Here is a 121,896-nt window from a genome sequence, read left to right on the forward strand (position 1 = left end):
TGTGGGTTATCTAATGCTCTCCCCATGGCTTACGGTTTGGCTGGGGATTAGACTCATTTTTCCAAGGGCATTTTATAAACAACCCTGTGTGCCTCCCTTTCTCATGGCCTGAGCTGATGTAGCAGCAGAATTTATGACCTCGGAGGCCTTGTGGCCTCACTCCCGTTGCAATACATTATTCAAATTCATTCTCTCTAACACACAGCGCAGAGGGCAATTATTTGAATATCCACAGGAGTGCAGCTGGAGTGCCGCAGCTCATCTTCAGCAGCAAAGATGGTGAAATTGCCTCACTCCGGCGGATCAAGGTTGGAGGCAATGAAACACTATAATTTATGACACAGTTTGATATTTCGGTGAAGTCATTGATTCCCTTGTGTCAGACCTTGGCAAGGGCGGCTCCAGAATTCACAGAATGTAATTCCAGTTCTGCCTCGATGAGGTTTTTTCCCCCCTTCTTTTTAACAGCACTAATTGGACACTTGGCTGGGTGCATATGTTGTAAAACGGATTTTCCCCTGAATCAACAGAAACATCGTGCCACTGCCCCGCAAATTACTCACGAGGCTTCTTGCACCGAGCTCGGCAAAGAGGAGGTTAGCTCAAAAACAAAATTTGTGTTCGCGGACCGACACCACATGTGCATTAAGTTACTGAAGCTGTCCCACTTTCAGCAGTGAACAGATGCAGTGTCCTCATTTCTAAGTGTAGCCAGGCTCCTCTCTGTCACACACCTACATCATGATGCAAGTGTTGTTCACGCCACAACAACACATGCGTTTGTGTCATTCACAGATTCCTTTACAGTGTCTCACTGAGACAGACTAGATGTCACGCTGGATTACGCACACCCCTCTCCTGAATGACTGTACTGTACTCTGAATGCAAGCAAAGTGAAAGGAAGTGCTGCAGCACTTTTCTGTGGAAAAACAGGGCTGGCCTTCCCAAACCTAGTTTCCTCCCAGAGGTTCTGTTGAGAGGCCACACTATAACCCTTTGCCCCCCACAATATTTATTCATCCTTATTCAGCATTTTCTCTTTATATCCATGTGTGAAGGGCGCAAAAAAAGAAAGCTGCGACAATACATGCTTTTGCAGAGATATGTCAAAAAGTCTCTAGTTGTGACATTAAAAGTGACATCCACATTAATTATGGTCCAATCATTTCATGCATATGATCCCAAAAAGGCCTGTTTTGCTCTTACTTAAATAGAATTGTGAGTTCTTACATAAAAACTTCTTTCGCCACGTTGCAAAAAAACAAAAAAACAAAACAGTTTTCAGGCTCCTGCATAGTGCCAGTCTTTACATAATTCCAGGGTTGCATCAGCATGGAAAGTTGTTATCAGCTGTTTGTTTATGTCTCCAGTATCCATGGAAAGGTCCAATGTATAGTTCTGCTTTAGCATCCGGTATCTTCTAATGGGGAAATTATTTGGCTCTGTATATTTGCTGATACCAACCTACCAGAAGTGAAGTGAAGCCAGGGAGGAGCTGCCATGAACCAGCTTTCTTTTGCAAAAACAGCTGTGGTTGCAAAAACACTTCCAGTGCTGTAGGATTCTATGGAAAAACGGCCTTTGGGCCTGACGTAAGAAAATACTTTCCTGATGAGCTTATGGACACAGTCACTCCTTTTGGGTATTACTAAATAAAACTTTAAGTTTATTGTGTAAATTCTGGTCAATCCTATTGTCAACACGGATGATTATTCTCTTTGGTTTCATCACTACAAGCAGCCGCTTTTAGCTGAAGTAAATAACACTGATTATCTCTTCACCTGTGGGGGGGATATATTAGGGAGCAAGTAAACATTTTGTCTGTAAGGATTTTAGTTAGTTTGACAAAGGCCAAATTGTGATGGCCAAGCCTCATAGATGCACGTGTGATTGAATCCAACAGGTCTGTATCTCAATTTATCAAAAAATTTAATGCTGGTTCTGATGGAAAGATGTCAGAATACACAGTGCAGTTTTATGCAATACACATTGCATAAAATTAGGCAGGCGGTCTTAATGTTATGCCTGATCCATGTATATATTTGAGCTATTATTTTTGTAAATACATCAGTAAAGCTCAGTAGTTTCCTGAAGTAAAGGAAGGACTTTCTGATCCCACAAAAGTCCAGAAAAGGAATTAATGTTGATAGAAATAAAACTGAGCTGACTCTTGCTTCTTATCTTACCAGTGCAAAGAAATGGTGGCATGAGAAATCTTTTATAACCTCAAGCCCTTACGCAGTATCTAATCTGCATTTGGCCTTTTTCCTTCCTCACCTGTCAGCGGTATCAAAACACATTAGGTTCAAAGGTCAAGTTTAACACAGGAAGTGATATACTGTCTCGCAGTTGAGTCTTTGTTCATTGAGCTCTGACATTCCTTTTCTTTGTTAGCCGTGTGTGTGTGTGTGCGTCTTTGTATGTGTTAGGAAAGAGGGATAACGTTTCCAGTAGCACATCTGCCTCAGAAAAGCTCCTGTCGCTGTATCCATTTCCTGTCACTGATACCATGAAAGCAATCGCAGAGATAACAAAAACCTCATTCAAACACTAAAAGAGGGACAAGGACAGGTAAGGACCTGTTCGCTGTCTTTCCCACAAGTGCAGGTTTTTATACCCCTTTGGGTGTGTCTTTGGTGTTAACTGATGAAAAACCACTGTGATGCAACTGGGGCTTTATCCATGACAGTACACACAGTGGGAGGGTTTAGTTGTGAGCGCCTCCGGCTTCGTAAATAAATCATCCAAAGTCACTGAAGAGAAAAAGCTCCAACAATAAAAGATTTTTCTTCCCCGACGGGTGAGTCACCGTTTAAAGGGAAAAGAGGCCCAGATTCTCGGCTGTCGAGCATTCAGGCATCAATTTCACTAGTGTGAAAAGCCAGCTGACAATGGAGCTAATTGATGAGGATTATCCAGCAGAAAAGGAGGAAGCCTTGTGACGTGACTCATCGTGGCCATCTGTGCGAGTATACTGTATTTTCACAACCCATGCTTTCGAGAGCAGAATAACTTCCTCTTTGGCACAAAGCCCCAGCAAACATCATCCTACCCTGACTGGTTCTCCTACTGCCTGGATAATACTTTCACTTGCACCTGTGTTTTAAACCGCCCTCACTGTCTGACTAGCTGTTGCTGAGGGAAGGCAAGTACACCCACTGAGCGCAATATACTGAGGGAAATGTGAGTCATACTGAGCATCAAAACACTTACCACAAAATGCTGAGACCTGAAATCACACATTCACACACACACACAGACACACTCTGTGAAATTCCCAGTGAGTCGACTGGCTAATGACATTTCTCCATTACCAGCTAATCCAGACACAAAGGCATAAAAGAGGGCTCACAGGAAGCTTCTTCTTTTTTTTTTAATCATTAGAAAGTGTCTCAGCCTCACTATTAAAACTTCACAACTTTATAATCATTTCAGCACCGGAGAAGCCAGACATCTTAAATATCAGTGACATATCAGTGGAGAGGGCAGAGCCGTGTGCAGCCTTCCACCAGACGCCCTTAATGAAAGCCGGACTGAATAACGAGTGTGCGGTCAAGATCCGCAGCTGAGCTTTAATCACATCTTTTGCCTCAGCGGCTCGATGTCCTCGTTCTTACATCGTCGGCTTTGTTTTCGTGCATTTTCCCTTTCTGTTTTTTGCCTTTATTCTCTCTCCGGGCTGTACACACGATCCTCATCATGACACGTCACCACAAACTGGTAGTGTCTGTGTCACTGCGGTTAAATCATTTGCCTTGTGAGAGTGATGCATCTCATTTTCACAAACATAAGGCCACTGGGGCTATTAGATATGTGTCTGAAGGGTGTATGTAGTTGCTGAATGTGCCACAGCTGGCTTTCCTCACAAGGGGAAATTACAGTCTTCAGTAGGTTATTTTCTGAGACAGTCAAAATGAAACTACCCTTTAACATCAAAGTCACCTTACAGGAAGCTCAAATTGAAACACTGGAGGCGGACCTTGTGCGTTTGAGCACATAGACACGATGGGTATATGCGTGTTTGTGTTTATCTGTGTGAATAAGGGAGAGTGATGAAATAAGATGCAGAAAAAGCTGCCCTGGCCTTCCCCGTGCACACGCATATACACCGCCCTTCCCCCCTCAGCTGCTTCCCTTCTGACTCATGGGGGATTACTCGTCTGATCACTTTGATCTGCTTGTCGTTGCCAAAGCTATTTTCTCCATCCAGCCCACAGACAGGCGAGGCACATTCAGGTTAAATGTGCCTACCAACACCCAGACTGCACCTACTAAAACCCATGCTGCACAGCTCGCGCAGCTAACAGGAGGCAGAGCCAATTTCAGTTAGGACTGGCAAGAACAGTATCTGGTTATTGTAGGATGTTGCACAACACAGATGAATAACAGTTGCTTCTAACCACAAGACAGTTTGCTCCTGACGCAACAGGATCTTACACATGATACGGGCTCCGATATGAAAGGAGGGTCAAGAAGCTGACACACACAGGGCTTAAACTAAAACTAAAACTACAGGTCATGTTGCCGGCGCCACATGATTGCAGTGCAAGAGTCCTGAATGCAAAGCAAAGGAGGGAAGTGTTCTGACACTTTGACACTTATCTGTTTGAAGAAGTAGATAAAAGAGTGCAGCAGATAGTGGTGCATGAAGCGCTCTCTCGCTTTAAAATTTCTCTCAGGCTACTTGTGCAGTCAAGGCACACAAAAAAATTCGATGACACTTTTTTCATGACACATGAATCAACACGAGAGATGCGAAGCATGCCAGCCAGCCCGATGTGGCTGTGAGCCGTTTCCGCTACGCCTCATCTGGTTCACGATGTTCCTGTCACTGCCTGCTTTTGGCGCCAGGTAAACCACTCCAGCCGGGAAAAAAGATGCAGTTACATGATTCAGTTTCTGTGGGAAATGGCTGTCTTTCTCTTTGTCCGTAATATTTTTCTCTGCAACCTCCACCACCACCCGTCCACCCACCCACCCACCCACCCACCCATCCATCCTCCATCTCGGAGACTCGGAGGAGCCGGCGCTATCAGCGGGTGTCATTTCATGAGAGCCATCATCAAAGGCGGCTGCCTGGTTTCCATGGAAACAGCCCACTTCAGGGGAGAAGATCGGAGGAGGCATGTGTTATAATGCTGCGGGTTACCATGGAGACTGGAGCGACAGCTTACATAAGTATTCATTGTGCGTCTGTTGCGCCGAGCCACATTCCTCCATATAATTAATGCTCAGAGTGTTTGCTCGCTGCTGTCAAAAATTACAACAATGTCATTTCAAGTGGCAGGCAGCGGCAGCTCATCGGCCGCCGCCGCCACAGTCAAGGTCAGGCTAATTTCCCCGCCAATTAAGCCCAGCTTGTGCATGGAACAGCTGTCAACTGCCATCTCCAAGGTGACACATCAAATTGTATTTTTTCCCTTCCAAAAAGCCTTTCAACGCTTTGCTCACAGTCCCAAATGCTCACTTTAAAGACCAAAAGCCTCACAGAAGACACCCGCGCTCGTGTGGAAATAGGAAGTGTTCCCCGAAATGTAATGGGGTGGTGGAGGCAAGAAAGCATGGTGTAAAGGTGGACGTCGGTGTGTTTTATCGGTCCTCAGCTATTCTGCCAATAACTAATGGAGCTCTTTTGAAGAGGAAAAACACTGCAGTCAAATTGCCTCGAGTGCCCGGACTCCAAATGAAAGCAGACAAATGACGTCCATTTTATCTGAACTATGCATAATGCATTTTCTCTATCTCTGATTTATGCACTCATCACATCATATATTCCGCCATCTCCTCCGAGCTGCAGCCTTTTAAGTCCTGATTGCAATTAGGTGCTGTATATATGCTTCACTTTCATCTCGGCTGTATGGAGCTAACCAATATTCTGCTGCAGCAGTTGTAACAGACCCAACAAAAAAAACCAAAAAAAAAGCAGGAGGTTTATTTGCACGGTGAGGGATTGCACCATAAATAAAAATAACTCCACGCCTTTACAAGTGAAATGAAGTGAAGCCTACACTGGCCTCATGCAAACTGCAGTGCAGTTCCTTGGTAGTCTGCATGGCATAAAATGAACACTTGTCTATATCGGTTTCATTTTCATTTATCTATTATCATCAGAGCATGCTATATTCAGAAAATAATGATAGTGTGGTAATTGAATATCACCTTTACCCACTTCCTGTGAGTCACATAACAGCAATCACATGAGCTTGCAAGCATCTGAAGATGCACGAGAACCACGTTTGTGTGACCGCATTCTAAAACCCAGCGTAAAAATTCGCAGGATTTTCGTACTTTTCACCCTGTTTGTGCTCGTGATTTGGCCTTGAAGAAGCTGTGCAAACAGGCTCGGGGGTGGGGGAACTAGGATACAGCCTGTTGTAACCAAAACCATGTGCTGTGTGCAGCATACCATGTGGTGCCTTCTCGACATCTTCAGACTGTTGGAAGGCAGGAGGGTGGGGGTTGGGGAGGGGAGCTGGTTAGGAAACCACAACATGACAAATGTTGTACTAATAACACTGTCACACCGACCAGTGCCAGTTTGGGGAAGACTGTTGGGTAGTCGTTTGACACATAAACGACTATATAAGGAGTTCCTCTTTGTGCATTCTAGTACTTTAACTTGGGCAAGGAGGGCTGCAGCTTGTTACTGTCGCCTCAGTGTCAACGAGACCCATTAACCGTTTGATAGTTGCAGAAGTGAACTCATGTGACCTGTGATGCGTTTTAAATGCGGAAGATTCCAGGTTACTTGCATTTTCCTGCGCAAATATTTAGTGCAGTAATGAAGCATGTTTCGGCCACACGAATTTGCCCTTAATTAGTCCCATACATCCAGCATTCAGACTTTAGCGTGACATAGTTAAGCACATAGCAGCACGTCATATAAAAGCAAGGCAATCTGAATAACTACTGCATGCTACTATAATACCAGAGACAGATGGCAGGAGAGGAATGCCGTCTGACTACGGCAACCCGGAGTGTGACAGGGACATGCTCTACTAAGTGAGAAGAATGCGTTGTGACACTCCTCCGGGGCACCTTGTGAACAGCGTGACAGTGGCATGAAAGCGTCAACATGCCAGTTTTCACAGCACACCCCTCTCTCTTTGCAGGACTGCCAAGACTACCGACACTTCAGTTCAACTTCCACACCAAAGGAGAGACTTGCAGCCGACTGATCCTGCTGCTCTACCGTTTTGCCATCAGGAAGTGGATCCGTTTCGCCCAGCCTTGGAACAAAAAAATAAAAAAATATGACTCTGTGAGCAGCAGGATGGTAGATGAGCTCAACCGTTGCCCGAGGCTGCTATTGTCACTGATGGCTGCAAATAGATTTTATATAACTCAATCAGCACCACCTTGGCTGCACAGTGAGCTCACTCTCCGCCTTTCATAAACAGCTGTTGCACCGGATCATATTCTGGCGTTACACAAAGACCTTGGCAACGCTGTGACTACCGTACAATGGTATTTTTATGTTGCGCACCAACAAAACAAAGATGACTCTGTTGGGTTTGCCCAAAAGCACAGATACACAGTAACTGGTATCTTTCCAAGCCCAGCCCTCGGGAGTTTTGTGCTGCTTGTTTTGGCAGACAGAGAGTATTTTGGCAGACAATGACAAACCTCCTCAACTGTAATCAAACCAAAAGAACGCCAACACCCTCTTTCAAGTATCAGTATCTGTGTCTCTTTTTGTCTATCACTGTATGTTTGTCTGTTCTTTACAGTAAGTGCACAAACCAGATCCAGCTTCACCCAGTAATCAGTCCAGCACCGTCTAATTTAAGTAGGGAAACAAAATTACCATTAATGTCTTTACCAAATAGGGAGACTAGTAATTTCCTTGTCTTTATGTCAAGGGAAATGGCTCAAAAAATAGGTTGCATTCTCTCAGGATGAGTTATTACCATTCGTTCTGATGCCCTGCGGGCAGCTAACGCATCATACGGACCCATATTTCTTGGCAGCGAACATATTAGAGTTTGAACCCCTGTCATGACTACTCTGCAACCTTGCTGATACCCTGTAACCACCTCCAGTCGTAATCAGAATGTCAGACTGGAGGAGGGAGGGTGAATAATTGATGCTGTGTCTTTTGGGTTTGCTCATTTCACCAAGCGAAAAAAAAAAAAAAGAAGTTTCTTGCCTTCATGGCCTGCAGCAAAACACTTAGCTTGCCTGGCACAGCGTTCAGCTTCTAAAGGGATGATGCATTGCTCAGAGAGCGCTTTTTTTTTTTTTTTTTGCCAAACCATCACATAAGATTCGACACAGGAAAAACAAACTTGTAGAGGAATAAAACTCCGGATGAACTCCTATAGCGCTGAAAACGAGAGGGAGACATCAAAGCATTTTTTTACGACACGCGCAAACACTAATATCCGCGAGGCTAAATCATGTCATTAGTGCATGAGATGACATCTTCCTGTAAGTAGAACACATAGTTTAGTAGGTGGAGGTGGCTGTGAGGCTGAAGGGTGTTGGCAGAGTCTTCCACCACTGCCGTGACAGCCAGACATCAGACAGACAGAGAGCCGATAGAGACTTAGAGCTGAGAATAGCAGAGGTGCCCTTTTGTTTCCGTGCAGCCAGGAAACATTGAACTGTCCTGCAGTCTATCACATCCCACTTTGGGGGAAAAAAAGCAGGATTTGCACACAAACTAACTCTAACAAGATTAAAACAGGACATGAGTCAAGACCATTTCGTCCCTGATAATGGCTGTCTTTCAACTGGTCATTTGCTAAATCCTGGATTCTGCTGTTTGGTGTGCTTTCTGTTCACACGTGGTACCAATACAGTTTCAATTACTTCTACTTATTACACAATTACAGTATGATAACAAACCACTGCTGGGTTTGAAAGATAATACATAACACATTACAGTGAGGTGTAGAAGTCCACCCATAAAAATCTAAGATTTAAACTTCAGGGTAGTCTCCTTGGGCAGCGCTGCATTTCTTTTAGTGCACTTTTTGGAAGTCCTGTTTAGATTCAAGCTGGACTTTCACCGTGGACCCCAAACCTGAACAGAAAGCAAGCATCAGCCTCTGAAGACTTCTGAAAAAGTCTAACTAACATTTGGTGATATGAACTGGGTGTCTGGCCATATCCTGGTGACTTACAAGCACTGTAGTAACCTCTAGTATCCAAGGCCAAAGGACACACAAGATGTGAGGATCAGTTTTGCACTGGAGAATTTGGGGTTTGTTTTAGAAGAAATGTCACTTGCATTGCATGTGTTCTTCAAATAAACGCACAGTTAAAATCGGGTTTTAGAAAGGTATCAACTACCTAACAAAAAATACCATGCATACAACTTCAACAAGTACAGTAATCCAAAGCTCAGCAGACCTCCTGACCCTAGTTACTAAGCCAGGATAAGCTATTACAATCGCTGTTTGGGGGAGGACTTTAGCAAATTGCCAAATATAAGTGTTTTTCCAACATTTTACCTCCAGTCTACAGCTGACATATATCCAGAAAGGATTTGTTTTAGAAATCACTCCCATCTCCACAGCCAATGTGCCAAAGCCACCTGCAATCACAGCTTTTCTCATCTCATGTCAGATGCTAAAGTTAGCTTCTATGGCCTTATCTACAAACAGCACTAAACCCGACTGTCTTTAGCTAGTGTTATCTCCCCGTCTAAGTGATATACAGCACCTGCTGCCTGTCACAGATAGACTTAGCCCACACTAAATCCAGCCAGGATGTCCACATTAACGCAAACACGCCACAAAGTTCAGCTGCATTACATGTTTTGGCAGAGAAATCAATGATAAATCTCAGTCTTCATAATGAAAAATGTTCAGGGAAGTACTCATTGCCAAGCAATAATCCCAAGGATGGGTTATTGTATTTGCTCTATTGATCCTTCAGATTTATGCACCCACACTTGGATTTGTTGCCTGTTGCTGTAAAGAAATAAAAATGTATCTAGCATAGTGAGAGACACATTTCCACAAAAAAAAAACCCTCTTTAGTTCTTGGCAGGCTCGATATTAGCTCTTAAAATCACCCATTAATCCAGAGACATCTTGTCACTGTCACTGTCCATCAGACGGGCGGATCCATGTGTTTGTCTGTGTTTGTCTCACAGTCGCTAGTCAACATAAAAACACAACCTCGGCATCAATTTGTCAGCTTGTCTGGATGGGTCTTAAAATCGGGTCATTATCGCAGCAGGCACAAATCCACTCTTAGATTGCCTGAGGTAGCAATTCTTACATAAGGCCACCCAACAACTTCCAAAGCCATAAACGTATGAGAAACATCCAACAGGTTCAGACTGCATATCGCTCGGGATGAGCTCTTGCTTGTACTGACCAGAAATCTGAACCTTCTCTGTGTCAAGGTTAACAAGTTGCTTCTAAATTGGCAGATGAAGCTTATGTGCAGATGCACCCACTGGGTTTCTGATGCAACATGTTAAATAATGAGAATCGGAGTGGTACTGCTTTCTGCAGCCAACAAATAACTGAAGGGAAGTCGGGTTTGAACCCCAGTGGAATTTTTAAAGCTGCAACTTAGCACAGACGGGAAAAAAATTACAAAAGTGATATGTTTTATGGGCTTTCTCTTGATTGGCTGTCACCGAGCTAAGAAAATACTGCTCGGCTGTATCCTCCAGAGTGTCACTACTCCAGTAGCAACAGGAAATTTATGGCAGTCCAAGCTCTCATAAGGTCTCTGGAAAAAAAAGAAATAAGATGGAGTCACTGGAAACAGCACACACTGTACTTTGTTCTGTAATTCCTCCTTTTACACAACTAGTTACGATGGAGTCAGCTTGGTGTCACAGGACTTGTCATCTGTTTGGAGATGACGCCAGCTGCAAGTTGTTCAAAACACAAACTGAGTCATGAGCCCAAAGCATCCAAAATCAGAGTTTGGTTTTGATCCTCGACAGAGAGTTTCCTTTAAAAAATGTTCTGGCAAAATCAAACATTTTATTTACAGTCAACAAAGGATTTTCACTCTCATTTTCAAAGTGAAAGTTCACCTTTCTGAACCGCTCACCACAACGTATACCATTCATTAAGCGTATTTTTGACTCATCCTCACCAGAGCGCTCCTGCTTTTCTGGAGGGCACTGCATGGTTCAAGACGAGGGTAGGGTGTGTACCTTCGAGTTTATGTGTGTGTGGGTGGCTGGTTTAGTGTCTGAATGAAACAGCATGGGAGAAGAGGGAGAGGAAGAGGGGGGGAATGAATAACGTGTCAGGCTTTTTAGTTGAGAGACTTCTTGTGTTGATGAATAATTGAGCTGTAGTCAGGCAGAGAGCTATTTCATGAGCTCCTCTGTCTCCAAGATAAAATTAGACCCTTCTCTCTGTGTAGACAGTCTCTTTGAACTGCTACTGTCTCAGAGCATCACTCGGCTCTCTCTACAGCCCGCTTGTGCCTTTTTGAGCAATAAGTCTCAGTAGATATGAGGAGGGAGACAAACATGCTTGGTGGACGAGGGGAAATCTGTGTTATACAAGGCAGGAAGCACAAAAAATTTACTTTACCGGGCTTTGTTGTAGGTGAGTTTCATGTGTGTGTCTGTGTGTTGGGGGGTTAAACGTATTAGAATAAAAGCACTAATATTATTCTTGTGTTGATTTGGGGGCCCTAATTTGATATTCAGAGCTCCCCTCTGCAGAAGCTGTAATGAAGTTCTGTCTCTCCTCTGTCTACCTGTCATACCAAGATCCCCCAGGCTTTCCTGTCTTTGCCCGGCCTCTGAATACCCACAGCCCATCTCAATCTGTCACTCCTGTCAGGCCCACAACGCCACCAAAGAACCCAGAAAGTAGGACACTGAGAACTCATAGCACACACACACACACACACTGAGAGAAATGTTTCATAAATTGTGGTGAAAAATACACATTTTGCGACAGAGGCCTCAGAGTCCGTCAACGTAATATCTGGTGTTATCTGTGGACAGCCAGCTCTAAATGGGGCATTCAGTGACTCTTCAAAGCCCCCGTTTCTGCGGGGCAACTCGGGCTGCATTGTTACTGTTTTAATTAGAACTGCTTCTCGCCTGCTCCCTGAGATCCACCCAGCCTCAACATCAAAGCGCTGCTCTGAATAATGATGTACCCCTCCATGCCTCAGGTACAGCCAGAATCCCCACCACCCCAACCCACCTCTTCTCCTTATATCCCTACACCCCTCCCTCCACACCTCTTTGTACCTCTCTGCTTCCCAATTTACTGCTATTTCTCTGCATGCTGACATAACACTATTTTGTCATGTTCGAGGCAGTAAGTTGACGCTGGGCTTTCCATGTGTTTGTGTTCAATGAGGCTATGGTAGTCTGGCGCTTACAGTCTCGAGAGTCAGGTTCTTTCCATCTGTCCTCTACGTACTTCCAGTTTGCTAAAGAAGGTCCTGCATTTAAATCTAACTTCGGTTCTTTCTATGTGGAGTTTGCATGTTTTTTACAGGTACTCTAACTTCTTCCCACAATCCTCAGCCTATGCAAGTGAGCTTAACGGGAGATTCTAAATTGGCCGAAGCAGTAAATGTGAGTTTGCTTATCTGTCTCTATGTGTAACCCGTAGAGTGACTGATGACCTGATAAAGGTGTAAACCTCCCATCGCTCTAGATCCACCACCCAACCCCTGACCGTGCACTGGATAATCCTAAGAAAATTGATATAGATTTAATTTCATCACATATCTCATTTTTCTAAACAAAAATCATTACAGTCCTTGAAAGCAGAACATACAGTAAATGTATGACCTAATTTTACAGATCACATTTACAGAGAGAGTCCCTTTATATCACAACAGAAGAAGAGAAAAAGGAAGTTTGATGTGTTACTTTCGCTCAGCAAAATAAAAGCATCAAAGTTCAGTCTTTGTAATGGAAATGCCAGCTGAACTCAAGGTCAAGCTTTTTGTTTTTTTCCAGGAGCTTTCAACTGTTCGAAATGATCTTCACCTGCATCAGTTACGAGCTGCCTCATCGAACAAAGATTAAATTAATGTTGCGTAGCTCAAGATTAGCATTATAAGGGACAAACTCATTTATGGCTGCGTAATGAAATTCATCAGACTGCTAGTGAGGGCATTAACAGGCTCTTTAAATGCTTATTTGTACAAAAGCAATTATTTGTCACTGATTTACAATATATAAGAAGTAGACACACTCAAATGTTGCAAATAAAGAAAGCTACCCTCCTAACAATCAAACAAAGCTATAATAACAAGAGAAAGTAATCCATTGAGAATCTTTCTGCCCATGCTGGGCTCAAGCTTAGCTCTTTCCTTTAAAAACATCACCTCATATAATCCATCCTCTGTCTCGTATTGGCTTTCACTGGCGTTCCTCTGTGCTGACTCAGAGCTGCATTCCTCATACACTCCTGTAAACACACACAAGAATGAGGCAACACCAGCAAAGTCTCATGAAATATAGAGGTTATGCAATCTCTTGAATCACGGTGCACTCAGCTGATTATTCACTAGGCATGGCACCTATTAAGGCAGATCATATTTTAATGAGTTTAAAACATAGTAGGATCTAGGAACCTAGGAAGCAATGCACTATTATGTAACTCTTAACCTTCTCTTGAATTGCATTGTGTATTGTATTCAAAGCAGGTCACGGATCATCCTCCAGTCAGATGGCAGCTCATTGTGGGGGCTTAATTTAATAATCTGATTTACATAAAACTGGAAGGGGTGTTTAAAATTGCAAGAAAATCTTCACCATGTGTGACTTTTCAAAGTCGTACAATGTTTCGGCTGAAATATCAAAACTTTGCTAAAGTAAAGGTTATTTTAGGTCATTTATTCCCCCTTCCTGTAAAGGGAAACAAAACATTTTCATTATAAATATAAAATCACCAGAACTTCTTTCAGGAGTTTGTCATATAATATTGCAATATTTAGCAATAATGTAACACAACAAATAAATACACTCTAGTACAAAGTTCATGTAATATGACCTTGTGAGAATAGTGCAACTAATTATTTCCTAAATTCACAGCTAGTTGGTGTCATTTTTAAACCAAACATATTTCCAGTATTTCCACTAGTGCTACATGCTAGGCTAATTATAGCTTAACGTAATTCTTACAAGTGAAACTGCCTTAATATAGCAAATTTGTCTTAAGAGGCATAAATGAAAGAATAGTTTGACATTTTTAGAAAAGACTTTTAAAAAAAATAGTTATTCAATAATGAAACAAACAGAACTACTGGTAAACGTGGCGCAGTAGCCAGGAGACAGCTAACTTAGCTTAGCATAGCAAATGAAAACAGAAGGTATGGTTAGCTTTCTATGTCCAAAATAGAGATATACTTATAAAAGTCACAAGAAAGTCCCTCACAAGACATGCAGATAGCCCCCACTACAACTTTTTCCATTACCTATTTGTGAAATGTTGTCAATGACTAAGGATTTTTCTGAATAACTGTTGCTATTCTTAGTCTTTGAGCTAATCTAAACACTTCCTGACCTGCCTCTTTCAATGTATTCTTCAATGCATTAGTCAAATGTTTAACTAATCCTTTAAGAACAGCAGTGCTAGTTTCAGGCTGTACATTTGATGTACAAACCATGTTTCAGCCAAGAAGTGATGTAAATTAAGACTCCCTGCTACAGTAATAAGGTCAACTGAAGAAAAACACCTGTTCTTGTATAAATCACATTAGCAAGCATTGCAGAAGGGATTGAAAATACATAATTTTTCCAACCTTTATATTCCACCCCTTCTTTTGTTACAGCAAGCTTAGCACAGTAATCCTACTTTGAGCGTGCTGCATTTGAATTTTTAATCTTAGGTAAAGGCGGTGTGCCGCTTTGCTTGTTAGGACGAGAACAGCAGTGCTACAGCAAAATTACCATGTGGCCTCCGACATCTTCATCAGGCAACAAAGTGCCTATTTTTGTTTGTTGTCCGGATAAAGGCCTGTCAGCTGGCTACAAGGCCGGGATTAATTGCAGTGGTTGAGGTGATGTAGTGTTTTCTTTGGTCATGTATTGATGGGGGTTGCTTTGGCCCGTTTAACCTGTGAGGCCTTTAGGGAGTAGAACATTGAGAGCAACCTAAGGCCAAAGTCTGACGCATCTATCATGAGGATTACATCACTTACACCATCAAAGGTCAGTCGCATTAGGTGTTCACAGTTTCCTCTGTGAAAGAGTTGCAGCAGTTTAAAGTGTTGCAGTGAGTTAGCTGTAAAATGTCAACATGTTTCCTTGCAATTTAATCATTTTGTATGGTGTCGGCTTCTCTTCTGCCTCAGTTAATGATGGTACTCAGACAAATAGATGGAGTTTTCTAGAGTAAGTCTTTGTACCGCAGCTTCCCGCTGGGAAAACGACCGTACTGAGAGAACAGTGAACTCACTGTACTCTATTTTTGTGTTATTGGATGAATACATGCATGTTTGTGTTTGTGCGATGGGGCGGGGTGGGAGCAGGGGGGGTTGTGTTCGCGTGGGCGAGCCAGTGAAACAAAAATCAATGCTGTAATTGGCGCGCACCTCCTGATGAAGCTATTTGAGACTCGCAGCCCCAGAGGTCACGGAGAGGATGACCCATGACGATGACATCAGAGCCCAGAGCACAACAACAAACGCGGTCTTGTTGCAGCAAAAACAAAGGATGTTTGTTTGCCGGGTCCTTTTTTCTCTTTCAAGATCCATCCTGTGAGTTGAGAATGTGACGACGCAGTACACTGACCTTTGTTTCTCTGGTAACAGACTCTCTCTGTCGGTCTTCAAAGTACTGAAGGGGGCAAGGGGGGGGCTCAGAGTAGCCTTTGGTGTTGAGTGCTGATCACATGAGCAGCTGAAATAACAAAGCAGCCTGATCTACACACAATCATGTGAGTCAGATCTCTAAATACCTGAACTAACACTGATTCCTGATCAAGTAAATAAGCATAAAGGAGAAAATGAGCCTAAGAAATGCATATTAAAATGGATCTTTAAATCCTATACAGCCCTACTGTGGAAGTACATTGAAATAGTATCATGACTTTCATTTCCCAGCCTCCTCAATGTCCCAGACACTGAAGATAACAACACCAGTGCAGTGAGTCAGCACAGTCATCCATCCTTCTAAGGTTATTGGCAAGCCCCTCTGGGGATAACATGACATGACAGTGGAGCTGCTAAAGTCTTCTGTCTCCTGCCTCTTCACAGAGGTGTACGCAGTTATGAGGGGAACAAGATGCAAATTGCAAATGTTAGATCAAGCATGAAAATGCGAGGGAAAGTGATTTATGGTGCAATCTGTGAGTATCCCTCTTAATTAATATCGTGTCATATTGTCCATGGACGAGGTTTCTCTGATGAAGCACGGGAACAAGAAGACACTGGAAATCCTGGACGGCTTTCAGTAAAGGGGCACCGAGATAAATCAAGGATAGTTTTTGAAGTACGAGCCATAGGGGACGTGTAATTAAGTAAATGACACGGCGTCTTTCTCGCACACGGCAGGCCAAACGTGGCTGTAATATTACTGCCACGTGTGAGATGAATGGAAATGGGAACGTTATGTCTGTGGAAAAAGATCCACGATAACATTTACAGCCAGCAGAGAGTGTTAATGGCAGTGTGATGGCTGACATTAACATTTCAGGCATGTAACAGCTGCCGGCATGGAGCAGCTACCTGCGATTCGTGCACATTACCACCAACGTGATAAGTCAAAGCCTGTGTTACAGATTGCTGCACAATTGTGTTTATACACCACTTTGTATTTAATCGTGAAATATTATTACGCTTTATTAATCCTCAGGTTTCTTCCTGTTAAAAGGGGGTTTTTCTTTCCCGCTGTCACCAAGTGCTTGCTCAAAGAGGATCATCTGATTGTTGGGCATTTCTCTCTATTTATGTAGGGTCTTTACTTTATTATATAAAGTGCCTTGAGGTAACTGCTGTTGTGATTTGGCGCTATATAAATAAAACTGACTTGAAATTGGTTCTCGCATATTTGTATACCACTGAAAAATGCAAAGCACGGGATAAGAATGAGAACTACTGTAAGGATGTTTTTGATTAAATGAAAGGAGTCTGCACAAGTGTAAAAACATAGCAGCTTCAATACTTACCTGATGAAATAAATACTAATCACTTTTTTTCTTTAATTAAATTATAATTAAACTTAGCAGTTGTAGTTATTGAATGAATGATAAATGATGCGTCTGGTATTCCTATATCATTTATGTTATGCAACAGGAATGCAACATTTTTATATGAGATGACAATAAAGCTCTTTCAGAACTCTTGAATATGATAATCGTAATGATTGTGAAAGTAAAATCAGATACCATAGTATAAAATTATGCAAGGTTACATCAGGGTTTCTCTGATTCTGTTGCTCTTTCTATTCTGATGCCATATAGGGAAATATATAACAGATATAGTGAATTGTTGGATTTGTCATTACAAATGACATTACTTACATGGGACAAGTTGAATCATTTCATATAGGTCTCACAGGTAAAAAGTGCTTGATAAAATAATTTAACCTTAATTTCCATTTGGTAGCTGTTTAGAAGCGACCTGGATTTTTGGAGTTCAAACTCCATCTGCTGATGACAATTGTGTTGCTAAATGGACAACCAAATGGGCTTTTACATTTGTTTTGGATGTCAGGAGTGAGCTCTGAAACTCCAGATGAAATGTAGTTTGGATCAAACGCTGCATAAAACTTTGATAGTGACAGGCTATCAGCAGCCCCTCCCTTCATGTATGAAAGGCAGCCAGAAATACTGCCAATCATCGGAGACAGAGAGCGCATCCAGTCTTTGTGCTCACGTCTGTGTCCGTCGCTCAGCCTGGTACTGTCAGCAGTTCCGCACCCCCTCAGGATTCCCGCAGCGCCATGTGGCAACGAGGGTCACATTGCATTCTGGGAGAAACTCTCCTATGATCCCCCTCTGGGCACAAACCCCCCCCCTCTCCGCTAGCAATCTTGCCCGGTCTCCTCCAAAAATTCCTCTGCCCCCCAGGGCACCGCACAGCCCAAAATAACAGGACACATCAGCACTTTCATCTGCACCCCTGAGCAAGCTCAGACACTGCAGCAGCAGCTGTTAGACCACTCGCAGGCACGGATAGTTCTGAAAAGTACTAAGGTACTATAGTTGGCACACCCCTTTCCCCCTCTAGTGATACGAGCACAGACTGAGCCAGACTTGGATAAGAGTGCCAAGCTAGGTGGGGCTGACAGAGTTGTCCTTTAGCCGTCCTTCAGAGAAAGACACTGTAAGATGAACACACTGCATAAACACCAGTTTGCCGCTATGGTATCCTATTAAGGCTAAGTCGGGGTGTTAGATGGTAAGGTAATCAGTGACATGTAAGGGCTTATTGTAAAAATTTATACCACGTATGGCCACAAGATACATTCTTAAACTCCTCTGGCCTTCCTAAATTTCCCTGGTTATTTGATGAAAGCCACAATACAGACAGAGCAGAGAGAGTACTGAGATAAAGGAGGATTTCTTCCTGGGATACAAACTATACACTTCAAACAAAGCACAATACAGGCTGTTCCACAGATAAATATATTTATCGCTGTTAAATAAAAAAATAATAATAATAATGGTATCAGCAGAGCAGCAGAAAAAGTTACTTAGATAAAGGTCACAGAGGCCGGTTAGGTTACTGTGTCACTTTGTAGATCAACACAGTAAAACACATGACCTCTGTTGAAAGTTGTGACTTTGCAACAGAGAAGCCTTATGTATCTGAAGAGATTGTTTCGCAACACCTGATGGAGGAGTGTGGACCTGCCGGTAATAACTCACAGTCAAGCTGTTTGCTGCAGGGTACAAACATCAACCTTATGTGCAAAGGAGGAAACAGAAATATGTACTGTAGTGTAGGAAGCCTACAAAAAATAACTCAGTACTTTGAAGATAAAATGATTTAGATTTTAAAATATTTTTTTCAAAACCATTATATTTTGCTGTAAAGGATTTATTTATTTTTAAAGGAATGTGACACTCTAATTATCCATGAACATTAAGATTAACATTGAGCTAACCAAGCTGCAAAACATGAAGACATGAAGCTGGCTCTCATAGACGGTATAAAACATTTTTCCAGGTTGGAAAAATAAAGCCAGCATCGATCTGCATTCCGGCGGCTATTCACTCATTTTGGGTCATATTAAATTAAAAAATGTAGTGTTTTGTAAAGCTTGTTCATGCCATGTTTCAAAATGAAGAATCTGTGATACCAAACCTCAAAAGACAATCAGCTGTCAATAACAGGACATTACCCAGTGAGCATGTTGTTTAATATTGAAACCCGCCCTTCTGCTTTTGTGACATCAAGATGACAGAAAGGCTCAGCTCAACACTTCAAAACAAGATTTCACAAACCAACAGATGACGTAAAAGTAGGTCACAGTCACTGTAGCTAAGTTGTCTTTTTTAATGTGTTATGGCTCCAAGAGGGACTCAGTCCTTATACACTTTTCATAAATTTAAATAATAGATAGAAATACATTTTTATACAACCTGCTAATTTAGCACTGACTGGAAAATGTTAATACCTAAAGTTTTCTTTACTAAGACTATTGCAACTTTGTGTGACTGGCTGCTTTCAATACATGTAGCATTAGCTGCTAGCTTTTAGCTTCACTTTAGCTCTGCTAATTGGCATCAGAGAGCTCGACTCAAATTGACTGTGTTTGTAGGTTGGTGCCTTTTTATGGAAATAACAAAGCTTAGCTGTGTGGTTAACATACAAACCATCGAAGAAGGCTATACTCCAGAGCTGGTGAGTGATGTTCTCTTATTTTATAGGTATGCTACTTAATTAGCAGCTAGCTGTACGTTAGCCAAGCTAGCTAGTCGCTTTTGTCATGTAATGCTAAAATCCAGGCGAAGGTAGCTTCACTTCTCATGTTTTATTCCTAGATGCCACATTTTATAAAAAAAAACTTTTTTTTGAGTTTTTCTAATTTAAGTTCAGTTTAATTACAAATCCCACGAACTGTTTCTTGAAGGCACTTTATGTAAGTTTAATGGTGTGTTGCTAAATAAGTCACAAGCCTGCATTTCCAAGTTCCTAGTTGGAATTTGATTCTGGAACTCCCCCTCAACTCACATTTCCCACTCGGAAAGTTGAACAAAGTCGAACCAACCCAAACGTAACATTGCAAGATGGCAACACATAATGTAAACAGCAGTAAAACTGTAAACTTTTAATCCCCTGCACTGATCAGGCTCTACCCATGAATGTGTTTTTAAGGGCACAAACTAGTATTATGCTGTACTTCTAGTGAAACCAACCAAAATGAATCCTGTTTTTCCTCACATTTTCTGGAACATGCTAACTCAGAAGTGACATCACTCCCAAGTTACAACATCCGAGTTCTGAGGTATCTGGAGCGAAGTAAAAGATTAACCGTGAGAAAACCCCAACAGCCATTTGCTGAGACCGGTTGGGGGTAAAGGTTGAATGACCCAAATGAAGTGCTGACACTTTTTAAACCAGACCAGCACATTTTACTGCAGTAAAGATATTTTGTCCCTGATCACATTTACTTAATAAACACAACTGACCATGTTCAAGGATGGGAAGCCAGTTAGGGATGATGCCCTTCCAGCAGCTCTTGGTGGTTGGCTAAGTCCATGGGGGTTCATCATAACCCCCCTTTAGTAATGCCCTTCCCTAGCCCGGAGAGTAATACAGCTTCATTGAGCATTTTTGAGCTGGAGTTTAAAAAGAGGAAGAAGAGTGTAAAGTGTAGCAATAAGGTTTTCTATGGACTGTGTGTGCTCTCGCTGTTTCCCTGGCAACGGACATATTGACATGCTGCAGTGCTGCTGCTGGAAGTTGGCGGGCAGCCAGGAAGTACCCTGCCTGCACACAATCTCACATTCAGTTCGCCAGCACTATCACTCCAGCTTCACGCAATTCCCATCTCACTTTTGTTCCCCATGTTGGTGGGTTTCTGAGACCAGCTGAACGCCGGTCTGAAGACTAATGACTTGGGTGGATTGTGCAGCGTGTGTTTGTTGGGTGTTGTTAGGCAGAGAGAGGAAAAAGAAAGACAGCACGATGGGGGGAGGGAGAGCGAGTAAGAGCCAGAGAAAAACATGGAGGTAGGAGGGAGGGGTGAAGTCTGTGCCATGCAGTGCTTGCATGTTAAGATGAATAGAGGGAAAGGAGAGGCTCGTGTTATGTTACAGGAACATAGTAGAGGCTTGGGGGTTGGGCTCTACATCAACAGATGGATAAACCCGAGAGAAGAATGCGTGCCAAGCGCCAAATGTATCAGCGGCTTGCTGGGGCATGAAAATGTCAGGTGTCAGCGGCGAGCCACGCGGTCGCTGCTATTTATACAATCCACCATGTGCTGAATGTACACATAAGGCCTTGTGAACGAGGATGACGGGGGCTAAGGGTAGGAGTATTGCCATGCAGAGGAGGAGGAGGAGAACTGGATAGATGAGTGGCTGACTCACCTCTTTATCTGCCATGGATACAGACAGCCAGAGAGGAGCCTCCGTGGCCCTATGTGTTCACTTGGGTTGGGCACGGAAATGTCAACACTACAGAGGGTTGCGCATATCTAACAACCTCATAGAGGGATAAGGGCTAGCATTATCTCATCACTGCTGGGAAAGCTGTACTTAGATCTGGGGCAAGTGTTGACTGGTCATGTTAGAAACACACAAAACACACACTAGCTACCACATTTCATGCTTTCTTTTTCTGCCGCCGTCTTCGAAGGGCAACAAAATGACACATGCAGCTCGGAAAGGAAATTCGCCACAGCTCCATGCTGACTGAAAGCAATTTAGTGGGTTCTTACTCTCCAATTAGTGACCGGCTGGTGAACGAGTAACCCCATCAAAACACATCAGTTGGCATTTTGTTGCACGGCCTTTTTGCAAAGCCCTCGGGCTCTATGTCAACTGCGTCCTTGTCCGGACAAAGCCTCCTAAACCCGGGATTTCATTTCCACATTGTGCCCTGGTGTCCCCTTCATTGTTGATTTTTCCACTATGTGCAAGGCCAGGGCATTTGTACCAGTCTGTTAGGCCCACGTCAAAAGGAAAAGTATCTGCTGTTGATGGCTGGGCCATTCTTGTTATTCATGTCATGCCTGGTGGTTTAGTAGGGCAGGGTGCAGAATTTTCCAGAAGCAGCTGTGTGCTAGTGAAACTGACAGCGCGCCAGCCCGAAAGGGTTTCTATCTCTCTCCTCTCTCTCTCTCTCCAAAAGCCTCCCGCCCCTCCCTTCCCCTCCATCGGCATGCTTGGCTCGACGCCCGGACTTACTCAAACTCACACTCAACCAGAAATATCCGCTCTCTCCCCCCTCCTCCCTCCCTTGAACATATCCCTCTGGCTGAACAGAGAAGCTTCCATCACTGCGGATGACATTGGATCATTTTTCTCCCCCTGCACATTCCAGCCAAAGAGGAGGACAAGGGAGGGGAGCGGCTGCTGTTCCTGCTCTGTGATTATATCATTACAGAGCAGCAGACATGTATACAGTATATCAAGCGCAACCTGTCATTAGCATACTTTATTTCGTGATGGCTAAATACAAGTGCGCTTTTGTTGGATCCAAATAGATGGATGGATCGCCTTTGTGCCCGCACGGCAGAGTTAAATCTGCAAATGCTTTCCTCCGAGCACTCTGAATTTCACTCCATCAACCTTGAGCTATAAAAACCCTTCTGTTATTTACTGTACCATTATCCGCCACCCCCAACCCCAGACACCTGTTGTGACATAGCTCTGCCCGAGCTATCAGATACTCCAAAACAGCTCTGCTTGCGATCTAAATAAACCTGCCCGAGCGACGCAGGTTGTGTAACGCACTCGAAGTCACCAGCTCTAATAATAGACCACACCTGTCAAGCACAGGCCCTGCTTGTTCTCTGTGCTGACCTGACCTCCTCTCGCTCCTTAACGCCAACTCAAACGTTCCGCTGCTGGGAAGATAACCTAAACAGAAAATTAGTTCAAACAAACACAGAAAACAATAGGAGCGGAGAGGAGGAACGAGAGGTGGAGGTGAAATCAAGAGAATAGAGCACTTGATTGGCAAGGGAGACCAAACAAAGGCGATAAAAGCTTTATTCTGCCTCTGTAGAGATTGTGCTATGGCTGCCACTATAAGCCTTGATTGACAACAACATTAGCACTCGGTGAAGAAATGGCTCCCACTCACTGTTATGTAACATTAAAAAAATACAGCGAATTTGTGGATGGGTGTTCGTACGTGTGTGTGTTTGTGTGTGTGGGCATGTACGCATGACGTATTCCCAGATAAAAACAAAAGTGACAGGATATCTAAGAGTGTTGTTCTTATCTTCTGACAACTGTATGCCTTTAAGGAGATGAAAGGCGATGTACAACACACTGAAGATCTCTCAGGAATCCTGGATTTATGCAGCACATAAAAGTTGTCTCAGACATTTTTTTGTGTATGTGTGGTGCTTTGTTGTTTGGCAACACGACAGTGAAAGTTTAATTGCGTGTTTGCGGTGGAGGCAGCTGATCTCGTTGCATGCAGACACGGAGTGCTGTGTCCCGGCTTGAACTGGCCATAATTGCCCCGCTCCCTCTCTCGTCCCCTGGCCATAACCCTAGAGAGGAGCAGGCAAGGAGCAGAAAGGGACGGCAGGAAATGAGCAACCCGTAATACATCACCACAGATCTGCTGACACACCCCAGGGACCAAGCGATTCATCAGACCTCCAGCCCGCCCTCTCATCAGGACATTCAGATACAGACCAGCAGTGCAAAGAAGGCTGCAATCAGATGGACGGCTAAAGCATTTTTTTTACTGCATCATATCACTGCAGATGCAGTGTTTCCTTTTTTTTTGTCTCAACATGAATCATGATTATTAGAAATGATCTGTTTAACCTCTGTACTGTGACCGGGGCACACTCGACTCTCTGTACATAGGCTTGGCATCATTATTCAAGCTTTAAAGGCGGCGCGCAGATGGCCCTCAGAAGCCATCGCATCCATGAAATCCAGGCTCTCAGCTGACTAAACAAGCATCTTGGGGGTGCAGAGAGACAGACAGTCACCTGAACACCCCCCCCCCCACACACACACACACACACACGCACACACACAAACACACACACACACAGACACGCAAACACAAGCTTGCACATTGTAACCACCACAAAGCTGACACCAAAGCCTCATTCACCAGACACACAGGGGAAAAGACAGCACTTTTTTGAGCAACACTCCACCAGACAGTCAATCACTATGATTGCATCTGAGTTTCTGAAAAGGTCTGGCTCCCAGTCCTTCTGTATATATAGTGCATTTTCATGAACTCTAGTTCATTTTGGATTTTTCCCAAAAAAAACCTCAAAGCACTGAAAATCCACAGCAGGGCGGCAGGCTGAGGATCCTTCTAGATCAAAGTGGTGCTCGCTGCTCCCGTATTTACTTTTAGCATGGCTCTTATTGCCAGCTAAATCTAACTTTAGTTTGGCATGTCAAAGGCAGCAGCAAGCATCTTACTACCCTGACTGGCACGCACCTCCCAAAGGCCCAAAATACTGTGTCCGGAAGGTAAAGAAGTCGTGGCTTCTATTAAACACGACTGCATTTCTGTCATTATTAAAACTCTGTAGGGGTGTATTTATGTTACAAATGTCTCCAGTGGAGCAAATTTAGACCTCCTTGTGGCCTATTTTCTCCAGCCATGTTGTTATGTACCAAAAATTCTCGATTGCACGCGATAACAGTCCCCTCACACGCCTCCTGTTTTTCATTTGGCATAGTAGCACCACGCCATCTTATCAGCTGATCCTGAGCCAGAAGCTAGGAGTAGTTGCTCAGCAGAAAGAGGAGGGATTGTGCTGGGCTCGGCTATAATATGAGAGAAAGCCCAAATGCTCTTGGATCAGTCCCATGCTTTGTCCTCATCCCTCATGTTGCCTCTCTCCCTCGTTCATTTTTCATCCTCTCTCCTTTCATCTTTTTCTCCTACGCTTCTCTCCTTCCTCTGCATCCTGCTCACTCTCTTCTTCCACCTCTCTCTCTCTGCTCCACTTATAAGATTTGGCAGCACTCCAAGATCTGAGAAAAACATTGGAGGCATAGCCTCGTTCTGATGTCTGGAAAGAGGGGGAGACTGAGAGAGTGAGAGAGCGCCAGAGTCCTCATTTCCATTTCACAGACTCCATTCACTGCAACACCACAGCAAAAAGGGAGAATACAGGGATACGGAGAGGTTGAGTCAGAGAGAAACGGCTGGATGGAAAGATAAGGCAGGAAGCGATCGCAAGGAAGAAAAATGGAAAATTAGGTTCCCAAACCGCAGCGATAAAGCTAATAAAGAAATCCAGAGACAAACATGAAGCATGAAGTGAGGGAAAGGTGTCCCCATACTATCTTTTAAACAAAAAAACAAACAAAAAAGCTGTGTGTGCCCTCTTAAAGACACTGTTTTTGTGTATGTTCAGTTCCACTGCCATCCAAAACTACATTTAAACACATGTAATTACAGCAGAGAAAACACTGAACAATTCATGGTGCTCTTGCAGTAAACAAGCCTCATACCAGTTTGAGGGGAAAAACACACATACACACACATTTGGCACTCAGCATTGTAATCATCTTAACTTTGCTGGCCTTCATGGTAAACAGGCCAGTCAGATGTAACACCCCCCAGCCCCTCTCCCCACTCTGCGGACCAAGCCAAGAATCAGAAGGGAAATTTTACACATCCTGCGGATCCTCCTAATTGCTGGTTGAAGCTCCAGCTTCTCCCCCGGTGCTGAGAAGAGAAACCGTCATTACCAGTCTCGCAGGAGCCCGAGCCCAGCACCAAAGGGGAACTTTGATTGATGAAGAGAAAAAGAAGCAGATCTGAGCGTGTCCTCGATACAACATTTGCTGTGACCTTGTTTTCCCTGACAGGTCTAAAATTAACCAAGCGGCTCAGTTATACTGGGAGTGGAGAAATGTAGACCAGATTCTCCTTTTGGCGCGTTCCCGTCTCTGCTTCGCTTTCAGGGGATTACAGCAGCACGAGCACGCCTTTTGATTTATTGTGCTAAACATGGATTCATTAGTGAAACAGCTGGCTACATTGAGTGCTTTAGTGTCTCCCACACAGGCCTTCCCTCCCTCCACCCACCCACTGGACCATATTCAACATTTTTTGATGTAAAATAAATGCCTAAGGATTAGAATTTGTAGTAGTGTTTTTCAATGAACACGCTGTCAGCACTGGCGTCACGCTTGGCTGATCTTTCGAACAAAACGAACGTCAACAAATGCGATTATCTTTTTTAAAAACGGTGTCATTTTCTGAGTATTTTTCCATACGCGAAGGAGAAACGCTTATCTATAGCTGTGAGGGCAAGTGCTAGAATAAACTCACCTAGTGCTGTAAAGACAACAAATATGAACTCTGAGTTTTACTATCGCGCCGACATCTTTGTGTAATGCCTGAGTTAATCATTACAAGGCGAGGCAGCCAAGCAGCACACACTGGCTGCGTCACCTATCTGTTATTGCCTTTCACTTAGCTTGATTAACTGGATTGTGTCGAGTCAATATCGATCAAACAGTCAATGAAGGATTTTATGACCATTGATTGGACCCGCGGCCGCCTGATGAAAGATCACCGGATTTCAGGGATATTTCAAACACTTGACTGTAGCCCAGCAAAAGCCCCAAGTTGCTATCCGGAAGCAGTGGGAAGAGAAGGAATCGAATTAAACTTTACCCAACGTTGGACTTGGATTTCACCCGGTCAGGTTTTCTATAAATCATTTGAGGGTAAAAACACATCAAAGTCAGGAGCGTTCGCCTCACAAGCAGGGCTTAGACATTAAAAATCCCTGGAGGTTCGTTTAAGTAAACAAAATAAAAACGTGAGTCATTAACCACAAATGGTTCCTGCGTGATCGTACCAAAAGCAGGAAAGATGATTCACTTTTTTTTAAAAAAAAAGAAAGAAAAGAAAAGATGTATAATCAGAAAAATTAAAGCCGAACTTCATGCTATCAGCTCTGTGCGGCCCTGATCCTCACATGCTGGCTGTTTACAGAAAAGCTCCCTCCCTGCATATTAACCAACAGCCTGCACCGGAGCATCTGCCGTGCACCGATTTCACCTGTAACCACGCAACACCAGAGTGCCTTGTTATGACAGAGCCACTTCCAGGGACACAGTATCACTGTATTAGATATGGCGCAAGCTATTTCAGTCACCACTGGACAAACAGGTACTGCGTCTGCTGTCATATATCTTTACGAGCACAGAGGAAAGCGAGAGAAGGAGACGTGTTCATTTACGTCTCATTGCATCATCTTTCCAGGTTATAAAAACCTGGCTCTCAACTCTGATATTCTCAGATGTGGCAATTTTAATTTGGTTGGCAGTACAGTGTGATAAGGAACAAGTAGGTCAACGAGTCAACTGATTAACAAAAATTTTTTTAAAAAAAAATCTCTGAGAACACCACGTAAGGTGGAATAAGGAGCGGGTGTGTTGTTGATGAGCACAGTAAAGTGCTGTCCTTTATCAAAGTGGGCTGCATTTCTCGTTTTAAAGTCCAACTGATAAGATAGCTTTCCAAAGAACGGAAAAAGGGTGTATAAACAAACAGCTGCCTGGAAAACGCGCACTCATGAAAAACGCGTTTCGAGCTTTAAATCACACTGTAAAAGCTGACGCGTGCTCTGAAGTTACCTTTAGAGTTGCCTTTATCCTTTGCAGCCCTTCCAGTCTTCTCAGTTAGGGGACAATAATTATCCCTGCTATTCTTAGTCGGCTAAATGGGCGAGTGCAAAGGCTGTGTTTTCATTCAACATCATGAATCAATCAGTTAATCGGGGACACCATGCAGCCTGTTAAAGAAGCGGGTAATCACAGCTTTCAGGTGCCTTCCAAAAATACCATCTTAAACATGTCTGCCAGAGCAAGAAGGTCAGTAAATCCCCGGCTGAATAGCAGATTCATGGGCACCACGGTAAACAGTAAAGCAACAACGTCAGAGCAGTTTGTGGGCCTTTAATTAAGAAGAAGAAAAAAAACAATCTGCTTTTGGATTGTGTGCTCTGTTTGAAAAATCAGGGAGCTAGCAAGAAGCAGATTACGTCTGAAAATAATTACGCAACTGCCTGCTAACACCAAGCCCTCCTTTCTGCTAGATATTATCCTCCATGTCTGGGTCTGTGTGGTCAGCTACTCAGGAGCTCTTTGTCTGAGAGAGCAAAAATAGTCTCAGGATTGCTTTTCATCTAGAGATACAGTAGCTGCAGTTTGTCACTTAATGGCCCACTGTAAGCTCCTCAATGCTTGTAGAGACCAGTAAGGGCTGCCATTAGCGATACAAGAGTTTGTAGGGGGTTTTGTGCACGTTTGTGTGTGACTCCACTGCCAAAGAAATTGCAGCAGCAGTTGCATTTACATTTGAAGGCATACAGAGCGAGGCTGGCATGTAAGGCAGCGTGGATGTTTACTCTGTTCTCAGCGTGGGGAAGGGTGCTGCATTATGAGTGCATGTTCAGTGTGACACAAAAGGCTAAATCCGAAAGCAAACAGTGTGTTGCTGAGGTGCTAATTGTACCTAACGCATGCTTGGAGTTGGTTTGTGAAGCTGATTTTATTCGTTATCTGTAGTTTGTCATCTGCAGACTAAACCAAAAGTATGTTTTTTTAATAACAAAATTCTCTCTCCCTACATATATATATAGGGAGTGAGAGAGAGATAAGATATATGTGTAATAAAACAAAAAAAGCCAAACACCTTTGTGACGTCAGACACAATCTGCATACAAACTTGAAAAATGCACGTCGCCAGAAAAAAACCCCAAGGGTGGTTATTTTCAGGAAAAGTCCAAATTTGCGGTCACACGGCGTGGTTTGCACTATTGTATCATGTTGACATTCATGCACATTTTCATTACTGACTCGACAGATTCCAGCTGACTGAACATGACTTGGCACCTAGTTCTGCAATCAGTTACAGCGATGCACAAAAGTCGAGGACAGTGTGTCTTGTATTTTTTTCCTTTTTTCTTGTTTTTTGTTTTTTTCCCAGCCAAGCTTCTCCATGAATCACATAAGACATGTGTGCATAAAGAGAGACAGAAAAAAAAAGGCTCTTCCGTCCTGCAGCTTGAAACAGTAGCCTGCTCATGTTGTGTTGTGTTGTGTTGTGTGCAGCGTAAATCAAGTCTCCTGAGCCGTCACAACAACAAGCCTGCATGTCAGAGCCGAGAGCGCTATCTCGTCATCTGTCCACAGCCCCTTGTGTCACTTATTCACTCAAAATGAAGCAAGCTCAGACAATATGTTCATACAAGATCAGAAATTGTATTTGGCAATTTTTAAACAAGTGCATACAAGTACAGCTAAAAGCATTTTTAGTTTTGCCAAGTGCTCGTAGAGTAGCATTAGTCACATTCTACGTTAAACAGGAACTGCCACCAGACCTAGAAGTACATCAAGAATTTTTTGTTAAACATCAACAAAGAGGAACGTAGTTCATTATAATGAGTACATACCTTTATCTTCAAAAATATAGAAACACAATGTATTCAAAAATCAAAAATTATACAACCATGTTTTACGAAGTATACTCTTCCCTTGGGTCCAATATGTACAAGTCCGTTAGTTTGTTTGAATGGTATGTATGTGATATTTATATATTTATACTCATATTTTTTTTGCTTCCCCTCCCCAAAGAAGTGTTCAGACAAAAAAAAAGAAAAAAATCAAGGGTCCCTCTCCTTTTTTACTTTGACATCTCCTGCAAGGATGGTGGCGATTTCTCCTTGCATGAAAGCCCATGGTACGTTCGAGCCAACCAGGGGGCATTTCTCTCCACTTGGACAGTACACTTCACCCGTGGCGCCTTGCTGCTTTATGCTTTCCCTTGAGCATGGGAAGCAGAACTTGTGAGAGGGCACAGACGGGCACTGAACAAAGTGTGTGTCCTCCAAACGCTCGTGGCACAGCGTGCAGCACAGAGGTATGCTGCTGGGTACAGAGGAGTCCGGAATGCTTTGTGGGGGGTGCACTTGGTCCATGCCTGGCACATGGGGGGTGCCTGCACTCGGCGCCTCTCTCTGCGCCAGCCTCCTCTGATTAATGGAGGACGGCGACAGGGGGCTGCTGCTGTTCCTCCGGGTGGTGGAGTGGACTTGGTTGGCGTCCTTGGGAGAGCTGTTCCCACCTGCGTTGTCTGCAGCCATGATGAGCGCCGCCATGGGGGACTGACCATTCTGAGCTGCCTCCGGTGGGGTGGTGCGGGAGTGAGGGGATATTGTGGAAGGGGGAGAGGCGAAGCTTGGCGGGGGAACTGGAGGCATTTTCAGTCCGTCAGTAGGTGGTGGTAACCACTGCTGTCCCTCTCCGTTGAGCTTGGCAGCTGTCGCCTCTCCCTCCGGTTCAGGTGATGCTTTTCTCTTGTTGCTCCCCCGGGGATGTTTTCCTCTGTCTGGAGGTGGGAAAGGGTTAAACAGAGCAGTTGAGTTGCACAGCTCATACAAGGATCAACAATTAGCCTGGAAGGGAGATGTGAATTTTGCCAATTCGTGCTGCACCACAGGCTACAAAACAATAACAAACACAGCAAAGGATTCAAAAAATTTATTTATAACCCTTATAATATTAGGGCATGGCTTTATAAATACCATTTTTTACCATCTTGACACATTCCTGGGTGGAAAATTAATAAATCAGTAATAAAAATAAAATTTTAAAAATGCACAGTATAGATAAAATATTCCTGCCTTTTAATGCTCACCTGACTTGGAAAGAGTGGGGCCGGGCTCATAGACCATAGCTCTTTGTGGCATGGGCACATGGTCCTTCTTGTACCTGGTCTCGAACGTGGTGTGCAGAGCCATCAGGTCCCTCACCGTTTTGCCTTTGCCCATCCAGTCCGGGTCTGCCCTGTTTTTGTGGCTCTCCGAGATCTCCGGCGTGAGACTGTCGGGTCTGTGCTTCTCCTTCAGCTCTCTGTCGTGCTCGGTGCTGGAGACCGAGGCGGGTCTCTTGCCCATGTCGGCGGGACTACCGCCCGCCAGAGTGGAGGAAAGCCCGATCTGGTTCCTGCCGTTGACGGCATGCCCCGGGGTCAAGCCCCCGTTAGGCAAAGGCACTAAATTCGGGGGCACCGTGTTATTCCTGCGCGGGTTGGGGCTCTGGCGGTTCAGCTCTGGTGGCTCGTCAGGCTTAGGAAATCCATTAGGGAGCTGGATGCCGTTTGCCTGCCCTCTAGGCTGATACTCTGGACCCAGCCTGGGCGGGCGGTCGGACAGAGGGTAGCGGTCCAGAGGCTGCGGCGGCCGGGAGCCCGGATCTCCCCCCGCAGCGTGGTTGATCGCCTGGATCTCCTTCCCGGAGAGCTGCGACTTCCCCGGCCCGGGAGACCTGCCCTCCTGAAAACCGTGAGCCCTTTTAAGCTGTCGGGCCGTCTCGATGACAAACTCAATGCGGTCTGCTCCTTCGTAGTTGACACATCCCCTGCAGACGGGCTCGGTAAAATCCCAGATCATGGCCCAAGGCATGCGGGGCAAGTCGCATAAATAACACGACTGCCTCCTGGAAGAAGCAGCGACCGCCGCGGACGACATAGCTCTCGTCGTCGACCCCCCGAAAAGAAACCCAAAATGTTGCCTTCTTCCCCCGCTCTCTCTTGTTTTTTTTCCTTCCTCCCGAACTCCCCCGCAAAAAGAAAGCGAATAAAGAGCAATTTCCGTTAGTCGAACAACAACAAAAAAATGTAATCTCGTCCTCTCTCCGACTTCTAGAGCAACAAGGTTGAAGTTTTAGAGGGAGAAGTTCATGACGGTGTGTACTTTACTACGGCGCTCCTCTATCTATCTCCACTGACTCTCCTCTACTACTGGCTCAATGTAGAAAGTGACGTCACAGCTCTAAGCGCCTACATCCACTTCAGTTTCTATTGACTTGATTTCTTCGACAGACCCCCCACCCCCTCCACCACCATCACTACCACCACCACCACCTCTCCCCCCACTTTACTGCAGCCTCTTGTCACTCACCGCTTTTCTCTCTCTCTCTTTTTTTAATATTTTAACTTAATCACCTGAGCTTCTGCCAACAAAAAAGGCACCCAGTTCAGCTCCACCACCGCCTCCGACTCCGGAATAACCCACGCTACTGTTATTATTATCATCAAACCTGCAAAAAAATAGGTCCACCGGTACCAGCCTGCACGCTGCTAAAAGAAATATGGCTGTAGGTTAGCAACAGACCGCCAGGGGATAATAAAAAAAAGCGACTTTCAAGCTCCTCCGGTTGCTGCTTTGTCCTAAATTCAGAGCATTATCCGGTTCAGGCTGCAGCTTGTTTTTCTCAATGCACCGCGCCTCGACGCAGTGAGCTGCTGCTACTACTACTGTGCACTGAATGAGGTGGGTCGACCCTGAGAAAAACAGCGATTGTAATCCAATGGCAGATCTTATATTTATACAGAGGATCTCAAAAATGTGTTATTGTAGCACATGGGCACAATTTACAGGCTTATTGGAGCGACTTTACAGCCTGCATTTTCTCTCTTTTATTTGTGCCAGCTCACCAGGGTGAATTCAGGATGTACACAGTTAGCCTTTTAGTTATGATTAGATAATATTTTCCTGGCTTGTTAATGTTTAAAGAAAAGAATGAGAAAGGGAGAGGAGAAGCAGAAGAAAAAAAGGCGCCTCCACCAGCCAGTAACCAGGAAGCTCAGTCATGAGGTGGGGATTTCCAGCCAGTGTGTTGTGAACTTGAATGGATTGGGGTTACAGCATGAATATAGCCTGCTGTAGCTGTGCCCACATTTTTTTTTTTTTTTTTTTTAATATTCTTGTGCACGGAGCAGTCCAAATCTGCCACTGCTGAAATGAAATGGCACTGGAGTGAATTAGCGATTCAGACTCATTTCAAGCGACTTTAGCAGTCAAAGCAGCTCAACAGATATTAGTATGAAAGATTTAACAAGATTAATGACTCCACTCTAGTGTGGCATGTTTTACAGAAAGGCAAAAAGAAAGAAATGTTATTAGAAACAGGTCATGTGGCATAACCTCAGCCAAAATCCCCTGAAGTAAAAGTGGAGAGGCTTTTTGAAGTGGAGGAGTTGTCCCAGTAGTTCATTCCTCCCTCTCATCTGGTCTCATTCCAACTCATTGCAGCTTAGCCTCAGGCTTTGGGTGAGGCAATGCGTCTGAAACCTGCAGACACAAAGCAGGATATGTTTGTGCAAGCCCATGTGACGTTGGAAAAGAGGAAGCAAGATGTTTAGTCACGTACCCTCATCCGCCTCACCCTTCGACAGAACATCAGGCTATTCTGGCTCCCTGCCTGCCACCGTGATCCTGCGCTGTGGCATTTTCTTCAAAGGGTTACCAGAAACAAAACAAGACACGTATGCTCATGTGTTACCGCCAAGTACGTTGCCATATTGTTTCGTTATTCCCGTAAAGCTGCCGCTATGTGAATGGGGACACCTTGCAGTGAAAGAGGATATTTAAAGAAAGTTTAACCCCCCCCCTCCACCCCACCTTCTCTGTTAACACTGCATTGTCCCACTGCTTCCCATCGCCGCTTTCTCTCAAAACTCAGTCCCGTTTTGGATGGACAACACTAGGAAGTGTTGTTCGGCTTTATGACATAGTTAGGAAACGGCTGTTGTGAGGGACAAACTAAACAAATTCTTTCCTTTCTTCAGATTGGTGGGAAAATTGTTGCCTAATGCTTTGATCCTTTGGTTTCCACTCAGTCGATGTTTGTGCAAGCAAATAGCTGCACGGCCAAATAGCTATTATGCAAGACAGAGGCATGCTGTGATTCAATTAAATCCTAAATGACCTGATTCTATAATAAGTAGATCTACTGATTTGAAAAAAAAAATGCTGCAGTGTGCTATGAAGCAAAGGCAGAGCTGTACTGAACAGAGGCAGCAAAGGTCTGAGAGGAAGCCAGACATGCACGGATCGTTCTGACTGGCCAATATGAATACAGTGAAAATCACCACAGTGTCACCTGGGCAGTGGCAGGGTGTATAAAGCTGTATAAAGCAGTTTTGAACTTCTTTTTTTTTTCAGCAGTATGTAAATTGAGACGTGAGGAGGCTAAATAAAGAGTGAGAGGTAGGTGACGGCCAGGGGAATACCCAGCATGTGACAGCATCGCGGGGCTGGTGAGATGATGATATTTGCGTCTCATCGCTCTCCGAGACTGTTAAATTTTATATTGGAGATCTTTTATTTATGCCAGCGAAACATTACAGATTCTCTGTGAAGTCTTCTGCCTAAGCAGAGCGCAAGCACTGGATGTTTTTTTTTTTTTCCCTCTTGTGTCTTTCCTCACTGCCAACATTTTATGTTATATAACCTTTTTAGAAGAACTGCTGAGGCGAGCATCAAACAAAACTGTAACATGTTGCACCGACATAAAGGGAGGTTACAACAGGACAGTGCGAGTTAAGCAGCTGTGGTCGTGACCCCGTCTTGGAGATTTAACTGGCAAAAGCTGCTAAGTATAAAGAGTCAATGTAAGGACTATAACGTGCATGCTCTGCAGAGCTCCTGGAGCTTGTAACAGGGAGAGGTAACCATAGAGATTATCACAGTAGGCTACCCCCAGCTACCATATATATCCTGTTTACGGTGCTATTTTTAGCCACACTTTTGCACAGCAAGGATTAAAGGGCTGATTTAAAAAAAAGGAAAAAGATCTGCAGAGCTCTGAAAGCTAATGAGCATCCATCTGCCGCCTCACCTCCCTTATTAGCGTTAGTTTGAATATGTTTTGATTTTTTTTTTTCGTGCAGATTCGTTCCTCATCGTGTTCGCTTGTGTTTAGAGCGAAGAAGCCGTGTGTGCGGCACATGGCAATTACAAACAAACAAATTATGGGATTTTAAAAGTCAGGTATAAAATGGTGGAATTCAAATAAAATGGAGGGTCGAAAGGGGGGGAAAAATGTGCTGGGCGGCTGGAATCTGGGGGCTGGAGGCTGCAGAGGTGATGTCATTGGGCCGGAGCAAGAAGCGAGTGAAAAACAAGTCTCTCTCTTTATTCTGATCCTCTTTGCAGTCCTAGCAAGGGAAGGGGAGGGGAGGGGAGGGGGGGCTGGCAGTCAGCCAAGGCAAGGGCTGCTGGGAAATGGCAGAGGATGCCAAGCAGGCCCCACCGCCAACATTAGAAGCTCACATCTTTGTTCTCAGAAACCTGGTGTGCTGCCAAAGGCCTCATTTCAGCTCCATGGCATGATTACACTGGATGTAGGCCAACTACTGAGAGCTACTCTCTCTCTCTCGCTCTATCTCTAGCTCTCCCTTTATGCTCCCTCTCTCTCTTTTTCCACTGCCTTCAAAAGCTTTCTGCCAAACATGCAGCAGTTGCCATGGCTGCAGAGAATGGGACATAAAAAAAGTGAGTAATGAGTCAGGCTTGGACCCAGATGTGCCACATGTGTATCCATTTAGAAAAAAAACTCAAGATGGTAACATATCCTCTTAATCTGTCGGGCTTTTTGGGACTCAGCTTGGTTAAAACAAAACAAAACAAAAAAAAAAACCCACTGTGCTGAGATGGGAAAGTGGAAGAATTAAAAAAAACAACAAAACAAGAAAAAATCCCCACAGAAAAATGTAAATGAACAGCATTGTTTTCACATCCATTTTTTTCAACAGAAGGTAGTTTCAGTGGCCTGCAGTACAGATTCGGTTTGGGCAACCAGGAACAGAAAGAGCTGAACTTTGCTTCTGTAATGCCGCGCTTAAGTGAGCTTGCATGCATGGCTGGCTGACGACATCATTTCCTGTCCAGTGGAAACCCCCGTGTATTTTCAGTCATAACCAGACGTTAATGTAAACAACCTTTCTCTTATTTTTTTGTTTTGTTTTTTTTTGTAGCTAAATCAGCACATGGCGTGACCTCAATGAATCACAATGCAACTTCAGCCTCTTTTCATTATCTGAGGTTCAATTCAAAAGCTACTATTAGCCGCATTGCACATGTCAATGCTGTCTTATTTATTGGCCTTAAAAGGCAGTTTCAAACCTGACTCACGGTTGTTATGTTTAGCATACTGAAGTGATCTGCGGAGTCATTTCAGCTCTCTGTGGCTTACTCAGACAAAATGTTAAAAATGTCAACACAGACACATTTATAATTTCCAGAAGGACAACATCGCCCACGGCCACTCCTACAGCAGCAATGCAGTGGTTTCTGTGCACCTGGTTTGTTCTTGACAGATCACCCTGCAAACTCCAAAGACATCACTCTGTAGAGCTCTGTAGTGTGTCTGAGCACATGTGCCTGTGTTAGATGGAATTATAAATTTGGACACATAGCTTCTTTTTTTAAAAAATAGAGAAGCATGAAGAGTATTTCATGTGTTATGTAACCTCATCCTCTGAGCATGAGTCAAAATATAACTTTTCCAAAGTAGGCTTATTTATTACTGCAGCTCCTGTCCATTTATTTGCTAGAAATGGACTCTGATGTTCCTGGAGAAAGCAGTTGGCACGGCACAGCTCAGGCTTGCAGATTCTTGCTGTCCTTTCCAGTTATTAGTTCGAAAACACAACTGATTTGTTTCATTCTTTCAACTAAAGTTGCGTAAATCCTTGGCAAATAATCCCTAAAAGAACGTATGCACATGCATATTTATAACTCCTTTATTTAGAAGCTGTTTCAGCGTGTCTATTGGAAGAAGATCAAAGCTGCTCCTTTTCTAGTAACGTTTGCCTTGAAAGCAAATGGATGTATAATCCCTCTGATGTACAGAATACAAATAACATGACTGTGAGAGTCAAGAAAAACCAAGAATAGCAATCTGACCTAATTGGAAAACCTCAAGTCTTCTCATTTTGGAGGAAGTTCTTCATAAATAGCATGTGGCTTGTTCAGCTCAGGAAAGCAAGGAAGATCATGGATAATGCGACTGTGGTTTATCATTCACAGATGCCGTGGTTGCATTGGGAAAGTTGTATTTCTTCTTTGGTTACCTCTAAACACGTTCACTTGGAAACAAACCTTTTCCAGTAGTGCCCATAAATCAGCCGAGGTTCCCGTCACAGATTCCACAGATGCTTATCTGCCCTCGCTTTGATTGTCTGGTTTATGGAGGACGTCCCATCATACGCTGTGAGCACAAGTGTCCTTCCTCCCCTTTCCATAAAAGTGCAAGTTGTCACGATGGTGTGGCATTCATTATCCGCCTGTGGTTTCGCAGGCCTGGCCCCTGCGCAGCTAGGGAGCGCTGGTTGTCAAAATCACTCTTCTGCCGCGGTGAAAGATAGAAGGGCAAGAGCTGAGTGCTGTCCCCCTTGTCTGCGTGATAAAGACCCCTTAACCACAGCGGCTGGGCATCTGGGCGCACGGTGTCTCACCTCCCTCATCCACTTCAAAGCCTTGTCTCAGGAAACGGCTCACTGTGAAGAGCTGAAATAGAAAATAGAGTCCTGATGACAAGGACAAGCGTGTGAATGTGTACTGAAGGACAGTTTTTATAGTCTGGGACATTGTAGTCACAAATGTAATTGCATGTTATGATAATACCATAGATAGATGGATAGATACCTTATTGATCCCAAAAGATAAATTGTTGTGTCACAGGAGCATGATAAAGACTGAAAAGTAGTACAAATGAAAAACAGAGTTACAGTGCCACGGATGCCTGGTAAGGCCTGTATACTATGAGCAAAAATCGTTAAACACAACAGTGATTAAAAAAAGAAAGAAAGAAAGAAAGAAAAGTAAAAATGAGGTTAGGTAGAAAAAAACAGTATGTGCATATATATGCCCCCAGGAGGCACCTTTTAAGGCTTCCTGCAATTGTTTCACCAACTGCAAGCCGCTTTGTAACCCACCTCCACCAAAATCCTCCTCTTTTTTCTGTAAGCTAACATAATTAATGTCACAGTTGTTGTCACTGACTTCCTGCTACACACTGTGGAGTCTTTGCTGCTCCCCCTGCCTTAGATGGAGACAATTTGTTATTACAAAGGAAAACCTAGATAAATAGATGTTGTCCAGACTTGGCTGTCTGACCTGCTTTGTGCCCTTTTGCCCTAAAAACTAAAGAAGGCCATTGTTGGCTTTCCTGAGGCAAAATGGGGAAAACTAGTAAGCGTCGCAAAATCTGTAATTATGAAGACAAACCATCTGAGCAAAAGTGTAAAGAATTAGCTTATTTTCAACGCCATAGATTTTCTGACTGTTTAAATAAAACTACTTGCACAGCTAATTATATTACTTATATACTCAAAACTAAATTAGTTCTTGCTGTTATTTTTCTCCAGAAAAGTGAAAACTCCAGTGAATAAATTGCTAAAGATACTGGTAGGAATTAAGCCCAACAGTGAAAATGTATTTGAGGCTTTATTGTTATTATTATTTAAACTGAAACAAAAGTGCTGATGGTCTGTATTTGGGAACTTATGATCACATTTCCCAGCATTGTAAACGTCTATGACAAACTAGTTTTGCAACACAGACACTGGCAGACGCTGGCTTGCATACAGTCAGTCCTTACTAAGACATAGTGGATGGTTTAGTCACCACAACGAGCTCAGCTGAAGAGGTACAGTAAGAGTGTGGGAAGCACATGGAATGACTGTTAAACTCTTATAGCAACAGTTGAGGTCCCAGAGGAACGCAGGCGGGACAGAGCAGAGCACTGTGGGAAAGTTTGGTGCCCTTGAAGGAGCCTGATAAGCCAAAGGTGATATTAACCCGCACGCCGCTGATACTGAGCCGTCTTACGCCATGTGTTTGCAAAAACCTGCCTGCCTGTCCAAAGGGCATGTGGAGCTGGGTGTGGTGAATGCAATCTTTGTGATTTCAGCGTGTGTGATGTAGGCTAACCCTTGTTTTGAGTGTGTGCGTGGAGGGCGGGCTTGGAGTCGTCCTACAGGTTTGGGCAGAGGCCGTTTTCCGTATGAAAGGTTGTGATTACATCTCCCTGTTTTTCTGTTAAGTGCTGGGATTCTCATTGTGCAGTAGGTGCACAGTGTGCAACCTGATCTTGCTTCATGCAAATGACTTGAAAGCCGTGTCTCTCACCAAACAGGGATAAAGTTCACCCACCCTGCATTGCCACACAATAGGGAGGGGGGAGGAGGGGCCAGACAGCCTTGAAGAGGAAACGCTCTCACACCGACTGACAAGTCTAGCTGCACCCAGGGTTGCCCTGAAGGACAACGCACCAACCACCCCCTCCCCCTCCCTCCTTTCTCCACTTTTATTTTCACATGCGCGTATCTGCTTTGTTCATCGAGAAAACATCTTTGCAGACAGCTCAATTCTGTCTTCCTTCCTGAGGCAGTGTGACGTGCTCCGCTCTCTCGCTTTCTCTCTTCACGATAAAATCGCTCTGATCAGAAATGCCATTGCCTAACAGCAAGGCGAGTAAAGTTCAACCCCCCCACCCCTCCCCCATGCAGTAAAAAAAAAAAAAAAAAAAAAGCTTACTAGCGCTCACATGATTCTTGCCAAGTTAACCATTTACAGCCAGGAGGAAGTGAGAGAAAGAGGCTTTTGCTGGGTAAACAGAGTGCTGTGTTTGCTGTCTTGAACTAGTTAACCCAGCTATTCACAGCCTCACCTCTGCTCTCATTAACGCCCAACGTGCAGGAACACGAAACTCGTCATGCCACACGAGTCACTCTGCACCGGCACACAAAGCTTCTTCCAAAAGCCACAAAACAATGAATGCGGGCGGTCAGAGCACAGCTCCTGTTATGAAACCGCTCTGTCACAAGACAAGCGCCTCACAGGAATGCTGTTGTGACACATGTGTGGTGTTGACACAAGGGTTAAATATTTACCCGCTTGCTCACTCACTCACTCACTCACACACACGCACACTTTGACTGCCAAAAAGGGCGGGAGGTTTAACCGCTGCACCACCAGTTTGTATTTATCTTTCCCCTTTGGCTGGCTGCGTCCTCCGCCACCTCCCAACAGACGTCAAGTTTATCAAAATCCTCTCTCTCGCTCTCTAACTGCAGCCAGGTGCAGCACAGCGTAATGATTCACCCAGCAGACGCAGCACTCCACAGCAGACTGCCTCGTATGTTTAGGGCTCTGCAGAGGTCACAGGGTGCGCATGTGTGTGTTGGATGTCATGTGGTGCAGCTCTCTGGCTTGGTGCTGGTGCAGAGAGTTCAGCAGGAGTTCAGCACTGATTCATAATTCGTGTGTTTCTGTGCACCAAACGATGGCACAGCGAAGAGGTTTCTCTCTGACAACGCTCGAATGCCGTTCCCCCTGTTTTCACTCAGTTAGTTGGGGTTTTTTTTTTCTTTTTTTCCCTTTTGCGTTAGCTTTCTCGTGTTTAGACGTGACCACGTGCCAAGCACGGGGAGCCAGTCAATGCCCTCGGTTTAATGTGTGTTGGCTTTTCTTTGAAAAATCCCTGCTTAACAATTCGAGGAAAGCCGAGCCACCTGGAAATCTCATGACTTCCTGAATCTAATTCCAGGCTGAGCGATCAGACTGTCTGACTAGCAGCTTTCATTGAGGGGTGTAAACACTGAATGTCAGGCATGTTTCCCAGAGCCAGAGTTGAATCAGGCATTAGTGCTCATGTACTGCCTGTAGTGAACTCAAATGCCCCAGCAAAGCCCTGATTATATTTTCTCCCTGCCTAACAGATTTATGGTACATCGTGAACTCCCAAGAGAAAGCTGCGACTGGCTGGACTTGTGAACAGGTCCTTGCACACTCTTGAAAAAGTCTATTCTTGCTGTCTTCAAATGCAGTCTGCACTTTACTCCAACCATATAATAACAGAGGAGGCTGGCAGTTTTGATAACCAGCAATTGCAGTCTGAAACTGCAGCACTAAGGAAAAACAAGGCAGTAGAAGAAAACAAAGGGCAATGGTATGACACCACCGAGGGAGAATCCAGGATAAAATCCCCTCTCATATCACGCCGTCCTGTGTTGGCGGACTGTGACCTCATGCGCAGTTAGCATGCAGCCGCCTCGGGCTGCTTTGTTATCTACAAACCAGCACATTCCAGCCCTCAACGGCAACAAAGAAAAAAAAATGTCATCACGTCGCTGTTCCTGCTGCTCTGTGAGAAACTCAAGCAAATGTAGTGGAGCACATTTGATAAGGTAAAACTGTGCCGGCCCACGCATGCACAGTTTAAAGCAGAGGGGTTTACATGTATGTAGGTCAGCTGTGGAGTGATTTGAAGCTTTGCATGTGTGCTTACTCAGCAGCCTGCACCCAAGCTCAGCTCGCTTTCAGTCTTTTTTTTTTTTTTTTTTACGCAGACCACAGGGTAGTAAATAGCTACGAGGAGGATCAGAGCCTTCACAGCTGATTGGCTTGATGCTCGCCTGACATAAACAGGAACCCGGTCGTGCAACTCAGAGAGAGGAACGAGCAAAGACGGAAGGACAAGAGACAAGCAGAATGTGGTGGCAAAACAAAGAGGGAATGTGTGGAAGCCTGAGGGATTTAGTTTTGAGTGAGAGAGAGAGAGAGAGTGAAAAGAAAAGTAGCATGCCATGTGACTCATGGAGGAATTCAAGCCTGAGATTCTCTGCATTGTCAGCAGGCGGTTTGCAGCAATAATGATGATGTGTAAAGTATGGTTTGATTGTGTTGGCAACAGCAGAGCAGGAGACCAAAAAAAAGATGATACTGTCGCTCTTTAAGTGCACCATGTGATTCATGAGGTCATTCTGGGCCTGCAGTATATTTAAATATAGAAGTGTGAATGAGATATGCGAGCAGTGCTGCAAATATGAGACTGCGTGCATTTACACCTTTTTTTTTTCTTTCGAAAGGAATCACACCTCCAGTACTGCACTTTGCATTTTGGAGCACATGTGTGAGTCTTCACCAAAAGTGATTTCAATTAATACCAGCTTGTATTTTTGTAAGGTTGCACAACTTGTGCATTACGTAAGCGAGGCACACAGTGACTAAAATGATTTCACTTCCTTGTTATTAACCCTTCTGAGCAAGTTCCCTTTCGACATCAGCTCACAATCAAGGAAACTGACATTTGAGGGAATCATCATCAGCTGTTAGTTTCTCGTACTGATAAGAAACAGGAGGTAATAGTAGCTAACGTTGGTGACAGATCACGTTAAGATAGGTTATCTCTGTTGTTTAGCTATTGTGTTCCAGCCTCTGCTGGCTCTGCGTGCAAGGCGCCGGTTTGTTCCACATCCCTCCGAGGGCTGTGACGGAGCAAAAGCACTGAGTGGAAATAATGAGTGACATATCAGCCCTGCTACCCAGAGAGCTTTTAGAAAAACAGCCCTCCTCCCTTCCCCGTCAACCTACTGTCCTCGTGCATGGCTTTTGAAGGTCAGATGAGAAACAGGAGAAAGGACTGCCGCCGCCACCTCCAACTGACTGGTTCAAACAGGCCCCGAGAGCAGAAGGAGGAGGAGGAGGAGGGGTGTGTGTGGTGGTGTTGCGTGAGACGTGAGGCGTGGCCCCTCTGAGCATGCCCAGTGGAGGAGGAATGCTGTGTGATGGCAACACAGCGGGCTCTCCCATCTGCTGATGCACTGTGCACTTCTCGCCCCGGGCCCTTTTCCATCCAGTCTAGTGAGCAGCCAGATCAATTTACTGTGGAATGAACACAAAGTCAGCGGCTGACGCACGCACACACATATTCACACATTCTTAATGTGCGACGCAGAGATCTGCACTGCGCCGCGCTGCACTGCAGCAGGCCGTGAACAGATAAGCACGCACAGGAATTTACTCATGCATGCAAAAAGAAAAAAAAATGGTAGGGATCGAGCCGAACGGCTGATATATTATTCAAGAAAAGTCCTCCTGCTTCATTTTCTAACCTTGCTGCACACAACCCCCGGATAACAAGATGTTCTACTACTTTCCTCCTCTCCAAACTCACGCAGATAGTGCTGACTCATCATCATGGCTGTCATGAGTGTTTTTAAGGATTCGGTGGCACTGACTGACATTGCCATCACCCTGTTTGGCTAAAAATGCCAGAACAAGAAGAATAATTTCTGCAAAGTGCCATCATTGTTCTCCAGACACACACACACATGCAAAGAGAGCCCATATGTGTGTGTGCGTTCTTTTCTGTGAATAATTGAGGAGCCCTGCCTAGCGCAGCTGAGCAGCTGCTGACTAAGGCATCCAGGGTGATACGCTTAACTACTGTGACAAAAATGATGTGGCTTGAAAAGTGACGTTTAAGGCGGACTGATGCTGAGGCGTATTGTCAGCCTACTTTACCTGCCCGTGTGCTGCAGAGCAGGCAAACACCAGCGACTCAAGTGCTTCCAAAGTGGAAGCCCGGACAAGAGCTCGATAAATGTTAATTACCTTGGCTGAATGCAAATGGAGCTGTGACTCGGTTCTCTCCACTCACCCTCGTATTGTATGAATAATTGAAACATATTGCAGGGGGGATCTAATGTGTTCTTTTATTTGCAGAGTCACGCCTGTGCTTTCAGATATGCTAATGAGTGTATCCTTAAGTAATTGAGCCGTGCTTTAGAAAATCAGCCCGGGCCTAATGGGGTATTGTCTGGAGGATGATCAAAGGAGCAGCAGAGATGGGGAAGAGATGTTCTGCAATGATCCACAGATGACACTGGTAATGAGCCACTTGTGGAGGTGTGACGGACACCGCGGCCGTTTGAGTCACGAGCACGCCAAAAAAGGCAATCGAAATTCATTTTCAGAGTCGCCTCAAAAGGCGAGACGTCCTTCGGAGCTTCATCCTTCGTCTCCCTCCCCCTCCCCCGTCTCTTTGACCCTCAACCCCAAACCATTAAAGCCCACTCCAGACTGAGCACCGCAGCCTCTTTTCGCCACCCCACCTCTCTCCTCATCTCTGCTTCTTGCTTGAGGGTTTCTAAATTGGGAACATCTGACATGGCCGCCACCTACTCATGTGTCTCTCTGCAGCTCTATCTGACCTTGATCCACCCTCTTCACATGCGAATACTGTACGCGCTAATCTTCCTATGATGTTTTATATCTGCCCCACATTCAAAACACAACCAGCGACCACATTTCCACACAAATAATGCCAAGAGCAGACAGACAGCTGCAGTTCAAAGCTTAGCAGCAGCTGTGTTCCATTGTCTAACCGGGAATTCGGTGACATTTAAAGCCAGCGATGGCTGCCTTTAAATGCTTCTATTCTTTCCCTCTCCTCTCTGATTTGCTCCCTCCATCCGTCTCTGCCAGAAACAATTCTCATTCCTGTGATGTTTTGGGGATCGCTGTGGTCTGCCTAGATACCGCAGCAACTCAGATTGTCACACAGTAACCAGGGGAAGAGCAGAATATGCTTCTCATTTGCTTCCTGCAGAAGGCAGACAGTCAATCCAACCTCTTCACTGTCAAAAAGGCGACGCAGATATACTTGGCGAGCCGTGTTCTGCACCCCTCCCTCGGTTTTTGCTTTCCCGGTTTGTGTGTCTACATGTATGTATCTTTTGAGCCCTTCATTTCCCAGAAAGGAGCCCGGGATTTGTGAGTGCATGAGCCGCCGCGAGCGACATCTCCAGAGAAGGGATGAGTGTTTCCTGCAAACAGTTGGGAGGGGAGGCGAGGGAGGTACTGCTGTGTGTGTGGGGGTGGACAGCTCCCATAGAAACACTATCCAGTAACACTTGAAGAAAGTCATCAAGAGGAGGTGTGTGTGTGTGTGTGTGTGTGTGTAGGCAAGGAGGCGTCTTTCTGAGAAAAAGCCCATGAGATCCGTGGATCTGTGATTGACAGTTAACTCTGCTGATTACTGCCCCTTGAGGACAGACTCCTGACAACAGCTGCTGCCGCTGCTTCAAACCTGAACCCTGAACTATTGCTTCAGGTTCAACTTCAAGTTCACCAAATATGTCCAAACCTGAGGTGTCAGCTTAAACGTAGTATCTAAATCCATCTCTTTGTTTCCAGGAACGCTCTGCAGAAACCTGAGACGAGAGGATTGCACATTGCCCAACAATCCCGCTGAAGTGGCATGTATTTGCAAAGTAACCGAGCCCATCATCATCACTCTCTCTTTATCCTCCGCCATTGGGTGCGGACGTGAGGAGTAACAGTGACTTCATGGTGAGTTGTGTAAGAGCGTGGGGCGAGGCTTGAAAGCCGAGCCATGTGAGACAAATGAAAGTGCTGATGTGCTGAAAAGAGAGTCAGTGTTTCTGGAGGCATGCAGATACAGAAACCCCCGGCAGAAGTCAGATGTCAGAGAGGACAGATCGGGGGGGGGAGTCATCTATTCCAATGGAAAGAGAAAGGTCGCAGTGTAAACTGATAAAGGTAGGAGGCAGAGCTTGGGGCTGCTTCCAGGCCAGCTAGTCAGCTGACGCTTGCAGCTGTGTTTGGAACATCAATATGAGCCTTGTTCAGCCTCCCCCCTCCACAACACCTCCCCTCCTTTCCTCTAAAACTCTTTTCCCTCCCTCCCCTCGCTAGCTCACTCGGCATCCCCTCTCACCACTCGCCCCTCCTCCTCCTCCACTCCCCATCACGCTGTTTCCTTTTTTTTCCAGCTCTGATTTATGAAAGTAGGGCATGTGCCCATAACTGCTGCATCAAGGCACATGGCTGAGCCTCCAGAGGCACTAAGGCTCTGTTTACATCAGCCCAGACAACTGCACCGCATTGCACAATCGCCACAGGCGAGCTCTGTTATATAAAGTGCTGGACCACGTTGGCTCCATTGTTTTTGTTGTTCTGGCTTACCCTTTTTTCCACCTGCAATTTCTCCACCGCACAAATCTGCCTTCTGATCTCTAAGCGGCGAACTTAATGAACCCCTCAGCCAAGGACTAAATGTGTCAGTCAACCACACTTCAGCATCAAATGTGGAAAATTAGTCAAGCATATTTGGATCAGTTGGCCAGGGAGCAGCTCCAGGAACCTGAATAGCTGCTTTGCTTTGCAGAGTTTGTTGTTTTTAGCTGTTTAACTCGCTCTTCCACAGGATTTTGCAGGGCTTGTTTCAGAGGTTTATTGTTGAGAAGTACTGGAGCACAAGGATATTACAACAAAGAGAGCGAGAAATGCTGTGATTTCAGTTGCTAATGTGAGTCTGAGAGCGTGCATGTTTGTTTGGGGAGGACAATTAGTCTCAAATGAAGCACAGAGGCATTTCAGGATCAGTTTCCATGACAACAAATCAGACTGCTCAGCCAGTTTCTTCTTAATGAGCATGAAGGGAAGCATTTGAGCCAGAAGCCTGCAACAAATACTGATATGACAGTGGAACTGCATAATCATGCCCTGTGCATGAGGACAGACTCTGAGTCTTTGAGGTCGGATGATTCATGTGTGTGAACGAGCAGGTCAGAGGAGTGGATGGATAGTAAAAACATACCGTCATCCTTTGCTATTAATCATCTGACACACAGATGGAGTTTAATGGGTGTAGCCCGTCTTTGAAACAATTTAATGGAAGCTGAAAAACACGACCGGCTGTTGCTATCACAAACCATTACACATTCATGTAATTTGCTGAAATGCAGACCACATTTTTGTTGTCGTTGGTGTTCACTAAACCAGTGCTGACCACATTGTCTATTGAAAATGGACTTAGCCACAATGATGTCAGCCATTGGTTTGTGAAGTCCCATTTTTAAGCTTTAGTTTGAGTAATCAGCTAAAGCAAACTACTGAATCCATAGATAGTATTGAGGTTTTGCAGTTATGTGACAGCTAACCACGTGAGGTTAACCTGTCTGTCATTTTGGAAGTGTGACAACGTAAAGACTGGTTCGCAAACATCTGGCAACGACCAGTCGCTAATGAAAAATGTGTTTTCCCCCAACCAGTTGGTGAAAACCTCCCCGCAACTGCTTTGGATGCTAGGAGATTGCCATGATTTGCCCGTAATTTTTTGGAACGTGCTGAAGTGTCTGCAGACACTTGCTAACTACTAGCCAAGCGGTACTGAAAGTGATAAAATTGCAACACAAACCAGAAACAGAGACCAAATGTCTTCAAGGTTGCGCCTTTTGAAACTTGATGGTTGCAGCGGTGAGGCACAACTCTTACTTTGAAGAAGATGGTTCTTTGTTTCCATTTTTTTCAAGTTTTAGTACCACTTGGCTAGTAGTTAGCGAGTGTTTACAGAAAGGTCGGCATCTTCTATTCAAACTGCAGGTAATCACGGCAATCTGCTAGCAACAAAAGCAATCATGGCGAGGTTTTTGCTGCACCTAGCAACAACCAGCAACCACTTATGAACTAGTCAGGGAATAGACATTTTTTCCTAGCAACCGTCCTAGCAACAGCTGTCAAGGAGTGTAGATGCTAATAAGTGCTACATAATAGACACATAAAATGCTAAGATTTACTAGCCTAAATTGAGCACAGCCCTTCTGGACAGTTAGTTAGAACAGCTAAATATACAGGAAGCTATGTTGTTTGTTAGGTAATTATATAAAAAAGGTCTGGATAGCACCAACACTACATACACAATGAAATAGTCCAGTTTAGTGACTAAAACTAGCAGCAACGTCCCTAATAATAAAAATCTTTAAGACTTCAAACATTTTTTAAAAAGGTTGTGTATAGCAGCGGTCCCCAACCTTTTTTTGCACAATGGACCGGTTTATGTCCGACAATATTTTCACGGACCAGCCTTTAAGGTTTTGTGGATAAATACAACAAAATAAAGCCAGTACCGGTACCAAAATAAGAAGATTTATTCATAACACACAGGAAAAGACCCAAGGAAGCAGAGTTAACGATAAAAACGATAAAAAAAAATAATGCTAAAAACCAATAAAAACCCTGAAAACCATAAATTTCACACCCAAGCCTCAACTCTCGTGACCTGGTACCAAACGACTCACGGACCGGTACCGTTCCGTGGCCCGGGGGTTGGGGACCGCTGGTCTATAGGGGCTCTTTTAGAGAGCCAGCCTTGAATGGCCACTGGAGAAACTGTAGTTTTGGCCCTTGGGTGTTGGGTTCATTTTCCTAAAAGCTGCCATTCAGTGCTGACTCAACAACAGGCCTTGTACTGCAGCTCCGCACCTGAGCCTCCTGGACTACAAGGATGCACAGTCATCACCATTTGTAGCTAAAGGCTTGTGTCGGCCTACCTGGAAGTCATTGGAGGCTGGAGGCCTGCCTCTAGTATTGTCATATTAGAGGCAGGGTCGTACACAGGATTATACTAGTTACTTCAACTTTACGTATATCAAAGAAATTCTAAGAGATGCTTTGCTGCTATTTAGCATGGGGCACAACACTTTATGTTGCCAGCGATGAGATGTGCTCAAGTATTAATATTCTCTGGCAGAAAGCCGCAGAGAGAGAGAGCGAGCGAGAGATGAAAACCATGTTATTTTTCAATCCATAGCACTACACTAAATAAATGCAAAAAGTTTTTTTTTAACCCTCAGAGATATTTTTTCCCTTCATGCTTCCAGTCTTTGTTACTCGCTGCTGTCTTTATAGAAGTCCTCGTATCCTCTGCTCTCCCTCCACCCTCTCCCCCCACCACCCCTCCCAACGCCCACGCTCCTCTCCTCCGCTCTCATAACTCAGCTGTTACTTGGCAACGTGGTCCCAGCTGGACCCGGCATCAGCCGCGTTGCCACGGCAACACAACGCACACACGCAGACACGGTAAACATGTTGGTTTTTCAAGAAGCCAGAGCTACACGCACAATAAAACCCACATGTGCATTCAGCTCTGGGTGCTACAGCATCCGTCAAAGAGGAACGACGCCTCAATTAATCAAAGCGGAGGTGACCGCCAGTGTAATCTCTTATGCACCTGCAACATCTTTACATCTGTTTTTCACGGTAGAAATCGAGGGAAAAAAAGAAAGATCTGGAGTGATGTGATGGATTGCTGATTCTGTGCGGTAATTCCTCTTCGGAGAATCTAGCCGCATTAATTTACTGCTTAATATTTTTCTGCTTTCGTCTTCTTTATGAATTGCATCCAGCGTCACCATACATTTAAAGCCAAGACACACTCGCAGCCTGCAGTTTATGGTTCTGGGAAACCAGCTTCTCTCCTCCACGCTCTGGGTAACACTGCATCTGTCGTCATAGCAACCTGATCCATCATCTGCAGGAGGATCAATTGATTCATTATTGAGTGAGGCGCAGCCCCCTTCTCTGCTTCCAGTTCACGTCTACTCACTCTGCCTCCGAGCATCCATTATTGACGTGTAAGCCTGCCCACTCGCTGGGCTGAAGAACAGAGAGCTGTCAAGTCTCCCTCGTAGAAATATAATTCAGAGTCCACATTTTCAACAGCGTGACTGTTGACCGACGTGAAACGGCGCAGGGTCGCGACGTGAGGCAGGTAGCAAAATGCGGTCTGTACAAAATGTTCTCCTGGTTCTGTCGCGCAAAACAAAACCAGGTCGGATCACACTTTGCAAAACAGGATAAACTCGGGTAGCTAACCTAAAATCACGCAGAGGTCATTTCCACAGGAGGGTGGGAATTAACAAGTAGTAAAAAAGAGGTGGAGGTGAGAGAATTGTAGGGCGTGTGGTGTCTTTGTTGTGCAGACAAGATGAATTAGCATCTGCTGAAGCTTGGAAAAAGAAAAAAAAGAAGAGCTAAATGTAACGTGACACACATACCCTGTTCAAAAATACTGCTTTCTGGAGCAGGGCATTTATAGCTGCAGGGGAAGACATGCTTTGATTCCAGCCTGTCCTCCACTGTGTGGCTGCACACCTAAGTGGAGCCTGGAGGTACTGGGATGGGTGGGGAGCTCTGTTCCTAGGAAGAAAAAGCTGAGGGATGGGGGGGTGGAGGAAATGGAAGACAAATGTATGCTATAGGAAAATCTGTGCTAAATGGATGATGTCAGCTGCGGCACTTTGACATTTTAATGTCATCTCTCAGGGAATTACATCATTAGCTCTCTTTCCTGGCCTGGCTCGGTGCTGGGAAACCTCCTAATGGATGTCAACAAGCCATCCCTCTGGAAGAATGGAGCGGCAGGGGTCGGGAGGGGAGACGGGGGTGTGGATGGTGAGGTGGCGGTGCCGGTGGGAGGGGGCTTTCACTAAGCTTTTCACTAGAGCTACATCCACACTAACATGTTTTCAGGACAGAGGCCTCTCACTGAGCGTCATCTGGACTAAAAGCCTTCCGTGCATTTCTCGCTACAAGATTAACTCAATCCGCGTTACCGTCCTTATCAGACAAAGTGCAATCATCGGCGAGCTCCACTTTCCACCAACCCTTCCAGCTGACCCCGAATGACCCGGCGTGTAAGTGGAGTTGTTTGTTAATTATTTCATGCATTTATAATTATAGGAGCGCATTGAGCTGGCAGCTGGCAAGACTCCACAACGACTTTGCTCCTTTCAATTTGAAAAGCTGTCAGCTTTGCCTCTGCAGCCACCCAGAGATCAGATGCTGTATCCGGTAATTGATTCATTAATCATCTACAAGTCCATTAAATTCAAATCAAGTCCAGGAATGTGGGCTTTCTGCGTGAAACAAAATAGTAAAGAGCTTATCTGGCTGATGGGCAGCCTCGTTTGTGGAATAATTTATGGGGAGAAGCACCTCAAATGAGATAAGGATATTTCCCCCCAAAAAACAAGCCTTTTATATGTTAATGAAACCAGGTTTGGAAACTAACAAGTTGCTAATGTGTTAGGCAGTAATATCAAATCCTCACAGTAGCTGCCAAACAAACAAGAGGGGAAAACAAGGTTTTAGCTAAAATGGGTCAAATGGGGATATTCATGTGCTCTACGTGACATCATGCAAAAATAAATTAACCTTGTTTGCTGGAGAGGAACTAAATCTGAGAATCAGTCAAAAGGTGGAAAAGTAAGTGAACCGTCCAGTCATTTACGTGCCATGTGATGATTTGCATGCAGAGTGAGGTGCATGGTTGAAAGATGGGAAAGAGCGGTGTGGCTCTGTGGCTTGGGTTCACCGAATAATTCTGAGGCTGACCGGGAAATAAATCTTATTTCCAGATGGGTGCGGAGAGCGAGCTTCGGTGGCACCGTGGGAATGAAATGTTACGTGTCTGTATTCTCCACAGCATCCTCTTGAGGACTTTCATTTGAGAGTCAAAGCCGTCATTATCTCACCGACTATGAGCCTGTAATCTCCCTCCCCAGTTCATTGAGAAAAGAAGATTCGATGTGACAAATCCGAGCCCCCAGATGACAAATAAGTCAGGAATTTGCTGTGATAAGTACCACTCACTTTACGGTGCGGCTCCTCCGTTGACTGGAATTGGGCGGATATCTGTTTTACTTTGCTTCACTTTCCCTTGGGTTTAAATGTGAGTTGACTTCAAAGTGTGCCCTAAAAGGACCCACGAGTGGGTCCTCTGTGACAGCTTTCACGCTAAACTAAGTGGCATCCTTTTGGGCTAAAATCAAACTGCAGTTCCCCAAATGGCTACTGGAGCCTTCCTAAAAAAGTGAGTCAATGCCCATAAACTCCCATGTAAACCGTCAACCTGATAACATAACATGGTTTTTCATAATTCATATGTTAATTATTCCTTACCTAGCTTGGTAGCATTAGCTGATAACGCCAACCTCTCATCCGAAGGTGGTTATTTCTGGTGCTGGAAAACAATATGACCGCCGCTAAGATGCTAACACCAAGACTTCAAAACAAGGGTTTACAAACCAACGTGTCAACTCGTGTCGACTCTTTTGCATAAACTCTGTGAGCAAAACATTATGAATTACACTTTTAATGTATGAAGTGCTCCTTTGTTTGATGCGTTCAACAAAATGAAACCAGTTGTTTCCCTCATGCAAAGTTAATAAGTTACCGTACCGCCACGTCTAAGCATTCGCCCTTCCACACACACACGATGCTTACATAAATGACGGAAAAATGTAAACTAGTTGCGCATGCACAGCATGTCATAAATATAGTGCGCATGAATGAATAACATTAAATGAGTGGGGCAGATAAGCTACCCCCTTATGCGCTTGCCTCAGATTCAGATTTAGCTTTGCGTAGGGAATTGATAAGACACAGAGCTCAAAGCCAAAGTCTTCAAAGACCGCGGTTACACAAGATGCAAGGCGTCAAACCCACTTTGTAGTTCTCGGGTGAACGAGTGGGTTGTATCTGCCGAGCTGCACAGGGTGATACAGCAACAGAGCTGTGTGAGCCCAAGAAAAGATAATAAAATACAAAAGTTACACCAAGGTTACATCGTGTGTAAAGGAGAGCAAAAGTGACTTGTAGTTTTTTTTTTTCTTCTTCTTCTTTTGTTATTGTAGTCGGAGTTGCTCTATCATCTTTCAAGGTTGAGGTCCCTTTTATTGTTGCCACCGAACATGGCAGGTGTGAGAGAGATACAGGGGAGAGGGAACGCCGAGGGAGAGTGAGGGAAGAATGAGGGAAGAATGATAAGGAGAGAAATAAAGAGGTGCTGGTAGTGGAACAGAGGGGTTTTTTGTAAAATACATTCGATTGTGTTCATGCAAAGACCAACACTGCTCTCATGTACGCCATTTAAGCTGCTATAGCCTCCGGCTTATGCCAAAGTCCAAATAGGGTAAACAGTGGTTTGAGACTGCGGCACGACCAAAAGTAATGCCACTGTGTGCAATGAACTCGCAATCTCTTTGTCTTTGAAATGATAGCTTTGAAGAGAGTTTGCGACTGCGCAGTCGGCTGTCATCTTCAAAGTAACGCTGCCGCATCAAGATGGCGACAAAACGGCAATGAATGGCATCAGTCTGCAATCCATTTGTGACTGAATGGGGTCAAGTTGGCAATTACATGCAACGATTTAATCGTGGTTGCCTGCTAACACGGAAAGATAGAGATAGATAGATCTGACAAAAAAATGCTGAAATTTCTCCACAAATAGGAATGCGGGCAATTGAAGTGCGAAATAACACAGGCCCTCAGCAGCGTTTTTATATATAAATATAACCGGAAAACTGGAAAGACACACATCGCAATGCAATCACCGTGCAACCTGTGATTTTTTTGTAATCACAGGTAGGTTAGCTTAGCTTAGCACACGTTAGACCAAGGTGGAGAACACACAATACTAGAGGCAGTCCAGCACACATCCCCCAGAATAATGGTTATTTCTCATTTTTACACTTCTGTAAATAAGGTATGATGAGGCTAGCTAGCATGCAGGCTTTTAAAAATAGAAATGTGTGTATGCAAACAATCACTATCAGTGCCTGCATTAGTAGCTTAAAGCTAATGCCTGTGAAGTTGGTGTTATTTGGATGTAAACATGAATGATAAAAGGTTAGGGGGAAAAAACAGCAACTGCCTTTAAGTCCCTTTGCAGGTTTAGCTTATTTTTGGCTGTTGACGTGTTTGTGTATCTATTTTTGAAAAATGACACCACAGCTCAGTGCTCTGCAAAAATGTGTCAGACGTGGCGTGTGCCATTTAATGCAGTTTCTTGGAAGTGTAAAAGAAAACCTGCAAACTTGTCTGTTTTAACAGTTTAGAGATACTTGTGCATGCTTTGTACAGTTAGGCTGCATGATTCTGTGTTTTTAGTCTTTGTGGCGAGCTTGTAAGCATGAAATGCAAAATGCGTCCCTTACCTCACCTTTCAAATCTTTTTTTAAATTTTAATTTTAGCGTGCGTGCTTTGTAGAAGGTCGGTTGGTGTCATTTTGCAATCGTTGCTCTTAGTGAGAAACTCCTACCAGCTGTAAGATTACGCCTACATTATTGTTAACTTTGCATCATTAGCGGCAGTCTGCAGCAGCAAACTGTTTGTCTTGCTAAAAGTGAGAGAGCAGAGCGGAAGTAGAGGATTGCCACATTCTTGCGGAGGCCCCATATTCCCCAGAGCACCACCACAGCAACATTGTTGTTGTTGCTCGTACAGTTCCTCCTCTTCTCCCCCCCTCCACCTCCCCTTCTTCCAACCCCCCTGCTTCCTGTGCAGCAGAATGGCCGCTCAACCCTTCCTTCCCTCCCCCTCCACCCGCTCTGAGCTCGGTCAAGCTCCATCTCCCTCTACCCCGCCGCTCCAAATACATTATTTACACTGTCCTCCCCTCCCTACAGCTCAGCTCCAAAAATCAGGGCAGAGGGAAATAACACCACTGTATAACCCTCCCCCCCTCCCCCCTCCTTCTCACACACAAGCTGCACACACCCCACCACCACCACCACCTCCCCACCTGCTCACTCTTTTCTCACTCTGCGGGATGAAAATACAGTGCGGGCACAGCCACGACAATGGGAAACTCTGTGAGGCCCCGGCCCTCCCATTAATCCCCTCTGACGTGCCTCCCAAGGGCAAGGATTTGCTACAAGTCAATGCAGGAGACTTACAGTATGCAAAACAAGCCTGTCTGACTCTCATGATGTTCAAAGCCTCTGCATTGCACTGCTTGTGAGACAGGAAGGCAGATCAGAGGGAGGAGAGGGGGGGGAGAGAAAAAACTGTGCACACAGTCTGCTTAGTTAACCCTTTCTTCACCCTCCAGTTCAGCTTGTGTGTGTGTATGTGTGTCTTCCCCCCCTTGCAGCTTAACTGCATGCCTAGATTGTGCAGATAACGCCAATGACAGGGTGAGAACTGATGCTGAGTGACACGTTCTTTTGATATTATCCCCTTTTGTTCCACTTCATCACAAAATTTCAGCCCTCGCGTTATCAGACCAGAAATATGAAAACCGCTCAGTGTAAACAGGAATTCACAGGTCATGTGACGCACTCACTTCTCTCAGGCAACAGCCGCGCTATTGAATTTCAGCCTTATCAGAGATTTAGTGATCAAGAGATAGGTTGGAGGCTGGAGGCAGGGTGGGGGCTGACATTAGCAAAGAGAAAGAGAGAGAGAGGGAGAGAGGCAGTCAGTATGGTTGAGTGGTTGGTAGTGGGGGAGAGAAAAGGGGGGAACCCACACCCTTTGGCTCCCACTCACGGGGAATGTAAACAACAGAGCTCAATAGGCAGGCCTACACATGGAGGACAAAACCTGCCTGGCAGCATCTAGCAGCAACAGCAGCAGCACAAGTTCAGTTACTAGCAGCAGAGTAATGGAAAAACAGATGACAGCAAGGCATTACCCCACAGAGAAAGAGAAATCTGCCAGGATTTGTAGCCTCCTTTAGATTCACGTGATTGGCTCCACTCTTGCCTCCCCATCCCACCCTCCTTTTTTTCCTTTCCAACCATCCTCAGACCCTTTGAGATGGAAAAATGGGTCATCTGTGTGGAAGTGAATACTCTGAGCACAGACAGTGCTGCTTTATTTTTAGGACGTGCCTTGGAAATTTTTTTCTCCGTCTTCTTTTCCCCTCGCTGGTGACTGACAAAGAGAAGAAAAAAAGGCGGCGGGTATTTAATATACCGTGTTGGTGCTGCGCGCACAAAGTGAGGGCACTGGGCTTTGTAATAGCTGGGACATTTCTTATCCCCCCCCCCCCCCCCAGCACCACAGCCATGGCATCAGCAGCAGCAGGACACAGACAGCGGGACTGCGAGCATCATCACGCGGCAGGACTCCGGGCCTCCGCTGACCAAACAGACACCGATCAGCAAGCTACAGGCAGCAAATACCCCCGTCGCTGCTCAGAAGCCAACACTCAGAGGATCTCAAACGCAGACCGGTTCAACCGAGAGTCTACGTGAAGCTGCCATAGCAACCACACACAACCGAGTTATTTCTGGCTGCCTTAAAATCCCAAACACAGCTGCTCCTACATAACCAGACATCTCCACCGGTCAGATAGCACTTGGTACACAGAAGCAGTAATCAGGCTTTGACATTCAAACTCACACACTCCAATAACACACAGCAAAGGTCATTAGCGATGCGGATAATTTGTTGACAGGATTTCCACTAATGAGTTGCAGAGTTCAGATTATTGTAGTGATTATAATATTCCCAGTTCAACACTTCCAGCAAATTACAATGGCAGTCAGGCTGCTTTGAGCATTCCCTGTGCCATGATCGTGGGGTTATTTTCTCTACCTGTGGTGGAGCGATGTTTATGTGTCACCGCGCACACATTAGTAAAGCAAAACAACAACAACAACAAAAGGATTTTTAAAAATCACAGGGTATCTGTGCTGCAGGCACAGCCATTGTTATTGCTGTCAACTGGAACTGTTGTGCTCTCAGCTTCTGTCCATTCAGTCGTCCTCAAACTGTGAATCTGTCTGCGGCTCAGTGTAACGCCACAGAGGTGTCCAAATACAGCCTGGAGCAACAGTGCCCCCTACTGCAAAACAACAGGGAGTTTCTTCATTTTTCTTCTTCCTCCTGCCAGCTTCATCAGATACAAAGAGCTGACTCATAACCCATTCATACAGACTGAAAATAGAGCAGCAAGGCAATTAAAAGAATGATGTTATATTAAAAGTATTACAGTGAGCACTCCATTCATTAGATTATTATCCCACTCTTCACTCGGGGTGTGGTTTCTGCCCCGAAACTGGATTTGCTGTGTCATCCTTAAATCAAACAGCGTCTGTCCTCGTGTCAGGGCCTGTTTCAATGGGTTTATTTTGTGCTGGCACGCTTTCAGAGAAGGAAGGGCCTATCTGGCATCCTTCAGTGACCCCTGAGCTCCTTCCAGTCTGCAGGGAACAGAGCACAAGGCCAGCAGCAGTGTTTATTTACAGGAGAGGCAGGCCAGTGTTACGCTCCATGGAGAAGTCTGAACCTGCTTCTAGCCTCGATCTGCCAGCAGCAGACCACAGATTTCAGCTTGACCTCCAACACAGTCTGTTATTTTTCTTCTCCGCCTCCCCGAAGGATAGATTAACAACGAGTCACTTCTTCTGCACGCACACACCTAGCGCCAGTGGACTCTGCAGGCCCCTGACAGGCTTCTCCATTTCCACCAAGTGGCAAAACACCAGGAGTGGTGGAGAAAAGACTGAAGAGTGATCACATGAGTTCATGGAAAATGGAACACTGTCTACCATTTAGTCTGCACTCGACATTTCTGGGCCGCTGTTCATTTTTCATTCCTAATGTTGAAAAACTATTTTCCCCTACTCTTGTTTCCTGGCAAAACTTGAGGCCTGGGCTGCTCTGGCCAGAGCCCTTAAAAAGAAAGAAGAAAAAAACAGCTGCAGAGAGGGATAAAAATAATTACAGCTGTATTTGTCTTCCAAGAGACACACATCCAAGCAGACCCACTCCCTTCCCCTACAAGCTGCTCCAGTTTTATACTCCTGCACACACAATAAAGCCATTCACAATAAAGACATTGTGGTTCATTGGACTTGCACAAGATCAGGTTTCGGCATTCTGGCTGGAAACAAATACTCTCACGATGGCAATTTAACCCCATTTCAGCAGCATCTGTGTTTTATTACTAATATCAGCAATTCACAGATCTTTTGTTTTGCACCTACATGGGTGGGATAACTACAATAGGTTGGCTCACTCCCCTCCATGTTCATTAATATTTATTGATACAAACATAATTGTCCCCAATTCCTGCACACCCTTTATTTGAGGGGAAAGTGAAAGTGCCCTTGCTCCATATTTCAGAACTAAATGCTTCAGGTTTTCCTGTGCATTGCTACTGCCATCTACTGGCAAGTGGACAATCAAAAAGTCAACACATGTTATGTTTTATTGTAGTATTACACAGACACAAAAAACAAAAACCCAGGTGAAAGACTGGAATGTGTTTTTTTTTCTTTAAAAAGTACATTTTAATTAACCTGCAAAATCATTTATATAAACATTATACCACAAGCAAGTGTTCTGCTTAGAGTAGACAGACTCACTTCAGTCCAAGTCACAAACAGAACCGTCTACATTCCTGTTTACATACTTAGGTTGCACTTTAAATACAAACAAATGGCTACATAATAACCGATATGTTGGAAAGGAGGAATGCATTTCGATAAATGTAACCTGGCAGACGTTCGTCCACCTCAAAGTGCTGTGATGGAGGGAAATTCATCTCAACCGATGGCCAGTGAAGCTCAGAATTCACAAGCAACTGAACCGTGCAGCAGTGACAGTGTCTAAAACCCCCCTCCCCTCATAGATTTCCATCTCAAACTCATTCACACACATACGTTCATTCGACGTCATCTTCTGCTAAAGACTCAGTGCCGATGAGTCGCTGAAAGAGAGGAAGAAAATATCTTTCAGGGATTACCCATTACAGAAAGGCAAATCAGTTACACAGGCGTTAAGTATTTTTGTCTTAGAGGTGAAATAACCAAGAGCTACTGACACACAGCTCTAAGCTTTGGATGATTCTAAGGTTTATTCTTGCACCCTTTCTTGTCCCAGAAATCACAAATGGCAACTGGGGGGTTTTCAAGGATGCTAAACAAAAAAAACAACGAGATGCAGGTAACTCTCACCTGGCTGATGCTGGGTAGTCTGGTGAGCAACATTTGGAAGACTGGAGCAGGCAGCGTCTGCTGAAGCACCTGAAGTAGCTGCTGAGGTTGACCACATACTGCAATGGCATTGGTCAGGTGGTCTACACCTTTGTCAAATTCACCTGGGTTAGGGAAGAAACAGGTTTACAGACCACATAAAACAAACAAGCATATTAAAAATGTATCAGTGCTTAAAACTTTATACAGACACACTGCACCAGTGTAGCCACAGTTACAGTGATATGAGTGGTGTGCCTCTTGCGCATGCGGCAAGCTTCCATGTGTTTTCTGTGAATGAACATGTGGCTGACCTTGTGCGAGGAGCTCCTCTGCCAGCTGGATTTCCTCCAAGAAGAATTTCTGGACAGCTTCTTCGTCCTTCAAGTTCGGCAGCTTCAAAGTCAATTTAATAAACAAAAAACAAATTGAAGCTCCAACTAAACACAAAATGAGACAAGAATCGATTATTTTCTACATGTCCTACCTTTGTAAGCCCAGTCTTCTCACTGGAAACCTTTTGCTTTTGTCGACCTGTGAGAGAGAAGTGGGTTTTTAAGACCACGCTACATGTTTAGTTTGCTGTTGTACAACACGGAAAACACGAGGCAATAAGTTTGCTAGCTGTTACTTGTAGCATGCTTTATTTTCTTCTGCAGCTGAGGGACATAATATTAGAGTAAATGTTACCATACTCGAAGATTAAAGGACTATAAAAAATACGCAGTCTTGATTAGTTTCCAGAAGCTTTGAGTGTTTTTTTAACGTCCTCGCGGTCACGTGGAGGCTAACGTGCTACCCATGCTAAGTTTACGCCGTTGACCTGCACACTTACGCTCACGTAGCTTTTCCTTGAAACGGGGGTCACTCCGCCGCTTCCTGTCAAAGTAAACACAGTATGCGACGAAAAGAGCACCACACACCCCGGCGACCAGCGCGCTCGTCCTGCCGCTCAACATTTCTCAAACTACTTATGAACAGCCACGCTCGCCGCTGACTAGCAGCTAGCACGCTGCTGAGGAAGTGTGCCAGGAAGTACGTAAGTGATGACGTAGACGAAGGCGGGAAATGTGACCAAAATTACCCCCAAACATCTGAGTTATCAACAAACAAGCTCAAACTAAGGAAATAAAACATCCACTAATAACCACAGACTGTATAATATTTTATATACTGCCTGTGCTGATTAGCAAAGACAAACATAAATAACGCACAAAGATTAGTTGCTTTTAATTAACTTTAATAATACCGTCATTAATCTGGTTAATAATCTGTACTTTACCAAAATTAATGTATAATGTAGTTAAATTACCAATAATAATCTGTTGAATAATGTGTTTGCCCACATTTCGCCCCTTAGCACTTTTACCCAGCCATGCTTTAAATGAAAATCAAAATGATGAAGAATAATATTTAACATATAAATATTATAAATACATAATATAATAATATTATTAATATAAATTGATAAAAAGTTAAAATGCCGCATTTAAAAAACTAATTATGTACAAACTGTAACAAAAGAAATATTTATATGTATGGTTAAAAAAATGTACAGTCTTTCAGTTCTAAGGTTTTACGTCTCAGATATTTTTAAAAAAGTTTTTATTTCTTATTTATTTAACAAAAATTAGGCCAAGAGGAAAAACTAAGCACACCCCAATAATAGAACCACCTCTGTGTGACTTTATCAGTTTCTCACATCTTTGTGGAGGAATTTTCACTTACTCTTTTTTATAAAGTTGCTTCAGATGGTTGAGGCACTGATTTATGCACAGATCTCTTATCATCTCTTATCATCTCACCGCAGCATTCCACTGCAGCACCTTCATCATTTTGTTTTTTTAAGCTGTTCTGTTGTAGATTTGCTTCTGTATTTGGGATCATTGTCCTGTTGCATGAACAAATTTTGGCCAAGCTTTAGCTGTCGGACAGATGGCCTCACATTTGGCTCTAGAATACTTTGGTATACAGAGGTCTTTGTGGTCGACTAACTGCAACATGCCCACGTCCTGTAGCTGCAAAACAAGCCCAAATCATCACCCCTCCAGCCACCATGCTTGACATTTAGTATGAGGAGGTTTGTGCTGATGTGTAGTTTGGTTTATAACAAACATGGTGGTGGGTATTATGGTCTGATGTATCTACTTTGGTCTTGTCTGCTCTGAGGGCATTGTCTCAGAAGTCTTGTGGTTTGTTCAGATGCACATTTTTAAACCAACACTGTGCTGCCATGTTCTTTTTGGGGAGGAAAGGCTTTCTCTGGCAACAAAATACATGATACTTGTCCAGTGTTTTTCTAATTGTGCTGTCATAAACTTGGGGTGAATTTCCTGGGATGGCCACTCTAGTAGTTTTTATCTTTCTAGCTGCACAGTGATTGACTTCATATTGTTTGGACGCTGCCTTATAAGCCTTTCCAAATCAACGGGCAGGTTCCCTAAGATGATTGCTGATGACTTTCCTCGTTGCCATTATGCTAACACACTGCTGGATGCTGCAGACGGGCAAACTGCCAAAACCTCTGCTTTGATAGAAGTGATAACACTTGCTGGTCATCAGTGAATTATATAATAACAGAGACGTGTCTGAGTAAAGCGCTTCAAAGACTTGACTAAAGTTACTTTCCACCACTGATGCAAGAGACACACCGAGTACTTCACAAACTATGGCATTTATTTCAAACAGAGGCTTCTGCTTTGCTTACATTTTTACAATAAATTACACAATGACCATCCTCAGATGAGCCTAATAAATACTATTGAGCATTTTTCAATAAGCTCCGTTACTTTCTGTTGATCTATGACACAGACTTTTTCCTGTATACAAGTTCATACAGCTTTAGCTTTAGGCCATGTACAGGTTGGAAAATAGTTCAGCCACATCCAAAAACCACCATTCTTCTCTCACAAGCACAAGCTATAGAAAAACAAAAGACACAAAGAAAAACTGGATAAAAACTAAAGCAAACATGAAATTAGATAGAGACTCAAAACTGATGAGAAAGGGAGAACAGAACAACATTAAATGAGCTCAAATAAACTGAGAGAACAAGAAAGAGGACAAAAAAACAAAAACGGAACATGCTGCAACCCTCAGTTATTTACACTCAAACTACAGTTAAAACCATAAAACTGTCTGTACAGAAAAGTACATGTTATTAACAGTGCAAGATATTAAATAGCTCGACTCAAAACACTTCTCAATATACAAATTTATAACAAAAGCATACAGTTACATACAAGTGCCGAACAAAATGTAACTTCCGGTTATCATACAGTAGGGGGGTCTATACAAAGGAAACACTGGAGATGTCTTCAGAAATGTATACATGTACGTCACCTTATCATATAAATGCACATTTACAATATCTCTACCTTTATTCTGGTCATAGTACAAGAAACAGAGCCAAACTTTTTTTTTTCTTTTTTCTTTTCTTTTGGTAGGGATGAGTGTGAGAAGCAGGCATGTCATGCCAATAAAGTGTGCATCATTTCGATGAAGTAAAAATGTACTTAATTAAATAACTTCATGTAGGTGGAAACACTGAAAACGTGGTGTTCGGCTTTGATTGTGTGTGTTCTGACTTTTGACTTGATCCAGTTGCAGATATGCAACATCAACATCAGTGAAGCTGATGCAACTGAAGTGGGGGGATTGAAAAAAAAAAGGAGGATGGAAACATAATGAAAAAAAGCAGATGGGATTTGAAAAAGGCTGATGAACTGATTTAATGCATCCATTGCATTCGCCAACCTCCATCATTGCACATTTTAGACCGTTACCTCAACAGTAATCTGTGGATGAGTATTCAGTAGTAGATTTGCAGGTGATCCAACACAGGAGCTCTGCTTTTACAATTACCGTAATAATCCTAATACACTGATAACATCCCGTCGTTACCTGCCAAGACTTAGCCCTTCACTGCCCGCTCACTCGCTGACTCACAGCGTTCTGCAGTCTTTTATATGGGACACGTTGTTCCAGCTAACGCTCTGATCTGAGAAGAGGATCAGGAAAAGAAAGTACTGTCCTTTTCTCAAAGTGCCCCCGCGGAGAACAACAACAACAACAAGAAAAAAAAAAAAAAAGGCACTACAGTATCATTCCTTATGATCCACTGAGGCCATCAGCGGACATACGATGGTTCTGAAACCTTATCCATCACCACCTACTTGATTCAGACCATGTACAGGAGCGATTGCCTGTACATGGGGAGGGCAACCCCATCCACATGAAGGTCCTTTTTATTTTTCTTTGTTTGTTTTTTTAATGAGACAGAGAGAAACATAGCAAAGTTACCTTTCCTATGCCCTTAATGCCAATGTGGCAGCGTTTCTCCTCCAGATTTCCAGAAATAACATGGCGAGCACCATGTTGGGCTACGAGGACAGATGACAGATGGTCTTCACTGGAAATCATCCCTTTGCAATACAACTTTATCAAATGGAAACAATTATTGCTTGCAAAAACAATTCTTTTAAATGTTCAATTAAGTAAAGCACAAAAGTCAAATCTATATATATGTTGGGTTTGGTTTTTTGGACAAATTTCACCCGCCCCACCCCTACACAATCGTCATAAAAGTGCACTTAAGTGCCATTAGCTTGCCGAGAAAACAGTTGTCAGTAAAAAATAGTGCTTGTTTCTTCTGTTTTGTTTTGTTTTTTCGTGGTTTTTTTTGTCTCTGGTCTGGTTTTTGTGCCCCGTAGTTACAGTATGTGGGTCGACTTTTTCATCCTGTTGAAAGGGAATCGGGGCGCTGACCCCAGGGTGCTGGTTAAGTGCTTCGTGCGGTGTGGCTCCTTGCTGGGTCGTCGTGTCACCTGCACTCCACTGAAACCCCAGAGTTCTGAGATGAGGACGATGAGGACGAAACTGGAGGGTCTGCCAGCGTCAGCATGACTGCTGCTGTGAGCGAGCTGGAGGACGGTGAGGAGGAGGATGATGATGATGAGGAAGCGGCCACTGTGCCTGCAGAGCAGAAGCAGTGATTGGTTAAGCTGATTAAAAAAAAAAAAAAAAAAAAAGATGCGACAGTGACTTCCTGTTTTACTCCTCTAGCTTTAATGGTGAACCAAATTTAGTAAATAACATGCTAGTTATTATTCAAGGCGATAAAGAGCTGACTCACTTTCCCGTTCCTTCTTCTTCATGCGTTTTCGTCGTCTGTCGATAGAGGCGACCTCAGACTTGAGGGAGAGGTAGTGATTCCTGATGTCCTGAAGTTTCTCCTGAAGAAACGAGATCCTCTCCAGGCTGGTCATCTTCTCCAGATCAGCTGAGAGGACCCAAAATGAAAGGATAGGTTCACAAGAAGCACTAAAGAGCTGACAAGCATAAACCAAATGGGTTGGATACTCACACATCTGGAAACTCCACTTGTACACCCGCGGCGATCTTCCGTGGTTATCCCGGTGCTGTGCATGGTCTGCATCACCCTGCTTGTGGTATTTATGGCTCGAAGGGGGAGATCGCCCGTGACATTTGGGCGAAGTGGCAGCCTTCAGCTCCGATGGGTTGTTTTTAGAGGCAGTTGATTTGGCAGTGCCCTCAACAACAGACTGGTCCTCGCTGTCACTGCTGTTGGCTGAAGAGGAAAAAGAAAGAAAATGCAGTGAACAGGAAACGCCTCATTTCCTCTCCTACCTGGAATCTGTTACATGATGCCAGCAAACGGGTTAATAAATGAAGCGGAGACACATGAAAGCAGTGCTGGCGCTGAAAATGAGAACGTTAGCGGGTGTCATCATTTCCACCCACAGCTCTTCTTACCTGTTTTCCTATTCTTTTTGGGAGGCACACCGAGGCTCTTGCGGTTTGGCTTGTGTTTCTTTGTTGCTCCGCCAGTCTGTGATTCTTTCTGCCGCTTCTGACTTGCAGACGCTACAAAAGAAAACAGCGAGAAGACGGTGAGGGAATAGGCGGACTGTGAAATGAGTAGTCAGCCTCTGTTTCTTCAGTATTCCATCCTGAAGAAAAATAATGAGTTGTGTCACTGAAAAATAAACCTGTTAAAATAGATTTTTGCTGCCGCTCGTACCTTTGGACTTCTGCTCGGTCTCCTGCTGGCTGCTGTTGCTCAGCTCGAGGCTGCAGCTGCTGCTGCTGTTGCACGAGAGGCTGACGTCGAACACCTTCGAGGGGGAACTCGCCCCTTCATCCTGCAGCTCTCCTCCTAGACTCTCCACCTCCACTGTGCTGCTATCTGTCTCGCTGCGCCCGCCCGTCACCTCCTCCTGTACAGGCCCTGTGGGAAGAGCGTCCGAAACCGGCTCTGAAGGCAAGGCAGCGGGTATGGATGGGGGCGGGGAGGAAGGCTGCGCTTGACCAGACTCTTCCACCGCGCTGCCTCCTCCTCCCGATGGGGACTCTGGCGTCGTCGGTGGCGTGTTGAGTACAGAGTTGCTCCCGCTGCTCGGGAACTCCCGGAGCTTCTCGGTCTCCATCTGCTCCTGCGAGGTGTCGTCCTCGCCTCTCGCGTCCTGCTCGACGCTCGGCTCTTCCATACACGAGGACACCGGTGGGGGAGGAGAGTTTGCGGCCTCTGTGTCCGAGTCAGAGAATAACTCCTTGAGAGTCTTCTTTGGCCACTGGGCCTGGATGCTGGACCACACGTCTTTTTGTCCTTTAGGGCGAACAGCGGGCCTTTCCTCTACATTCCCAGAAACTTTGGCTCTCTTTTCGGGAATCTCCCAGAAGCCTCCTTGTCTGCTGGTTTTGCTTTTCTCCTTCATTCCGTTGTACTTCTTGGTCGGTGACCCCTTGGTTTTGGGGCGGGTTCGCTCACTTTCCTCAGGCTGAGCCTCGGCCACAGCTGCCCCCTCATCATCTGAACTGCTGCTAGACGAGGCCCCCCTCTCCTCTCCAGGAGCGGCTGCTCTCTCCTCCACTCTCCTCGGAGAGCCCGCAGGTAGCCAGTCAGCACTCCTGGTGTTCCTGGTCTTAGCTTTGGATTGACCTTTTGGAGTCCTCTCTGCTGCGCTGTCAGCTTTCCTCTTCCTCGTGCTTGCCTCTCCCTCCGACTCTGGTTGGCTTCTGCGCTTTCCGGCATCTGGGCTCTCCACACTGACGGTGTCCTGGGTCTTTCCCGTGACAGGACAGGGTTTGGACCCTTCGGACGGGGCTCCGCCCTCCCAGTGCTCTGGTATTTGCGGTGGCTCTGGTTGGCCTTTTCTGAGACGGCTCCCTGGCTGATCCTCTTCGTTATGCTCTCCCTCCTCAGCTTCATGCTCGCTTTCATCGGTGGACACCTCGGAGGCTGAAGCAAACAGAACAAAGCTATATTAGGTCGTTAAAAAGACAAAACAACACACATCAGAGTGACGCGGTCCTAATCTGCTGCAAGTGTGCATGACCACTACAGGCTAATGAGTGTTGCTACCTTGCAGGCCATTGAGGATAGAAGTAATTTCTATAGCCTTGACTGGAGACTGCTGAGGCCCTTTGTCCTCACCCTCGTCCATCTTGGAAAAGACGTCCTGGCTCAGGCCACACTTGGAGCGCGGGACACGGTTAGCGTTGGACGAAGGGCCGAGGACCTCTCTGTCATCGAGCCTCTCCAAATTGTCTTGCATTTTCTGCCAGAAGTCAACATAAGTCAGTCAGCCTTTCACTTCACGACACCAAACCGGGATTTTAAGACTTAATAAAAGTCACCGGCTCTCCAAAATCATACCTTTATTTTTTTACGGTGCTTTATTTTTGGTACATTCTTATTGGCGGGTCGCACAATCTTGTCTGCTTTGATCCACTCATCATATCTATTAAAAAAAAAGAAAGAAAAAGAAAGAAAGAAGAAAAAAAAAGGAAAAAAAATCAAGTACAAAGACGAGAAAGAGTTTCATCATTTAGGACTTTGAAAAAGGAGCTGTGAAATATTCTCTCACACCACCCACCACCACACAGACGCTTCTACTGTCTGACCCCGACATATTGCTGTGACACAGTAAGCCTCAACAGCAAGAGAAGAAATCCCATGGTGTTATGTGGAAAAAAAGACACAACCTTTTTACGATGAAGAAAGAAACAAGATAGAACACCGACCACCACACAAATCATATTCAGTAGAATTCACACAATACCGAGGAAGTGGGTCGTATGAGGAGGAGGGGAGGGGGGGGATGGAAGAAAAAAGTTTCACAACATCACACACAACAGACACAATGCAGAGAACATCCCACTGTCTTTTATAGAGTGCTAGAGGACCACACAACAACATTGAGACGATGAAATGCCGATTGCACTAGTTAACCTCTGTGTCATGGTACCCTAACACTCTACTCAACACTGCGTTTAACCCTGACCCGCTGGGGAGGGGGGAGAGGGTTGAGAGGTAGAGGTGAGTGTAGCAGCACGGTTGGCCATTCAGTGTTAGCTCACATTCAAATATCACATTGAAGGATTGGAAGTTTTTGTTTGATTGTTAAAAGACTTCAAATTGGTTTAAAAAAAGAAAGAAAAAAATCAGGCTGTCTGTAGATCTGTTTGAGAGACAGACAGCTGGGGGACAGACAGACAGGGGATTTTGGTCAAAACTGAGAGAGAGGAAGCTGAGGAGTGAATCCGCATCAACCCGATACTCAGTTGTGTTTCTGCCACTAGATGGCCCAGTGTTCTCCATAATCAGAGTGCTGACCATGGCACTGGTTCACACGAAGCAGAATTGTGAGGAAGGGTTACTGCTGCGGGGACACCCACGTAGGCGGTGATCCCATGAGTTAAGAGATGGATTTTTAAAAATTTATTTTTTTGGTCTGTTTTCTTTTGAATTAGGGTGAAAATAGACGTTTAGGTGATTTCTCCCCAGGTCCTGTCTTACCTGACGTTCCAGCCACAGTAGTGCACCAGGTAGAGCACCTCTCCCCCCTCCACGTCTGCCTCTTTCACAGTGGCCTCGTACGTCTTCAGATTGCGGCCTCGCCCATACCTCACCTGCACCTTCATCCCCGGGGGGTAACACTCAAACTCCTCCCCTTCCTCCCCCTCCTGACTGCTGTCATCCCTGCAAGAAAAACAGTTCAGCACTTCCTGGCCCTAGGCTATAACACCACAAAAACCACCACCCTCACCCATCCACCCCCAACTCGCTGCCTACTGCTATAACAAGCCTGTTTTCTAGTCTATTTGCTCCACCCTTGCCTTTCCCTGTCCCATTACAACACTACACCTTCACCTGCACAGAAACATAAGCTGCCTTAGCTCTAGTCCAGCTGCATCATTAATAGAAAAGCCAGTCAAAGAACAGTACATGAAGTGTTTCAGCAAAAAACAAAACAAAACACATCATTCTTTATTCTTTCATAGAAAAATTAATGATGATAAGAAATCACACTACTGTTATGCTGTCTAACCCCACACACACACACACAGGGGATTCTCATTCACCCTTGTACGCACGCTGTAAAGAAACAAAGCAGCCACAAGAAGGAGCTAGAGGGAAACAATCAGGAGATATAGGGGTGGTGCAGGGGTGTCAGTAAGTGTTTTAGGCGCCAGGGGGCCTCGTGGGGTGGGTTAAGCACAGCAAAGCGCAACGGGACAGGCAACGCAGCAACTTAAAGCGAGGCTACAGCACTGAGAGGAAGCACGGCTGCGAGGTCCTAGTCGGCCCGCTGCGACAAACAACATCTACAGCACAGCACGCCTCACAGTCCCTCCCAAACTTAGCTCCTCAGAACGTGCAGACGGGCTCATTTCCAGGAGCCGACTGATTTTTAAAAACATTTCCACCCCTGATTGAAAAATAAATAAAACACAAAAATATCACGCAGATTAAGACTCGGCTTGCTCAAAATGAGCACAATTCAACTGCAGTGCTCATCATTATGAATAAAAGCCAAAAGGTCAACAGTCCAAGTGAACTTTTCAGCAAAGCCGTTGAGAAGGCTTCATCATAAAAATAAGCACCTGTCCAGCAAGAACTCAACAATAACTCATCGATGTCTCCTACTAATGCATCGCCTTCTCGTTTAAGCTCACAGTAAGCTAGTTTCAGTGGCTACACACCGTCTGTGCTGTTGCTGGAATGAAAACGTGATCCTGACACAACACCGGTCTGTTCCAGTTTACAGCCTGTAAACATCAAACAGGTTTGATATGATCAGAAAAGCTCAGATCAGATCAGTCTGCGGCTTGTCCACTGAGTGGATCTGTAAACTCGTAATCTGCAAGGACGTTGATCCCGACAAAGCCGAAGGATCAAGGAGACTTCTGACTGTCATAGAGGTTACAAGTGGTCTTCTATCAGCAGGTACCTGTGGCCACGGTTGGTATAAACTACAGATAACCTCCTCATAACGTGCAGGAATTTTGCAGTCCTTCAGTCAGACACAGAGACTCAGTAAACCAAGAACCTGTTTTCTAGCTTTCAGCAGTCCAAACAACACAACTGTACATCTGTCACTGTGGAGGTTGAACAAACAGGTCTGAGCTGGACAGACGGCGCTAATCACAGGAAGCAACAGGGAAAATGCGACTGCTGAGGCCAAACTGTACAACAATCCATTTACCAACACTCAAGAGTTTTCCTCTAAAAGCATCTCAAGCACTGTATATATAAAGATATATACATATCTCACAACTGGAGGGTTAATGCATCTATGACAACATTCACACACATGGAACATTTAAATAAAGCTGAACACTGAAAGCCAAAAAGATGAGAGAAAAGACAGGAAGAGGGTGGCAGAGAGAGAGATCAGGAAAGGGCAGGAATCAAGAAGAGCACAGCCATGTTGTGCACTGAGTGAGAGAGGCTCGGCATGGTCAAACAATCCCAGCGAGCGAGAGACAGCGAGAGACAGAGAGGGAGAGAGAAAGCACAGCATGACATGCCAGGTGAAAGGTAGCAGTCAGGCTTTGGTGCTCTAAGATGTCTCTGCCAGCCGATGTCGACTAAGCAACAAGGAATAATAATAGCACAAAGGGCAGTGGATAAGAGCTTAGTTAGAGGAGAGAGAGAGAGGAGAGCGCGCCTCTCTCTGGTTAGCAGGTAAGAGTATACGGCATATTAGTACTTTTAAGGTCAGAAGGATCACTGCTCCTCATCTGCTAATGGTGTTCTAGCATCGTGCTGCCACCAAGGAAAGCAAATACCTCGAGTCCTTTTGCATTCTTATTTTGCTTTCACATGGAATAGTTTTACCATGCAGGAGCTCATGTTTGTGCCCTGACCATACGTTTTGTTTTTTAAGCAACTGTGGAGGAGGGAGCATCCCCTTCAGTGAACCTACCCAGAGTTGTCCTTGCTCTCCTGCTCCTCATCGTGCTCCTCCTTCATGTCGTCGGCTCCGAGGCGAGCCGTCGACGAGCCCTCGTCGGCGTCGGCTTTGTGCGGACCGTCCTCTTCTTCGTCGTCGCCATCGTTTCCGCCCTCTTTCCCCTCGGTTTTTGATGTTTCGGATTCCGTTTTACTCGGGGTCGAATCAGGTTTCTCGTCCTGTGAGAGAAGGACGCTTTATTATGAGAAACATGGGAGGTGTGCAGAAATTCATCTAAAATAACAGACAACACTCGGGATAATGCACCTTGCAGATGACGGGCTGTGTGCTGCAAGGTTCTCCGTCCACTTGGGCTTTCTGCTCTTCGGAGACTGATGACGTAGGAGCCGTTTTCCCTGCCTCCCCCTCAGGTTTCGCCTCCCCCTTGGTCCCCTGCTTCAAAGGGAGGTCCATTTTGAATGTGATGGCAGTGGAGGTGCAGTATTCCTCAAATCCGTACAAGTACCTGCGTGATGAGACATTCAACACGTCCAATAAGATTTTCCAAAGTTTAATCTTACTGCTCCGAGGCGTGCGCACGCCGACACACCTGCGCCGCTCAGAGTTAATCACACAAAGATGAAAAGCAAGTCGATTGGAGGATTTTGCATTTTGAAAGCTTTCGAGCTGCGGAGTGTCTGTACGTACTTGCGGTAAGCACATTTGACGTTGTAGCCAGCAGCTGAGTTGAGCACGGGGATTCCCAAATCCTGATAGACTTGCTTCCAAACAGAACCGCTCTCAATCTGCTCAACGAGGGAGACAAAATTCAGAGAGAGTCGACACCAAACAAAACGAGAGCGACATCAAACTGCTCTCGGGGGCGGGCAGTAGCACTCACATTGTCAAAACCTCCCAGTTTGTGCACCAGCCTGTAGAGCTTGAACAGGTTGAGGTTCCTGTAGCCCAGAACCGGCCGCTTGTTAATGGGAGTCCCTGAAGAGGAGAAACAGAAGGCACAGGTGGATGTGGTAAGAAAAGCAGCACAACATGTTTGTCTGCTGGAGAAAATTAAGATTTTTTTTTAATAGAAAAAAAAAAAAAGACAAAATTCACAACTCATCTCACAAATGAAAAGAAACCTGAAACATCACACTGGTCCCTGCCCTGCTCTCACCTCTGTCTTCCATGAACTTGTAGAGTTGCTGCAGAAAGTTCTCCCTCTCCTCGGGGAACGGCTCCACCTCCTCCTGCAGACAGGAAACAAGACAGTTTGGCATCTTTTTTTTTTTTTTTTTTTAAATCTGGGAGGTTGTAGGATAAGAGGATAAGTGCGCTCTGCTGTCTCTACCTCCTCCTCTTCACCACTCGCATCCTCCTCCTGCTCCTCCTCTTCGTCGTCATCGTCCTCTTCGCTGCTGGAACTTTCCTCTTTCACTTCTGTCTTCCAGATGCTGGGCACGACCAGCTGCCTCTGGAACTCCAGGGCTGCGTCCAGCGCTGAAAGAGCGGATTAATCGAACCTCGTAAACACTGCTTGGAGCTGTGCGTGCATCACTGCATGCTCAAAAGACACACTTATACCTTTAAAAATGTGTTCTACACTATATACAACAATAACAATAATACGCCTACATAAAAGTTACAGTATAAAAAAGACCAGGAACTCTGGAAGCATGAAAACCTGCCAGTGTTTGCACAGTGACGCACAGCAGCTGAAGCATCCAGCCACAGTGTCACAGGTGGGTTTAAGCAGTATCTAACCACCTCGGCAGATGCTTGTTTTACGCTTTTGTAACGCGGAAAATATCACAGTTGTGAGTCAACCACCTGTGAATATCAAGACGGGGACAATACAAAGCTGTTTGCTAAGTGCAATTACGAGAGTACGAGCTCAACGGTGGAAAAAAATTAGAATAAAATGAAAAATAATGTAGCACTTTTATAAAAAAAGTTTAGTGAGGACTTTAAAAATAGACTGCAGAGTGACAGGAGCTCTCCACTGCTGCGTTCTCGCCAGAACAAAAACAAAACTTCTCTGGTCTTCCACTCTGCGAGTGTTTTCTGCCAAGTGTGTCAGCGTACAGAGCGGCCCGCAGACGGCTGATAAAAGGTATGCTCTGCTGCGCACCACTTCTGTAGCACTGACTTCAAACTCACCGGGTTTGAGGCTCGCGTCAGCTTTCGGAGGGTAGCTGCTGTCGAACTCACGGACGTCCTTCTGTAGCACCATGTAACTGCAAAAAATAAATAAAAATACAGCAACTCTGATTAGAAAGGTGCACAGAAAGTGTGGAGTAGAAATGCTGCCAAAAAAAAAAAGTTTTCTTAAAACAACAAAGTCTAAACAGCTCAGAGCTCTACTGTATAGCCTTATTCATTAAAACAACCTTACAGCTGTGCGCCAATCAAAGCCTCCAAAAACCTGAGCGGTCACAGACTACTTTCTTACAGCATCCCTAAAGCGGCTGGGCACAGTCAGCTGCTGGCGATTTGGCAGACACACGGATCAGTGGAGCTTGTAAGCTGAAAGCAGTCAGAGGTTTGGCTGGTGAGCAATGTGAGGCGATTTGCTGTGGTATCTGTAGGCAGCTGAGCAGATCCAATGACTAGATTTGTCATGGAGTGAAATTTTAAAGAAACAAGTGTATAAAAGCTAAACGACCTCACACTGAGAGAACGGCTCAGTTTCCTGGCATTTTCTTAGATAATCACTACAAACACTGCACTGACAACGACACCTGTCTGTAACTCGGAGAAACCACGTGCAGGTTTGTTTAGCTGAGGTTTAAAACCCACTCACGCTCATTACGCTGTCTTTTTCTGTTGCGGGTTAAAAAACACAGACAAGTTTGCAAGCTGGCTAAACGGGGAAAAAAAGTGGAAACAGAAAAGACTAGTCAGATCTGGTTACTGTAGTAACAGTGGAAACAGTAAAACCACTTCCTGACAACTCCCGCCTCACCCCTGGATCTGACCTTCCTTTCCCTCAAAATGTTATCCAAGCCATTGTTTTTTTTTTTTGAAAGCCATGTTCAATGGTTATTAGTAACAATACACAACTCTCCTGAGGAAAGCGAACACACTGACCCCGGGCGCTGTGCGGGAGAGGTCACGTGGCCTATGGATGTAAACCCCTTGTTCAAAAAACAAACCACACCAGTCTGATAATAGCTGAGAAGAGGTTGTCAGAAAAGATAAAAAATGGAATAATAAACAGTGACAAGTGTGTGCAGAAGAATGGCAAGGCACTTGAAAGCAATAAAAGGGCTAAAGGAAATCACGTAGCACTGCAGCGACAGAGAGGATGCACACTCAGCAATCAAATGTGCTTAAAATGTGTTTTCTTATGTCTCACTACTACACTCTAAAAATGCTATGCGTAACAATAATGATACACATGTTGGAAATTTTGCTTCATGCATATGAGAGCAAACCAATTGGAGGCGGAAACAAACTGAAAAATCTCATTACAATCATATAGATTTTCCTCCTCCTTTCATTTGCTGTTTTTTGCAATCTCACCTGGATGCACAGTAGCGCTTTCAGCGACTTAAATCAAATAGCTGCAGAGCAGAAAGAAAAAGTACTCCAATGCGATTCCACTTGCAAACAAAAAAAAACACCACACAGGTTTTTCACAGGGTGCCCTCGGTCAGAGAGGAAATACTTCACAGCCGTACAACTTCCAGCTCGTCTCCGATTTATCATTCTTTATCTTATCCCTTTCATCAGCTCTACCTTTAACCGAGTGATAAGACTTCCTGTGCTGCATATTTGTCTTCAGCCGCAGATTAAGGAGGTCACGCCGGCGACTCGCTCAGGATTCCTTTTGAAGCAAGTGTATTTAGTCATTGCGGAAATTCAAACAGACAGGAAAGTAGTCTTTGGAGCGGGCGAACAAGCACCAGATTAATTTATGCTGAGTGTGGGCTATGTTTCTACCCACATGAAGAAAGGCTGCAGTAACACAACCGCCAGCTGAGCGCACACTCTTGACAGGACTTATTTCTTTCTTTACCACAGACAAAACAATCTGGCTGTGTGGTTCCACGCCGAGGGCAGGCTGCAGGGAAGCTACACTACCTCTCCACACCAGTAACTCACAGCCTCAGGACAAATAAAATAACAATAGGCGATGCTGCTGAGGAAGGCTGTGCGCTTGAGGCCTATATGAGCCTATATCCCTCTAATCAATGGAGATTTGAATTCATTCACTAAACACACGCACAATTAATTAGTCAAGAAATACAAATGTTATCTGACAGAGCCACAATGGCCGTACTTTACATTAGTGTTAAATGGTTTGTGTGCAAATTGACTTACAAACAAAAATGAATCAAGAACAACTTATATAAATGATCAAGGGCCAGCGCAAAGCATCTGCATGCCACAGCTTTACTACCTCTTAGTTTTGTGGCCGACAAGCGGCCCAAGTTCCCTCTGTCTCACTTTTCATTGATTGCATCATAAATTATGCTGGATAAGCTACTAATAATGATTAGTGCAGAAGCAGCTTAACACAACAGAATGTAAATGTGGCTTTGGACGAATTATTAATGACTCACAATTTTCCATCCTTGAACGAGCGCACAAAGACGTTGTCCTTCTTCACGGTCATGTCTTCGTGGCAGTCGGGGGAGATGACCTTGTTGCACAGAAACAAGAGAAAGTCAGAAAAAGGTCACGTGAGGCGGTGCTGAGGCAATAAAGAGAAGAAGAATAGGGGAGGGGTGGGGGGTGTATCAGAGAATGACTTAATGACTAAAGTGGTTTCAGCAAAAGGGCACACTGATTGATTACAAAATGTGCTGCCTATAATACAAAATCAAACTAGCAGGAGAGATGAAGAGCGAGAGATGACGAGGGGTGGGCACCCGCCAGCATCATTAGCAGCTGGAGCTGAGGAGGAGGACTAACGTGAGGGCTGCTACTCCTGCCGGGGTCTAACCCAAAGGAAGCAGCGCATTTCCAGGAGGCCTGCGTACACTCGGGCTCACGGGGTTGGATGCTTTCACTTCAGGTCCGTGACTCACATCTGCTGTATGATTTCGAGCTCTGTCACATACGCTCACACGTGCACGCTCGTGTCTTAGAGCTTTTACATAACAAGGCCACCCAAAAGAGCCCCTGTCTGTCACAGCCGCGCATCATCTGTTGCACGAGACAGCTGCCAGTGTACCTACTCCACCCCTCTGCCATACGGTTGCAGTGTAAACAATGACAGGCTACTGTGCAGTGCACTTCTCTCAACTGTCACAAGGAGGCAGCATGGAGCTCAGTCAGTAGCAAGCCAAGAACAACAAATCCTGGAGGCGGGGCCCCTGCTGACTACACAGTAAAAGGGACAGCTTTCCCCACCCTCTCCTATTCTCCCAGTTCTACTTGTAACACTTACACAAACAAACAAGGCCTGTCACTATTTCATTGTGCGCTAACGGTGACTGAGAGTTACAGCTGGGTGGATGGAAATGGATAGGCAAAGACTGAAGACATCAAACTGATGTCTGTCTGACATTTCGCACACATCATGGAAAACAAGTCGGGGGTTTTTTCTTCTGCAAAATAAGACTCGAGCTCTTTTTCGTTCTTCAAGTCGGAACATGAAGTCTGTCTGGCTATGAAATGTTATTACATGCATATTACAGCATTTGATGGAAGGCAAATTCTAGCACAATAACATAATCCTGCTGAGTGCTGAGGTTACATAAGCAGGCGTTTTGATGAAACTGCATAATGCCGTGACTTCACTGGAAGCCCGGCAGCAGCAGCAGCCCCCGTTCCTCCACAGTGATGCTGCAGAGAGCTGCAAAGGAAGGAAAGCTTATCAGCTCACCAGAGCAGGATACCACGTAGTCTTCTTTTTGTCCCCGGTGGGAACCCCTTCCACGCAGACCACCTTGCCAAACAGGTCTTCATTCTGCCGCTGATCGCTCTCCTCCTCTTCACTGGAGGATGAGGACAACTCCTCCTCTTGGCTGTGGGAGGAAGGGAGACTTTGCTCAATGGACTTCGCTACAGAACGGCACAGCGAGCATTCATATATTACACCATTTACACCATTTTACCTTCATTACACGAATTCAAGTATACCACGTGAGAGCTGCTGTTGATTTTAAAAGCCACTTAGCAAAAATGCCAAACATTCCTAAGTAAAGAATCTGATTCTGAGTATTTGCTGCTTTTCTCTGTGTTATGCAATATAATATAATAAAGAGGCGCCGTGAATGGTCGTATTCCATTTATATTTCAGTTACAGAAAACTGCGTGTCTCCATTTAAAAAAGGGAAAAAAGGGGGAGGCAGATGATTTCTGATAACCAAGTCATCATTTAACTGCTCCTCAGATTAAAAACAACACCTCCACCAGTCTCCACCTAACAATCCATCATTGTCTTATCATGTAGCACAGTGAGACATAAGGTTGCCTCTACTGATGAGCTCACTCATTAGGATCGGTGGGTAAAAAGGAGCCGGCTCGCTGTGTGCCGTCTGACAGTCTTCCTGATGCGCGGGCAGAGCCCTGACAGATAGCCTCATCTCTGAGTGATCATGCAGGAAGCACCGAGAGGCAAACAGACCCTGCTTTTCTCTTTTTATGGCTCACAGGGCCAGCTCTGAGCACAGCTCTATGTACATATAAACACGCAGCATTTGGCACCACTCAAGAGCAGTAAATCAGCCAGGCTGCTACTATTACAACAACAACAACAACTAAGCTGTGAATCAAAGTCACAAAGAAAACACTAACTCTTCAATGAGGCACAGACTATTATTCATTTAGGGAAAAAAAAAAAGAAACGTTTTCTCCACTTGTAAAGACTGATGTTGCAGGGATTGCTTTACAGTTGTCGTTGCTTTTAAAGGCAGCAATTTAAATAAACACATTCTGAGATACACTCGCTTTTTCCTGTTGGAGGAGACGATTGATGGCACTCTTACCACCAAACAACACGGGTAACAGCTCTCCTTATGCTCTTTAAAAACAAAGTAAAATAAGCCTTAAAGCAACCTAAAAATATCATTAATTAACAGCTCGTCTATTTCTTGGCATGGTCAGTGACTCCTTCTCTGTCATCTGGCAAACTCACAGCTACATAAACTTATTTCCTCTGTTTCCTGTGTTTATGTTGATGCATATTTCTCTTCTCATTTAACTCAGGAGGGCAAATTAGCATGTTTTCCAACAAGTCAAACTATACCCCCCCCCCCCCCCCCCCTTTTCTTTAAACAACAACTTAAAAGCAGGCCTTGTGGCTGCTATCTTTACAGAGCAGCCAATCCCTGCAGTTCAAAAGCTGAAACACTATTAGTGCACACTAAAGAAACAAAAGGTCCGAGGTGCTAATGTGCAGCTGGGACCGCTCCAAGTCAATATTGCATCAATGCTTAGAGTAATATTGACTTCTCTGGGCGCCATTAGCAAGAGAATAAGATTATCTAGCCAAGTGTCCTCTTTATACCAGAGAGGAGCTACGAATATACCCAGCACCAAAAAAAAGAAGAAGAAGAAGAAGACCCTCAGCAGTTCCTATTCCCCGATGAAAACTGTGCCGTCTCCCAGGAGCAGGGACATCAGAGCATAAAACACTCACTGCAACATTAGACTCAAAGCAGGGAAAATTAAATAAATAATTTTTAAAAAGAGATAACGTTCAGCAGGACTGTGCCACGCTCATTCTGCCTCTCCAGCATGCATGCACACACACTCAGGGAGCCCACTATGATTAAGGAGCTGGAGGAGGCGAGCAGGCTCTCTCTCCTTCCAGGCCTCGGGGGCTCTTTATGAGGGGATGGAGATGAGAGTAAATCTTTCATTTCAACTGCTGTCAGCACACTTAAAGCAGGGCGAGCCTGTTTCTGATGGCGGAGGATCGGAACAGAAAATACCTTCCCACTGGCGTCACAGGCCTCTGATAAAATGAAGCTAAATATGAGCGCTGCAGGACTGAGCACAGAGACCCGTGGACGATACTCACATCGGGTTTGATCGCCGACCGCGGTTCCCCTTCTTGCCGATGACGGGTGTGCCGAAGTGCTCGGGGTTGGTGAGAGGGAGTCGGTCAAGTGTCTGCAGTGGAGAGAACACAACCGGACAACAAGTTTTACCCTCTATTCGCACACTTATAAATGGATTTATACACAAAATGAGCTTCATTTCCCCAGAAAGCAGAGATGAGGCTGTTATGGGACTGAGGGGCAGTGCAATACTTGCCTCGCTCTCTGCAAAGTGACGCGCTCCTTTCAGGCAGAGGGAGGAACGCCTCAGGGTCTTCTCATCGCCGTCATCAAACACTGCGGAGATAAAAGACCAACTATCAGACTGCGAGCCCACCGGTACCCCCGCGCCCACACAAAAACAAACTCAAGCACAGACAGACTCCTGCCTCGGTTACAAAATGCCATCGCGCCTCAGATATACTGCAAACAAATGATGCTCGTCTTTTAAGGCTCATACGTTCTCCAGCAGGCAGCCACGGTTACTTTCAGCTCACAGATTTACTCGAGCTTCAAGGACCCTCTGCTACACAGAGCTGAGTAAACAGCATAATAAAGCCGTGAGGAGAAGCGTCTCAATTTAATTCATATCTCTCTGATATTTTATCCATAAATGAGCAGCCATTTGTAATATGCGCTCATATGTGAAACAGCACTAAATCTAACATTAAATTTAATAATAATGACCTCAAGGACTCTTAAAACAGTCCCTTGGATCGCAAAGACAAACCCTGGGTTGTTCATTGTTCAAACGTACTTGTAGACAACAATGAGGGGAACACTTGAGGTAACTTCAACAGTGAGTTATGTTTTTGTTTTCCCCACCAGCGAATGAAAAGAATGAAAATGTGCCGAGATGAGTGTTTTCAAGGCGCAGAAAACCCCCACGGGTGCTCTTAAGTGACGAGCAGCTGCCGAGAGACTGGAAAGCTTTGCAGCAAGTCTATATGCTGTGTACTCTGGATTATCCAACAATGTAACTGTGTGCTCTTGACAGACTTGCAATTACAAACTGTGGGAACAAAAAAACAAAAACAAACCCCAACACCAAATCTGTTCAGTTAGAAGCTAAAATGTGGGATTTTTGAGGTTCTCACCACCTCTGTCATTTTTATTTTGAACTTTTTATAGAGCAAATGATTGATATCACACTTCATCCCCCTACATGTAGCATCACCAGCATTGCTCACTTGCTATCTTGTGTTATATTACAGTGATTCCCGTCTTTTTGGCCCACAGTGTTCTTCTGGTTGAGCTCCAATACCCTCTGCATGACACCACTGGACATCCAGATGTGTTCATTTGACTGTATCTGAAATCACTGGTGTTAAGATTAGTTTAAACGTCATGCATTCACACATGGATACTCTAAATTATCCATTGTTTTAGCTAACTATATACTAATTGCTAATAAGACACTTTTGGTTTCCGCTATTTAGCCAAATACACCCACGGCCACTTCATCATCTGTTAAAGTGCTCATTAATGCTAGTACGTAATCAGGCAATAACATGACAGCAGCTCGACATGGTCAAGACGACCTGCTGTTCAAACTGAGCATCAGAACAAGGATGAAAGGTGATTTAAGTGACTGAGATTTTCCCATATAACTATCTCTAAGGTTTACAGAGAATGATCTGAAAAAGAGAAAAGATCCCAGGAGCCACAGATCTCTCGGGGAGAGTGTATTGTTGATGTCAGAGGTCAGAGGAGAATGGTCAGACTGCTTCAAGCTGATAGCAAGGCAACCAAGGGACATCAAACCCTGAAGCAGATTTGCTACAGCAGCAGAAGACCACACCGGGTGTCACTCCTGCCAGCTAAGAACAGGAAACTAAGCCTACAGTTCACACAGGGTCACCAAATTAGACAACAGAAGACTGGAAAAGTGTTGCCTGGTCATATGGTAGGGTCAGAAACCAGTGTAAACAACATGAAAGCATGGTGAAATGGAGAATCACATCATGGATGTGCAGCTGACGCCATCATGTAAATATGGACCAAAATCTCTAAGCGATGTTTCCAAAAACTTGTTGAATTAAGGCAGTTCAGAAAGCAAAAGTAGGTCCAGCCGGGTATTTGTCTTGTGGTTTCTTAGTGTAGTGGTTTACACACTGGCCTAATGATCCCAGCAGGAGACTCAAATCCCACTGGGGATGCGTCAGGAAGGGCATAAGGTGTAAAATAAATAAATACAGTTTTCAAATGAAATATGTGGAGCTACCTGCTGTGGTGAATAACGGAACAGCCAAAAGTATCAGCACAGTTAATCTTTCCACGCACACATTCAAAACTGCAGAGGCACCACTGGTTGAAGTTCCCCTTATTTAATATGTTGACTAAAATTCTCAAAGTTGTAGCAACTTCGCAGTCCAAGAAACACAAATCAGCATGCAGGATTTTCAGTCAGTGCAAACATGTTTTTTTATGAGGTAGCGGTAGAGTAAAGAAGAGTGTGAGAGGAAGGAGGCCAAGCAGACAGCTTGTTATTGACTTACCAACTGTATATATACTAGCATCGGTCAGCTTATTGATTGTGGCTTCTTGGTAAACTCCATCCTGATTCTTCACCTCCACAACAGCACCCACCTGTGGGACGGATACACCGCTGTTATTCTGCCAGTCAGTGCACTAATTATTATTATATTGTGGTGATAAATCTAATGATGTCTTTTCAAGTAATGAGAAGATGATACTGCTGCTCCATAAACCCTTAATTTAGTGAAATTAAATCGCAAAGCTAATGCTTTGCTGCCCTGTGCGCTTTTATGCAAAGGGAGGGTGAAGTGTAGCTTAGATACAAACAGGAGTGAAGCTAAAAAAAATAAAATAAAATAAAATAAGGAGTCTTAAATTCAGACAGGAGGGATTCATTACTAATACTGAATAATAATAGGTCTCCATCTTTTCTGCCTTACCTTTAGAGGTCCTTTGATGTTTTCATCGTGAACCTCAGCTGTGGACAGATCTGTTTTAAAGGTCACCTGGGGAAGGTGGGAGGCAACAGTAGAGTAGAATCAGTAACAAAATAAACAAAACAATTACCTAAAGATCTGACTGGATCACACCAATCATCCTCCTCACACAGGCAACATGTCTCTCCTAATACTGCAGGACTTTTACACAATGACTGAACCCCCAGTTGATGCCGAACAACTGACCATCCCCCGCTCTCTACATCTGCAACGTCCACCCCCTAAGTGAGCCACGGCAGATCATAATCTGATCACGCTGTGGTAATCTTGTATCTGCATGGCAACCTGGCATTACTGTGAGACAGAAAAGGCCACAAGGCAGGCACATGCGCACTTAAGAGCCATCTACTGCCACGTCTTTTCCAGAGAGCATGTGCAAAAAGTTTGAAAGCAGCCAGAAGTGCAGGATCTTTTTAGTAGAGGTGGGCAGATGGATCCAAATATCAACAGTATCGATACCAACACTGGTATTGGTATCAGATCGATATTTACGTGATAGCAGCAATACTTGAAAGTGATCTATTTAACACTGAATAGTTTTAAATGGATCACTTTTTTTGGAAATGGAAAAATGGATGAAATGCACACTGCTCTCCCCAACATAAGCTGCCTTTACAGGTTAGAAGTATCAGGATCGATATTGGCATTGGCAATACTGGCCCTGTGTTTACTTGATATTGGATCAATACCAAAATTTGCAGAAATGCACAGCGTTACTGTTTATTACCGCAAACTTCCTCCCTGCTTTGTACATCCAAATGCTCATGTGCTTCCTTCTGTTTCCGGAGGGAAATTAAAGTAATTTGTTGAGAGCATATGCACAAAAAAAATTGTAACATAATTATAATGGAAAACTGGCATCACTTTTATTGACTGTTATTCAGTTTAGAATAAGTTGCTGTACACAGGAGAGAACGGGGGGATAAAAAAAAAGAAAAGTTAAGCACCTCATCCCAGAAAACAAGCCTGCGGGTAACAAATTCAGACAATGCTCGAGTCAGTTTCAAATATAACAACAACAGAAGCAGCAATCAAGGTCTCGCTGTGAATGCACAATCAAGACAATGAATGAAAGAAATGCATACTGTAAGACGCTGCCGGATTGTCAGGTAATAAAATAGGAGGGGAAATAAAAAGCTTCCTCGGGTAGCATTTCATCAGTTATGGAGATAATAACATTCCCGACTGGGGGAATAAAGGAATCCCTTTCTTCTCTGAGGAAGGCAAGAGGCTCGACTCCCCCCAGACTTTAGGTAGGGTGACTCCCGCTGTCCGAGGCCTCGGCTTCAATAACGACAGAGCGCTCTGATGACTTCCTAACTGCGAGTCGTACACACGGCGCAGCCACTTAGGCTTGATAACAAATATTGGAATAAGATATGAAACCATATTTCTGATACAACAGAGCCTCGGCGCAGCAATTTTATGCTGCGAACAGATTTATGAGGAGCCAGTAGTCCTTCATGCTCCGTTTTCTCCCAGCAGGAAACGAGAGCTGTGAGAAGTGACTGCTTTATTCAAGTAAAGGTGGATTCTGTGGCCATAAACAGCTAAAAGGATGTGACACAGTAATAAAGCCCTCCGTTGTTCTGATTTTTACATGTTGTTTATTTCAACATTATTTTATTATTTATGCTGAAAAAGCTATATGTTTCCAGAGTACACAGCCATTCGCCATTTGTGCCTTTATAAATCTGCTTTTCTTCACCTCACATGTTCGCATCTATTTAATCGTCTTTCCCTCCACTACAACTGCCTCGAAGTATCGCTTCGTGCCACACAGCAGGAGCACAGATTAACAGGACAATGATATCAATATTTAACTCAAAAAGTCAAACACCTGGCTGTTTAAATAAGGAAAACCCACATAAATATTTAATCTACAGTAACATAATCTGAAGCCTAAAAATAGTGTCATTTAAAAAGAGGGGAAATAAATAGATAAAAGAGCAATGGTGAAGCTTTCTGGTGCCTTTTTTGCTAAAGCAACATAACCACAAGGATAAAACTGCAGACTTGGTGAGGCACCTCAAATGCACAGAAGTGGAATTTTAATCAGTTTTAGGAAGGTTAGGTTACATCATGAGTGGCATTCACAAGACTGAGTTAGTCATCACTTGTTTGAGCGTGACATTTCTGAAACAGCACCATCCTAAAGAGGAGTGGGCTTTCTCTCAGACGGGTCTGCAAGTGCTCAAAGAACCGGGAAATGTGTTTAAGAGAAGGAGCTGGTGTTCATCTGTTCTCCACGAGTACTTCGAAGCTGTTAGTACAGGCAGCTTCATCCATTTACTCTTTAAATGAGTCAGAAGAACCTCACAACGAGATTTCACAATTGGTTCATTTGAGACACACTTTTGTTTGCATGCATATAAAAATACTACAAAGACTTATATATATATACACTCAGCATTAGTCCTAACTGAACGCGTGTGCTTCGCTTCTGCAGTGATTGATACTAACATGGTGCTAATCGGTGTCTTACGTGTTCTCTAGCGCAGCTTAGTCTTAACCACGTGTTTGTTTTTTTCCTCCACTAAGCCTTAAAAATCACTCAAAAGACACCGGCGCTGTACGCTGCAAACATCGACTTTGTTAAACAAGCAGACAGAGATTAATGAACCAAAGAGCTACGAAGAAATTCATTACAGCGGAATATTCAGACTCACAACAACCACGGAATAATTGCCATGTTTCAACATTTGTGTAACCGAGCTCCACATTCACATTGCAGCTACCCGGGAAAAAACAAAAAACAACAAACCCTACTCTCATCTAATTAGTATGGTAATTAATTTATGAGCTGAGACTGTCCTATTAGATTCATTTCAGCCGGCATCATTTAAACTAAGAACATTGCATGGTCTATTTTGTCATGGTGTTTGTCCCCCGTCTATGAGACAAAAAGAGGACGCTATTTGATGAGTTCAGCTGGTGTGCTGGAATAGCAGAGCATCTCTGCTCTTTTGTCTCTACAGGGGGAACTACAGTGCACTGACACAGTGAAAAAGCCAGCATCCAGTCTTTGTTCCTCCCACACACTCCAGCAGAATGAGAGACAAGCGATCTGTCTCTATTGTATTATCCAGATGCTCCAGCCCCACTGGGAAATGAGATACCGTATTACGTGTATCATGCAAAGCCTTCATCAGGAGGGCTGAAAACCAATGGGGATGCGGCAATCGCTCTCGTGGCCGTGACAAAGCAGGGAAGCTCTGGGTGAGAGGTGCGCTCGAGGATGCAACGGGTACTGGGTGATCTCGCATCGGCCTCTGACTGACGGCGTAAACCAGGTGGCGGGCCTCCAGCGTGCGAGCAGCACAGCTGGATTTCTGGCAACACTGGAAATAAGAAACTAATCCTGGTTTGACTGTGGCAGACTCTATTATCTAATAGAAGGATCTTTATCCAATTATCCCAGGCTAACCCAGGCTCTGAAGGAACGTTTTGGACAACGTGTCCGTGTCCAAACCAACGGCTCTGGATGCACAATAAAGCAGTGCTGTGTGATCTTGATTGTAGCCGCTTCACACAAAGACAAGAGCACCCCCCCGGCCCTGCTGCTATCCACTTCATACACAACACAGACAGATAATTAAATATTAATGTTGGATCATAAGCACTTTGAAATATGACTTACCTTGGCCTTGACTAGCCTCTTGGCAGTCTTAATCTTGGCTTCGCAGAAAGCCCCTCGGTACTTGGCGCTCACATCCGTCCCTACTGTCAGGTAGGGGGGCTCCTCCAGAGTCTGAAGAAATAAAAAAATGACACAGAGTTCAAACCCTTTTTATACAATACAACTTAATGACACAGGTGTATTCACAAAGCTAAAGCAGGAGGATGTACACATACAGGCATAACAGAGTCCAGGGCAACGATGCAAAACCCACCCGGCTCAGTGATTCATCCATGGAAAACACATACCATCTGCTCTGGGTTTTGGAAAACAAGCCTCTGAGGGAGCAACCAAAAAGGCCACTTCACTACAGCTTTGATGACTACAAAGAAGAAGCTATCCGAAACACATAGCACCATCTTGTGTCATCATTGGTTCAACACCCCCCTCCCCAGCTTCCTCCAAGAACAGATTTGCAGAGGGTAGAGTACACAGAGAAAGCAGACCTTCTGTCTATAGATGGGGGCAGATGATGTTTGTGGTTCATACAGTGTGAAGATGAATTTACTGAGGTTGCTTCACTTAGACTGGAGGAAAAAAGCCCAGCCTAACAGTGGTATATTTAGACATCTTTCTAGAATAAGAACCAAAGTGGGCCACACTTCCTGCTACTCCTAAAAGCAAGGAAAGCAGCTCAAACACATGTAGCACTTCTGCAGTACACTGAAAAAGAAGAAGACCTCTCATCTTGTCTGAATGAAATCAGTGAATGAGCGCCAGATGGAATGGATGCTCAAAAAGTAACAAGAACAATCAATTTCAAATGAAGTTATTCACAGCAGGAAGTTGGTTCTGCTCATTACTCATTACCATATAAAACCATTTCCCTTGCAAATTGTACCTGTTCAATTTCACACAACAAGATGATAACTTGTAAGACTTGGTGAGATGCACACCTCTCCTTTTTTTTCCTTTTACCCCGACATTTTCATTTTCCACGCTTTAAGAGATTCAAACCACATAATTTGTGGGGGCTGTTCATAACAGTTGTTCATTGTTCCCACGAGGAGAGCAAAGAGTGCACAGGTTGTCATTCCAGCTAAAACTACACCAGCGGTTAGCTGTACTTGAAGCAGTGAAGAGGAACTAATTGCTAACGCCAGCTGCATGCAGTCCACCATGGCACATACTTGTGTCATGACCGAACCACTTTTTCAGGCCTGATATGCTCCAAAGTCCTAATCCTGTCAGGATGCTTGGTAATTTGTGAGCTTTACAAATCTCAATCCTAATTAGAACCTTAGCTTATTGCAACCTATCAAGCTCAGGAATGCCTAAAATGACCTGCTGCCTTTGAGTAAAACCCTGGAGTGACATGGAAATGGGGAAAAAAACTAAACTCAGAGGACTTCCGCATTGATGGAGTGCACAGAAGAAGCGAGCACAGCGGCTTTGGGAGAAGCAGCTGCTACTTCAACGTTCTGCAGGTGCACGGCGCCTTGTACTGTTGGCTGCATATCGCCTTTGAAACGTGTGTGATTTGTTTAAGCAAAAACAAGTGACAGACTGACAACTTCCTGCTACCATTTCACACAAACTAGGCAGAACAGTGAAGACATTATAAAAACAGAAAACACTCATACTGCTCTAACTATCAGTAATTAGTGGTCAAACATGTAACTGCCTGCACTGTAATGGGTTTTTATTGCTATTAGATGTAGGTCTGCATTAGAATTGCCTGTAGAGCTATCTTCAGGACATGGTGTTAATTAGTTTGTGCTGTAAAGTTAAAATCCTCCTTTTTCTTCTTTCGGCTGCTGCCTTTAGGGGTTGTCACAGCGGATCATCTGCCCCCATCCCACACTAACCCTCTGCATGTCCTCATTCACTACATCTACTACATCTTTTTCTCGTGCCTGGGAGCTCCATCTTCCACATCTTTTGTCCAAAATATCCACTATCCTCCTCTGCACATTTCCAAAGCATCTCAACCTTGCCTGCCTAACTTTGTCTTCAAACCACTCAAACTGAGTTAAACACTGAAAAGATTATTTTCACTTCAGTATACAAATGGATGGATATATGGTCCCCAAAATCCCCCCAGAATTCTCCAACCCAATCTACCATGAGGGGTTAGAAACAGTATATGTGAGCGGTGTCAAACATGCAGCCCGCAGGCCAGTGTGGGCCTGCCACAGGGTCTAATCTGGCCCACTTGTAGTGTAAAATTTACAGTCATAGCTTTAATATCTTAACTTTACTACACAGGCTCGCATTACAAATTATTTCTTGATTTCAGCCTGACAGATATGATTTTTTTAAAATCCAATACCGATATTTGGAGATACACAAAACATTAAACAGATTTCCCCGTTTATACTCTTGATTGTCGTGTCTGTGGGGTTCAAACCCCATGTGCTGCCTACAGGAAATCTGCAGGCTGCCCTCTAGTGGACAAACTATGCAACATCAGTACTTGTAACATCGTAGAGTGTTTCTTCAGTCTCTTTTAAAAAAAACTTGATTTACCAACCGCTATAAATGCAGAACAATTGACAAATAGCTAAATAATAAAGCTGATAATATCGGCCTGCCAATAAATCGGTCCTAATAAGATGTGTTATTGAAACTGCACTTTTTCTAACATTCTAATTCTGAATGTTTACATCTTTACTTGAAAAAAAAACAGGTTTTTACACAATCGTTTCACTCTTGCAGCTCATTTTAGCCATATGTGGCCTATTAGCTAAAGTGAGTATGACATCCCTTGTATACCGTATATAAATAGTATGCTAATATGTAACAACAGAAGGTGATATTTCAAATAATCATCAGAAATAATCACTCTCCTGGAAACTTACAAAAATAACTGAAGCTTGCAGCTTAGCAAATTTGCATCTTTTATGTTAAATGCTGGTAAGCTTTTTATAGTCAACCCAGAACAGGCGGCCTCGTCTCCACACTCTCTGGGATTCTGACAGATGGGATTCGGGGCCAGAGTCCAGCGCCCTCCAGCCTCTCAACCTCTCCGATAAACACCTCATAAGTCTGTAGCAGTCTGGCCTGAGCACCAGCTGCCCTAGCCAACTACGGGTTTACATGATGCAGCAGCCATTTCCACTGTCTCACCAACTCTCTTGTCAGTCACGGCTGTGCCACAAAGCTGCACTGCTACAGTCTTCAGTCCACTGTTCATCCTCCTCTTTCATACTATTACAGGTCTCCTTTTGTCCTCTACGCACTAACCCACTTCCTTTCTTCTTCTTTTTTTTTTTTTTTTTTAAAAAAAAGGAGAAGTCATACTAGGGGACTCGGAGAGGGCAGTTTGGGTTATCTCAACAGCTGCGCTAGCCAAACATGCACAACCTAACCAGACAGGGCTAACAACACACTACTGAGGCCTGAATTACATTTGTCATGCTCACATTCCAACACAAACAGAGGACAGTTTGTTGTTTCCACCGATAATGCCCTGCCGCCCTGCACTGAACCACAACTATGAAAAGAAAACTCTATTCCTCGGATTAGATTGCTATTTGGCCTACAGCTGTCTGGAGAAAAAACACTGACTACTTTTATTTATTTTATTTTCATTGCTTCTGCCAGTGCTGAATGATCTTGTGTTGTTTCCCCCGCTCAGAAGATCAACCAGTCAAGATGACTAAACTCAAAGAGGTGGAATTCCTATGCCTTTGGGACGTGAAACATCCTCTCGCCAACTCGTAACAACATCATGCACCTAATGAGAGCGGCTCTCTCCCAAGATTCTGTCATAAAAAAGAAAAAAAAAAAGGACTGAACAGTATTTATGATAAGCCTTAAGCGCCACTTCAGCCACTACATGCAGAAAGTCAGCATGATGATAGCAGCAGCACTACAATCAAGACCAGCTCTCTGGCTATTCACCTAGCGCTACTGATGTGGAAAATACTCTCCAGGCACATGTGCTTGATTAAACACATACAAATGTGAGTTGGCATGGGGTGACAAAACGCACCTGCGGCTACCTTTCATAGAAATACGCACCAACTCCTCCAAAAGCTGCACTCTGGCTTCGAGAGGGAAAATAATGATGTCCAAGTTGTAATTATTAGTATGCTCTACTTGGCTATCAGTCAAACATGCACACCCAGGATAATAGCCTTATGTGTAATCATGCCTTAAAAGCTTTTTTCCCTTCACAATGAGCCATCTAAAAGAAATACCAGAGGTGAAGGTGCACCACTGTTACTGGTCATAAAGTACTTCTGTCTCGGATAGAGTACGAGTGCTTCACTGATTACTGATCATCCAAAAACCTATTCGATGTTTAAGCTCTTCTGGTCGGAAAACAAAAGATATCGGTACATTAAGACAGAGCTTTGAAATCATCGCTGCTTTAACCAAAAATAAAGCAGACTGGAGTGACACTGACAGCAGCAGAATGAGATCAGTTTCTGCTCAATAAAGACTCGGGTCATGAAAAATTTAACAGCCGGCTCCATGGTTGAAAATAAGCTGCTGCTTATGGCGCATTTCTTAGAGAGCCTTAGTGACTATAGCATTTTCATTCTACAACTCAGTAAAAAAATAAAATAAAATAAAAACCCTACAGCTATCAAAAGGTTAAAGCTCCAGTACTGATGGTATGGTGGGGAGGTCATGCATACATAGGGCCTCACTTTATAGGGACACTGGTAAGTCTCCAGGGATTTCTTAAAAGCCCACAGACTCTGGACACATGCAGTCTTCTGTATATCATTCTCTACCATTAAAGCCAGTCCAGCCATCCCATTCAAGAATATGCTTCCACTTTCTGTCATATTCTCAAGTTCATTTATGCTGAATAAAAAGAAGTTAGCAACAATGATGTGCTTAGAGAAAAACTTTGTAATCTAGCTGTATTCTACATGTTGTCATAGATTTCTACAGCCCATGATTGCTTGCATTTCCAGAAAAGCTACATCAGGGCAACTAATGAACTTTTTTTTAAAAAAAAAACCAACTCCAAGTTTGATTCTTCTCATGGAAAAGCAACCCAGAGATATGGAAAGGTGGGTCAGTGTAGCACTATACCAACCACACTGCATACTGTGCAGCACAGACTGAACAGCAGACCTGTGTAGGTACGTTTAGTTCATCAGTGCAGACACTGCAGCAGATGAAAAAGAGGAAGAGGACCCAGGAAGTTTCCTTTCCACTTCCAACACGGAGAGCGTAAGGTAGCCTATAACAGCAGAAGCATGGTTAATCTTGCTCTCACAAAGCCATGAATGATTTATTTGTTTAAAACAAAATAATGCCCAAATACTGCCAGACAATAGAAGGTTAGCTAGTATTAAGTTTAGAAAGATATTATTCATTTAAAAAGGGTGCACCAGTGACTCCGTGTCATTTATTCTTCTTTAGCACAAATTCAGTCACACAACTTCGAAATACAACAAGACACATCGCATGACAGATTATTTCTGCACCAAAAAAAAAAAATCACCAACTGTGAAATTCTGGGCTGATATTAATTTTTTAAAAAGCAATTTGGCCAAAAGATGATACCAGTGTTTTTGTTATGTAATTCCCTTTTGTGCCAAGACAACAGAGAAATAAAATAAAAAAAATTGACAAATAACAATGCTTTTTAAAGTCTTTCAGCTCTTTGACTCACTGTCTTTGAACACTTAGCTAGCCACAAATTGCAACAAAAGAAATAAAGATCATAACAAAAAAAAGTTGCAAATTAAACACTATTACACACAGATATTTGCAATTATTTGAGCTGATTAAACTTGCAGTCAAATATATATGGGTGATTAACTTATAATTGACAATGCAATATATTGCATTATCTTATTATGCGTAATCTAATTAAAAAAGATATACGAGTTAAATTTACATTTTTAATGATACTAACTCAAGGAGCATTCTCCTGAACAATCATTGGCATACAGTACACTTTCCTGACATGACTTAATTTCCAAGAATCACATTATTTGTCTCTTGTCTTTCCTGTAGCTAACAAGGCCTTCTCCTCATCATCGCCATCTTTAGGTCAAAGCATCTGGGCTTTTGTCATTTTAATATGTTTTTATTCTCTTTTAGGGTTGAGCTGCAACTGTTAACTTAGCTAATGTAGCAGCCTACTGTTACCAGTAACCATTCTAAACACATATAAAAATAACAGGTTGTTTTGTTATTTGAACAATGCAGCTACACTGTGTGGTTGAGAGAACAGAAGAGCAGATACTGTGTGATGAAAATCTCACAGTGATGTGACTAAAAATCATTTAGGTCCCATCCAAACCGAATTTAAGACAATTCATATCATTTGAAAGGTCTTGAAAAATATAATAGAGTGTATTGTCAATCAAACAGTTTATAGATGCCCACACTTTCCTCTAAGAAGAGCTCTAATTAGGCACTTTAAGTGAAAACACCTGTGCCAGCTGTGCGTGCGTGTGGGCGACGCTTTAAGACTCCAAATCCACAACAAATTCAAACTATGAAACACTAATACTGATTAACCTAGCAAAGATATTGTCACTACTTTCTAATTTACTTACATACTTTTATATATTATATATTTAAAACATGACTTATGTAGAGCTGTTCTCATTGAAATACAGTATCAGAATATTAAAAACCACTGTTAATTAGCCGAACTCTGATGATGTGAACCCAGATCAGATTTAAAATTGAAACAATAGCAAGCTGCTTGCTGTTCAGATCTCAGAGTCTCTTTCTTTTTTCACTTCACACCATCACAGAAACTCACACACTTTGTATTTGTGAGATATAAAAAAATTAATAAATAAAGAAACTGTTGCCATTTCCCAGAGGACTGTGAATCAATACTGTGCATGTGTGAAATGTAAAATGACACACATGCTAGTTTGAATGTGGTTTGATTTATTTTAGGTTACAACACAATGCACTGTAATGTTGGGAAAATAAGCCGTATTACACTGAGCTGCTGTATAGGATGACATAAAACACAAATGTCTCAGTCTATTAAGATTACTGGCACATAAAAAATCTATTATATTTATCCAAGAGAATTACAATGCTTTAATGACTGTAGCATATCTGAAATATTATAAACAATAGTTTTACACCCAGTATACTGTACTGTGGTGCTCACAGGCCAAACAAAGGAACATGCAAGAGGCACGCAGGAAAGAATTAAGCTCCCTCCCAGCCTAGCTCACACGTACAATAATCCTGCTGTGAATCACCTCTTTGTCCAAACCAGAGTCGCCACAATTCCAGTGACTGGTGCTTCAGCAGGAGTTGCCTTGGCAATGCCATGGCAGCTCTGAACTAGAAAAAAAATTGCAATCTTAATACTTTTTGTTTACGCACACACTCCCCCACATTTAGGGCATTCACCATATTCACGCTTCCTGTGCGATCAGCAGCAGTTTAATCTACTTCGAGAATTTCAGTGCTTTTGAATTTAGTTTTTTTTTTTTTTTAATATTTTTTTTAAAAAAATTAAATAAGTCTTTATCAGACACCCTTTTTCTAATAAAGCATATGGACAGACCCTTGATGATAAAACACTGATCAACAGGTACAATTCAACATCAGATTAACAGACTGGAAAACTTTTCTTCTCGACTAAAACTGTACAGTTTACAGCTCTATGAATAAACTTGTCTACATACTAGCAAAAGTACGCCTCACAAAGTATTAACTGAAAATCTTCCAGCAATGTTGAATGAAAGTTACACCGATATTGAGTTACAAATCAATCTACGTGAGTGTAAATGTAAAAAGGGATAATCAGTATAATTGGTTACATTCACAGCTACTTGTGCTATTATTTTTTTAAGTGTTGCTACCGAGACCAGGACCCAAATGAAGTAATATAAACAGTTAAGTGAATGTCACTTAAAAATACAACGTTGAAATTTAAGTACAGCTAAAAATCATGAGTGAACAGGCTGACTTTACTTTTACTTTATGCATTTTTTAAACATATAAAAATGTAACTACTGTATTTTTTACAAAGAATGATTATATTGTTTGTATCCAGATCTATGTAATACTAACCAAAAGTGAACCATAGCTTTTAAATGTGATCATGAGGTGTACTTTTGCCTGTTCAAAGCACATTAGACAACCTACTGTACCTGACCTCCTGAGTTCATCTTCTCAAATGCAAAAATAAGAACCAAATGACTGCACTGCATACAGTTTACAGCCACAGAAATAACTAATTTCACTGTAACAGCAAAGTCTGCATACTCACTGCTTTGACACAACAGAGCAACTCTGGACTAGAACTGCAGTTCAAGTTTATAAATGACAGATTTAAAAGGGGATGGTCAAACTTAAGATGGCGGAAGCCGAGCTCTCCTGATATTCCTATAGTGTAACTCAAAAACATCTTTCATCAGACCTCCCCTGCCTCATTCTTACACACCCAGCACCTCCAGTTTGCAAGCCATGCTTTTTTTATTATTATTGATTTTCCAGTTTTATGACCATGTAATAAAAACACTGACAAAGTTGTTTTGAAAAATATGGAAAACTTCCTCTTTATAAGATCAAACTGTGACGAAAATAAAGTCAGAAAAGTACTTTTCCTGTAGTATTATTTTGTCATAAAGAATATATAGAAAATCAACGTTTTCACTGTTGTGTGAGTTTAAGCTTTACACATTTACACTCACACACAATCAAACCCTTTTGTTGTTATTAACAAAAGCGACGAATGTCCTTAATATTACTGACTGTGGTTGAACTTAGAGTGGTCCGCTGGTATTGATACTACTACATAAAAGCAGAAGCTTAATGTATTCCACTTCTTTTATAACAAATTTATTAAGGATTTAAACAAACATCCAACGCTTCTAACTTCTTATAATGGGTCTAATGTTTACAGCATTTCATCTTACACACTGTATTACAGCAGTGTGTGTGTGTGTGCGCGCAGCTGGTGAAGAAAGCCTGCAGACCATGAGCCTAAGTGACATATAACGCTAAGTGAACATAATGAAAAGTTGTCCTACTTACAGAGCAATTTACAGTTTAGGCATTGAGCAGATGCTCATACACACAGCGGTAAAATGAGTGAGCACTCCTCTAGCATCAATAGAGCCACACAAACTCAGAGCGCTGTGAAAACAACAAATGCTACAACATTAAAAAGAAAATGTCAGTGTGGGAACATCACTGCTTTCAGCTGACGCGTGGATGTGAACATTTAAGCATAATAATCATCTACTAGAGGCCTACTGCAGCCCAAGTGGAAACAACAATAACTGCAAAATGGTCACGGTTACTAATAGCACCATGTTTCGTGAGTTTTTATATGTTTAGCTTTATTCAAAGAGACGTCGGGGAAATTAAGCAGCAAAAGGCCAGCCTAACATGCGAGTCAGGGCGGTATCTGCTAAAGCCACGTTTTTCCTCAGTGTGCATCTCGGCTTATTGAAGTGCATTTCCAGTATCGGCAATCAAAACTCCTCTCGCTTTCTGCCACACAAATAGGTCATTATATAATCGCAGACCACCTAGTAGCTTAAGTCAGCGTTACCACTAGGACAACCAACAGAAAGAGTTTGGATGTAGACAAACATATCAAAGTGGCATCTATCTTTGTATCCCCCTGCTCTTTCTGCTTGCACTTTAATAACTGGATAATTTGGCTGAAGGTGACATGTTTATTAGTGGGTGGCGGTTTAGTCTGATTAACCACAATAAGCATAACAAAGTAGCAAATCATTACCAGAGCTGCTTGTAATGTGGCCACTATCAACTCTCTGATCACAAAGGCTGGCAACTTCTTGTTCTACTTCGTTTATGTTCCTCACACATCACTGTTAACTTACATGAGCCAAAAAACTAAAACAAACAAAAACAAAAAACTCATGTGCGTTATACTAATTGCTCTGCAGGTTACGAGGCAGAATAATGGCTCACGTGGCAGCAAATGATAAGTTAAGACACTGCCTGCAGTCATAACTGCAGCTATAACACGAGAATAAATAGCTCAAATCACTGAGAGAGACAGCTGTGTCTTTTTCAGGCTAAATAAGGCTGAAGAAAACAATGTCATGACCAAGTTTTTCTTAAATCTCATCATGAAGTTCACAAGCCACACCTTTGGTATAAATTTAGAGCCACATACACATACATCACTTCACATCCATGCCCTCTGGTCTTATAATTCAATGCCAACACATAACAAAGCACAACATTAATATTACAATTCTCAATTTGCATTTGCAAAGCAAGCTGAAGACACTAGAAACTCAACATCGGGGACATCAAACAATTGTATTAGTCTGGCCTTTATCCAGGACACTGTGTTTACATTTACATTTAATAGGAAGATCCAACAGTTTAATTCCTCTGGTTAAGTCGTGTTTACATAAGAGCTGAATGAAACTGAGCTGCAGAAGTAGTAGAGCTAATGGGAGCTTCCCCGTGCTGCTGAGCACATGCAAGATAAAAAAAAAATGAATGAACATACCTTCATCTCTCTATGAGTCCTCTAGGTGACCAGTTTAACGGATCCCAAGCTGGAAAAAAAAGGTAGGAGAAGCTGTTAGAAATTTCAGAGAGTGCCAACTTGTGTCTGTCACAACAAGACACGATTATGTTATGATGACATCACTTCTTCTGCTACACTGCTGGATGCAATGAAGAAAAAGCTGGGCGGTAGATGCTCACTTTAAAAGGCTTGGGGAAAAAAACATCGACGACTGCACACGAGACATCTTTCTTTTCTTTACATCCTGCAACACATCTGCTCGAGAAAGAGACAGACAAGGGTGTGTGTACGGGAGCTTTCCAGCCCAATAATATGTGTTGCAAAGTACACCGTGGCAGGCTGATCGCTCATTCGCAGAGCCTTTAAAGCCGTTTATGTAATGCCCAGCGCACACTGTTGTAAGTCAGTCAGTCAGCGCTAGTCAGCCAGACTTGGCTTGTGACTAAGAACGGCGAGCACAAACAAAGTAACTAGTCGCTACTCGAAGCAAAGGCTTCCTCTGTGTGTGTGTGTCTGTCTGTGTGCACAGATGGATCATATTGTAGCTGTTTAATGGAGTGATGGACAGTGTTAACAGCCGCACGGCGCTCGTTTCTCCGAGTACACGGCAGCGTGGTGTGCCTGCTGTCTGCACTGCACTGACTATACCAACGCTACAGCAGAGGATGACGCCATTTCTGTAGCTGACAGTAAGCTAGAAAAGGAGAACAGTTGAGCAGGCAAACACTGGGAAAATCCAGGGAACCGCGGTCGCAATTCACCTGCCCGTGTCACGGCCATTTCTCTCATCGGAGACCGGGATATCGCTGTGTTTTTTGTTACAGGAAAACTGCACGGAGACCATCCATTTTCGTTTTCGCTTCTCTCTCTCCCTCGGTGTCGGTGCACTGCTCTCTGCGGAGAGTGCGCTCGACAGCAATAAATAAATAAATAAAATAAATATATATAAATGTAGAGAGAGGGAGCGAGATAATAACACAGCAGCCAGACCCCAAAAACCTTTACAGATATGTCATATCACCGCCCTGGTAGTACAAAACACGTCAAGTTGAGCCCCCCCGAAAAACGAAAAAAAGTGAAGCTCGGCCGTGCAGACCGATTGGAAGTCACTTTCTGAACGGAATGCTCTACTGTGGCATTTCGCTGAACGTTCACGGAACAGCGATGAGTGGAGATTTGCTCCTGACAAAGAAACAAGTCGACGAAACGGTTCGCAACAAGGTCAAGCTCGAAGAAGACTTGCAACGCAGCAACATCGCGTTAATCCCCCCCCACAATCACCACCACCAACACACAATTTTATTGTTGTAACACAAGCCAAGGTCGCAGTCCTCCCTTGGTTTAGTTCACGGAGGATACAATGTCATCCGCCCCAGACAATTTGCTAGACCGAGCCGATGCGAGTGAGTGGACTGACCACCACCGCTAGCACCATTCCCAACAACGTTAACACACTCGTACAAGCTTCGATACTCGGTAGTCTTTTCTCCTGTCCTAAAAGCTGCTACGGTGATTAACTAGAGCGTCGAGCTCATTTAAACCTCTCCACTAGTGATTCACGTCCAAGCAGTTTGTTACTTAACATATGTAACATAATAATAATCACAAAAAATACTAGTCAAGCACCCACCACACTGAGAATAACAAGTCATCACTAGCAGTAGGAGGGGAAATATGGATAACCTTTGAGCTGATTTTTATCCCCACAACTGATCAAATGGGCGAGTTCCTTGATACACGGTAGCTCCAACCTACATTGGACAAGTCAGTCGTGAGGAGCCAGACGTTACTGGTGGCACAAAAGGAAAGCCTGACAATGCATTTTACCTCCGTTTAACTACATCGTCCGCCCGCTGCTCGACAGATCTCGTCACGCTAATAAAAACTCACCGATTGTTTCGGGTAATAACACTTTTTTTGTTTAAATGGCTATTCGCAAGCACCGTGACAGGCGCTACTCGACGACAGCCTCCCCGAGGATTCCTCCGCTCAACAACACAACACTCCGGAGCCTGTCCAGCACACTTGAAACTATTCAGCCACGGAGTAGCATAACCTTTCACTGCGCTCATCCGCCTAATTTGGCTGGCTACGGCTTAACTTTGTTATCGAACTGAACAAGTTTTTTTCCTTTTCTTTTTTTTTTAATCTGCAGGTTTCTACTGCCCTGTCGCCAAATTCATTCATTCCTCTAAACCACCCTCCCTAAACACAACACAGCATTAGTTAACAAGTTAGCTAACGTCAAGGTTGGCTTGATAGCAGCAGGGAAGCAAGCTAGTAAAATGTTCTAAATAGCGACGGCTCTGCCGAACAAAAGCAGGCTTACCTATGCTGTCAAGTTGAAAAACACCTCTGGTTTTCGACGAAAGTGGATTAGTAATCCATAGGAACATTTATGAGAAAAATACGACAGATTTAAACGTCGTCCGTTGGCCACCGATTGATGTTGGATGCGGATGGGTAAAAGTCGTTTTCGCAGAGCTGCTGTTTGCCTTGTTGAGTAGCTCCTCTAGCCTAGCTCTTTCTGCGATCCTTCCCCCTCCTCCTGAGAATGATTGACGGGTATATTAATCCCGCCTTTTCAAAAATAAACCCCTCCAATTGGATGGCAGCGACAAAGAAAACGCCTTAGTAACACACGATTGGTCAACCGTGGAGAAAAAATATTCATGGTAAAGTGTCCGATGTACCCTACTGGGTGGTTGTTGACACAATACCGGAGAATACCAAGACAAAAAATGTTGAAAAACTACAACACCCAGTCTTAGAGTACTGGTGTGTTAGATATGTACGACAGAGTAGCCCGACAGTCGAAGTAAGGTTTTTCTTGGTAACTTACATCTAAGGGATATTGTACCGGGCAATGTAGAGATATAAATGCAACGGAGATTAATGCGCTGCACCTATCTGACATTGCCCAGCTACTTCGCGCCTGCTCTGTAACGCAGACGAAACATATATATGTAGCTCATCAACACTAGCTGGAGAAGTGAAAGGCTTGTAGCGTGCTCTACTGTTACGGCGCTAGCTTAGCATAGCACCAGATGAAGTAGCCGACAGCACACCGGCTTAAAATGATATGAAGGTCTGGGTGTAACAGTTATATTTTGTGCCTTACTCGACCAGCGTGGAAGTGGATGGTTTTATCTCGAGAAAGAAAGACATACTGAATGGTGATACACCATTGTGTTAGCCTGCTAACGCTAGCCCAGTAGCAGTGTGGCTAACCGGAATTCAGCACCGGCTAGTTAGCGGACTGAGTCTGCCAAGGTGGGTGGAGTTAAAGTTTCGGTATGTGTTAAGATTCCGCGGTAGCATTGTATTTTAAAAGTGGTGTTTTCTGCTCTGCTGAGCATGTTTCATTTCAAATTAATCACTACTGTATATGTTCTTAATTTAAAGGGAGCCAGCAAGACGCGAAAACATAGTGCAGAAATGTTTCGTAGTTTTTCAGTGTGAGCGTGAAGAAAAATGCAGCTGTACGCTGGTTAAAATGTGGCTGAAAGTGGCGTAAACGAGGCAAACTTCCTAAATTGCGATGAATTCAGTTAACCTTTCGGTGCATAAAAGTTCAAAACGACAAAAAATACTGCAAAACTAGTGCAAAACTAATGTACGTATCATTAGTTTTGCAGTATGTACACACATCAAACATCTGATCAAATATAGTTCCATAGTATTATTTTTGGTCTCTGTATCACAGACTTTTCTGATCTGTAGTCACAAATCCAAAACAGCCGCACCCTTTTTTTTTTTTCTTTTTTTTTTAAATTAAGCCAATCTTTGGGAGTTTTGAGTGCCTCACGGGTGAAGTAGTTGTTTTAAGTTATCCAGTGGCTCATGTGACAGTTTTGTCACCACTACAAGGGGAACTTATAGTTCTGTTGCCCAGTTCTGCGTAAACAGGTCAAAGTGTAACCCATAGTTACACTTTGTTCTATGAGTAAAATGTGCTATGTGTCTGATTGCAGCTACACTTAAATGGCCTTGAGTCTCACATTCTTCTTGTCATGTCAGCACTCTGTTTCCTGTACAAAGATTCTGTCTTCAGAAAACTTGTTGCCCAATCTGTTATTTAAGAGCTTGGTCGAAGTTTGACGGTGACAAATGACAGATACAAGTAACCTCACTAATAGTATACTTAATTTCTTTTTACTCTCGTATTAGGTGTGCCAAATCTTTGTTTTCTAGAGCTCAGTAGTGTCAACATTAATTCCACCATATTACTTTAGGGTCATTCATCGATCAAATTTAACTGTTTTCTGTTGTGATGTGAGGTAATGTGCTTTTAGTTAATGTCTGCATTTAAAATGTTCCTTTTTAGCATTTGTTAGAATTAAAACTAAATCTGAAGAGCAACTTTTGGTGTTTTCTTCTGGTGAGTAAAATTTTAAAGCAAGAGCAAGTGTTACCAGATCACCCCGGGAGTGAGTTGCTGCCCCAAGTGGAGTAGTTAAAGTATGTAGTACAGGGGTGGGGACCTCCAGGCCTCAAGGGCCAGTGTCCTGCAGGTTTTAGATCTCACCCTGGGTCAACACATCTGAATCAAGCGATTAGTTCATTACCAGGCCTCTGGAGAACGTCAGAACATTTTGAGGAGGTAAATTAGCCATTTGAATCAGCTGTGTTGGATCAAGGACACATCTAAAACCTGGAGGACACCTGCCCTTGAGGCCTGGAGATCCCACACCCCTGATGTAGTATCTAGTAGTGAGGGATGAAGGGAGCAGAAGATCATATTTGAGCATCATCTGCAGTGTGGTGCTTGTGGTACCAGTTGGTCGTAGTGACAAGAGTCCTGAGCATTAAAGTTAAACTGTCAGTTTACCAGACAGTCTCTGTTCCTGTCCCCAGCTATGGTCATGAGCTGTGGCTAGTGACCAAAAGAATGAAATTGTAAATGCAAGCAGCTTAAATGAGCTTTTCAGGCAATTCCGGTGTTTTGGGCACTTGACTAGGATGCTTCCTTGACACTAGTGCTGGGCGATATGGAAAAAATATTTATCACGATATGAATTCTTTTATATCACGATAACGATATATATCACGATATACCACCTGACCTGTGGTCATCTGGAAAGTATGCAGTCTGTAAACAGCGAGTGGAGAGGGTGCAGTCTTTGTTTTGAGTTACCGTAAAGCATGTCGCAAATCCGGGTGCACGTAAAGCAGCACCATGTCGCAAAACCACAAGACGGAGTTTCTTTGCAAAAAATATCATTTTTTTTATACTTTATTTTCTCTTGCATAAAGTTAAGAGTATGTATAGTGAGAAGACCACACTAATATATTTGCCACAGGCTATTTAACCCTTTAAGACCTACCATAGAACCAAGTCCGCCAGAGCTTATCTTTACATTTTACATGCTGTAGTGCCACTTGCGGGAGTATTTCAAGTTGCTATACATCAACACAACCATTATAGCCCAAATTTTAATAATATGTATGCATTAAGTCCATAGTAACTACATAAATTGCAAAAAAGTGCAATAAACTACAAAAAAATTGAAAATCGTTTTTGTTTTGTTTTTTACATATATTTCTAGTTAGAGAAATTTAAGAGGCTTATCCCTCAAAACTGTAAATACAAAAAAGTTGCACAAAATAGTTTCCAACCACGAGAAATTTATTTTGAGTGTCTTCATAGTTTTATTTTTGAGATACACTAATTTTTATATACTACAGGAAAAATGAAAATAAATAAATGCAAATTTGCAAGAACACAGCATGTGCATCAAAATAAACTATTTCCAACAGTGTAATTAGACTTCTAAGCATCCCAGAAACGATACAGAAAAGCATAAAGTCAAACATGACTTTTAAAAACACCAACATAGGCTTTGAAGCTAAAAAACTACATTTTCCGCGAAAATGACGTCACTTCCGGTTTCGGACAGGTAATGGCGGACATGCGATAGTTCCCGCTGACTTATATTCCAAGTAGGAAGTGTTATGAACAGCTGATCGGATCAGCAAAGCCTGTTTCTGGAATATTATGTTTTTGTTGCTGCAAGTCTGGAATATTATGTTTTTGTTGCTGCAAGCGCTTTTTATGCAATCTTTGCAAAGCTATATGTGGAAGGAAACCGTGACCTAGGGCAAGCTAATGGAATAAGATGTAAGTACAACTCCTACGGTTTCATATGCAAAAAAAAAAAATAATAATAATTATTGCGCTACCTTACATGGTTCCAGTTCTACAGGGATTTAAAAATAGTTAGGGAAAACGGAGTGTGCCTACTCCGACCGGTTGTAAAGGGTTAATGATATATTTTATGTAATAATTTATAAAATTAGGGTTAGAAACGATAGAAGACAAATGGCACGATAGACACCTTTCTATCGTCCGCACGATATATATCGTCATATCGCCCAGCACTACTTGACACACCTTAGGTGTAGTGTTTCAGGCAGGTTTCACCAGGAGGACACCCGGAGTAGACCAGGATACACTGGAGAGATCTCTCTACTAGTTTGATAATGTCTTGGTATACCCCTAGAAGGGCTGACGCGGATGGCTAGTTATTCCACATTCCAGATATTTCGTAACTTGGATATCAGAACTTGGGAGTGACGTTACTCTTATAATATTTTTTTCCCCTTAAAAACCTGCTGCAAAACATTCATGGATGGAGCCATGAATGTCTTAGACTTTACTACTGTTTATGCTCAGTGCAGACATCTTCGATTGTTAGCTCTGGGATTGTGGGGCTGCCCTGATGATCCAAGTGGAAAATCCAAGTTGAGGGGGGCATTCCAGATTCAAATTTCAACTGGGAACTTGGAAATTCTGACTTATTTAGGAATACACTGTGTGTCTCTGCTAGAATGCTGCCCCTGTAATGTGGACCAGGAGAAGCAGCAGAAAATGAGTCGACATTTAGAGCATATAAGTCTATCATTGTACATTAGACGTATTTAGTGAGAACTATTCTGTTTAATGCAAAACGATTCTAGCACGTAAAAATAAATAAATAAGGCTTTAAAAATAGTGAAAACCCTGAAAGAAGATGCAGACATTCACACTTTTAGGACATGACTGGGCTTGAAGGCATAACGTTCATTAATGAATTCAAAGTTCACATTCCACACGTTGAGATCTTAAACGCTTAAAAATGGGAAGACTGTCATTTCCATTATACCAGACGCCCTTGAAAAATGCCAAAATACATTTTTTCTTCTTCTTTTTTTTTTTCCTCCCACATGTCAATCCATAAAAATAACAAATCCAAACGGGAATGTTTTTGTATATAATAGTTGAAATGGTGTTTTGAATTCATCAGAACTTCAGTGTTCAAAACAAAGTTGCACCCAAAGTGGGGTTTTCTTTTGGGTTTGTTCTTTGTTCTAGTGAAGTTGTTATGAGGCCAAATGACACAGTGCATGCATTCGCTCAAAAACCACATTTATTATTTTTTTATAAATTGCTTTTTGTATTCTTTATTTTCCATTATAGATATATTTTATAAAGTTGAAGCAATGGACCATGGCACGGAGGCTGCTGCTGACCGAATCTTGCTGGAACCATACAAATACTTGTTGCAACTGCCAGGTGAGTCTCTTTGTCTCTCAGTGACCACAGGGGCAGGAAAGAGATGTAGATAAACAAGCAGCTGTAATGTCTTAAGGTTTTAATTTAGTACCTACTCGAATCGACTCGGCACGGTTCTCCATGTTTTTCAGGGTTTTCCATTCAGTCATAGTGCCTCGTACCAGGTACTTTTTTAGTACCTGCTCGCCCCGGGTTCAAAGCGATCCACGCAGGTACTAAAATGCCATCGATTGGCTGGTCAGTAGTGTCACTCGATGAGTCACGAGAGCGTCTCATTCAGGAAAATTAAACCGCCATTTTTGAAACCCAGCAACGAGGGAGATGACTACAAAAATCAACGCTGTGATCCCCGAGTCTGACAAAAAGCCACAGACTCAGCAGCAGGTATATTCATGTGTCGACGTCCACCTTTTTTGTAGCATTCGTGTCATATATTAATTACGTCGCGGGACGCTTGGTTGCGTTGCTATGACGACAACCATGCACATTATGTAATACTGGATTGTAATGGAAAACCAGTCGAGTCGTGGTGATCTGTGGCGAGTCGATCCAAGTAGGTACTAATGAAAAAGGGGCTTTACATATAGCTGATGAGTACTTTAGCTACACTGACCTGAGCTGCTTGCTTCCTTTTAGTATTTGTGGAACAGAGCACGAGGACAATATCTTGGATATTGAACATGATAAAAGCCTCTAGTTCAGACACAGTCGGCACAATAAAGATCGGCAGATGTTGGTCTTTTTATAAACACCATATGATGCTGCAGTACTGGCATATTAGGTGTTAAACTAAAGAATGTCATATTACCATCACACAAGCAGTATTTGTTTCTAGTAATCAGGTTTGAAAACGTGGGGGTTGTCCAATTTATGATAACTGGAATTGTCTCCTGATGTCCTCACTGCAGGAATAAACATCTGTCAGACAGTCAAGAACTGTGGGTTTCACAGATGATGAGCTCAAAAACACTCAAATGCTAACTGTGAGAGCAAATGATTCTGACTTCTTCGGGAGTCTGATAAGGGAGTGTGTGCGCAAGTCTGTGACTAATAGACGAGATACACAGATATGGGTTTGGATGTTACCATATTTCATATTTTATGAGGGGAAAAGGTTCATTGAGGATTCCAGTCTTCTTAAATTATTGGTGTCTGAGGGGAAACTTTGACAAAAGGATGAGTGTAAAAGAATTATGGTTCTCAAATACATTGGAAAAGGGATTGTTTTATAATCAGTTGAGCATAATCATAAGTTATAGCTTACAGATTTCAGCTTTTAACAAAGTATTTTGGTGTTTGGCGCGTTTGCTATAATGTCTTTGAAATAAAACCATGATAACTGACTGATATTTGCCATTACATTATAATATGTAGTTTGGCAGAAGTATATTGCTTTCTTTTTGTTGAGGGTATTTTTTTTAAGCTCTGAAGTTACATGGTTTTTATTTCAATGTTCACCACAGACTGGCTAGACAATAATTTGAGAATAAACCAATTTGCTGTATTTGTAATCTCTTTGATTCAAGTATGAGGCTGTAATTCACAGAATAATGACTTCTAATATTAATAAAATGGAACAGCTGTAGAAACGAGACAATGAAACCCTGAAATGAGCAAGCTGTGCACATCTCTGTACATGTTTAACTGTTTTCTTTAGCGTGGATTCTCATTCCTAGCAGCTGTTTTTGAGATTTCATTATTGCTTCAGTTTTGATTGGTCACTTCTCGTCAGTAGAGAAAAGCCTGACCTAACACCAGACGTTAATTTGGATAAATGGGACATGTGCCTGGTATTTGTTAGCAGGGTTGTTTCTCTGCTAGAATTTGCACCCTTTTTCCTTCCTGGCTCTGTGTTTCACAAATTACATTTTAAATAGAACAAAGGATGGCACCAGGTCTCTATTTTAAGTTGAGGCGATGTTGGTTAATATTGAAAGAACTGCATTTGGAATATACTCGAGCCCTTTTAAGGCATAGTGTCTCAATTGTAAGATGTAGACTATATCATTATACTCCTAATGGTTTAGACTATGGCTTTGAGCACTCGGTGAAAACTGCTTTACAGCAGAGTTCAATAGGACGAAGGAGGAAAAAATGCCTTAAATGTTGTCTTTGAAGATAAAAATATCTGTTAATCCTGCCCATGTTTCCAGCTTTTTAGTGTTTTAGTCAGGTAGCAGCTCAGCGGGAGCTGATCAACTAATGGTTTAAATGTTCACCCTCACTTAGATCTTCAACTGTGTTTTGTATAAGTGGAGTTAAAATGTATTTTATCTGTGTGAGACTGGTGTTTATTTAGCCTCATTGCACACTAAATGCGAAAGCCATTTCTTTGAGAACACTCTGTAACTGCAACTCTATAATTAACGCTTGGGTCCATACGTTTTCGTAAACCCCAAAATTGTCCACATGAAGTCTGTAAAGTCTGTACTGTGAGCTAATACCACTGTAGATGCCATGTCCTTTTAGGATAAAACAATTGATCTTTTTTTTTTTTTGTTCTGCTCTTTCGGTAGGAAAACAAGTGAGAACAAAACTCGCCCAAGCATTTAACCACTGGCTCAATGTTCCCGAGGACAAACTGCAGGTGAGAAAAATCATCCGTTTTGCTGCCAGAGCTGTCTGGTGTTAATTGTTGCCGACATATTTAGGAAGGTGAAATGAAACTGTGCTCGTTCAGAACAGGTAGTTTATTTTGCAATGCGACCATTTTGCATTTTATCAGCAGAGTTGTTCCTAAGTGTAAAGCTTGTGAGAAGAGCTTAGAACGCACATGATTTATTAAAGGAGGTTGTTAATGCAGCTGAGGATTAAGTGGAATGAGATGGGGGGGGGGGGGGGAACTATGCAAAGCTTTTAAAAACTGTTCAGTTTCTCTGCATTTTAAACACTTGTTTCTCCAGTTGTTTTAATGAATTCCTAAGATTGACTGCATTGTGTTTACCTTTGGTGTGTTATATTTGTTCATGTTGCTGGAGCATTAGAGATGCACACTTGGGTAACACAGTGACTTGCATATACTGTGTATGTCGCCATTGTGATTCAAACACTGGTTTTCAACTCTGCGGTGCAAGTTTTGTCCATGGCTGTGCTAGTTTGTGGTGCCAGAAGTTGCCTTATTTGGACTGGAGGGTGTAGTGCCAAGTTGTCAGCTAAAGCTAGATAGTTTGGTTAACAAAATTAATTCATGGTTCAACAGCGACACATCTGCTAATTATTACAAAGTAACAGACTAATAATAAACTACAGTTACACTCCCCAAGACTGAAGCACAAACATCTGTGATGAACCGTACCACACATGTACAGTCAATCGGCTTAAACATGCATGCAGAATGAAGAGGTCCAGTTTAATAAGGTAAAGCCTAGTAGACTATGAAGTTGGGCATCTTTAACGAGTGTTTGGGGATTGGCTCTGTTTTTGAAGCTGGTCTCAAGTGGCCACCACAGGAATTTCCAGTTTTATCACTTCCTTGTTGGCTTCCTTTTTCAGCCTGCTGCTGGTTAAAGGTACACTGTGTAAAATCTCACTGCTAGATGTTGGTGGATTGCAGATTTCATTCAGCTGAACTTTGTTTTCTTACCCCTCCCAATTCAAGTGATGGTGGCTGCTGTAAGACAAACAACTCTGGCCAGCTGTAGTGAGTCAGTTTACCTCAGCTGTCAATGCCTCCACATCTGTTTATTCTCGAGAAGGCTTTATAACTTTGTAAAAGGAGTTCAATATGAATTGATGAGTCAGTGAAGCTCATTTCTGTCCGATGACAGTGATACTGAAATTAGTTGTTGAGGACTTTTCTTTCTGTAAGTGCTGCTGTTAGAGGTTTTAATGTGACTGATCTAACATTGTTGAACTCAGACACTTGGTGAATAAACTTTCACACAGTGTAATCAAACTGTTTATGAGAGGGGAAAGTGTGATTTTTAGGACAGCCAAGCTTAACATTAACTGGCATAATTTTAGCTTTTAATCAGCTGTGGTTGTTTAACTGGCTCGTTGTCAGCAGTTTGGAGGCTAATCTCCTGATGATATGTAATTGTAACAATATTGGGAATAAATAAGTTTGTTTATGCATGTTTTTGTGTGTTAGAGCCCTGACTTCAGTTTAGGAGATGGAATTGGGTCGACTACTGTATTCAAGATGGGAGGGCAACATGGCGACTTCCAAAAACCAGTGCCCGTCTGTCTTTTTAATGGATTAATTCTAACTTGATAGGAATGCATCTCTGTGTGTTGGCGATGCTGTAATTGTTGCATTACGTAATTGCATACCAATCGATGTACGTTTAGAAGTAAATTCTCTTTTTTTATAAAATAACCTCAAAATGACTGACTGTACCTTTTTAATGAATTGTCATTTTATAACTGCTAGTGACCTTGTTTACATTACATGTAGCCAGCTGACTGCTTTAAGAGAGGAGTGTGAGGTGTGACAGCTACAAGGCATGATTCCTTATCTCATCTGTACGTCTCTAAATTGACACCCACATTATTACACGTTTAGAGGGCTGATTCAAAAAGAGCTCATGTTGCTGTGATGACTGGTCATTGAGCCAGTTAGAGGCACAAGGTTCATTCATCATCCAGCTTTGTGGCTTGAAGCTAAATTTGATGCGGCTAACAATACCAAGCTGTGTCAGATCAGGGCATGTTGTGTAGACATTTTTTTTTTTTTTTAAATCTATTTTTATGACACTGATTTCCATCCCCTGAATGCCACAGAAGCTCCCAGTAAACTCCACTAAGGAATGGTCTACATAGAAATGCAGAGGAGAACAAATGAAATATGTGAGACAATTGCTTTTATTGGCTACATTATATAAAGACATTAAATGCAATACAACAGAAAAATAAGATGACTCCATGCCTAGAGGTATGCTAAACACTGTAAAAATGTATGTGGTGATAAATGTTTTACTCCCAATAGTACGTGTTTGTGGCTTTACTCACTGAATTCAGTTCAGTGTATATTTGTTCATACAAGTTTCACTGCTTACACTCCTTTTTATGAGTTTGTGTGCATGCTGGACATCACATCACCTTTTCACTAGAAGACTGGGAGGAAAACTTCATAATGATTGCAGAACTTCTCAATTGTCTTCTTTTGTGTCATTTTCGCTGAAGCTGGATGGTCAAATGAAAGCAAATGTGGATTAACAGCAGTTTCAGTATGATGTGGCAACTGCTGTTTATATTGGGATATTTCAAGATGAAAAGCATTTAAAACTTGGATGATCTTTTAAAGAAAGTCATGCTTATTTGTAGGTTTTTTGTTTAGTTTTTTATAAAAGTGGGTAGGCCATAGTCGCTATAGATTATTTTATACAATATATTCCAGATGTTGCAGTAAATTGTAGTGTAAAGCATGTATTAGACAGCATCTGGTGAATGTTTATGTATTTAAGATGTACTGTACTTGCATTAATCTCCAGTGATAGGTTACTTCTTTTTCAGCTTCTTGTGCTCTGATCACCTTTGTGAGACGGGGATTAGTGGATTCAAGTCACGGACAGCTTCCAGAGTAAAAACCTACAGTTCCACTCATCCATTAGATTGTTGTAACATGTTCTTGGCTGCCTGATTAGAGTGCTACAGACACATTGAAGTACAGACCACAGGCAGATTGAAATTTCTTGAATTCCTCCCTTTTTCTCTGTTAAATGAATTTCAGATTAGCCATTCTGGATTTATTGGTTTTATTGAGCAGGGCCCTTGCCTTTGTCTCCTTAGGGCGATCAGGCTATTGATCCTATTATACTGATAGCATTAGCATTGTACTGACTCAATACTGTTCTTGTTTGCATTGACAAAGCTACCTAATCTGTGTTTTCTGAATCTGCATGCCTTTTTATGGTGGAAAATGCAGAAGTGCTGAGCCTGTCGGGTCTTATTACAGTTGCTGTTCAACAGGTCTGTTTGTCCTGAATGTTTTATAAACCCCTCACAAATAGAGGAATCTTAGCTCTGCAGTAAAGCCCAGAGGTCTCACACTGTTGTCTCCTGTGTAGTCTCCCATAGTTTCCAAAGAGGAGTCCAGTCTTATTTTTGATGACCATTTTCAGGCATCTATTTAACAAAAAAGAAGTACACGGATACAGTTTGTGGGGAAAAGTAATAAAGTTGTCATCAGTGCGGTCATGTCAGCGGTTCCCATGAGACACTGTTTACCTCACTCTTTAATCACATACTGCAGCTTTTACAGCAGATTGAAATAAACTCAGATTGCAAAAAGAATAACCTAAACAGTTTAGCCTGCAGTGACATGTTTGATTATTTTCACAGTGCATGCAGGTCAAATTTATTAAAGCTGAGAAAACACTTTATGAATCCTTAGTTTTGAGTTTGGTTGAGTCTGCGATGTTGTTGACAGGGTATATGACGTGCATTCATAAGCAAGCTGTTTGAAAATCTACTCGCGTTCTCCTGATAATTCCACTTTAGTGGATACTTCCCTGTTACGGTGCAGCAGTTGGTTGTGGTTTAAATCTACTTCAGATATAACAGCCCCGTCTCTTCCACGCGTCTCCCTCCATCTCTGTGTAGAAGCTCCATAAACTCCTGCTGAACCCACAATGTAGATTGAGAGCGCGCTCCTCGTCATCATTAGTGTACTGCCAAGAAGTCATCGTCGCCGCCGCCATGGAAACAACCATGGCTTTAGATAGATGGAGGCAGTGACAGCGGTACTCTCTCTCGTTCACTTGGCAGTGCATTTTTTATCAAGCCCCATATGTGCTTCTGTACTGCGTATCACAGCACAGGTGGTGGAGGCTTGGGGAAATTCCCCGTGTTCATCATTTTCCTTGTGACCTTTAGCTGATGGCTTTCCTTTTCTCTGACACTGTTGATGCTATATTTTTTATATACAGTCTTTTACTTTAGAAACGCATGTTCATGAGTGCTCGCAACCTCAGACCAAGAGCTTCTTATGTTTTTGTGACAGAGTGGGATAACAGGGGAGGGGAAAAAAGACTAGGAATCAGATGTCAGGTTCACATGAAATATAATGTGGATAAAAATGTAACTACTGGAATAATGAAGGCATGCTTAAAGTATTTCTGATGCACGGGCTGGCATTTGAACTTGTAATGTCTGACGAGGTTATTATTACATGGAACGGATGAACTGCAGACGATCACATCACAGTAAAAGCTGGACCAGGTTAGATAGTCAGCAGCATCAGTATCAAACGTTATAACAGGAAATTTTCAAAACCATACATTTTGGTAAAATAAGGTTAAAATACAGATACTTCTCTGTTTTGAAAACTGATATGAAGATGTTGAGCTCAGTAAGTTGTGCAGAATAGTGAAGAAAAAAAGTCTTTGGCGTGTATGGGAGTATTTTAGCTTTAATAAAGGTGAATTAGTTTGTATGACTCTGTCTCAAAATGGCTTAAAATGGTAATTCTTTGAACTGCCTCTCTGTTCAGCCCATTAATGTGACGTTATCAGCAAAGACAACAAATGTCAACTGGTTCTTCAGCAATAATCTATGGAAGACGTTAGGCGAGTGTCTAGTAACTAATTTGCTATGCATTTAAATGGAAATTTGGACAAACTAGTCTGAGATTTGGAAAGTTTTACTCCTAAAACATGGGCAGCGCTGTGGTTCGCATTGCTACTGGGTTTGTGTGGGTTCTCGCCGGGTCCTCTGGCTTCAGGTCCCCACAACCCTGAATTGGATAAGTGGAAGAGAATGGATTGATATTCCCAAACGTTTCTAACCATTTTTGACCAAAAATCATTTAGGAGATGCGAAACACATCTGAGCCCATAGTGACCATTACTAATGAGTATAAAATAAATTAAAAAAAAATTATCTTATGCCACATGTCTGCTCTGCAGTGGGTTATTACTGATTTATTTATTTAACTAACAGAACAGTTGTGAAACACAAGGGGGGGGGAAATTTAGCATGTTGAGGCCTGCTTTGAAACAGTAGCTATAAAGCCTATGCAGGTCGCTTTGACTCAATCCTCAGATCCAGAATACCAGCAAGCCAGCAGCATTGGCAGTGAAAGCAAACAAATCTGTTCACACACTGTTAAATCCTGTTTACCTCTGACTTTTTGTTTTGACTTGGATTCCATAGCTGTGGTCTAGTCATTCATGTGTATGTGTTCATGCTAGCCACCACTATTGATGTTCAGCAAAAGGGGGATGAGGTGCCAGGGGACAGATGTAGGACATGACCCACATAATAGCTAAAAATACAACATTAAAACTTAATTTTTTTTCTGTGTATAGGGTTCACATTTTCTAACTTCATAACTCTGATCTAGTTATTACCAGAGACACTGGTTGTAGTACAAACCATTTCTACCATCTTCACCTTCGCTTCACGTATTGACCCCAACCAGTTAACCAGCGTTGGTTTAAGCAGCTATTTATGGGCTCACTATTTGTTACCTCGTCCTCACATTTATTGCTATGGTGACTAACATCACTATCGCTGTGTGCCCGGAAGAGGTGTCAGGTTAGAAATGTGGATAACTATTTGTAATAAACCTGTATTACAGGATTTCTCTCACAGTAGTTAGTCAGTTATTTAATTAGTTCAGAGCTCACTTATCCACATAGTTGAAATTTCTCTGGCTTCACTGCACTGCTTAAAAATGATACGCTTCTGTTTGCTCTTATTAAAACAAGAGCGTGTGAAGGCAAAATATGGGAACTCGGCATAAATACTAACGTGATTATTTATTTTTAAATGAATCCCAGATAACAGCTGTGGATTTTTCAACATTGGCAGAATATCTATAAATCCATAAATCATTTGGACACTAAAACACTAAAATGGATGAATGAAGCTATTTTTGTGAATGACACAATCCAGTAGGCATGGTGTGAGTGACCAGTGCTGCAGCCTGCTTCAGGTATAAATGTGATCACCTGCTGTAATCTCGCCAAGTGAGACTGTTTTATGGCAGAACATAACTGGCTTGTTGTTTTCATTTACCTCCTGTCATCATGTCAGACTCGGTATGCTTGTTTTTTGTAAATGTGTCTCTGCATTTTTAATAGATCACTGATTATAGCTTTAGCAAACTGAGTTTCTGCGTCACTAACCTCTTGTGATAATCAATATAGACTTGCGGAGTAGTGGCACTCGGGGCTCAAACAGCATTATGCAGTGACAGCCTGACTGATTAAATTCCTTGGAGAATGGAGACACTTAAAAGTCCAAAACCTGAAAATTGTTTGTGCTTGTGTTCGGGTTTGATGGCTGCTGCTGTTATCTGAAGCGTTCTATCTGAATTTCAAGTTGATTGAGCCATTGTTTCTTTTCTTTTTTTTCTCCTGATGGTGCATTGTAATTTGCAGTGAACCTTTTTAAATACTGAAGAATGTGTTTTGTTTTTTTGTTTTTTCATCTAAATAATCAATTTTCATGTTCACGCTTGCATTTATTGTAGCTTTACCCACGTCCCCTGCTTTGTATGTGGCTCACTGAGATTTCAGGGTGAGCAAGTGTTTGGGACCCTGCCGAAGGAAAGGTTGTGTTTGGCTGATAAACTGCTCAACTGGCCTAGCCTTGGCCATCTGCCTGACCCACTGAGTCACTCTTTGTGCTCTCAGGCCTCATACAAACAGCTTTCATTACCAGGCCACCCCACTTGTCTTTTAAATCAGCAGGGTACTCGAGCAGGCTGTAAGGCCAGCTCAGGACAGCAGACACCTGATGGCCACTGTGACTGTTGTGTCGACGTGGGCCGTTTTTGGGTTAACGGCGTGTGTGTGTGTGTGTGTGTGTGTGTGTGTGTGTGTGTGTGTGTGTGTGGGGCTCGGTTTTCCACTGATAAATGAATACTATTATTTGGCATTGGTTCGTCAAGCACAGCATACAAGTATGTGGTACATGTGTGCTGCCACATAGTGGTGAAGATCAGGATAGAATATATCCACAGTGCCCTTGACTCACCACAGCAGTGCTCTGGATGTTGAGGCTGGTAGGTCATATTGTATTAAAAAGCTTGTCAGTACACTCATCGTAATGACTAAGGTTAAGCATTCAGCCTTCCTCATTGTCTCTGTGGAGGAGGTTAAAGTGCACCAAGCCAAGCAGTGACGCCTCTAATTGCTCAACCATGCATTTCCTATAAACTCGTCAAAGCTCTGTTGCTCTCCTGACAGCTGCTCCGTCACAATGTGAGTCTGCTCTGGGCCAGAGTGCATCTTTGCTGAGCTGTTCATGCTCAGACTGATTGCTTAGCTTGTTTCAGCAACAACTGTTTTGTTTACTGATGAAGACTTTGACGTGTGGAGCAGTGCAGACAAGAGTGTAGACATGGCACCCTCTGCTGTATACAAGTTGTAATGCATAATTTACACAGAGCCTCTGACAACCTGTTGGAGTCTCTTTGAGCTGGAGGAGAGACTGTTTGTTTCTTTAAAAATATTTCCTCTGCACTGGAAGCTCTTGTAAAGATGAAACATTAACAGCTGTACAAGAAGTATATTTTACTTCCAGATACATTTTTATATGAATTAACACAAACACACTTGTTCTTATGTCCAGGTGATCATTGAGGTGACTGAGATGCTACACAATGCCAGCCTGCTGATAGATGACATTGAGGATAGCTCCAAGCTGCGTCGAGGCTTCCCTGTGGCACACAGCATCTATGGCGTTCCTTCTGTTATCAACTCGGCCAACTACGTCTACTTCCTGGGGTTGGAGAAGGTGCTGATTCTGGAGCACCCTGAGGCTGTACGAGTGTTTACCCGTCAGCTTCTTGAGTTGCATCGCGGTCAGGGCCTCGACATCCACTGGAGAGACACCTACACCTGTCCCACCGAGCAGGAGTACCGCAACATGGTGCTGCAGAAGACAGGAGGGCTGTTCGGCCTCGCTGTAGGTCTGATGCAGCTCTTCTCAGACTGGAAGCAGGACCTGAAACCCCTCTTGGACACACTGGGCCTTTTTTTCCAGATCCGTGACGACTACGCCAACTTGAGTTCCCGCGAGTACAGCGAGAACAAGAGTTTCTGCGAGGACCTGACTGAGGGCAAGTTCTCCTTCCCCACCATTCATGCCATATGGTCACGTCCGGAGAGCACTCAGGTGCAGAACATCCTGAGGCAGCGCACGGAGAACATGGACATCAAACGATACTGCGTGGACTACCTGGAAAAGGTGGGCTCATTTGCTTACACCCGCCAGACTCTGCGGGAACTGGAGATGGAGGCCTACCGGCTCATTAGGGAGTTTGGGGGAAACCCTCAGCTGGAGAGCCTGGTCAAACATCTTAGCCAGATGCATCACGAGGCCGAGGCCACAGCCGAGTCTAGCGGTGAGCCGCCCTCCAGCCAAAACCACTGACCGCATATTTACCTTAAATGCTGCGTGACTCCCATGCACTCCAGCACACAGATCCTTAGCTGATGCACTGATACAGACACGCACATTCCTGAAAACCTCAATACATACCAGAACATCTCCTTCACACACTATGCTGAGTCTTCATGACTGAATTCAGATAGCAGACCAGTCCCAAATGTTGCCTTTTGGTTTTGTGTTCATGAAGGCATCCTGCAAGTGTTGCTTTATTGTACACATAACTAACTTTTGTATCAAAGTGTAAAAGTTCAATCAGTGGAAGACATGAATTGAAATTAACTTCAGGGTTTGTTTATTTTTGTTTTTTTTTCCTTTTTTCTGAAAATGAAAACTACCAAGATGGCAAAAAAGCTTTTACGCCTTTTGATGTGCACCACAGTGCATAAATGTATTTCTCCCCTCCTTGTAAGCAAATGTAAATTGTTTATCTAAGAGCAAGTCTCTTCTCCCCCCCTCTCTCTCATGTTTAAAAATAGGATGTGGATGTCTTGGGCTTATATGTGGTTTGGGGCTCCTTAATCATCAAACCACCAGAGTGCCAAGCTTATAGGAAAGACCTCCACCACTGTACTGTCTCCTTGTTACATAACACACTGGTTTTACACGCAAAGTAGTGTTCCTGTTGCTCATGCTCTCAGTATATGAATACTGTTTGTTTTTGTTTCAACAGAGGTCTTTACACCTCGAACACTTCATTAGTTTCATACTGGTATTTATTAGGAAACAACTCTGTGCAGTAACACTTTGTTTGTACTTATTTAATAAAGAAAATTCTTCAAAGATCACCTGTGGAAAGCAGTTTTTCGCATTAGTGCCAGTTTGATCTTTTGAATCTATTACAGTAACTAATCTGAGGACAGATGTGCAAATGACAGAAGCTGTTCATGGAGATTCTTCAGCACTGGAGTAGTGCTAGTAGAGCTGGGCGATAGAACGATAACGATATGTATTGCGAAATAAATTTTTCTATCGAGAAAAAGTTAACTATTGCGATAGGCCTCATCTCTCTTGTCCTCTAAAAAAAAAAACAAAAAAAAAAACAGCCAATCCACATTAAGTATCGCAGAGCCGAACCAATCACAGCCGCAGCGTCACGTCACGTGGCTTGTTACGTACAGCACAAGTGCCAAGGCGCACATGTGTATTTGTTTTTGCAGCCGGGCCGCCCGGGTAATGAAGGAAATGAGTTTGCCGACTAGAGAAAAATCAACCGAGAGCGTGAGCGAAGGTTACCGAAGAATAAACCGATGATGGTTCCAATCCCGGAGAGATTGTCGAACGGAAGGGCCATAGAAGTTCCGTAGTGTGAAGGTATTTCGTCTATTTCAAGTCTGACAAAAAACAGAGTAGCGCGCACTGTAAATTGTGCCGAAAGCAAGTCTGGAAATACAATAAACCGGTGCATGCTCAATCTCTGACTGAAAGCGCTAATTCGTCATTCGGCTTTTGTCAGACTAAAGTAACTGTTAAAACTGTTTGAAAAGCTAAGCTATACAACAAGGAGAGATTGAGAATTTCCTTTTAGTTCTCAGTTTATTTGATATTGACAAAAGTTAGTCAATTTTGTCTGTTCTTCTGTAAAACAAACTAAGATTTATTTTTAGAATTAAAATTTTGTTTCTAAGTGGAATTGACAATTTAGTCAATTTAGTTTTGTTTGTTCTATTTTGAAACTTAAACGCTTTAGCAGCTGCGTTTTGTGTAGTTTGCAATATTTGCCTTTATTCATCTGAAACTGAAGTCTCATGTTCCTTAAGTACATCTACCCTGTTAAACTTATTATGGGAAATAAATATTTAAATTAAAACAAGCTGCTAATTCACATTTTACTTGTGAGCAACGGCACATTTAAATCTTACAAATATAGTTATTTGGCTTATATCGTGATATATATCGTTATCACCAGAATTGAAAAAAACATATCGTGATATGAAAAAATCTTATATCGCCCAGCTCTAAGTGCTAGTAATAAAACTTACAATTGCAAAAATATATTCTATAATAAAATGTCAATTTAAAAAATGAAATACTGATAACATTTTAAAATTTATGAAAGCCACACTTCACACAGAATCTGTTCTTTTTGAAACTGAAATAGCTTTTTGCCACAAAACACACCTTTTTTAAAAAAAAAAAAAAAAAAAGGACAAAGTTTTGCTCACATATATAGTAGTAGTCCAACATGAGAAATGAATTACAACTTTTTACAGGTCAACCTGACATGTAGCTACATTTCTCCAGAGCTACACATCAGGTTACGTATGTTTCCCGGTGAAGAAAAAGTTTAATGTTGCTAATTCAATCTGTTTGCTGCTGCCCTCTTGGCCATGTCTCCTTTGTTTACAAAAAAAAGATCTTGGCTCCTGGTGGAAGTAACCTGGTTAAATAAAGGTTAAAGAAATAAATAAAATTTGAGATGATCTCAGCTTTGTGACGTGTCTTCCCGGACACAGTCATCAACAATACTCAGACTGTGCTGTTTAAACAGTGTTCAGTTGGTATTAAGGGGTCTGAATAGGAAACTGAAAGCATTTGTTTCAGATCATCAAGCAAATTTTAATATTAGACAAAGATAACCTGAGTAAATACTAAATGCAGCTTTCAAATGATAATTTCAGTGATTAAGGGAGAAAAGTTATCCAAACCTACCAGTGTGTGTCTCTCATTTATCTTGCACACACACAACCACAACACATGGGCCCATCATTACAGAACACAGAGGCATCATTATCCATAGTGTATGTAATCATAAGCTGTCTCCTGTTACAGCAGATGTGTGTACTTATTTTTCAAGGTTATCGGTGCTTTTACATCTGCATGCTGAACAGTACGGGCTCTGAGGTTATTACAGAATTGCCTGCTTTGATTTGAGGAATTTTGACTGAATACATACAGAGCCTGGCTCCTCTGGATGCGGTTGGGGCTTGGTCTGAAAAAACAAGACAACAAAACAAAACTGGGCACCGCTAAATCCTGCGTTATCTTCTGTTAATACTGTTGTGAGTTTTTCCTGAGCTGCTGAAAGACAGGCAGAGCTGCAGAGGGCGGCTATCTGTCCTCGACAGCTCTGTTGACTCAGTGACGCCCCAGATCTTGACAGCTGCAATTCAATTAATTACGTGTCCTTTGGATTGAATTGTGGCTTCACTAAAAAAAAAAAAGGGGGGGGGGAGCATCTATTAATCAAAATGTCCATTTTTTATAAATCTGTGGGACCGGCACCTCTGCTAATTTGCCTTCCAAGCAGCCACAAGTGCAGGAAAATGTGATGCAAATGCATTTCTGATTTGATAAATAGCGGAGACGTAGAAGTGGCTTTCGCAGAGCTGACTTAAGTCCATCACAATAATCAAAGCCTCTCACGGTTCTCATTTCTTCTCCCCCTCGCTCTCTCTCGCGCTCTCTAGGTTGACTAGATTGATTTTCCTCACCCACGGTGTCTGAATTCTGTTTGAGAGCAAAACAGAATAGCTTTTGTGCTCGCTCACTGTCTCCCTCATCCTCTGCAAGCTTTGGATTATTTATCACTGGGCCGTGCTTTACACATCTGTGTTGCTTGGTAGCACTCTGATGGATATTTCATAAATATTCTTGTGACAACAAGAGAAAAAAAAAAATGAAAACCTTGTTTCTGAAAATGTAAATATCGGGCACCGTGTGTACTCCTTCGCTGCCTTTCTGGTGATTCTTCTGAATTGAATCATACCATTAGCTTCTATATTCTTCTTGTTATTTGCTCAACTATGTGGGTAAGTTTTCATGCGATCGCTGGAGGTTTCACCTTGCACACATTTGCACCTCTGAGCTGGCAGAACCACTGCAGTCCTTCACTGAAGCACCTGGCAGGATATTAAAATTTTCCACAGTAGACTCCGAAGAAAACCACCCACATGACCGCTCAGTGGCTTCTGTGACAAAACAGTCGACCTGGTGAACACAGTCATAAAATCCCCTGAAATGACCAAAAATCCACAATGTTCGCCCTCCCGAAACTACTACCACTGTGTTCAGTGGTTTTGTTTTGGCTTTAACTTCTCACTGTGTAATAAATGTTCATGGCCCAGTGCCTACAGAATAATCAACCATCAGCATTTACCGTAGATTGGTTCTCTAAGCCTCTCTTTCATGCAGCTGTGTCTGCCACTTGTAGAAAACTTCCCAGAAAAATGAAGCCTTGATTCTGCAACTACAACAAGTAGCTTTCCTCAGGTGCCTGAACTAGTGGTTACTAGAAGCTCTGTGATGGAATAAAAAATACAACAAAAGAAGACGAGAGCCATCCTGGCAGAGGAGGTTAAAAACATGGAAAAGAAACCAAACATTAAACAGCAGTGAACCTCAGACAGGCGTTCACATGATTGTAGAGAGCTCTGAGACTTGGGAGGATCCAAATGAGATATTCGGTTTAATCAGTAAGTGGGCAAACCTGCTTACTTAACAGTCTGGTACAAGAGAAAATGATCCAGTCTTTGCAAAGCGAGCGCAGGGAGGGAAAAGTTGTCCGTTGACACTTTGAAAAACTGGTCTTTCATTCTCTGAAAAGCCTGAGAAACTATTAAAACTCCTGTCCAATTGTTGGGGACCACCATCGACTGCAGATTTGGTGCGCAGTCAACAGCTCCAGGCTGGGCTGATAGAAAAGAAACCACAGTCTCAGACTTCATAGTAATGAAAAGAAAAAAGAAAACATGTCACCCCGGTGGCACGCTGATATTTTGGCAATAACTTTTGGACAATAGTGGAAGAATAACCCACACTTGGTTTTAGATTTACAAGCATTTCCTGTTAGCAGGATCAATTTGATGTGGATGTAAAGTTGGGCTTTTTTTGCAGATGTCTTTAAAACCACTTGATTCATGGATTTCATAAAAAGCTTCCTTCATTTTATAATATTCATGTCACAGATCCCAGAGCAACACATGTTCTCATGCATAATTCTGCCAGCACTCAGTCGCTTGCAAAAAAAAAAGAAAAGAGAAAAAAAAACCCTCACTGCGTCTTGATGTCTTATCGGGGATAAAGAGGAGCAACAAAGTGCTCACTTGTTTCTGCATGCAATCACTGTAGCTTATATAAATCTGTCTTCTGAGCTCGACATGGCCATGTGCAGATACGGCGCTGTCTGAAGGGAACAGAGACACCGGGGTCATTTCTGCTTTGATTTGAAGATTACACATAACGACAGATATCCAGTCTTACAAACTGGGGCAAGAGGTGGGGTTTAAAAATAAATAAAGCGTTCATCAGGTAGGTGAAGTCTAAAAACCTGCTTTTGAGCTACATTACATGACTTGCAGGGAGCAAAAGTCATCCTCTAAAGCGTAGAGTTTCTTTTAGAAATCAATCCAGTGCAATCCTAAATAGAAGAAGAGCCCATTTAATGCTGAACTGAGGGGGAGAAACTATTCACTGAGCTGACATCGTGGCATTTCTTGCACACATGGTGTCACATCAGGTTACATTAAATGACTGAGTGGTTTCCAAGAATCTCATCATCATCATCAGACCAATGAGCTAATTCATGATCCTCTTAAGACAGAATGACTGTCAGTAATGGTTCAGTAATGGCTCTACTAATTATCTCTCACAAACACTATCACAGTAAATCTGCCGCGTTACTGCAGCTGGGGTCAAGTGGGCTTATGAAACTCGCGATTCACTCGGCATTTCCACGGCTTTATCAAATGTAATGGATTAGCTGGACGACGCCCTCCACCCGATGTGTCACACACGTCTCACAGCTGCGCTCTGCAAATGTTTGGAAAAAGAAGAGAGAAAAAAAAAGGGGAGGGGGGGCAGCCATAACCTCGCCAGGCTGAGATGCTGTAGAAGCCATGGAAATCAGAGAGAGAGACGTGAGCGCGGTTTCAAATTGGGAATGAAACCGTTGCCCCATTAGGACATAGTTGTGCATCTAATAATATCTCCTCATTCCTGCGAATCAGAGTCGGGCAGAAATGCTGGTTTTGGAATGCCGGGTGTCATGAATAAATGATTTCCCCCTCGTTTTAGTGCACAGAGAGGAGGAAGAGGAGGAGGGGGGGAGAGAAGAGGAGGCTGATTGACAGAAATGTGTAATGCTTTGCGAGGAAAGTCTAAGAATCTGGAGATGTTTGAATAAGTATGCAGATGCATGGCTCTCAGCACACTGTAAGCTCCTGAGATCTGAGACAGCTGTGCCTCATCTGAATCCAGGCGAGTTCAGTTTAAAACAACAGGTAGGTTTTAATTTTGTCCCTAATGTAGGTAAAATCAGACACACTGCTATTACACATGATCCCAAATCAGTCTGCTTAAAGGGTCATTTTGTTATTTTTGATGTGACACAGTGTAATTAACTGTACTTGTAGGTTCTCAGTCATCCAGGTCATGGTAGTCTAAAGAGCTTTAAAAATAAATAAATAAGACAACTGTACTTCTTGAAGTTTGTTTTATCCAACGGGCTCCTTTAGCTCGAATAGCAAATGTTGAAAAGTCATAAATATTTAACCCACAGACCCAGTACTGATCATGTGATGTGAGTAATCACACGAGCCAAGGTGTGAAAAACAAGGCACGGGTTATTACCGTCACTGGGGATTAATGTTGAAGTGAATTGTAATTACTTACCATTTCAAATTCCATATCAACATCTTTTATTTTTGCCTTTTGTTCGTGAGCAATGAGACAGAAGAATTTGGCCTCACAGTTTGGAGTAAAATCTTTTTCAAATTAAAACACACATTTGCTGATAATGAGATCAACCCAGATACCCACTGCACTCATGGTGTCACCAAATGTAGCATTTAAATGCTAATGTTACACCTCAATATTTCTGCTTTTGCAGGTGATACTCCACAAACTACTGCTGTTGCTGACCATGCCCAACCCTTTATGAGCACAGTGCACCCTGCTTCCAGCATGGATCACTCCATGTCACAAATATTCTCAAACTGGTTTCAGATGGCCTCCAGAGTAATCAGATCTCAATCCAATAGAGCACCTCTGGGATGTGGTAGAACAGGACAGGTGAAGCTGTCAAATCGGCAGCAACTAGGTGATGTTATAAAGTCGATATGGACCAACATTTATTAGAATGTTTCCATTCCATTGCAGGAGCTTTCCTCTCCTCAGGAATTCTCTCTGCAGGAGGGGGAGATATAGGAGAGGTGGAGGAAGATCTCAGCCTGGGCGTCTATTGTCTTGTGTAGTCTGGAAGATGAGTGGATGATGGGGTGGGTGCAGTTTTCTCTGTAGTGGGGTCGGGTGGGCTGTCCCGGGCTCTGTGGGGCCGGGCGGTGCTGCTGCACTGGGCCCTGGTCCGGATGGGCCTGGGCCCCCTTTCCCTGGCGGGTTGCAGAGCATGGGGGTGCCTACTGGGGTCAGCGGGGGAGCTGGCCCCAGGGAGGGGTCACTTGCCCCTTCCTTTCTTCCCTCCCCATCTCCAGCTGCCTCCCTCTTCCCGCTCCACCACAATCACCCACACATGCAGGGCCTTGGGGTAGGGGTGTGTCACCAGGGTGCAGAGGAGGCATCCCCCCCCCTCTGTCCCCTTCTGGCTGCCTCTGCCTCAATTTTATCTCACAACTTAGACATTCACATTACTCACACTCTCATAACACATACATATAGGATCTTGGGGGTGGGCTCACAACACGGACTCCAAATTACCATCAGGGTGTACACCTCACCCCTGGCGTCGTTGCCCACCTCTCAATTTTAAATACACGTAGACATTGAGGGCTATCAGGAGGGGCTATGCGCTTACCTGCTGCTCTCTGGCAGGTAGCTCCATGCCCTCCTGGGTTTTAATTGCACCTTAGAACACATACATCAACACTACATATGAGCGGGTAGAGGGAGGTTTGGAGTCTTCTCACACCCCCGGTCTCTGCGGCCTGCTGGAGCGGGGGGGCTAGGAGGAGGAGTTGGCCGTCCGACTGGGGTCTGGTGTGTGGGGCCTCCCTGCTGCTGCGGAGTCGGGGCAGTCTGCTTCTCCCCACTGCAGGGAAAAGGGTAACACCACGTGGGTCTGGGTGCAGTTTCCCCCTCCAGGGGCAAGGGTACCTAGACCCGGTTCTTAGAGTACGCTTGGGGAGTGTGATTGTGTGTACAGCGTCTCTTTATGTCTGTCTCCACGTTGGTTGAGTGTGGAGTAATTGCCTATGAGAGCATGAGGGTGGGAATGGATGTTTGTATTTGAGTGTGCCTGTATGTCTGTGTCTATATGTCAGGTTGGGTATCAGACGCCACCTCTCTGGGGACATCTCAGGCCCTCCAAGGTTTGGAGGCCTATCTCCCCCCACCACTTCCCCTGCCGGTGGCAGACGCCCTCAGACATCGATGCGTTGGTGGTTCTTTGTGTCCGGGGGTGGGCGTCCGGGTACACACCGGCTCACTCCTTGGTGGCTGCTTATCCGGGCCTGGAACCTGGGGCTCGCTCGGGCCACTTCGGGGGTGGGGTGCCCTCGGCCTCTCGGCCTGGGGCTCGGTCA

General features: G+C 43.5%; 4 protein-coding genes and 1 non-coding gene across 6 annotated transcripts; 1 reads left to right on the forward strand and 4 right to left on the reverse strand.

Annotated features, from left to right (window-relative positions):
- Positions 1-29,284: 29,284 nt before the first annotated feature.
- Positions 29,285-31,899, reverse strand: irf2bp2a (interferon regulatory factor 2 binding protein 2a). Its single transcript, XM_063491712.1, has 2 exons — positions 30,742-31,899; positions 29,285-30,432 (listed from the first exon to the last, which is right to left on the reverse strand). Exons 1-2 carry the CDS (start codon positions 31,571-31,573, stop codon positions 29,708-29,710), a joined length of 1,557 nt encoding a protein of 518 aa, XP_063347782.1. The 5' UTR covers positions 31,574-31,899; the 3' UTR covers positions 29,285-29,707.
- Positions 31,900-57,212: 25,313 nt separating this feature from the next.
- On the reverse strand, positions 57,213-59,285 carry tomm20a (translocase of outer mitochondrial membrane 20). The gene is made up of 5 exons (XM_063491449.1): positions 59,091-59,285; positions 58,743-58,789; positions 58,570-58,651; positions 58,238-58,380; positions 57,213-57,990 (listed from the first exon to the last, which is right to left on the reverse strand). Exons 1-5 carry the CDS (start codon positions 59,212-59,214, stop codon positions 57,946-57,948), a joined length of 441 nt encoding a protein of 146 aa, XP_063347519.1. The 5' UTR covers positions 59,215-59,285; the 3' UTR covers positions 57,213-57,945.
- On the reverse strand, positions 58,066-58,202 carry LOC134640496 (small nucleolar RNA SNORA14). Its single transcript, XR_010095475.1, has one exon. It is a non-coding gene; the product is annotated as a small nucleolar RNA SNORA14 (small nucleolar RNA).
- Positions 59,286-60,910: 1,625 nt separating the features above from the next.
- Positions 60,911-97,039, reverse strand: arid4b (AT-rich interaction domain 4B). Of its 2 annotated transcripts, XM_063492301.1 has the most exons (24): positions 96,854-97,039; positions 94,504-94,552; positions 84,069-84,179; positions 80,372-80,437; positions 79,952-80,042; positions 77,671-77,750; positions 77,435-77,526; positions 75,293-75,434; positions 74,025-74,104; positions 71,617-71,693; positions 70,808-70,956; positions 70,634-70,706; positions 70,358-70,452; positions 70,165-70,262; positions 69,784-69,982; positions 69,490-69,695; positions 67,077-67,259; positions 65,934-66,018; positions 65,640-65,835; positions 64,299-65,516; positions 64,031-64,141; positions 63,621-63,845; positions 63,390-63,536; positions 60,911-63,229 (listed from the first exon to the last, which is right to left on the reverse strand). In XM_063492301.1, the coding sequence occupies exons 2-24, from the start codon at positions 94,507-94,509 to the stop codon at positions 63,078-63,080; spliced, it is 3,882 nt and encodes a 1,293-aa protein (XP_063348371.1). In that variant the 5' UTR covers positions 94,510-94,552; positions 96,854-97,039; the 3' UTR covers positions 60,911-63,077. The 2 variants fall into 2 exon arrangements, with proteins under 2 accessions (XP_063348371.1, XP_063348372.1); XM_063492302.1 differs by lacking the exon at positions 67,077-67,259 and having other exon boundaries at positions 96,854-97,038.
- A 262-nt stretch (positions 97,040-97,301) lies between these two features.
- On the forward strand, positions 97,302-114,153 carry ggps1 (geranylgeranyl diphosphate synthase 1). The gene is made up of 4 exons (XM_063491510.1): positions 97,302-97,797; positions 101,984-102,079; positions 104,596-104,666; positions 112,601-114,153. Exons 2-4 carry the CDS (start codon positions 102,007-102,009, stop codon positions 113,402-113,404), a joined length of 948 nt encoding a protein of 315 aa, XP_063347580.1. The 5' UTR covers positions 97,302-97,797; positions 101,984-102,006; the 3' UTR covers positions 113,405-114,153.
- The last annotated feature ends 7,743 nt before the right edge of the window (positions 114,154-121,896 follow it).

Source organism: Pelmatolapia mariae, linkage group LG13, assembly GCF_036321145.2.
Source record: "Pelmatolapia mariae isolate MD_Pm_ZW linkage group LG13, Pm_UMD_F_2, whole genome shotgun sequence".
Taxonomy (NCBI): Eukaryota; Metazoa; Chordata; class Actinopteri; order Cichliformes; family Cichlidae; genus Pelmatolapia; species Pelmatolapia mariae.

Coding starts and splice junctions, on each gene's coding strand:
- irf2bp2a (XM_063491712.1), bottom strand. CDS start 31,573: ATGTCGTCCGCGGCGGTCGCTGCTTCTTCCAGGAGGCAGTCGTGTTAT. Junction 30,433..30,741: donor CCCCACTCTTTCCAAGTCAG/GTGAGCATTAAA, acceptor TCCCACCTCCAG/ACAGAGGAAAACATCCCCGG.
- tomm20a (XM_063491449.1), bottom strand. CDS start 59,214: ATGTTGAGCGGCAGGACGAGCGCGCTGGTCGCCGGGGTGTGTGGTGCT. Junction 58,790..59,090: donor CAAGGAAAAGCTACGTGAGC/GTAAGTGTGCAG, acceptor TCTCTCTCACAG/GTCGACAAAAGCAAAAGGTT. Junction 57,991..58,237: donor GACTACCCAGCATCAGCCAG/GTGAGAGTTACC, acceptor CCTCTCTTTCAG/CGACTCATCGGCACTGAGTC.
- arid4b (XM_063492301.1), bottom strand. Junction 70,707..70,807: donor CGAGTGGTGAAGAGGAGGAG/GTAGAGACAGCA, acceptor TCCTGTCTGCAG/GAGGAGGTGGAGCCGTTCCC. Junction 63,537..63,620: donor CAAGTGGAGTTTCCAGATGT/GTGAGTATCCAA, acceptor GGGTCCTCTCAG/CTGATCTGGAGAAGATGACC.
- ggps1 (XM_063491510.1), top strand. CDS start 102,007: ATGGACCATGGCACGGAGGCTGCTGCTGACCGAATCTTGCTGGAACCA. Junction 102,080..104,595: donor ATACTTGTTGCAACTGCCAG/GTGAGTCTCTTT, acceptor CTCTTTCGGTAG/GAAAACAAGTGAGAACAAAA. Junction 104,667..112,600: donor TTCCCGAGGACAAACTGCAG/GTGAGAAAAATC, acceptor TCTTATGTCCAG/GTGATCATTGAGGTGACTGA.